General features: G+C 44.0%; 3 protein-coding genes across 4 annotated transcripts; 1 reads left to right on the top strand and 2 right to left on the bottom strand.

Moving 5' to 3' along the window:
• Positions 1-4,499: 4,499 nt before the first annotated feature.
• On the bottom strand, positions 4,500-22,013 carry LOC115475935 (zona pellucida sperm-binding protein 4-like). Its single transcript, XM_030212013.1, has 12 exons — positions 21,773-22,013; positions 19,721-19,842; positions 17,403-17,493; positions 16,892-17,047; positions 16,011-16,201; positions 15,140-15,237; positions 12,244-12,371; positions 11,976-12,165; positions 11,748-11,895; positions 5,964-6,042; positions 5,188-5,286; positions 4,500-4,973 (listed from the first exon to the last, which is right to left on the bottom strand). Exons 1-12 carry the CDS (start codon positions 21,969-21,971, stop codon positions 4,840-4,842), a joined length of 1,635 nt encoding a protein of 544 aa, XP_030067873.1. The 5' UTR covers positions 21,972-22,013; the 3' UTR covers positions 4,500-4,839.
• Positions 22,014-22,246: 233 nt separating this feature from the next.
• Positions 22,247-40,680, top strand: LOC115476567 (platelet-derived growth factor receptor-like protein). Of its 2 annotated transcripts, none has more exons than XM_030212997.1 (6): positions 22,247-22,386; positions 29,407-29,737; positions 29,977-30,128; positions 34,605-34,898; positions 35,786-35,925; positions 39,759-40,680. In XM_030212997.1, exons 2-6 carry the CDS (start codon positions 29,448-29,450, stop codon positions 39,999-40,001), a joined length of 1,119 nt encoding a protein of 372 aa, XP_030068857.1. In that variant the 5' UTR covers positions 22,247-22,386; positions 29,407-29,447; the 3' UTR covers positions 40,002-40,680. The 2 variants fall into 2 exon arrangements, with proteins under 2 accessions (XP_030068857.1, XP_030068856.1); XM_030212996.1 differs by lacking the exon at positions 22,247-22,386 and adding an exon at positions 26,535-26,703.
• A 3,008-nt stretch (positions 40,681-43,688) lies between these two features.
• CCDC69 (coiled-coil domain containing 69) lies at positions 43,689-107,780 on the bottom strand. The gene is made up of 9 exons (XM_030212874.1): positions 107,597-107,780; positions 74,364-74,430; positions 72,096-72,265; positions 66,203-66,290; positions 64,592-64,665; positions 60,391-60,492; positions 49,170-49,289; positions 47,215-47,312; positions 43,689-44,296 (listed from the first exon to the last, which is right to left on the bottom strand). The coding sequence occupies exons 1-9, from the start codon at positions 107,642-107,644 to the stop codon at positions 44,122-44,124; spliced, it is 942 nt and encodes a 313-aa protein (XP_030068734.1). The 5' UTR covers positions 107,645-107,780; the 3' UTR covers positions 43,689-44,121.
• Positions 107,781-136,491: the final 28,711 nt, after the last annotated feature.

Below are 136,491 nucleotides of genomic sequence, written 5' to 3' on the forward strand. Positions count from 1 at the left end.
GGATGAACCACGCAGGTCTAGAGATCTGCTATCATTTACTATAAATTACCTCACCATGAGCTATGTTATACCACTTCTGATAAGCCTCCAACATATAGGGCATGCCAGCATTCCTAATTGTTAGGCTAGTGTTTCAACTAAAAAGTTTAGGTTTTTTTTTTTTTATAACTCTAGGTCCCATTTCTACATATGACGCCCAAAAGGAGGAAAGACTAATATTGGGAAAATCTGATATAGAAACAAATGTTGGCAGCAACTACTTCAGGATTATGGAGCTCTACCTCTAGTATTAAGATCTATGTATTTATTAATTCTCAAACCAGCTATTATAGTTTTTGGTTTTTTTTTAAATAATTGTAAAGTTTGTATTCTTACCTTTTTGTATCTATTTTGTTTTATAAACTAGAATTGTTTTGCTATTGTCCTTCTGTAAAACATTGGTCAGGGCCATCTACAAATATGTTATTAACTAGTAAAACAGGCCCATTTCTGAAGGCAAGAAAAGGTGCCCTAGGCAGGCAGGCAGTTTCTCCCCCCCCCCCCCCCCCGCGCTACAGCCCCCTCGACCCCCCTCCCATACCGGCAAAACCTGCCCCGCCGTTGTGGACTACCTGTGCTGACGGGGACCCAAACCCCCGACAGCCAAAGTGCTGTTGTGCCCTTCGCGTTGCTTCCTCAATCATCTTCTCTGGAAGTTCCTCTGCGTGCATCTGATTTCAGACGCACGCAGAGATGATTGAGGCAGCAACACGAAAGCCACAACAGCACTTTGGCTGTCGGGGGGTTGGGTCTCCCGTCAGCACAGGTAGTCCACAATGGTGGCAGAGGGCAGTTTTCGGTGGGCCTAGGGGGGCGCCAGGTTCACGGGGGGGGGGGGGGGTCAAGGGGGCCGTAGCGTGGGGGTGACATGATTCCGAGGCGCGTGTTTCCCTACTTCTCTCCTTGGCATCAGCTGTCATGACATCAGTGCGTGTCTGCTTAGCAGACAACCACCTCCAGGGAGCCACGGTCCCAAGCACAGAACGTTGGAGGTGAGAATTATTATATAGGAAAGCACTACAATCATGTTAACATTAACTAGTGGAGAAACACTGAAATAAAATTTTCATGATGAGATTCACATCCATTAAAACATTGAAGGCTAGAATTCACCCAGCTTAGTAGCTGTACTGATGAACAGTAAAAACAGCCAGAAGATTATAGACCAAGTTCTACATGATCTTTTTTGGGGAGGGCATTAAAGGATCCAGAATGACTGTGACAGTAACTTGTAATACCAGTCCTGTAGTCTTAGGCTTTCACTGTGAGCTTGAGCCTCCAATCTTATCAGTACCTGACTTTACTCATCTGATGAGATGAAAGACAATTAGTGTTGTCAAAAGCTAACTTAGCTGTAATAGCACTACACAAAAGATTCTCTCTCCACTAGTTTTCTAAAGCCTATGAGCTCAGTCTATCCTCCACACCATAATCTCCATACCAGGCTTGCCAGCCTTTCCCAAACCTGTCCTAGTGACCTCCAGTTGGTCACATTTTCCCAAGATGTGCATGCAAGTCAGGCTCATGCATATTCATTATCAAAAATCAGACCGCTAAGATCAGGTAGCCCCATGACATCTTTAGGAAACCCTGCCTTATGCAAGCAGTTGGCCCTGGCATGCTTATTACAGCTATTTTGTTGGATTATATGCCATTCATGTCTTTTGAACCACAAGTTTTTTTATTGTTTGATTGGTGAAACTTTGAAGCTAGGCGGGTTTTTTTAAAGTTCCTGTAGAAGACTTCTGATGCCGGCCCAGAATGTATGTTGCATGTCAGCTGTCTGAATAAACGTTTACTCCAGTGAATATCTAGTTTCCATTTATTTCATCCTCCCTGTGTGGTTGGTGTGTGTTTGCATCTGTTCTATTTATTGGCAGCAGGGGTTCTCACCCCAGTCCTTAAGGCAAACCCAGCCAGCGTTTCAGGATATCCTGAATTAATATGCACCATCTCAGTATGCAAATCTCTTCTGCATATTCATTGTGGATATCCTGAAAACCTGACTGGCCAGTTATGCCCATGGTGCATATTCATTGTGGATATCCTGAAAACCTGACTGGCCAGTTATGCCCATGGTGCATATTCATTCAGGATATCCTGAAAAGTGGACTGGGTGGGTGTAGCCCAAGGACTGGTTGAGCAACGTCAAGAGCCAAGTACTATATTTAAGAATCTTGCAATAAAGTTTCCCCTACCTGCACTTCAAAGCAGAGTGAAAAGTTTAAATAGGGTTGCTTTTATACATCAGAAACTACAGCAAACCAGGGAGCATTTTTCCCCCACACACTTAAAAGCTTTAATACCTACACAGGCAACATCAGCTTGGTATCAATGTCTCTTTAGACAACTTGTTACAAAGTATAGAGCAAGTTTGATTTTGTCCATAAAAGCGGGCATTTTAGGTAGGTGTCATGTTGTAGCTGTGAGCTGGAGGGATTTTGTCAATTCAGATCCTCAACTCAGACTTACATGAACTGGGGCAAAGAAAGTTTAACAATTATGTCAATTGTAAGTCAGGGAGTAGCTTTGGGTTTTGTTTTTTTAAGAGAAAAGCTCAAGCAGCTCAAACCAGAGGCTGATGAGAATTTTGGCATGGAAGAGAGCTGTACTGGCAATTATGCTAGTTAAACAAACAGTCTGGCTATATAGCTTACTTCTGGGTATCCTGGAAGAGAGTCAGAGTAAATAAACATAAGCATTGGGAAGTTAAACAAACTTCAGGTACAATAGAAGTAGGTAGGCAGGAGTCTGTTGAACTGTCATGGAGCACAAGGAAAACAAGGCCAGAGCAGAGACTGCAGCACACTACCCCATCAGAAGTGTGTAGATGCAGAACAAAGGTCTGTGCACTCAGAAGAGATGCAAATGGCACCTGGATTGTATATACACTGAAGTCCCAAAAATACAGATCTGCCATTTGAGGCAGTAAGGCTTAGAACAGTACTGAACAGACCATTAAACACAAGGCAAGACTGGCCTTGGCTAAATCCACATTTTAACTCATGTGCTACCTATTTTTCTTGAACATACAGAACAGGTGTGGCATGTACTATAGTGTCATGCTTTTTGGGAAATAGACCCCCCCCCCCCATGAGGAAGAGCCTTGGACAGGAGGTAGTGTCCTATTAAACAAGCAGCTAGTACAGATTATAACCCAATTGAGAAAGGTAAATGGTGGATTACCTTAGTCTACTGCCAAGTACTTGCAGATCCAGGATCTGTGAAAGATGCTTAACCTTTTCAAACCATATGCAGCTTGTGAGAAATTGCAGGATCTTGATATGATCATTCAAGAGTGCAAATAACCCAAATCCTAGCTATGCAACACTAGCTTCCACAGGAGTCACTAACCAGGAAAGTAACTCCTAACCTGTTGACATCTGCTCAGCAACTGTTGCCATACCCATCAATCTGCATGGTGCAACTGCACCTTATGTACAATTATGTTCATGCCAAAGTGGCATAGAATTAGGAAATAGAAGGGTAACCAAAGTGATTAAGGTAGGACTGCAGGCTGGTGGGGGGTTGATATGCCAGACCGGATAGATCTGCCAAGGGGTCTCAACACCTGACTGGGTTATGTACACCAAACTTCTGTAGGGCATTTAAAGTTTAAGGTGGAGGACCCCCCCCCCCCCTCCTCAGCATAATTAAGCTCTGAACTCTTGCCAGGGGATACGAATATAGCAAGTAGTGTAGCTTGATTTCTGGAAGGAGTCCAGACAAAAAAACAAACCAGCTTTCCTACCTTTTCTGGGGCTAGAGGAACATGGATAGATACTTTTGGGATTCTGCCAGGTACTTTGACTAAGGTTGGCTACTAGTAGAAGCAGGATACTGAAAACTGGACCCTTGGTCTGATCTATGGCATTTCTTATGAACGGCTCCCTGTATTGTAGAATACAAGCTATTTGAGCACATCTGCTCTTAAGTGACTGAGTAAAAAGGGCAGAAGTCTTGGCACACAGCTCAGTTGATGGAAGTGCCAGCACTGGCCTATCTTGCAACCAAACCACCTGCTCATGCCTATAGAGCACTTAAACATTACCAGTATGGTAGCAGCTCAGAGGTAGAGAGCTATGTATGTTCCTTCCCGTAGCACCATGGGTTGAGGTAGAATGGGATGAGCCATAGCTGCACATGGCCTCAGCTGGTTGTTCTGGTTCTGTCAAAGATGTTATATTCAAATCACCCATCTTCTGATGTCAACCTATATCTTGCCAGACGGACAGACTGAAGGTGTATCAAGCCCAGTATCCCTTCCAGGACACAAGTACCCAAAAGATACTTATTTCCATGATAAACAATGTGTAATGGATTCTCAAGTCCATCTTAATGGGACTAGGAAAGTTAAATTCTGCTGCTTTACCACATTCTGGCAATTACATGCAAGATCACAGAAAATTCATGTAAGTAGCTTCATTGCTTTCCTCCTAGCATTTTACATCTACCTGTTCCCCTCCACCAGCCTCAACTGCTTTAAGCCTTTCCTCAAAGGAAAGTTGTCCCATCCCCTTTTTATTGCCATTATTGGTACCTTTTCTAATCTGCTAGTATTTGATGCAATGACGAACAGTTTTGAAGTATGGTCACACCATGATGCAATAAAGTAACATTTGTACCTGTCCTGACCCAAGTCCTGCACTATGGGAAGAGGAGAACCTGTATACCTATGCACTATGGATCTTCAACATTTAAGGTTGTTAGGTTTCATACTGTCATAGGCTGACCTGGCTCAAGTTTGAGCTATGTAAAAATAGAAAGACAATATTTCTATTAAATCATTTTATTAGGCCTTTACAAAATTGGTTTCCTCTCCTTACGAAACTTCCAAAGTGTAACAGCTGCGAAAACAACTCCAAGCACCCCCACTGTAGCCATAGCCCCTCTTGCCCAGTCCAGTACTGACTGGTCAGTAGTCTCAGCAGTGCCTGAAAAAGAGAAATTAAAATTGCAATGATGAAACTACACACCACAAGTAAAATAAGGAAAGTTACCCTCCTCCCCATTACAAGGCTGATCTTTAGTAAGATAGTTGGCAGCTCTCCCAAAAACAGCTAGTCTGAGCTGCCATGTCCCTGAAAATGGCTTTATTATACATCTTTTCCTTCTAGTTCTGCACCAATCCTTGAAAGCCATACTCACCTGTTTTGAGATGTTCAAGTCCATTGCTGCTGTGAAAGTCTACAGGTCCATCTGCTGTTACAAGGTTTTGTGTAGTATCCCAATTAGTCATTCTTTTCTCTGGAAGGGAAAAAAAGTTTTAGGGATATAGCCATTAGTAGTGAACTACTAGGACTGGTCAGAAATTGATCAGCTATTCTTGTTAGGCTTTGAAAGTCAGCATTAAACCTCATCTTGATAAGTTTTGATCCTTTGTTTTCCTTTAGGAGACAAACTTCCAAAGTTCAAAGAACAGGTTTTAACTCCGTGGGAGGTACATGTGCCAAATAAGATTTAGGTTGGTGTTTGCATGACAGCCAGGTAGCTATATTTTTGCCTGCCATCAAATTGGCAGTGGTACAGCTTGCATTTAATCTGTACGATTTAGCTGTAGAAAAACCATCCAAAATTGACAGGACATTTTGACTTACTATCAGCTCACCAGATTCAGGAGAACCGGGGCATTCTCCATGTGCTTGAAAACTTCCTTCTGGCTACTTTAGTGTGAGCAGAGCCTGGAGTGATCTTGTGCTGATTTTATCCTGTTTTCCAGCCTATATGCACAACCCTGCATTTAAACAGTGTAGTCTGCCATTCTTAAGTGTACCACTAAATCAGTTAAGATATGCTGTTTGTACTCTTGCTTTGGAGTAGAATGGAATATAAACTAAGATAATAGGACAGATTTCCTTGAACATATGACTGGGGTAGCAACTAGAAACCAGAGTCATGACACTGGATGAAGGAAAACAACTTACTTCTTGCAGGTAAGCATGTGGTTGAGCAGGTTTCCAGTCTTGAACGGGCACACACTGAAGCACTACAATGGAAATAAACCTGCAGAAAAAAAACAAACAAACCACCATTTCACTTCCATGGCATGCATTTATGGTGTTGCAATAGCTAGTAGGCAGTGAAAAGTTTGACAGTGCAATGATGCCAAGTTTAAGTGATAAGCCTGATTTTAAAATCAAGTGTCACTACTGGGCAAAGGTGGTTTAGCCTATGCAAGTTACATACCTAACTGCATACCAGTCTGCATGAAAGTGTTGCTCCAATACCTCAAACTACTTACTCAAGCATCTGTAGCACTGCTGCCATTAGTTTGCATTTCCTCCCTTATAATTTGTCCTCTGGTAACAGCACAGGTAGCCCAAGCAGTGGCGTAGCCACAGGTGGGCCAGGGCTCACCCACCCAACAGTACCACACATTTAGTGGTAGCTGGTGGGGATCCCAAGCTCAGCCAGCTGAAGACTTCCTCCTAATGGTAAAGAAAACACTACTCTCCACGATACCAGCACCTGCGCATGCTCAGTTTTCAGCGCATGCGTACTGCAGACTGCCATGGTGGAAAGCAGCATTTCCCCGCAAGCTGAGATATTTTTGGTGGTGGTGGTGGTGGTTCAGTTGGGGGGGGGGGGGAAGAAGAGCACTTTGTGCCCACCCACTTCTTGCGTAGGCCCACCCAAAATCTGTAGTCTGGCTACACCCCTGAGCCCAAGTGTTGCTTCCCAGTGGCTATGTCTCAGATTACCACCGAGTATGACATTATACAAGACCCCAGATTGTATAAATCTGTGGAGTTTAACCAGAAAAATGTAGGCAGGACTATATGGCCTCTCCAGTCTGCCCCTTCTATGCTATCTACTCTTGTCACTCCTTTAGAAAATCCTATGTACTTGTCCCAAGCTCTTGAATTCAGATACTGCTTCTCTACCATTTCCTCAGGTTACTCAAGTATCCCCTTCATCCTAAGCTTCCTTTCAAGCCTTACCTCCTGTGCATTTATCCCAGACATTTCAGTGTCCATATATTCCTTCTCCTGCCTCCGCCAAAGTATGTGTCTCCATATGCTTTATGATGAAGACCACTTACCATTTTAGTGGTCACCTTTTAGGCTGTCATCCTGTATATATTTTGCAGGTGCAGTCTCTAGACTTGTACAATATTCTAAATGGTCTTAAGTCTTACACAGGGGCCTCACCTCTTCCTACTGGTGATTGTATATACACCTTTCTATGCTTTAACTGTTCCTAAGGGCTAGGCCTAAGGCCTGTACTTTGCTCAGTCTGGTTCTCACATGTTAGCCTACTAAACTCAGCATCTTGTATAACAATCATTGCTTTCTCGTGAGCTGAGAACTGACACTTCATAACATTAGTTTGCAGCTGTGTATGTTTTTCATATAAGGTGGATGTAACCTTGGCAGTTGCTGACAGGCTGAGGACAGTGTGAGGGCTAAGGAAGCTAGAGAGGACACAAGGGTATTGTTCTGGCTGTGCACGCAGAACTGACAACTCAATTAACCAATGGCCACCGACTGTTCACGTGCAAAAACATCAGGAGAGTGATAGAATACATGACACTGCTGTTTTGGCTCTTGTGAGATGCTGGGTAATTGGCTGTGCCTAATGGAGTCTAAGCTCTATTTTCCTATGCGGGCTAAGAAACGGGAGGAAGTAATACACTTCTCCCCATGTACCTGAGCATCCTAGCTTTTACACTCTGTATCCTACCACCAAGTCCTGCTGTTTGTGCACAAGTTCACTCCTAACTACTTTCTCTTTGCATCCCAAATGCATGATCTTTCATTTAGCATTAATGCTAAGCTGCCACATTATGACCATCATCCCTCTAGCTTTTGCATATTACACCATCAGGCATATCTAGCCTAGTGCAGATTTTTGCTTTCTGCAAGAGGCAAATATTCGTTCAGCAAAACCAATATTTTTTTTTATATCACACCAACATCCTTTTCCTCAGATGAAGGTCCATTTACTGCTACCCTATTGCCTTCCACTCAAACATTTTAGGGCCTATACCAAGGGCACTCCATTAGTCATGTGCAGTCAGACCTGACATTTTGGGTGGGCACTAGGTGTGAGTGGTGTTTCTTGGGATACTCCTTAATGCCCTAGAGTGCACTTGATGGATTTCTAAGTAAACAGCTCACCTGCATTAACAAACCACCCACATACCTGGTTCATAAACACTGACCAAATATGACTGCTATAAAACACGTCAACAGCACATATCCTTCAAACTTTGCTTTGTAACAAATGCCCATTAAGCTGTATTCATAAGACATGTAAATTCTGAAACTGACATTCCCATTTAAAAAGCCAGAGAAGTCCCTGTATACATCCCCACAGAATTTTACGTCACGTGCAGAACACAGATCACCCCTTACCAACTGCAAAATAAAGAAAATTAGAAATCAGATGGCAAGTTACCCAGTTCCAGGCTTGAGATTGTGCAGTCCTGATTTAAACTTTATAACCCAAATCAGTGTGGGATTTGCAGTGCCTGATTCTGCCCCTGGAAAATCAGTGCTGCAAGTCCCATAACAATGGGGTGGTCAGAAATGCAGGACTGTCTCAAGATCTCCAGCCTGGAACTGTAGCCTGGCATCAACCCTGCCTGTCCCCGTCCCCCATAATTTGGCATCAGTAGCGATCAAAGCAGTGGCATACCTAGGGTAGTTGACACCCGGGGCCGTCATCAACAACCCCCCCCCCCTCCAAAATCCAGTATTAGGCATACTGAGAATACAAAACGCGGTACCTATAGAGGAATTCTAGCATACCATAAGCAGTCATTTCTACAAGTCACACAAGGAAAAGGAACGCATCACTACAGTGAACACTAGATCAAGTCACCTTTTGTAAAACGAAACCAGACAATAGTACAGATCGATCCTGCAGTCAATGCCAACTGAAAGCCATGTCTTTCACACACACAGATACACCCTAACCCACTATTGAATAAGTAATCAAAATGTTCTATTTAGACAAAAACTGAACCCCCAAGATGCCAGACTGCATACAATGCAACACCACAGAAACAGAAAATGTCCTGTAGTACTATGCAAAATTTGAAAACCCCCCAAATACCAACCACTTTACAAATTAAATAGAAAAAATATAAAATGCCATTTTATTGGACTAATACATTTAGCTTTGAGGCCAAACCTGTCCTCAGGTCAATACAGTATAGTGCTGTTACAGTAGCTATCCTGACCTGAGGAAGGGGGTTTTGTTCTCTGAAAGTCAAAATGTATTAAAATTAGTCCAATAAAAAAAAATTCTCATTTACACAATTCCAGGAACATGTATAGAATGTTTGTATGTTTGGGAAGCTTGCCAGGTGCCCTTGGCCTGAATTGGCTGCTGTTGTGGACAAGATGCTGGGCTCGATGGACCCTTGGTCTTTTCCCAGTGTGGCATTACTTATGACTTGCATGTTCTAAACATTAGAACATCTACAATACTATATCCTAAAGCAAAACATTTACAGCTTGGTCTCTGGTTTCTGCTTATCTCATCTTCCTTCCATCCAGCATCTATCTTCGCTCTGCCATCCAGTGTCTGCCCTTTCAATCCACCATTTGCCCTCCCTCTCTCATCCAGGGTCTGCCCTCCCTCTCGCTGCCTTTTTTGGCCCCCAGTGCAACCCAGCCCACATCTCCCACGCCTTTTCAGCCCCACTATCCCACCAGTCCCATTTCAGCCCCAGCCCTTTTCTCCCACCAGTCCAGAGCTTCAGCCCCAGCCACTTCTCCCTCCCTGTCCCCTTTTCAGCCCCCAGTCTGCACAGTTTCAGCCCCTGACCCTTTTCAGCCCCCAGTTCCAGTACTGGCCCCCTTATCCCACCTACCCTCCTTTTCAGCCCCCAGATCCCTTCATCCACATGCCTTGCATTAGGGCCCCCCTTTTCGGCCCCAGACCCATTCTCCCACAATCCCTCCTGCCCCTTCTCCCATCCGAGCCCCTCCCCACCAGGTCCATCAACACTTCTCCTGCCACCCAGCCTTAAAAAAACCCCCGGTGAAGCGTCTCGTATGTGCTGTGCTGTAAAGCACGCAAATCGCCTTGTCACATCGGCCTTTCCTTCACTGTGTCCCAGCCTCTGATGTAACTTCCTATTTCCACGAGGGCGGGATAGTGAAGGGCCGATGCGACTTGCTTTACAGCAGATGCGAGGCGCTTCACGGGGGGGGGGGGGGGGGGTTAAGGCTGGATGGCAGGAGAAGAGCATCGATAGAGCTGCTGGGCAGGTGCGAACTGCAGCGATGGCGGAGCACCCCCCCCCCCCCCCCCAGTACGAGGATGTTGGCATGGGCCTGGGCCCATCCAGACCTGTGGCTACACCCCTGGTCATGTGGGACTGTCAAAGGTTTTACTAAAACCTAAAAAAACCCCATTTAGTGACGTTTGTAATTTTATCTGGCTGCACACAGTTCAGGTCTATCAAGATCTGTACAACCCAAAAGGGGTGGGGCTATGGGAGAGGCATGCCAAAAGCTTAATGGTGGTATGGCAATTGGGGCTGCATGTCAGGATTTACACCAGATGTGCAAGCCTTTGTTCAAGGTGCAGAATACATGCCAAGTGGGCATGAATTCTTGGCACCTTTGTGCTATGAAGTCTGGCCCAAAGGGCCTCTTCTCCTAGAGATACTATCTGGCTCCTTTTCAAAAGGAGGAACATTGTCATCATTTGACACCAGTGGGCTCCTTTTTGAAAAATGTCTCATCTTTCAAGTCGGAAGATGTCCTTTTCCCAGAAATGTCCAAATCAGTATAATCAAAACCTGATTTTGGACATCTTCCAACTGCAGTCCATTGCAAGGATGTCCAAATTAAAGGGGCATGTCAAGAGGTGGGACTTGGGCATCTGACCCATAATTAAAGTCCCTTGGGACATTTTCACCCAGACGTGTTATGAATATGGCACAAAAGTGCCTGAAGCTACCTGAATCAGGAATGACCTGTTACGCCCCCCCCCCCCCCCCCCCCCCGTGGTCATTAACTCCCTCACAAAAACAACCCATTTAAAAATATTTTGTACCAGCCTCAGGTCCATGACATATCATGAACGTCCCAGGAGCAGTTTTAGTGGATACTGCAGTGCACTTCAGATGGGGGGGGGGGGGGGGGGGGGGGGGTATGGGCCTGGGTTCACCTACCTGTTACATCTGTGGAGGAAACAGTGCTCTCTCCAAAACCTACTACCCATATATATAGGTGCCCCCCTTCACCCACAAGGGGGTGGGGGAGCATTTTATGAAGTCTACTGCAGTGCCCCCTAGGGTGCCCAGTTGGTGTCCTGGGATGTCAGGGGGACCAGTGCACTACAAATGGCTTGCATTAGGATATTTTTGACATGGACATCCAACAGTATTTTTCAAAATGAAGCAGACATCCATGTTTTGAAAATAGTTTTCCCCACCCCTGGATTTGGACATTTTGCGATGTCCAAATTGCAACTTGGATTTTTTTTGAAAATGCCCCCCCCCCCCCCCCCAATCTCCAGAAGCAGTGCTGTTACCAATTCAAGATGTCATTGTTTTGTGCTCATCTATTCCATGTTTAATTCAAAGCACCTGATATTTATGCTGCTTTAAGTGTCTTATTAAAACCAATATACTGCAATTGCCCATGAGAGAATCTGGTCTACAATATAAAACCCGCCATAAAATGGATCAACACAAATTAAGACAGTGGATGCCTTACGTTAGGGTGTAGTGGTAGACAACTTACCAGCCCTTTAAGAGCATGCTGGGAGTCATTGACAAATGTGAAGGTCTTTACAACAAAATGCTGATAGTGAGATGGGAATTGAAGTCTTGTAGATGCAGCATCAATTGGGATTTGCTGAGTTTGGTAGTTGTCACCAGTGAATGGACAACTGTGGATAAAGTTTAAATAGTTAAGACAGCAACCTTGATAGTAGTCCATCCTCCCTGGTCTTTGCCTTTAGCTGCTTACCTATTCAACAGGATAGGCCACTGTGGTTTCTGCAGGGGGGTTGTAAAGGGATTAGCCCAACACTGGTTCAGGACCAGTACTAAGTTTGGATCTGTCCTTTGCAGAATACGGACTTCTAAATAAACCGGATCTCTGAGGAGTTTCACCACAGGATAGTCTGAAGCCAGGTAGTACGAGCCATATTGTCCATCTGTATGTAGACAGATTTGATAATCAGGCCTCAATCTGTTACATTAAGGTGTGCAGTTTCTAGAAAATTAAAAATTACCTTTGGCAATCCTCATCTCCAAAAGGAGGGGCCCAGAACTGTTGACCGAGGGAGGAGGGGGAAGTGTGAAGACTTCAACTTGCAAAGGGAGAAAGCTGCTTGCAGTGAAACTACAGCGAACAGTCAACCTAGATATAAAAAGTGCTTAAGATAAAGTGTTTCAGCACAAAGATTTTTAGTTCTATTCTAAGAAATCAGCAGCTCTTAACTTTTGATGCTTTTCCAACCCAGCTCAAAAAAGTAGTGGGCCTCAAATGGGACAAAGGCTCAAAATAGAGGAAGCATTATGGGATGTGTTTTGGCAAAGTGCCTGCATCAAGGTCTAAAAAGTTAACATGTAGTCACCAATACAGCTTATCAGTAATTGAGAAACGATAACAGTACAATTTATACAAAGATGCTTCCATTTACAGACCAATATTACATGTATTCCAAAGTTAAAAGCACTTGAATATACATTGTGACATGTAGTTGCCCCAAGTCTTCAAAAATCAAGACCCCTTACTAAGAACGATTTACTTTGTATGTTTAAACCCCTGACGACTAATACAGCCTCTTTCTGCAGTATTTGCAAACACGTATTTCTCTCATTTGATCCCACTATCCTTTTCAATTTTTTGCTGATTTAACCCCTCTCCAGTCCTACCTGATCTGTTCCCCCCACCCCCACCCCTTCCAATGACTCATTTTAAGTTATAAGCAAAGACTCATTTGGTGTAATTGTTTCATTGCTTTCTAGAAGACAAGCTAACCACTTGCAGGAAAGCATGCATACCTTGTCTATGAGGGAAGACTTCCAAAGCAGCATCTTAAGCAGGAGTTCTCATCTACCCACATGCAAGTCTCAAGCATATTTGTGGGTATCCTGAAAAAAATCTGGCTAGACATTCTGCAAACTGGGTTGAGAACCCCTCTAAAGCAATTTAACCCTGGGCCTACTTCTGCAGGGGTGTTTGCACCACTAACCAGGAATAGCAGCTATGGTGTTTATATATTGTACAATACTAAAAAAGGATAGCAAAGAGCAAGGAGGGTCAGCTGGTGTCATTCTGTTGACCAGACCAACTGGACTCCAAATGTGTCTAAAGCAGACCCCACCCAAAAAAAAAAAATAGATTTCAGCTCAAATATCAGAAGGTAGCCAGGCAGAAAAACTGAACATCTTGTAGCTTCAAGACAGAGGCAGAAAAACTGAACATCTTGTAGCTTCAAGACAGAGGCAGAAAAGGAGTGGACAGCTTATTAGCAAAAGGCTGAAATGAAGTGTCTAGGAGGGATGTATGGTGTGATAATGGAGGAGATAAAGCTGGGGCATTCAAGTAGAGCACCTTTGTGGGCCAGGATTAGAGTTTGTGATATGGTACCAATAGGAAGCCAGTGAGTGCAAAAAGGGGCACGTGTCAAACCAATGAGTCAGAAGTCCACCAGTATTTTTTACTGTTTTGTAATATTTCAAAGAGGATAGAGAATACCAGAGAAGTTACAGTAATCAAGGAGCAGGGTAGCACAAGGAGCAATTTAAATAAGGAATGGATATGATCCAAAGCAGGATTTAAGCAAAGGGTCAAGGATATTATAGAGTCAAGTAAGCTATGGGGAGCTTCTTAAAGAGGGGTAAGAAAAGCAACGAGGAAATTTGTCAGGAATCAATAGCATCCAAACTTGATGTGGTATAAGAGAATCACCTGCATACATAGATTACAGTATAACAGGACGAGAGGCTAAAGGACAAATAAAAGGGAAGTTACTTGGAAAGGAGAGGACCACCAGTTGAAATTGGTTCCAGTGATACCAAAATTAGTTGTAGTACAAGATTTTCATGTGAAAAATCAGGAGAACAGTATTGTCCCTAGAGACAAGATCATTCAAGAGAAGCCATAGTAAGATCAGTGGAAAGATTAGAGCAATTGCCAGATTGGAAATGGAGGATTTGATGTTTTGGGACAGAAAAACGGTGGCAAATGGTTTTTGCCTAAGAGGAAACCTGCTTATAGTTAGCAGGCAGCTAGAAGTGAGTTCCAGGCAAGGGACACCATGCCAGAGACTGCTGTGATCAGACAGGAAGTACGTGTTTTGGAAGTGATGGGTCTAAAGACAAGTGGTTTTTATATGATGTCAGGGCCGTGCCTAGGGTCTCCGGTGCCCCCCTGCAGTTGGCCCCGCCAGCGCACCCCCCCCCCCCCGAAAACGATCGCAACACTACCCGCCCTCTTCTCCCCAGATCCTTTGTTTAATTTTACCTCTCCGGCGCATGGCAGCGTAGCGTTAGTGAGGAGGAGGCGGCGCTCCCCCGCCCCAACGTGTCTTCTTCTGTTGTCATTTGACGTCAGAAGAAGGCGGAACCGAGCGAAGGGAAGAGTGACACGTCGGCGCGGGGGAGCGCCGCCTCCTCCTCACTAACGCTATGCTGCCACGCGCCGGAGAGGTAAATTTAAACAAAAAAAAAAAAAGGATCTGGGGAGAAGAGGGCAAGGTAAGCATGGTGCGGCGGGGCGCCCCCCAGAGAATGGCACCCTCCTGCCATGCTTACCGTGTCAGCACGGCCCTGTATGATGTAAAGATATTAGCAGTGACCCTTCTGGCCTAACATTAGAATACGAGATTGAGAACTGTGTGGCTTCAAGTCTGCCTTGCTTCCTCTACCAGAAGTATTGAGGATTTGTGCCAGCTGTGGCAGTAATTGAGTTAGGCAACAAGCTTGATATTTAAACAGAGGCTTAGGTCAGCTATTTGAACAAGCTACAGCTAGCAGGACCCTGGGTTTATTTTTCAAAACCAGAGATGGTGCAAGGCTTCACCCAAGTGAAACTATTGTTCAGCTTAGAGGTCTGAACCAGACTGGTTAGTTAACAGTCCAGACAGTTCAAGTGGCACCTCAATTGTTTACCAACATTACCTGAATGTGCTGTCTCTGGTGATGGATGCATTCTTCCAAGTCCTTACATCTTTAGCTGCTTCCAATCTATTCTCATAGACAATTTGGTCTCCATCCACCTAAGAAAAAAACAGCATTAGCTACATATCTGGAAATCCACTGTGATGTGCAGTGGACTGGCTCAGTCATACTAAGTATTGCCAATTAGTTTGATGTGCAATGACAGACTTCCCATGCTTTTAGAATGCATTTTAACAACAAGTTCTCTAACTTTATGGATACAGTGGCAATGTACTCCATTCACTAAAGACCTTAGTCCCAGCAGATGAATACTTGTGTGTGAGTGGGGGGGGGGGGGGGGGGGGATGACAGTTGATATTGTACCCAGTATTTATAGGTCTAGCTAGCAAGCTTGTTCTTACCCAGTTAGCAAAAAGGCCTGTCCTAACCTTGGGTCTGCCTAAGCCCTGCCAATATCCAGAGGTACTACTAGCTGGCACTAACATCTAATTGCAAGCCTTACAATATTGACCATGCATACAAGTGTGGTCCATGTTACTTCCATGTTTTTTTCTGCATGTATATAATGCAGTACCACTAACCACACTAGAGGACTGGCTGAAAGATTATGCAGAAGTTACACCCATTATAGCTTTTAATGCAGTGGTGTCTGGAATAGTCATCCATTTAATATGGATGTACTGAGTCGGGTGCAATGATCAGCTGCTTAAAGCTTTTAAGAGTTGAGCTTTAGTGACCTAGACTGGGCCAAGATTAGGAGACACCTGGACTAGAAACATGGCTGAGGCTTTCCATGTGTGTATCAAAGCTAGTCAGATGACTATGTACAAAATCCCTTACATGGCCTCATTCTTGTTTTTTTGAAACTTACCCAGATAGTGCTCCCACAAGAAAGAGGAAACTGATACAGTATGAAGACCTCATTTTTCTTTATGCTCAGGTCACTGCATGTGCCTTCTTGCACAGAGAGAAGATGGACCGAGTTAAGCAGAAGATGTGGTAGTGTCACCTCTTTGGAGACCGCAATGGAGATGGTGCCATCCTTACTGCATTGAGCTGTTACTAGAATGGAGTTGGAGATGCATGTTAGCATTGATTTTAGTACATAGAATGGGTTAGTCAGACTTTTTTCTAAGTTTAAATTTAGAAAATGCTGATGTGCAAAGTCTTGCATGCCAGCTGGCTACTGCTACAGAGCCCACTATAATTGACTCCATCGTGGCATATGAAGAGCCCTTTTAACAGACTAGTCATGTATGGGCCTGGAATACACTATAGCAGAAAACAGGTTACAGCTGTGGTGACAAATGTAGGCATAAGACAGACTTAGAACAGCCTACATATACAGACTGTCCTATAACTCTGTATGGGGTGTTGCTTAGCAACATATGAAGCAGACTTGGTGCTGTGTGCAGTGGTAGAGACCTTAAGACAACTTGCCAAAATGTTTTGCCATGTTCTAGTAGTCAATCAACATACTGCAACAGATCCAGCTACTAGGCTAATGGAGGATAAGCAGCATTACAGGTGCTTAATTGATTAGTAATGAGGTGTTCAAGTAGATGGGACACTAGCAGATGTCCTATATTTTTACCAGCTATAGTGTAGTTTGAAACATGGCTCCAGTACCAGAATTGGAGCACTCTTGACAAAGGTTAAGGCTTGCCTCTACAGACATGGTTAAAAGCTAACAGAAGTAAAACAAAGCTTATAATGTATTCAGCTAACTACATCTCAAATCTTGGAACTCACTTAAGTCTCCATAATAGCAGGGAAGAGATGCATCATTGGTGCTGTAGCAGCAGCCTTTTTCTTGGCAGGTGTCTTGGGTGACAGTTGGACTAGCACAGGAGAGCCTGTCTTCTTTCTTCACAGCAGCACATGCCCCTGGACTTGGAGCATCTTGAACTTAAAAAAAAATCCACAATGAGACTGCATCTAAAAGCACAATTATGCCAGTAGCTTGAAGCTAGATTTACTATTCAGACCTGTGTAATGTGTCTAGTCTTGTGTGACGATAATGTTAGATCATGACTAAGATATCCTTGCTCATCATGAACAGAAGTGTGCAAAGGCTGTCAACTTGTACAACTTCCCCATGACAATGTCATGAACTGAAAGTTTTATACAGATAAGACAGCAGCTGTGGGAATAGTTTTCCTACTCCATGGACCACAGCTGTCAAGCACTATGAGAGTCCATGGATTCTGTAATTATGTACAGTGTACTAATGTAAATACTACAGTCAGTGTAGTGAATTTACCTGGCAGTATGGGGCACCTTAGGGTCTCCTGGAGGACCACATTTTGCCCAGTGACATCTGCAATGCCAATTGTCATTATGTACTCTCCATTCTGTGAGCAAAAAAAAAAAAATCATGTTATCGGGTCCACCTTAGATACTTTTTTTTGGAGGGGGAAGGGGGCAAGGAGACAAATCACTTAGAATAAAGTGAACCATTGTAACATCCATTTACTTGGACAAAATCTAGGGATGAGTAGATCTGAAGAATGTTGCCTTTAATATGCTACTACCCTGGTTTACAGGACTGAATCCTAGGATTTCCAATCAGGTCTTGTTCTCCATTTGCAAGACAACTGCTCATGGAATGGGGGTGTGGGGAGAGAACAGGTCTGAAAATTGATAGTGCTTTCTATGATCCATGCAGGGGGATAAAGAATGAAAAGATTGTCACTTAAGGCATCAAATACTGTTTTCACTTGTTTGACTAGCTGTTCCACCAGTACATTGTAGTGTCTCCACAAACTGGTGTCAAGCAAGCATATTGTTGAGTTCAGCTGCTACTGAAGTAGAGAGGAGTGGTAGCCGTGTTAGTCCACTTTTGAAGGTTATCAATAGAAAACAAAATAAAACATGGAAAAGAAAATATGATAAGATTATGTCCAATAAAAAAAAGGTATATTTCCTTTTCCATGTTTTATTTCTATTGATAGCTGCTTCTGAGATACCTAGTTATTTTACACTTTTGTTATCCCCTTGTGGAAAAGCATTAAAGCCTACTTTCCTGTTCATATAGGCAAATCCAGTTGCAGTGTATGTTTTACCAATTCCTCATCGTCACCAACTGACATGGTATTTATTGCTCCTGAGAGAAGCCTCACTAGATGTAGACTTAACCATCTTCCCCCTCCAGAGAATTCTCAGATCATGGACCCAGAGGGTTCACAATGCATAGCTGCTGCAAATTTGAGCCCCATGACAACCTGTTGGGTAAGTTTAGGAGTAACTCATCTAGCTTACTTGTATTGGCGATATATAGAAGAGCCTCTAGTATTGATATCTATAACCTCTGGGTGAATGTAAATGAACAGAAAGGGGAGCAACTAAACAAAGCATCAACTGATCAGAGACCAAGTTAACAGACCAGACACTGAGGGGAGAGATGGAGCACTGAGACCATGACACTTTTAATCAAGGATTGTTAAAGCAAGCTATTTAGCTTTACAGGCTAGGTAATGCGATAAGAATGTTATGACTACGGCCATGCATGCAGCTGTCCTGTTCCACAGTGCAGCCAGGGAGGCCAACTACTTGCTGGTACTGAACTGTATATACCCTCTGCTACTGGTCCCACCCCATGTCCTCTTGCTCTGGGGTGGGACCAGAAGCTTAGGGTATGTATAGTACAGCCCCACAATGTTTGTACTTTTACAGCTGCTGGATAAAATGAAGGAGAGGACAGCTTTAGTGAGAAACTGGGGGTGATTAAGGAAATAAAATGGAGCCATGTTGAGTGAAATGTGGCTAGACAGAGGGAATTGAGGACTGGAATAGTAATAAACCTGAAGAAAGCTGAAATGGAGAGACATGAAATCCTGGCAAGACAAGGAAAGCAAAAACCAGAGACTAGGACCAAGTAAATGGCAGCTATGTTAAACATGAATAAAAATGGAAACTTGAAGGTGCTCTTTATTGGATTATAACAACAAAACCTTCCTTTCAGGACATCATAACACTTGGAACAAGTAAGGTTTTGGTCTCGAAGCCAACAAAAGCTTAGTACAATAAAAAAAATGTTATTCCATTTGTTTTATTTACTTTTTTTAATTTGTAGTTTAGTGGTTGGAATATGGCAGTTTGAACTTTACATCTGCTCTCTATATTTTACTGTCCTCCCCTTCTGTTTTTTAAAAAGTGACGCTCATACAGAGAGCAGTGTTCCCTTTTAAACTGCACTACACCCAGTATTTTGAGTAGCTATGAGCAAATAAGTAGGGAAAGCATAAAGAGTATGGCTCATGGAATTCTTTCCAGCTTCCTTGCAAGTGTTTACATGTTGTAAAAAGTGCCAACAGTAATGTAACAAATTTTTTTGCTCACTTCAACTCAGTCCTTAGAGAAAACATTGCATAAGGCACAGGGATAACAGCTTTAGAAGTCACTAAGGGGGTTTACTAAAAGCTTAGCTCGAGTTATCTGCAGCAGGGCCCATACAGAGAGGGGGCTAATATGGAAGGTGTGCTTTTTTTTTTCCCCTCATCCCCAAAAGTACTAGTTTTGTGCTAACCCTCTTAAAGAATCAGTATTCCCAGACTAGAATAGTCCTTATTAACCCCTTACCTGCTCAATCACATAGCAACCATTGTAGGCAGCACCAATGGTAATAGAACCATCTGGTTTCTGACCAAGCCAAGTTCCACAGACTGAGTCATTATGGAGAGGATGAGGTTTCTCGTCTTTATCTAAGAAAATTAGAAGAGAGGGAATGTCAGGAAAGTTACAATTGATTTTACAGTTCTTGTAGCTTACAATAGTATACAATTTTAACACTTCAGAAAAATTGTAACAGTTTCTATTAGCTGTGGAATGGTGAAATACTACATCAGCTTAGTGGCTGTAGTATTAAGTTGACTTGGGAAAATCCACTGCTTATTTCTGTGATAAGCAACATAAAATGTACTGAACGTTGTTGGGATCTTGACAGGTATTTGTGACCTGGATTGGCCACTGTTGGCAACAGGATGCTGGGCTTGATGGACCTCTGGTCTGTCCTAGTATGGCAACACTCACGTACTTAGGAAACTAGTAGATAACTGCATAAGATACTTTGCTTCAAGAGCACAGACTACCAGCTGTAGGTGCTATGGGAGGGGGGGGGGGGACACAGGTAAGTTAACTGTTATAGCTATGGTATGCTCTTCCTCTTACCTGTGATTGACTCAGGTTACTTGTGAGAAACTTATAGTGAAGACCCCACCATAAAGCACATAACCCCAAACCTCTAGTAAGATTTGTGATTCATTACATTTAAAATGTGTCAGAGCATAAGATGTAATGCTTCACTAGAAGGGAGATCTCTATTCCCCAATTGAATATGAGAACTCTTCTTATGCTTTGACACTTTCACACCTAAAGCTTCATAAAGCCAACAAGAACTGTGAGCCATCCCTTTAAAGCTCTCACTTGGTGCCCAGATACAACCTCAAGCCAGCCATCAGTTGGACCATTTCGAGCTTCAGATAAGTACTAACTTAAAGTAACTGACTTTTTGGAGTCACCATTACTATTAAACATTGACTATATATTAAATTTTGTTACTGAATTACAGTATTCACACCAAGTTTATCAACTGATATCTTTAAAGGGATGGCTCATAGTTCTTGTTGCCTTGTGAAGGCTTAGACAGGAAGAGTCATGGCTTAAGATAAACTGAGTACACCATTATCTATTTTACATATTCAATTTGGGAATAAAGATCTCCTTTTCTATCATACTCTTGAGGGATTTTTTGTTTTAATTATTTGTGTCTTCCTACTTAGTGGCTCTGTTTCTGGAGGGTTTTTTTTTTTTAAACCTAGACATTAAGCCTAACTATTTTGCCCAAAAACCTTAAGGTACATCATACTAAAAATATAATCATATAACTAGCATTTCATGCATTAAAGAACCCAGAAAACTTGATTTGCAGTAGTACAGAAATTGAAAATTTTATGGAGAGTTCTCTGAAATATTTCAAATATTTTTCAGAATTAAGATGGGGTTTACAGTTTTAACCCCCTTAAAAATTCAGGTTCTCAGCTGCCAACTCCTCTCTCCGAGGACTGAAACAGGTTACTAGTTCAGAAGGATACTAAGAGCAGCTACTCTTAGTATCTGGGAGATATTGCCTTAAAATGTAGCGTGTCATTAATAGTTATGATAAATAGCATTAGCTCATCTTTCTTACAAAGTTTGGGAAAACTGTTGTACACAGACATTAGTAAAAGCTTTAAACTATTATGCATCTTGAGAGTTTTAAATTGGAGAAGACTGGTTAGGCTGCATTAAGTCTCATATGCATTTTGTGTAGTGGGGTTTTAGACACTTACTAGACTGGATAGCACACCTTAAAAAAAAAAAAAAGGAGGAAGTTTCGAGGAGCGGAGAGAAGACTGCTTTAGCAAGTGTTATTTATTAACACGTGACTCAATGGAGATGGTCTATTTTTTTTAGATGCATACGTAGCTTTTTAAGCCACCTTTCGTTAGACCAGATCTAGCGAACAGATTAGAGTCCTATGGACCTTTAAATCTACATAAACGATAAACTCGTCTTCCACATATACTATAAACCATGACCACCTTTTTAAGTGTTCCCTAGATTATAGATAAGATAAGGCTCAACTTTACTCACCTAGAACGACCAACGTTAGAACATTTCCATCCCGCCCACGGGGAAGAGTGAGCTGTAGGCTTCTATAATTACAGTCTAATAGGGAAGAATCCCCAACAAAACCTGACCTAAAATCACCCAGAGCACCAAAAGACGATGCAAGAAACCACACCGTCAGTAAAAAGCGCACCATCATCCGCCCGATCATCAAAACACCCATTTCCTCAGCAAGCTGAAGAACAGGTCCACTAATGCAGGCTTTTATACCTCACTATTTTAAGGGGCAAGTGAAGGACTGGGGGTCAACCAATTCCCTCATTCATTCAGGTGGCACGCCTCCTCACACTGCGAGAAGACGGGGGTTTCTACTCATCAACCACCCATCAGCAGGTGAGTACAACAGGCATTACCCAATGGGAATTAACCCATCATTCACCTGGCTGCCCTTGCTTTTATTTACATAAAGTTGTTCAACGATATATGCAAAATGTGCTACTTCACTCTTTCTTGTTTCCTATTAGTCTAGGCTAGTGCTTAGAGCAAGAGCCCTGGGTTAACAACCAGCAAAGCCTTGTTCAAATCTTGCTACCGCTCCTTGTGATCTTGAGCAAATCAATGAACCCTCCTTGTCTCAGGTACATAATTAGATTGTAAGCCTTCTGTAGACAGGGTAATACCTGAATGTAACTCATCTTGAGCTGCCATTGAAAAAGGTGTGAACTAAATCCAAATAACATGGCTTATGCATAGCTCAAAAAGTTAATTAGCTGTGGCTTTCTTGGGACGTGTTTGGGAAACCTTGAGCTATATTATTCCCTTTAAATCTTCTTTTCATGTTTCTATTGTATGTTCTATACAGTCTGGTTTCCAGCATGTGTGTATATTTCCTTCATTTACAACAATATAATTGTATAAGAATGTTTATATACCAGTATTTTGTTTGTAGTATTGATGACTGTTTATAAAGTTCTTATTGGATATAGTTGTGTGCTCTTCCATCATTATGGCCTTTTGGAACAAGAGAGGTTTGTGTGTGTTTTCAGTATTCACAATTGGGCATGGTGAGAACAGGACTGCTTCAGGGTTTGTTCTCATCAGCAGTCCTGTTCAATTTGTACTTGATTCCTTTGTGTTATTTGTTAAAATCATATGGGGTGTCTATCATGTTTATGCGGCTGATATCCAGTTTATACTTTCATTGGCCATGCCTATTACTACCAATGCTGTTTTTGCTGGTACATTACAGTGTATGAGAAAACACACATTGTTATTGAATGTTTCAAACACAGAATTATTGCTGGTAACATTTCAGCATCTGGATTGCCCTCAGAAGTTTTATCTGGTACTATGGTGAAAATGTCCCCTCAGGTTAATAATGGGCATAGCTGCCGAGAGGAGAGGAGAGGAGGGGAGGGGCCAAAATGGCCCAGGCCTCCAAGGGGGGGGGGGCAAGGCGAGGGGGGCCCGGTGCCGCAGTCCCACCCGCCTTCTGTCATCGACCATCTGCCACCGAGCCGGGCCCCCCTGCATTGAAATCACAGCGCCTCTCACCTCTGTGTGAAAGCGCTGCAGGCAGCAGGGCAGCAGATTGCCTCCCTTTGGGCCTCCTTCCCTCCCTGTGTCCTGTCCTCATCTGACATAATTTCTGTGAGGGTGGGACACAAGGAGGGCCAAAGGGAGGCGATCTGCTGCCCTACTGCCTGCAGCGCCTTCATACGGAGGTGAGGGGTGCTGTGATTTCAATACAGGGGGGCCCGGCCTGGTGGCGGATGGAGGGGGGAGCGGTAGCAAACTTGGGAGGTGGAGGGGCGGCGGGAGCAGAGCCCTTGGGGGCGGCCTTGCCCCGGGCCCAGCCCAGTCTCTCGGCGGTCCTGATCTTGGGGTATTGTTGGATATTTTTTTATCCTTTAGACCACAATTACAGTTGGTGACTTAATAGTCACAAATTAAAATATGATTTATTTTTTAAGTTAAACCCATTGCTGTCAATGACTGATTTCAGGTTGGTTTTGCAATCGCTAGAAAATTGTTTACCTATGACTACCAACATCTTACATACAGTCTTTGTAAGTTATTCAAAACTCTGTGGTCAGATTATTGTTGGGACGCTCTAAATTTGAACATATGACCCCCCCCCCCCCCTCATCTTAGCAAATTACATTGGTTACCGGTAGAATTTGGATAAAGTTTAACTTGCTTTTGTTGGTATATTTGGGGCTGTATCATGATTTTTCTTTATCCTTGTGTAATGATTTACAGTTTTATGTTCCGTGGTGACCCTTGTGTTCTCAGAATGAATGTGAGCTCATTGTACTTGATCCATGATAGCTGCGACTTGAGTGGACTAGAAAAAAATATCTTATCTGTCGCTGGCCACAACTTGTGGAATTTATTGCCTTTAGAGATCAAACCAATAACAAAAAATCCAAAGATCAAAAATAGTCAATCCCAAAGTATAAAAGGTATATTAGATACCTAGAGAATTGCACAATCCTGTAACATTATTTAAAAAAGGGAACAAAGGAGAATTCAGTATAGGCTGTAACCACAGATGAGCTTAATTTCAGTGAGTTTAGCCGAGAAATGGCTCACTTGAAAGCTCTATGCATCTGTGGTTTCCAATCCTGGTCCTGGAGGTACTACTACTACTACTATTTAGCATTTCTATAGCGCTACAAGGCATACGCAGCGCTGCACAAATCTGCACCACCAGCCTTCTGACATTTATTTGATCTATTTATTGGGCTTTATTAATCACCTTTATGAAGAGATTCACCCAAGGCACTGTACAGCATGTACAGTTTAACATAAAGCTTACAATATTGTTAACGGCATAACAATAGTAAAATGACCAAGTATAAACATAAAAACAATAAATGAGATAAACTTGAAAAGGGCAAATTGAAACCTGATAATAGGACAACCATGAAGCAGTATAAAAATATACACGTTTAACAGTACTGATATTCAAATACCAGAGCTATAATACAATGTCAGCATAGTACTAATGAAACATCTAATAAGCACACATTAGAACATTCAAAAAACACAGCTATGATACTAATGCTTTTCTACAACACAGTTTACCATGTAGCTGAGGGGTCAGGTGCAGATATATAGATGGGGGCAAGATGTGTGGTACAGAATCAATTGGGATAAATAAATGGGTGGCTAAACTAAAGGCAAGTTCTTTGTACAGTTAATCAAGATATAAGCAACTGATCTAAGTTATAGTGTGTGTAGCAAGCAAGTCCAGATGCGGAATGAGTGTATAGTCAGTCATAACATAAGAATAGCCATACTGGGTCCAATAGGTCCATCTAGCCCAGTATCCCATTTCCAACAGTGGCCAATCCAGGTCACAAGTACCTGGCAGAAACCCAAATAGTAGCCACATTCCATGCTATGAATCCCAGAGCAAGCAGTGACTTTCCCATGTCTGTTTCTCAATAGCCAACTATGGACTTTTTCTCCAGGAACTTGACATGAAGCATAAGGACCTAAATATTTATACCTCAAAGGAGAGAACCAAGAGACAACCATATACTTCAGAAGAATAAATAATGCAGAATTAGCACACCTTGTTCATCAAAAAGAAAATTCTAGAATGAAAGATTGTGGTATAGGTTTAAAGGGGTAAGACTTTTGGAATTTTTTTTTCTGGAAAAGATGATGGGCAATGAGGGTTGATTTAATTTGATATGTGTATCAGTCACTGACTGCTCATGCTCGCTGTTGGCAAAGAACTGCTGTTTTAAAAGGTATGCAGGGAGGGGGAGGCCTCGATATTAGTGCCAGGCTCGGTGAATCTTGCCCCCCCGTCCCCCCTCCTCAATAACATGTGTTAGTGGTAAAATAACATGTCTTAACAATATCTTGTGCTATTTATCACACACGGATCCCATTTTATGCAATAAGATTTAGGGGCTCTTTTACTAAAGCTTAGCTCACACCAGGAGCGTAGCTAGGTGGGGCCACGGGGGCATGGGCCCCCACAGATTAAGCTCTGGCCCCCTCTACTTTGGATCCCCCGCCGCTGGTGCCGTCCCTCCCCTGTCGCCGCCGCCGCCAGGTACCTTTGCTAGCAGGGGTCCCCAACCCCCACCAGCAGAAGTCTTCAGTGCCTTCGGGGCTACATGCAGGACGTCGGGAGTCAGAAACAGATCATCAGTGAAGGCGCTGGAGTCGACCAACGCTGAAGAAGACTTCGGCTGGCGGGAGTTGGGGACCCCCGCCAGCAAAGGTACCTGGCATCAGTGATGGGGGAGGGTCGGCGGTGGGAGGGTGGTCCAAAGTGGTGGGGGGGGGGTCGGCGACTGGGAGAGGCGGGCTAAACTGTGCCCCCCCACCTCAGGTTCTGGACCCCCTTCCTGCCAAGGTCTTGCTACACCCCTGGCTCACACTAACAGACAGAGCGTGCTAAATACTGCATTTCCTATTTTGTAGCACAGCACATGCTATGTCGGTTAGCATGTGCTAAGCTTTAGTAAAAGGGCCCCTTAGTTACTAATAACTGAGGTTAACAGTAAATTAATAATGTCTTAGTGTTAGCTACACCTCTTAATCCCAGTGTGACTGAGAGATCTCCAGGCTGAATGGTTCCATTGAGCTGCTGAGGAGGAAACAGACTTGTAAAGCACTCTCCTGTGAAAGGAATTTTGTTTAAAGAAGGCGAATGAGTTGAACATTTAATTTTCTTGGAAAAACAAATTGAAATTAATGTCTTGAATTCCAGGGCTTTCCTAGCTCTCCTCCTCCCCCTCTTTACCCCTCCCTCTCCAACAGTACCTTAGTGTGAAAACCCCTCACCACCACCATTACCGCCTACACATCTCGCACCATCACACAACATCAGTTCAGCAGCATCATTTGGGTAGGGGATCTGGATCATCCCACCATGAATTTCAAGGTTCTTCTTGTGGTGTTTTTCTGCATTTTCCTTCTGATCTTAGGTAAGTCTTTTGTTTTTGTTTCTCTGCCAACACCCCCCCCCCCCACCCCCAACAGATAGATTTTTTTTCCTGATCCAGAGAGTTATGCACATTCCATCCTGTTTGCACACAAGGGGAGCTTTGTTGGCGTGTGGCATAATGATAAAGCATCCCATAGACAGATCATATAACATCAACTGGGTCTCCAGAGCTGCCACATGAAAAATCAGGTGTCCTGTCAGTCACAGGTTGACACTGCAATCTTTTGGCAATAAATGTTTGGTGTGCCACAAGTCTGGTTGAGCCAAAATCAGAACAGCTAAATACTCAACCAAGTAGAAAGTAACTCCCCTAGCCCCATTTTACACCCCTTCCTCCAGTGGTAATTTTCTAACCAGAAAGGTATACGGTTGGGGGTCAGTGGAGGTTCTCGTCTTCCACTCTAGGTGCAATGGGGAAAAGAAAGCAAATTCAGTCAATGACAAGTTCTGGATGAGTGACCTGGTGTCAAATGATCACTATGTTCCTCCCCCCCTCCACCTCCTCTTCTTTGGTCAAAGAACAGACACTACAGAATAGAATGAAGTAGGCAAAAGATCAGTCTGCTTTCACCTCCAGAAGAAGCCTGAATTTTAATATTTTCAGGTTAAAGAGACCAAATTTTCAAACAACCCACGTAGTTGAAACGATGTACATTAGCTGAATTTTCAAAGATAAATTATGCAGGTACTCTCCCTATAAAAATGTGTGTCCAGTACATGCTTTATAACTTCACTTGGGGTCCGTAACTGCTCTTTTGTGCCCATGGCCAGAAGGGGTAAAATGGTGTATGTAGTTATGAAAATATCCTGTATGCATTTTATTTTTCAGCCCCTTTTTAATGCACCTAAAAGTGTGAACCTTGCATATACTTTTAACTGCATTTCAACTGGGCAATTTACAACCAGGATAATTCATCTTGGTAATTGCTATTTAGAGGTAAACAGCTTTGAAAATTGCTCTCTTTCCTTGTATTCTAAAAATGGCACCCAGAATTGCATGCCCAAATTTAGGTGCATGCCCAAGATGCATACACAAATTACTTGAGTAACAAGCCCTTAACTATCAATAATTGGGTGCCAACAATCAATAATTGAAGTTAATTGGTGCTCCTTGAAATTTGCACATGCATCTGGCTGCGTTATTCTAAAAAGGCATGGTGTCTAACTCTACTTAGTGCATAACTCAAAAGGGGGTGTGGTCATGGACATTCCAAAAAGTTGCACGTATAGTTACAGAACACAGCCTCAGCATGCTTAACTTTGGCACCAGCATTTACACTAGGATTCAGCAGGCGTAAGTCTGGCACCTAAAGTTAGGTGTTAGAATTGGCACTAAGTACAATTCTATAAAGGGCACCGTTTTTTTCGGCACCCACTTTTTAGCACCATTTATAGAATTTTCCCCTTAATGTGCAAGGAGTGGAGGAGTGGCCTAACGGTTAGTGTAGCAGGTTGCAGAGCAGGGAAACTGGGTTCAATTCCCGCTGCTGCCTGACAGTCAGCAGTGGGTTGAGATCCTGAGGAATTGGGTTCAATTTCTTCTGCAGCTCCGTGTGACCCTGGGCAAGTCACACAACCCAGTCTTTCCCCAGGTACAATATGTAACTTGGATTGTGAGCTTATTAGGGACAGTGTAAAGTACCTGTAACAGAAATTGTAAACCCATAGTCACCTCAGGGATCAATTGTGGTATATCAAGTGCTATAAAAAACCAAACAAACAGGCTACCATGTAACTGCGTTAAGGCGTTTTGCGGTAGTTTGTTTGTTTCCACATGTTAAACTGCAGTTACTGAATTTTTCTGTCAGGGGCATGTCAGAGAGTGGGTGTAGAAGTGTTAGCCAGCTAGCATGTTAGATTAACGGGGGACCATTACCTCTTCCTAAATAGGAGGCAATAAGCGCTTCTGTATTAACTGGGAGAAGGTACCGCACATTAATCCGAATGTGACCTGCAATAAAAAAATAGCAGGAATGCCCCTTCTTGATGCAACCCTAGTTTTGGGCTTGCCACGCATTAATACCCCACATTATAGCACATTAAGCCCAAAACATTTTTGTAGAAGGGCCCCTTTATCTCCTTTTGCCTCAGATGCTCACTTAGGGGACCCTTTACAAAGGCATATAAGGGCTTACACGCGTCCAGGGCATGCCAAATCAGCATTACCGCCTGGCTACCTGATGCCCTGGGTGGCAATTCTGAATTTGGCATGCGCTGAAAACACGTAGTAAAAAAATATTTTCTGTTTTCTACCACGTGGCGCTTATCTGGTGGTAAACAGCAGTGGACGCATTCTGCATGCCTACTGCTCAGGTAGTGTGTGAGACCTTACCATTAAATCAATGGGTGGTGGTAAGGTCTCAGGCCAAAAATGGATGCAAGCTGGTATTTATTTTGCCGCACGTCCATTTTCTGGCCCCTTAAAAAAAGGCCCTTTATTTAGGACGTGGCAAAAACTGGTCAAAAGATGCGCTCGCACTGCCGCAGACCACTTTTTTCCGTGTCTTAGTAAAAGGGCCCCAAGATTGTAAGCATATTGGGGAAGGGTCATTTCACCCCTGAATTCTAATAATGCTGTAAGATGCCTTTTAGCATCATTTAGATGGTCAGTTAAAAATTCAAAACATGGATGCATTTGACTTTTAACTATATACAGTAGGAAGGTTTCTCTTTTTTGTTTCAGTTGAATGTGAGAAGAGGCCTTACAAAACGAAAGCAAAGAAGATGCCAAAGGAGACCAAGGGAAGTGCTGCTTACCCTCACAGGTCTTCAAGCCAAAAACTCAAACACTCAGCCACAAAGCCTAAGCCCATAGGAAAGCCAAATGTCAGAGCCAGCCACGGGCCCCAAGCAGAGACCATCCTGACTCGAGTGGTTCAGAGAGGCCAGTTCCGGCAGGTGGGTGACACGGTGATAGAGAGAGCAGGAAGGCCAGTGGAACTGCGCTGCAAAGGTCGCTCTATTCGCTGGAGATACCCTGCCTACCTGCAGGAGGATAATGAGGGGAGGCTCAGGTAAGTAAAGACACTACAGTAACGATACCAGTCTGCTAGGCACAATTTTCATTCAACTAAGTGGATCAAGGTGGTGGTCGCTTTCAGATTTTCACAGTTTTCTATTCTCCTTACCCTTTTCATGTCCTTTGCCGAGCATCACTGTGAAGAGTTTTTCATGTTCTGCAGCAGCATCTTTTTTTGGCCATTGCATGCATGCTGTGTGTGTGTGTGTGTTTTTTTTTTTTCCTTCCCTCCAGAATCAGACACTTCGACAAGCACAGTCAGCTGACAGTGGTAAATTCTAAAGCTGCTGATACCGGAGAATACAGCTGTGGTTCATACTGGTGCGAAGGTGGTAACTGCCAGGAGGGGAAGGAACGGCTTGCCAAAACCTTCATCTTTTTCACAGGTGTGGCGTGGGTGTGTGATTGTTCAGTGGAAAGATTTGCATTCTGTTGTCTTAGCTCTTGAACCAGTAATGCTAAGTTAAAAAAAAAATTAGACAAAATGTTGCTTCTGTTACAGTTTGAAAATCAAGAACAGCATGTTGGAAGTAAAAGCCAAGAGCTGGGTGAAGGTAGTTATGTGGTGAATATGTGCAGAACTGCCAAGCGACCCAGTTCCTGGACCAGAGGGAATCTTGTGGCCCCTCCTATTTTATGAACCAGAGTTGCACTCCTGCTACCTCCAGTTTTACTGAAAAAGAAAAGAAGAAAAAAGCAGCAAATCAGCTGAGCTGAGCCACACAGCTAGTAGTAGTTCCACAGCAATGAGACATTCATTTTCCACATATGCATCTAAGGGAGTTCACCTTTGGGAGCTCTTGAAGGAATTATTTCTTTTTTCTGCTGCAGCCATCTCATATCGACGAAATTGACGCACTAAGGGGTCCTTTTACTAAGGTACACTAACAGATTTAGTGTGCGCTAATGATAACATGTCCTTAGGCATATAATGGGTGTTTTATTATTTAGCGCATGCTAATCAGCATGCCTTAGTAAAAGGACCCCTAAATTCCACCAAGTTAATATCTAGCACAATTTTATTCTTCCATTTGGGTACAAATCAGTTTAATATCAATGATATCGGAAAAGAAAACCAGTGTGATTTTAGCTTTACTCCATCGTGCCTTAAACCCCAAATCCCTCCAAATTATAATCTCATATGTTACATAACTCTTCCTTTATACTAAGCAGGGGTATAGCCAGACAGCAGATTTTGGGTGGGCCTAGGCAAAAGTGGGTAGGCACCAAGTGTTCTCCCCCCAACACCAAAAAAATATCTCAGATGGTGGGAAAATATTTCTCTTCACCTTGGCAGTCTGCAGCAAGCATGCTCTGAAAACTGAGCATGCGCAGGTGCCACTGTCGTGGATAGCAGTGTTTTTGTTACCATCAGGGGGAAGTCTTCAGCTGCCCGAGCTAAATGTGTGGTACTGTTGGGTGGGCCTGAACCCTAACTGGGCGGGCCTCGGCCCATCCAGGCCCAGCTGTGGCTACGCCACTGATACTAAGACTAGTGGAACCATGCCCATTTCCTCAACAATGAAACAGGCCCTAGGAAGGCTGTCATGTAAGCTTTTTTTTTTTCTCTCCCCTGCCCTCCCCTCCATGTCCAGCGATTCTCTCCTCTACTGTCCTCCCATCCCATCCATGTCCATCAATTCTCCTCTGCCCTGCATTCCCCTTCCCTTCCCTTCCTCCCTCCCTCCCCCTCGATGTCCTGCGATTCTCTCCTCCCCTCGATTTGTACCTGAACTTGTACCTGAACGTTCTCTGGCTGGTTGGTGCTGGCTTCCATTCCTGACGTCAGCTCGCCTCCAGCATTCCCTTCCCTCTCACTGTTCTGCCCTCTGACATCATTACGTCTTGACGCGAGGGCGGGACAGTGAGGGGGATTGGAATGCTGGAGGCTGGCTGATGTCAGAAGATGTTACGAACCCAGGCAGCCACACATGGAACGTTGGAGGTGCAAATTATTATATAGGATACGAGAGATACACTTCCAGATTGTAAACCAAAAGTGGGAGAACTGACCAAATGTGAATAACATAGGTTCTAATGTACTTTTACACAGATATCTGTGTCTGTAGTGCTGAACATAATTTGTATTGTCTGCATTGGTAACTTTCATGCTGAAAATGCATATTTGCCTGCATTTATGAGCCATTTGATGCTTGATTCTGGTTTCTTAGAAACTATAATTAATTGTCTTAGGGCCCTTTTACTAAGCCGTGTAAGCGTCTATGCGCGCTCAGCACATGTCAGTTTGGAGTTACCGCCTGTCTACCACGTGGCTCTTGCGGTAATATCATTTTTGGCGTGTGTCTGATATGAGCGTCTGAAAAATAATGTTTATTTTCTGGTGCGCGTCTCCTTCGCACGCCAAGCGGCATTTGGCACATGTAGGTCATTACTGCCTGGTTAATGCGTGAGACCTTACCGCTAAGTCAATGGCTGGCGTTAAGGTCTCAGACTTAAAATGGACGCGAGCCAATATTTATTTTGCTGCATGTCCATTTTCGGCAAAAATAAATAAAAGGCATTTTTTGCAGGCACACTGAAAAATGGATCTGTGTGTGCCCAAAACACACACCTACACTACCGCAGGGCCATTTTTCAGTGCATCTTAGTAAATGGACCCCATATTTTTAGGGGATTAGTTCTATAACTTGGTGTCAAGACTTAGGTGCTAAAATGAGGCGCATTTTGTACCACTTCCATTGCACTGTTCCCAGCTGAGCAGGAGTCCTCCACCTATAGTCCTGCCAGTAGAGGGTGCTGTTTCACTATCACATTTTCAGTAGTGAGAGACAGGTAAGCTCTGCATGACTCAGGGAACCTGCCTGCCCCTACTGATGGAAGATACAATATTGAAGCACTGCCCCCCCACCCCACTGGCAACAATGCAGTTGGAGGACGCCTGCCCAGCTTAGAGGGAACAGTGGTTCAAAGGTACACCAATATTATTAGCGGGTACTAGTGGAAATTCACTTTGGCTCAACCACCTATGTCATCTCAATAGTATTCTATAAGTTGTGCACGTCACCTTGCAAAATTCACTGATCCGCCCACATTAATACCCCTTACAATTGCACTCTGTGAGTTTAGCTTAGCACTTACGCAGGTAATTGCCAATCATTCGTGCAATCATGGGCTTAAGTGGTAGTATTCTAAAAATCTGTGCATACTATTGGTACCTGCATTTAGTCTCCCTTTACAGAACTGCCTGTTAAACCTTTTCCCCCTTAGACACTAAATAGTGTTACAACAGGACACCTGACACCTCTCTAATTTTTATTTTAAAATGTATTTTTCCCTGCCAGCTTTTTGCCAGGACAAGAAATATAATTGCCAAGGATGATTGCCAATGGGATGAGTTGCATTGGAAATGGTTCAAGATAGAAAGATATTTATTTTAATTATGACGTATATCCCACATTATCCCAAGTAATTAGAATTCAATGTGGTTTACAGTAAAGAAATATTATAGTAAACATACAGTAATTCATAGTACATTACATTCAATATGGAAGTCCAGAGTAAGTTGTGGGCGAGCATATAAATTAAGTGTAAAATAGTTAACAGGTAGAAGGATAAAGGTACAGAATAATGCATAGTTTATATTTGAGTTGAATTAGAACTGAGATTCCAATAAGATTCCAATGACAGGAACGTTTTGAAAAGGAATTATTTCAGAATTTTACAGAATATCAAGTAATCTTGTTGACAGCTTATTGTTTTCGGCAGAGAGAGAAAATGATAGCAGCTAAAGATCATATAGCCTATACAGTGTGCCCACCCATATCAGCTTATCGCCCATCCATATCAACTGTTGTCCATCCATATCGACTATTCAAGAAAGCAGGGGACAAGCATAGAGGATCTCTAAAAGAGGGGAAGGGCTAGTAGAGCTTAGACCAGCTCTTCCCCCTCCTTTAGAGATCCTCTGTGCTTGTCCCCTGCTTTCTTGAATTCAGATACAGTCCTCACCTCTACCATCTCCATCGGGAGGCTGTTCCATGCATTTGCCACCCTTTCCATAAAGAAATATTTCCTTAGGTTACTCCTGAGTCTATACCCTTTCACCTTAATCCTATGCCTCCTCCTTCCAAAGCTTTCTTTCAAATGAAGGAGGCCCCCCTCCTGTGCATTTATACCATGGAGGTATTTTAAATGTCTCCATTATATCTCCCCTTTCATGCTTTTCTTCCAAAATACACATATTGAGATCTTTAAGTCTGCTTTATGATGAAGACAAACATTTTAGTAGCCGCCATCTGGACCAGCTCCATCCTGTTTATATCTTTTTGAAGGGGAAAATGTTGTCTCGCTATTCTTACCTGTGAAAAAAGTCAGGTCTGGCAAGCTTTCAAGCAATTGATGAGCAAAAATAGCGGTTATAAGAAAAAATGTGTTTTGTGCTAAAGATCCTTTCAGTTCTAGTATCTGGTAAAGTATTATTTTTGTATCCAACAGATATAACAAAGTTAAAAAATAAAAAAACATAAATTATAATAAAAAGTAAAAAATAAAGGAAGAATTAGACTGGAGGTTTTTAGACCAGTGAAGGAGCTCACTCGGTGGTTGTATGGCTAAATCCATGCTCAAACTCTGGAATAGCATACTGAGCACATGAGGTCTTTTCCTCCTACAATCAAGCCTACTTGACTCAAATACATTGGGAAAGTAGTATTTTTGCAATTTGACTGAAAGAATAATAAAGGGCAGGTGATAAAGATCTCTACTTTTGTGGTTTCTGATGTAACTAGAACTCTTCTACTTTCTATGAAACTTCAAGCTCTATTCTTAAAAAAACAGATGAAAATCTAATGCTGTAGGGGTGGACGTAATGAAGCTCTCTCCTTTCCCTTCCCTGGTCATAGATCTCCAGGAACTCTTTGTACCAACTGAAGATTACTATGAAGTGGTACAGCTGCGGTCAAACCAACCAGCCCTCTTGCCATGTCAGGTCACCAACCCATTGGCCAAGGTGACACTGCACCGCGAGTTCCCTCCTGAAGAGGTCACTGTCAATGGAGTAGAGATATCTTTTGATGCAAAGAAAGGATTTGTCATATACCATCCCAAGCCTTCGCATGCTGGATCTCTGTTTTGCATGGCAGAACGCAATGGCCTACGTCAGATCTCCACCAAATACATGGCGATCTATATCAACTGTGAGTAACTTCCTCTGCAAAGTACACACTGAATTTAACCCAATAGTGAACAGTGACCTTAGTATAACAATCCCATAAAAGGCTTTTCAGACCTACTTTCTCATAACTATAAATTACTGGGGTATTTATCTAACATTTACGTCTCTCAAGTTAGACTAAGTTCTACAAAGGAAATGGAGACCACGCTTTTACCCAAACACAGTATATATGATAAAAACTTATGAATGCAAAAATTTAAAAACTCATAAAACATATATTAAATGTGATTGGTGCTCAGTGAAAACATGTTGAGCCCTCATTGTGAAAAACAGCATACTGGCATCATCGCACCCAAAGAAAAATATTCAAGAAATTTCTTATGCTTCACCACTGTAAATAACATTAGTCTTTTACAATGAAAGTTCCACACTTATCTGAATTAGGCTTCCTCTGGGTATACAGATGACCACAATCGCTCAAAATATTCTCAAACCACTGTGATGTGTTAAAGCATTCTATGTTGTTATACAAAAAAATCTCTTCATCCTTTCTTCAAAGTTCCACTTAAGCATAGAAATCAGTATTTGTTCTCTCAACAATTCTGCTTATTCAATACAATCTGTCACAAAAGTTCCACTCTTTCTTATAGCCATATGCAATGCTGTACCCTACATGTTAAGTTAAGCAACCGCTTTAATCATCAATTTGGGATACATTTGCATATGTGGCATTATGGGTGCATACCCTCACATTTAAGTGCCATATTCATTTGCTGCCTTTACTGTGAATGATACTTGTACATTTGATCTCGGTTCTCCAATGGTAAATGATGTTGCATAAACTCAGTTTACAAGCCTTTTCCCCTCTTAAGCCTAATGTGTGTTTGCATTTTTTTTCTTCTCCTGCAGACCCTTCATCAGCCCCCAAAGCTATAGTTAAAGCCTCTGTGAGCGCCGTCCGTGCTGGAGGCAACTTCATCGTGACCTGCACTGTTCTTGGAGAGCCAGAGATCAATGTGGAGTTTACCTGGGATTATCCAGGAGAGCAGGTGGGTGTGAAAGAGTTTGGCAAAGCATTTTGGTGCTTTTCAAAGAGGGATGAAAATACTGTAGCAGCGATTCAATCCATTCATCTGTCTGCTGGCACCAAATTTCATCACTAGGGGGAAGATAGAGCATGGGCTTGACATTTACGTTACTGAAAATGATGCCAATCTGGTAAGGGTGTGGGTCATTTCCAATGGGTCCAAAGTTGAAAAGGGTTAAATACGTGCACTAGAATTATTTCATGTTTCCTTTTTTAAAGAGCTACTTAAAGGGGAAGAGGAAAAGAACTAGGTTTGCCTGCAAAAAATATAATTAGTTAAAAGCAAACCATAGTGTTCAATGAAAAGTCATACCTTTTATAAGGTTAATCCATGTTAACTTTCATGACCACCATGGTCTCTACTAAAGGCAATGGCTTCTAGTACTGACCTTGTAGTAAGAGTAATTGTTATTGTGCAATAATTTTCTATTGTATACAAAACCCAACCAAGGAGTAAAAGCAACGAAACACTTTTTTTTCTGGGACTTATTCTAGTTAATATCTTGGGAAGAGGATATGGGAAGAGGGAGTGGGCCATCCATATTAGCATTCACTGATATTTTTAACCCATAATTGCTGGGAAGTTTAATTCGTGCAAAGTAACAAATACTTGCTTTTTGTTATTTCCAAATGCATCTGAAAATTATTTGAATTTCAGAGTAGACCATGATTTCCCTCATGTTCTTCTGAGTCCTATATTTTTAGACTTGGACAAGTCCCTGGCTCCTGGCTGGTTAAATAAGCTTAAGCCAGCTAAATGCTAATATTCAGCTCAAGATAGCTGACTATCTTGGCTGAATATTAGCACTATATAGCGCGCCTAGAGATCTGCGCCAAAATCAGTACGGATTCTATAACAACACACGCAACGTAATTGGCTTAACAAGCTTAGCAAATGAGCATTGATAACAGCACTTAAGCAATAATGAGCACTAACTGGCGCTAATTAAAATTTAGGCGCATAACTCACTAAGCGTATTCTGTAACGAAGTGTGCTGAACTTCTAACACACACACAGGCAAAAAGGAGCATGACTATGGGTGGGGAAATTGGCATTTCTTGGGTGTTCTGAAATTTACGCACCTAGTTATAAAACATGGCCCAGAGTGCCTAAATCTAAGCACTGGGATTTACGTCACATTTTCATTGGTGTAAATGGATGCACATAGATTTAGGAGCCGAGATATCAACTAAGCGTATTCTATAATCGGCGCCTAAATCTAGGCTTCGATTATAGAGTACGCTTAGCAGGCACTGATTTCAGTGCCGATTTTTTAGGTGCCATATATAGAATCTCCTCCTAAGTGGCTAGCTCGGTCACCGGCTACGTCATGTGACCTAGCTGGTTAGCACCAATATTCATCAGCTGACCGACTAAGTTTAGCAGCCAGATAGAACTATATAAGTAACAGGTCTATCTTTGGTCACTATAACTAAGATGGCCAGCTGACGAATATTTGCTTAATTGGCTATGTTCACAGCGGTAAAAAAAAAAAAAAAGTGGAAATTCAATGCTGGTTGCTGGATATGGCTTGGCATTGAATTTCCAGGTTCACCGCCAACTGAGGGAGTTAGCCAGGCTGCTTCCTGCAGTCTGAATATCGGCATCTGTATACTCAGCTGGCAAATGCATACGTTTATTTTATTTATTTATTGCATTTGTATCCCACATTTTCCCACATATTTGCAGGCTCAATGTGGCTTACATAGTACCATGGTGGCGATCGCCAGTTCCGGTATAACAGATACAGAGTGATATTGTAGAAGGTTCATGTTTAGCTGCATTGGGCCTGTTTGGATTTATTTTATTTATTTATTTAGATTTTGCTCACACCTTTTTTCAGTAGTAGCTCAAGGTGAGTTACATTCAAGTATACTGGATATTTCTCTGTCACAGAAGGGCTCACAATCTAATTTGGATGGGCTGCATAATACAGAAACTATCCCTATCCTTCTAAAGTTCTGTTGATGTTTTAACATTGAAGCATGGAAAACAATGTAAACATGTGGATTTCCTGGTTGCCTTTATTAAATTACTGGTGAGCTTTTATTAAATTACTGGTGCATGAATTAATAATGTTTGAACCAGGAAATAAACTGTAAAGCTGTTCATTTGGTGAGAACTGTGTTGAATAAGACATTGGGGATGACATTGGGGATGACCCGCAGGGGTCTGTGCTGGGTCCGTTGCTTTTTAATGTATTTATAAATGACCTAGAGATGGGAATAACTAGTGAGGTAATTAAATTCGCCGATGACACAAAATTATTCAGGGTCGTCAAGTCGCAGGAGGAATGTGAACGATTACAGGAGGACCTTGCGAGACTGGGAGAATGGGCGTGCAAGTGGCAGATGAAGTTCAATGTTGACAAGTGCAAAGTGATGCATGTGGGTAAGAGGAACCCGAATTATAGCTACGTCTTGCAAGGTTCCGCGTTAGGAGTTACGGATCAAGAAAGGGATCTGGGTGTCGTCGTCGATGATACGCTGAAACCTTCTGCTCAGTGTGCTGCTGCGGCTAGGAAAGCGAATAGAATGTTGGGTGTTATTAAGAAGGGTATGGAGTCCAGGTGTGCGGATGTTATAATGCCGTTGTATCGCTCCATGGTGCGACCGCACCTGGAGTATTGTGTTCAGTACTGGTCTCCGTATCTCAAAAAAGATATAGTAGAATTGGAAAAGGTACAGCGAAGGGCGACGAAAATGATAGTGGGGATGGGACGACTTTCCTATGAAGAGAGGCTGAGAAGGCTAGGGCTTTTCAGCTTGGAGAAGAGACGGCTGAGGGGAGATATGATAGAAGTGTATAAAATAATGAGTGGAATGGATCGGGTGGATGTGAAGCGACTGTTCACGCTATCCAAAAATACTAGGACTAGAGGGCATGAGTTGAAGCTACAGTGTGGTAAATTTAAAACGAATCGGAGAAAATTTTTCTTCACCCAACGTGTAATTAGACTCTGGAATTCATTGCCGGAGAACGTGGTACGGGCGGTTAGCTTGACGGAGTTTAAAAAGGGGTTAGATAGATTCCTAAAGGACAAGTCCATAGACCGCTATTAAATGGACTGGAAAAATTCCTCATTTTTAGGTATAACTTGTCTGGAATGTTTTTACGTTTGGGGAGCGTGCCAGGTGCCCTTGACCTGGATTGGCCACTGTCGGTGACAGGATGCTGGGCTAGATGGACCTTTGGTCTTTCCCAGTATGGCACTACTTATGTACTTATGTACTTATGTACTTACATTTTATTTATTTATTTAGATTTTGCTCACACCTTTTTCAGTAGTAGCTCAAGGTGAGATACATTCAGGTACACTGGGTATTTCTCTGTCCCTGGAGGGCTCACAATTTAAGTTTGTACCTGAGGCAATGGAGGGTTAAGTGATCTGCCCAAGATCACAAGGAGCAGCAGTGGGATTTGAACCAGTCACCTCTGGATGTCAAGACCAGTGCTCTAACCACTAGGCCACTCCTCCACTCCATCCCTGTTATCAGAGGACTCACTGTCTCAGCCCTACACAGTGTTATATTAGACAGTTACTTACAGTAGGTTTGTTGGTTTTCCTAATCATTTCTCTAAGAACGTTTGATAATGGACTATAGTGGTTGGGTAATTTTGCATTGATGTTTTTATACAATATTCATTGCAGTAGTATTCATTCCCAGTATTGGGGTACTAAAATGCTAATATTTCTCTCAATTAAACTTTAAAATGGGAATTGTTGAACTAGAAGCTGGGGCCTGACTATGTCTTTGGATGATATCGTTTCTTTTTGGATTTCATCCTTCCAGATCGGGCGTCCCCCCTATGTCCGTGAGAGCACAGACCTGGTGCGGCGAGGTGGACAGGTTCAGCAGGAGTCCCAGAGCATTCTCTATGTGGATGAGGCCCGTGCTGTGGATGAGGGGACATACACTTGCAATGCCCAGAACCTCCAGGGCACAACAGCTGTCTCTACCCTTGTCACCGTTCTGCCATCAACCCCAACTATGAGGAGAGAAAGGCCCAAGAAACAACAAAGGCCAGGGCTGTAGTTCATCAGAATCAGAATGACTTCCAAATATCTTGTGGAATAAGAAGGGTGGCTGGCATCATTTTTAGAAATTTCCTGTAAGAGTGGCCTAGTCATTGGAGCAATGGGATGGAAAGCAGAAAGACCGGGATTCTCCCACCAATGCTCCGTATGACCTTTAGCAACCCATGTTATCTCCCATTGCCTTAAGTACTTGCTTGGATTGTAAGTTCTTTTGGCAGGGACTTATCATACCTGAATTTTACTGCATTGTACAGCGCTGAGTGTGTAAGAGCAATATAAAAATGTTAGTCTTTGTGCTGGATTTTGTTTTGGTGTTTTTTATTGGGACTTAGTACGTTCTGTGAGTTGTATACCAATGTGGATGATTGATGACTGGGGTGGCAGTATGCAATATTTGTAAATTTAAATCATAAATACTATGCTCTGTTGTAAGGTCTGAATTCATTTTAACATAGAAACAGAGAAAATGATGTTAGATATTTCCTAACCAGTCTGCCCATCCATACCAACTAATTAGCTCTATAGTCTTTTCCTCTCCTTCAGGGATCCTCTGTGCTTGAAGCAGTGCCCCTGCTGGTAGCAATACAGTTGGAGGACTCCTGCTTAACTTAAAGGGGAACAGTGCTGGGCTAAATGGACCCTTGGTGTAGCCCAATAGGACAACTTTTATGTTCTTGTGTACCTATATGAGTACTCCCAATAGGTTGTTTTCAGGATGTTAAGTTTTCAGGATGTACATTTATATACAATGAATGTACTCAGCATGCAAATCTCTCTCTTCCACATTCCTGACCCTCTGATGGTCTATGAGAACTGTGGTTGAAGATTACTGACCTAGCACAAAGCTTTCTTTTTAACATTATTCTCTCCCTTCTCCTCAGCCTCAATTCTAGGAGAGAACCAGGACCCAAGGGCATCAAGAGTCTATGATGCACAAACACACACATGGCAACAACAAACAATTCAAGTAAAGTACTCTGATTTTTATTCACTGCCTTCTTCCAGAATAATATGGTAGACTTGTTACCTGTTGCATGCCATTGCATTTGTCTCTTTTCACACATACACATACTAACATTTGCTATACTGAAGGAATGTACCTCCTATAGCAACCTTCATGGTATCTACTGGAAAGTGCTCATGTGCATTGCTTAGTCCTACAGTCGTGTATGGTGCTGTTCTTTTCAGTATGCGTTCAACACATCAGTGTCAGTTTATAATCAATCTGCTGTCTATATATACACATAAAATATTCTTTTACCCAAATGAAGAAGCATTAGAAGAAGTAGAGGAGGAAGAGTTAGGACTTGGACTTTTCTTTTTGGGCAGCCAGGCTTGGCTTGGGCCACAGATGAAATGAGCATTCTCAGCCTCATATTTATACTCCATAGTCATCCTGCTCAGGTTTAACATGCCTGCCAGTCTCTGCTGAGAGTCTTTTGAGAGTGCATGGGATACCACTGCTGTGGGTTGGACAACTGTTGTAACCTTTCTAGTGTCTCAAGCACCACCATATTCATTTAAATTAGCAAACCTACAAAATGAAAACTGAAAGAAATCTGGTTACATAAGAGAGAGAACTCTCCAAATGACACACACCAATTCGTTATGGCAAGCTGTGGCCAAAATTTTGTGATAAAAGGTCTGAAGTTGATACTAATGAAATAAAAGGGGTTTAGAAGCCCTTGACGGTGAAGGAATTCTTTATCACCAATGCCAACAGAAAAACAGACTGCAGGTTGTTATAACTACGGGGAAGCAAATGTCCAGTCCCTGTGGGCACCAACCTGTTCATGTTTTCAGGATATCCCTGCAGCAAGTCTTCTGAGGATCCCAGAGGTACTCAGGTTTTCAGGATAACCACAATGACTATGCATGAGATAAATCACATATGCTGGCGCTCTAATGTATGCAAATCTATCACAAGCATATTATTGTGGATATCCAGAAAACTGGCCTGGCAGTGAGGTCCCCAGCACAGGTAAGAGAAGCTTTAATCTAATGAATATACATGAGAGAAATTTGCATTGACAGAGTTTCAACTGCATGTAAGTATGCCTATTCCTAAGGATATCCTGAAAATCCAAGTGGCTTGGTTGGATTGGAGGGAAAAAGACACTACCAATCTCCAATTATTACTGACTGAAGGAATGACATTGCTGTATTGTAGTGGTTGCCAAACCTGGTCCTGGAGGCACTCCAGCCAGTCAGGTTTTCAGGATATCCACAATGAATATTCATGAGATAGATTTGCATGAGGTGAAGGCAGGGCATGCAAATCTCTCATGGATATTTATTGTGGATATCCTGAAAACCTGACTGGCTGGAGTGCCTCCAAGTCTAGGTTTGAGAACCACTGCAAGGATAAACAACTTTGGTCTTTTGGCGCTACAAGCTGGTCAGGTTTTCAGGATATCTACAATCAATATGCACGTGATGGATTTGCATGCAGTTCCTCACTGTATAGTATTTATATTCATTGTAGATATATTGCATTGTCCATGCGAATATATCACCTGTCCTGGGGACCCCACAGCCTGATCAGTTCTCAGGACATACACAATAAATATGCACGTGATAAGATTTTCATACATTAGAGCGGGGGTAGGCAACTCCGGTCCTCGAGAGCCGCAGGCAGGTCAGGTTTTCAGGATATCCACAATGAATATGCAGGAGATAGATTTGCATACCATGGAGGCAGTGCTTGCAAATCTATCTCCTGCATATTCATTGTGGATATCCTGAAAATCTGACCTGCCTGCGGCTCTCGAGGACCGGAGTTGCCTACCCCTGCATTAGAGAGTCAGCATATGCAAATCTATCTCATGCATATTTATAATGGATATCCTGGAAATCCAACTGGCTAGTGCTCCCAGGTCATCACCCACTGCCATAGTCACTGATCTGTAATATAGTTGGTTGGGTGTTCACAATATCCACACTCAATATGAATGAGATGCATTTGCATACCTTGCCTCTACTGTATGCAAATCAATCTCATGCATATTAATTGTAGCTAGCCTGAAAAGCTGATTTGCTGGTGCTACCACAGGTCCATTTATTGATGCATGAAACAGATTGCTGTGGTTCCTATTATTTGCAGCATGGTTATTTACTAATGACAAGCATTAATGTGTGTCACAGGTGTGTGGGCCTTTACTGACTTGGTCAATGATTCTTGACCCTCTCCTGGGAGCATATCTAGCCATTTAGATTTTCAGAATTACCACATTAAATATGCATGAAATAGCTTTCCATACCATGGCTCAACCTATGCAAATTTATCTCATATATATTTGCTGTGGAAGTCATGAAAACCCAGCTGCATAGGTGTGGTGCCTACAGGAAAGGATTGAGAAGTACTGGACCAGGATGTTCTGAAAACACGAGGAATCAATTCTGGGTACAGGAGGGAAGATTTTGACATCTCTGCATATGTCTCTGAGCATCCGTTTAAAAATTCTGATTTTGAATGTCTGTAACGAGGATGGAGATTGGGCAAATTACAAAAGGGCTCTGATCATACAGACTGTACACCTTTCCCTAAAATAAGCAGTTGATTGCTTATTCCCCAAGCAGCCTTTCAAATCTATCTGCAGCAGAAAGGGAATTAAAGGCATGGGGCAGCTAGATTTGTCCTTTGTGATCTGAATTCATTTGTAACCCCCCCCCCCCCACACACACACCACCACCACCACCACCACACACACACTCAAAAGAGCCATATCTTTACACTGTGCCCTTGGTGCCAAGTCAGCATTGGGTCAGGTCTTAAAATAACTTGAGTGTCTTCCTGTCATTTTTAACTCTTCAGATGATAAATATATTTCAAAACTCCAGAGAACTCAGTAAGTCAGTTTCTAGATACCAAATAACCGAAGAAGTTAATGGTGAATGTGAAAAGCACGTCAGTGCTATTCAGTTTCCATGTTGTTATTTTCCAAACTGGCCTTTTCACAGCAGATGATTCTCATGTTTTGATGCAACTTTGGCTACACAATGAGACCTGTGGCAAGACTTGGAAGGATAAAACGAAGGGATGACAGAAGGCAATAGTGAATGACTTCTGTTCCTTTCTCTCCGGTAGTGCCAACTTCCTCCCCCTTGTCCTTGCAGTTCTATGTCACCATGAGTGACACGTCTGGAGTAACAGTAGAGAGTGTGAAGGTGGCAGCTGCATCACCATTTAGAACCCGGTAGAGCAGCTCCTCTTTCTCATGGTGGAGTTGCTGTCGCAAATGTGTTTCCTTTTCCAGAGCTTCCTGGGTGGCCAGCAATTGTTCAGAGAGCTGCCTACAAAGCAAGAGTAAACAACCAGAGTTGGGGAAAAGTGATGGTGAAGATAATTCCATAGCAGAAACTAAAGGTTAACACATACAGTAAATGCCGTAATAATACATCCAAATGTGGCTGTGACAAGGTGCAACCCAGGAGTGAAGGAGTGACCTAGTGGTTAGAGCACCAGTCTTGCAATCCCCGGAGGTGGCCAGTTCAAATCCCACTGCTGCTCCTTGTGATCTTGGGCAACTCATTTAACCCTCCATTGCCTCAGGTACAAACTTAGATTGTGAGCCCTCCTGGGACAGAGAAATATCCAGTGTACCTGAATGTAACTCACCTTGAGCTACTACTGAAAAAGGTGTGAGCAAAATCTTAAATAAATAAAGAGGGTCACAATCACCATTCCTTTAAGCTGAGCGGGAGTCCTCCACCTACAGTCCTTCTAGTGGGTGGTGCTGTTTCACAATCACATTCTCAATAGTGAGAGATAGGAAAGCTGTGCAGGACTCCAGGGAACCTGCCTGTCACTCTAGTGACTGAAAATATAATATTGAAGCATGGGCCCCCCCCCCCCCCCCACTGGCAGCAATGCAGTTGGAGGACTCCCACTCAGCTTAGAGGGAACAGTGGTCACAAACCAGTCCAGGAAATCAATATGGCAGCATTTCCCCAAACTTTTTTTTAGGACTTGAACATTCACATGATTCCAGACAGTAGGTGAGGGTATGTGAATGTGTCTAAATGAAGAGGGGGGGGGGGGGGGTAGGTGGAAGACAGATTGGGGGGGAGGACGAGCAGGGTGACTGGGTGCCTCTTGCAGTCACCAATCATCCATGTTCTTTTTGTACTCTCCATTCTGTACTGTGGTCCTCTGTCTCTCTTATTTCTTCTCAGCCCCAGCACCTGCATCATTCCAGTGTTTGACAGGGGTGGGGAGTGTGTGTGTGTGTGTGGGGGGGGGGGGGGGCAGATTTCTTTCCAATTGTTTTACATTGTGTTAGCAGCATAAAAATAGTAAAATTAGCATAAAATGCAACCAATGAGGTAAACTTTGGAAACAGGCAAATTAAAAGCTATAGCAATGCTATGATATGATAGAAATATGCATATTAAAACAGCACTGCACAAAAACAGGAAAACTTTTGAGTGGGAAAATATCCAAGTATAATGCCTTCACTCCCACACCATTCAAATACAGTCTATGTTATTAAAGCATACACTTTTGCCGACACTTTCTTCCATATATATATAAAAATATTCTGACAAGCGGTGCAACCTGCTAGTGTAAAACCACTATTGAAAGGTTATCCTGCACCAACTTGTTCATCGGTACACCCAGCTAACAAGTTTGCGTCTTAAATACTTTAATCTTGACACTTTAATCTTGAAAAATGCCAGACTGGGGACCCGGTGTCCGACATGCACGTTTTGCCTCCCAAGCTGTTTCAAGGACTGTCCCCTATACCCTAAGCAAGGATTTTTTCTTTCTATTAATTATAGCTGAGCTGGAGCTAACGACGGATCTAGGCAGTATCCAGCGAGTAGCTACCTGGACAATTCCCACCAGTCACGTCCCACACACCAATTCCCCCCTGGAAAATTCTTTCCCAGGACTATTTCCCTAGGGTGAATTCCCACCGAAGGGAGACAATTCCCTCCTAAGACTTCCCCCCCCCCCTTGTTTTCCACCCTCCGAAGATTGTATTGTTTTTTTAGTTGGAGTTTGTATAAAATGACATGTTGCTTGGTGTTGTGTGGCGTCGGGCAGAGGGGAAGGTTTGAATCGGTGATTGGAAGGTTTATATTTAATCTAGCATTTTAAAATATAATGCTGGCTTAAAGTTGTTTTGTTTGCACTTTTGAATGAGTATTCCTTCCTGCAGTTGTTGCAAATGTCCAGATGGAAATTGGTGAGTGGGAACTGTCCAGGTGGGAACTGACCTAGAATGAGGTGGGCTATGGGGAAGTGACATAATGGACATTCCGTGATGGCCTTAGACGTGAGTGTCAATCACAATCAGAAGGTTAACTCTGCATGTTTTTTCAATCAGGATTTTGTGAATGAGATGCACAGAATGAAGGTGCTGTCTCTGAGCTACACCACAGAAAGCAGAATTAAGGTCTAAGGCTATGTTGTGTGGAAATTACATTACAAATTGTGGACAGGATAATGATATGAAGAGCAATTCTATAACTGGGTGCCTGCATTACTGCATCACTTGTGTACATAAATTTACAGCATACTAGCACTTACATACGCATGTGTACTCACCCACAAAAGTGCTGGCAGGTGCCTAAGTGTTATTCTGTAAAGGTGCTCATAAGTGACATAGCACATAAATACAAGGGGGAGGGCAGAATGCTGTAAGTTACCCACATCCCGTGCATAACTGTAAGGCGTGCTGATACTGAGTTATGCTAGTGCTCTATAATGAAATGGGGGAAGCCATTGCTTGCCCTGGGATCAGTGGTAGCATAGAATCTTGTCATTCTTTGGGATTTCTGAAGCTTGCTTTTCTTTGGGATTCTGGAATCTTGCTCCTCTTTGACATTCTGGAATCTTGTTATTCTTTGGGGTTCCAGAATCTTCTCTTTGGGATTCCACCAGGTACTTGTGACCTGGATTGGCCACTGTTGGAAGTAGGACATTGGGCTAGATGGATCATTGGTCTGACCAGGCTATAATTATGTTCTTATGTTTTTACGAAATCTAGGTGCCCAGATGCCATTACAGAATAGGTTCTCTACACATGTCCTCAGGGCATCTAAATGGATGTGCGTACTTATAAAATTGTCCCCTAGTGCTCCACTATTGTGAATTCTCATTAGTGTCTTACTGCCAGCTGAGGATACCTAAGACAGACATGATATACCTCTCCTGCTAACCTACTGCAGCAAGCTTCTGATCCCACACAGAAAGAGGGATTTACCTTGCAACACTCATGTGGTTTTGGGTTCGAACATGAAGGTTCTCATTCTCCTGCTGAAGAAGTTTGATTTTCTCATCCAGTGCTAGATTTTGCTCCATCTATAATAATTCCCAAGAGAGATGTGAAGAAAGAAAGGGGATGAGACATGACAAAGAAAGATTAAAAATCTGGTTTCCATGCATTAACAGTGCTTTTAATGCATATTAATTGGCCTTCAATGGTTTTTAAACAGAAAACTAAGCTAATATGGCAATCAGATGCAAAGCTATTAGTTACCTATTAGCACAGTGAAAAAGTACATTATTTCTTAAAAAAAGAAAAAAAACTATAGTAAAGTTTTTTTGTGATAAATTATTGTCTGCCTCATTTACATGTGATGACTTTAGCACATTGGTTCCCAAGTAACTAAAGTCACTCAGGGGTCCTTTTACAAAGACACACTAAAAATAAGCATGCGCTAAACGCTAGAGACACCCATAGGAACATATGGGTATCTCTAGCGTTTAGCGAGCGTTAAAAACACTAGCGTGCCTTTGTAAAAGTCCCCCACAGTAAGTCAAAGAAGCAACAAAACTATAATAAATCAAAGTAAAACTGAAAGCCATCACCAGATGACTCACTTCTTCTAGTCTCCTTTTAAAGAAAAAACACATATAGAGCTCTATGTACTAAGCTGCATTACAACAGAAATGTGTTAATTGGCAATCATGTGCGTTATCCCCTAATTCAATAAAGTTGGCACCCAACTTTACGCTTAGAGCCAGATTCTATATATGATGCCTGAAAAGTCTGAATGGTAAAAAAAACCGCCTAGGCGTATTCTCTAAAGTATGCCCAAATTTTATAGAATTGTCTTAAAGTTCCGCACGGTGTATAGAATACACCGAGTGGATCTCCACACAGTCAGATTTAGTTGCGTCTATTTAGGCCTTGTTTTACTTGGTGTAAATTCCGGTGCCTAAATTAGGCACAGAGCAGGTGTATTCTGTAATATGCAGAGATTTTAGACATGCTCATGTTCCGCCCATGGCCATGCCCACTTTTCAACTATCCAGCTCATTTTCGAAAGTGATCACCGGCCATTTTCCGACATAAATCGGGAGATGGCCGGCGATCTCGGAAAAGCGGCCAAATCGGTATAATTGAAAGCCGCTTTTTTGGCAACATCGCCGCTTTCCCGTCGCGTTGCCGGCCAAAGTTCAAAGGGGCGTGTCGGCGGCGAAGCAAAGGCGCCGCTAGGCTACTCCTCCACAGATGGCCGGCATTTTTTTCCATTATCGCTGAAAAACAAACCCGGCCATCTCAAACCCGGCGAACTCCAAGGCATTTGGCCGGGCTAAACCGTATTATCAAAAAAAAGATGGCCGGCCATCTTTTTTGATAATACGGTTCCAGCCAGCTGTAGCACCACCGCCAACATAGATCGCCGGCGATCTATTTGGCCGGCGACGTTCGATTATGCCCCTCCACGTGACATAATTTAGGTGCACCATGTTAACAGAATACACTTAGCAAGTTGTGTGTGTAAATCTCAATGCCAATTAGTGCTGATAATTGCTTGTTGTATAACAGAGAGAGGGAGCGAAGCACAAAAAAAGCCAAGAAACAAAACAAAAAGCACCAAGGACCTTAAAAAAAGGGGAATAAAGTCTTCAATTGTAAACGTTGATGATGCAATACTCAAATGTCCCCTCACTCCAGTAGAAAATTCTTTCTTTACGGGATACAGATGTTTTCCTCTTTGTCATCCAGTCAAGTCAACGTGAACAAGGTTTTGCTATTTATAGACATTTGTGTGGGTAACTCATTTTTTTTGTTATATTAAAAAAGAACTCTGTGTCACACCTTTCAGTGCGATACAATGCAGAAACAGTAAATAAGTAATAGCACAGGCCAGTGTAACTGTCAGCTGGAACAACACATGGTGATATCACAGGAGACAGAGGTGCACATACCACCCATTCCAGATGCAGCAGCTTCTTGTCCTGGTTATGGAGGCGTTCATTTTTCATGTCGATGACAAAATGCAAGCTCTCAAGCTCCTGCCTCCAGAAATGGCTTGGACTGCCATACTCCTGCGGAGAGAAAGTGAGAAACAGAACGTGGGGTATTTTATTCTGGCTCATAAAAACCTCCCAAGCATCAAGCATTACTGACAGGACTACACAGGACCTTCCCCTTTTAAAGTTACAGTACTACATAAAATGTTTAACTGGAGTTATCCAGATAGAAGTGATATTTGCTATCTGCTCTCCAGATAAGCAATCCGGATAACTTAGGATGGCATAAAGATTGGCTTATGTTATATAGATAGCTTATAGAGTCATGGATTCTGCCTTTCCGTGATACAACCAAAGCAGTTTACAGTTGTTATATACAGATACTTTTTCTGTCCCTAGTGGGCTTACAATCTAAGCTTTTGTACCTGGCACAATGGAGGGTTAACTAACTTGCTCAGAGTCACAAAGAGCTGCAGTGGGAATCAAAACCAGTTCCTTGGTTTCTCAGCCCACTGCACTAACCATTAGGCTACTCTTCTATCTAGATTGTGGACTGAGTATTGTCACTCTCTGGATAATGACGCTGGTTGCAACAAAGTCTCCAGAGCCTGTAATTTCCTGCTTTTATGGAACTTCTGGAAAGTTTCAGAAGAAATCTTCAAAAATGGTGCCCACAGTTCTCTGGTGGTTGTCCTAGGGTACTACTACAGTTAATGGGTCAAGTTGCCAAATAAGGGAGTGGGGAGAATGGAGGAGGTGTGTAGAGTTTTTGAAAGGGATGGGGAGAGATTGCTGGTTGCTGATCTATCCAAATATTTAGTGCCACCTGCTATCTGGGTTTGGCACTGATTAGGGTTGTCAACTGGATCTCTATTCACCTAGAGATCCAGTTGACCTAGGTTAATCCAGTCCATGCTTTACTCCATTGCATATAGGGACTTGTAGTTCTGATTTCCAAACTGAACTCCCTAAGAAAAGTTTAGACTACAAGTCCCTGCATGCTACTGTCACGATTGTGATTATTTTCCATGTCTGTGCTCACCTCGCCCTCTGGTGGCTGGAACTGGTGGCTGCTATAGACTGTTTTCTTGCTGTTTCCCAAGCATATTTCAGAAGTAATTCCAGTCCGGTTCGGATCTTCCTGCTTGCCAAACTTGCTTGGGTTGTTTGGAACTAAGCAGCACCCTTACCTGTGACCTCACTTGTAATTGCCTTTATTATGCACCTGGCCCTTTCAGCTGGGCCTTTGCAACGCCAAAGGTCGAGGTTAGTTGGTGTGCTGTTAGGAGCACTTCTGCCTTGCTTTGTTTGAGCTTCCCTGCTTTCCCCTTTTGGTACTGATAGGAGCACTTCTGCCTTGGTGTGCTGTTAGAAGCACTTCTGCCTTGCTTTGTTTTGAGCTTCCCTGCTTTACCCTTTTAGCTTCCCTGCTTTACCCTTTTGGTGCTGATAGGAGCACTTCTGCCTTGCTTTGTTTCCTGCCTGTATGCCTTGCCTTGTTCTTGTTTAGTCTGTGTGCAGTTATGCTCTTAAGCACTACTGCTTGTATCCTTCTCTGTGGTTGCCTGTCAGTCTTCAGCCATTGCTTTATTGTTTGTCGGTGTGGCCTAGTTTTGTATCCTGCCTAGCCTGCCCTGTTTGTTCTTTTCCCCTCTGACCTTCAGTCCCTGTTCAGTCAAGCTTGTTTCAGTATCCTATACCCTGTTTGAGAATCCTGAGTCCTGTATCCTGAATCCTGTTTTAGTCAAGCTTGTTTAGTATTCAGTGTCCGCCTGTTGTTCCAGTCACTCCGGTCCAGTATTTCTTGTCTCCCAGCTCCGTCCTGTAAGTCCTGCAGGCCGCCTGCACCTAGGGGCTCAACCTCTGGGGAATGGTGGTCAGGGCAGGTGAAGTCCGGTTACTCCATTCCTGCTATTCCAGCCAAGTCCGGTCCAGATTCCAGCTCCATCCTTGCTTGTTTGTCCAGTCCTGGTTGGGGGATTTTGTCTGCTGCTGCCATTCCTTGACAGCAGCCCAAGGGCTCATGTTGTTCCAGTGTCCGAGAGCCTGAGACCGTGACAGCTACGAGGTACAATCTGGACTGGATCCATCCTGTCGGGTCAATCTGGAGCCAGTCTGCAGCTCTAATCACTGAACATCTAGATCAACCATTCCCAATCCATATGTCCAATTACAATTCATTATCCATCTTTAAATTCCTGACTCAGATCCAAGTTTCACCAGCAAAGTGGCTTCTTCAGGCGATAACTATTCAAAACCAAAAATAAATCAATCAAGTATCAAACCATTGCTATAATAATTAAAAATATTTTTACTGACTCACAGCAAAGATAGCGCTCTACTTGCTGTGAGTCAGTAGAAATATTTTTAATTATATCGATGGTTTTTTTAAAAATCTTTTTTTTTATTGAGAACAAGCAGAGCTTTCCAATACAAACATATAGCAATTGTAAACAGTAATACTAACATAAAAGTAGCTATAGGATACAGTACACATATTATTCACTCCATAAGTATTATGTCTAGCCATCCCCAATTATCCCATCAAGGTACAATGTTATGCTCTGGGCTCGTGCTTGTAATTTTTTCAGTTTTATTCCCCCCCCCCCCCCCCCCCCATTCCCAGCCATCCCACTGTACCCGTTTCCTTTATACCTCCCTCCCCCCCTCCCATCCAGAATTGCTCATTCAGAAAGACCTTTTAGTACCCATTGCAGAAATTCCAACAGAGGCACTATTTATAGGACGAGTTGGAATACATTCCAAGCAGCGCTTCCATATACCATTATACTCCTTAGTTGCCCTATTTCCCAGGTTAGCTGTTCTTCGAATCTCCCAGTCAGCCATCTGATGCAGATGTCCATACCATTGGTCAATGGGTGGTGATAAATGGCTTATCCATTGCTGCAATATGACCTTCCTAGCCAACAACAGCGCCAGTAATATATAATGACACTTACTACTATTCAGCCCCTGCAGTTCCACATCCGATCCCATCAGCATAATTCCATATGTCCACTCATAAGAGCTCTGCAGCACCTTTTCCAACAACGCCACCACTTTAGGCCAATACCCTTCAAGTTTGACACACTCCAGGAAATGATGCACTAAGGACCCCCTGCTTATATTACATTTGTTACACATATCTGTATCCCACAAACCCATTGCCTTCCCTTTACATCTGGTGATATACGCATTATGCAATATTCTATACTGAATCTCATGTAAACCCACGTTTGGTGTGACCTGGAAGGCCTGTTCATAGCAACTAGACAATTCTTGTTCAGATACTGCCCTCCCCAAATGTGTACTCCATTCCTCCTGCTGCATATCAAAATACCGGGAAGGCCTGCGCTCTCTCCCCTCCTTGTACCAAAGGGACAGCGAGTTCTGTGCACTAGGTGTTTGCATAAACCATTGATCTAAAGCTGTAAAAGAGGCATAAGTGCCACTTTTTCTCCTTTGGGTGTCCAAATAATGTCGCAGTTGCAAGTATGAATAAAAATATTTTGGGGGGAGATTCCATGCTTTTTGACATTCAGAGATGGGACATCCACCGTTCCCCAATTCAACCACTTGCCCAATATATCTGCAGCCCCCCATGAACCAACCCTCAAAAGGGGACCCTGGCTGACTCGCTCTGAACTCAGGATTACGCAAAATTTCCACAAAAGGGGATGTGCCCCGTGCCCCTCCTATTCTATTCCTCCACCAATCCCAAGCCTTTTTTAATGGCCGGACTAATGCAGAAATTGTAGATTTCTACCCCTGCAATGCAGGGTGTTAAAGATCGAGATCCCCTCCCGTCTGCTATCCCAAGTCCCTACAGGTGCAAATTTGGCTTGTCCCGTGTGAATCTCATGTGCCCATCTCATAAGTGCTGCTACGTTGTACAGACATAAGTCTGGCAGACCTACTCCCCCTTTGTTACGATCTCATGTCAGCTTATTGTAACCTATTCTTGCTCTTCGGGCTCCCCATATAAAGGAAGTTATAACACTTCTATATGTCGCTTCATCCTTCTGCAAAACCCACAACGGCATCATCTGGAGTGAGTATAAGAATTTTGGCAAAAGTACCATTTTTGTCAATGCCACTTGTCCTAGGAATGATATGGGTAAGTCCCGCCACCTAGCGCACAAAACCTTAATATTATCCAGCTTCTCAAGTACATTTTTAGTATACATTATATGGGCATCTAAGTGCAAGTGAATCCCCAGGTATTTCAGGGCCCCCCGCGCCCATGTAAAAGGAAAATCAGGCTGCTGCCTGCACCTACAATTAGCTGACAATGCCATGGCTTCAGATTTGTCAAAATTAATTCGGAGCCCCGAGAAACTACCAAAATTTTGTATCAACTGCACTAACACAGGGGTCCCCTTAGTCGCTTGTTCCAGAAAGATCAGCATATCATCAGCGAATAGATTTATTTTATATTCTTGTACTCCCACTGTAATGCCCTGCAATTCCTTTGATTGCCTGATTTTACATGCTAATGGCTCCAATGCCAAGATGAAAAGCATAGGGCAGTGATGGGCAACCTTTTGAGCTTGGTGTGTCAAAATTCGCCAAAAAACCGAGCATAACTCGGGTGGTGTGTCACTTCGAGAAAAAAAACATAATTTCGCGATATTTATAGTTTAAATAACAAAAATGTATAATTGTAATATATAACTGTATTTAATAAACCAAAAACTAATTATTTAACTTACCTGCTTAGTGACTTCTTTGTTCATCTGTCAGTCGGTTTCTTTTGTTGGTCTTGATATTATTTAACTTGTGTGGGGTGCCGTGAACTAAGATAAGTGAGGGGGAGGGGGAATTCTTTAACTAATCTGCCTATTAGTGACTTTTTTGTTGCTGAATTTCATTGGCTAAATCTTCAATTGATATTTCTACTGAGTGGTAACTCAGATATTCTCTTAATAATTGCATCTTTATTCTGCATATCATGAAATAGAACTGGTGCACATCTTAGGAGAGTTTCTTTAATAAATTCTCCCTCACTGAGTGCTTTTCCATGCTGAGCTATGGAGTGAGCAATGCTCAAACTTGCAGATGTTAAATTTGTAGAACCTTTTACAAATTTAAGGATGGAATTAGATTGGCTCTTATAAAAGTGTAGCTGCCTGGAAATGTATTTCTTCCTTTCATCCTCACTTTTTTTCAAGAGCTGGGAATGATTAGTTTCAAAATGTCTATTTATATTCCACGTTCTGCTTACTACCGTTTCAGTACATAGAACGCAAAATGATCTGCCATTTTTTTCTATAATGCCATACATCTCGGTCCATGTCTCTTGAAAGGGTCGGCTACTGCTACTACCACTTCCTTTACTTAACCTTGGTTTTTTATTTTTTGGGTTCTTCATCAGGGGGGCAGTGACAGAAGATAGAATTATAGATAGCCTGTTAGCTCTGCAGGCAATTAGGGGTTAACTAGCCTAACTGACCACCTTATGTAAATTAAGATGGCTGCCGCTATTTCTAATGGCGGGAAACGGCACCCATAGCACATGCCCTCGCCTCTCCCAGCCTCCCCCTCACCTATCTCAGTAATGATGGTCAATTAGAAATCCACGACACCCCAGAACAGTAGATTGGATGATGGTTGCTGTGGTTATGTGGTTGCTGGTAATGGCGATCACAGAGATGCGTCCCCCACGGCATTCCGCTGCTCTCTGCTCCGCCGGCCGGAAGTGAGGTCAAAGATCCCCTAACGGCTGTGCAGGAGGCGGGGCAGAGGGAGCAGCAGGGAGGGAACGAGCAGAGGACTCGGAGGGAGCCAATAGAAGCGCACATGGCACCCCTCCAGCGGGTAAACATGCACTGGGGGGGTGTGATTTCACTGGGGGGGGGGAAGGTTGCGCGATCCGCCCCTGGTGTCAGCAAGGAACGCCGCTGCTTCTCTGTATGAGGCCACATGCGGCCGCGTGTCACCGAAAATGGCTACGCGTATCAGTACTGACACGCGTGTCATAGGTTCGCCATCAGGGGCATAGGGGATAGTGGACACCACTGCCTCATACCCCGCTCCAACTTGAATTTTTCAGTAAGGCTTCCATTAATTAAAACTTGTGCTGTTGGTGATTTGTACAAAGCCCTAGTGCCCCTCAAAAACTCCCCATAAATGCCAAATTGGGGCATGACCCAAAACAGATAGTCCCATAATACTTTTGTCAAACGCTTTTTCAGCATCTAGACAAGTGATTATGGCATCCCCATCTTTCCCTTTTGTCTCCTGCATAGCCTTCAGTACTCGTAAGATATTTGTCGAGGCGTACCTCCCTGGGACAAAACCTGTCTGGTCCCCCTGCACCAAAAGTGGTAGCAACTTTCCCAGCCTCGTTGCCATAATACTAGCAAAAATTTTCACATCTTGATTGAGCAGTGATATAGGTCGGTATGAACCCAACTGTTCTTAATTTCTCCCAGGTTTCGGTAAAACTACTATGATAGTATATGTCAGCTGGCCCGTATGCTGCCCCAGCCTGCAAAGGACTTGACAAAGTTCAACAAAGGGACCCACCATCTGAACTCCCAGTATTTTATAGAATTCAGCTCCCAGTCCATCCGGCCCCGGAGCTTTTGCTAGTTTTAGCTTCTTAATAGCTTGTTGTATTTCAGAGCCCTCGAATGGAGCGTTTAAAGATTCTAACTGCTGAGACGACATTTTGGCAGATTCAAATCTTGAAAAAACCTTTCACGCTCTCCCATGTCACTTTGTCCCGCATCATACAGGGACTTATAAAAATCCACAAATGCCTTTTGAATATCTTCCCCTTTATTAAGTGTATTACCTGACTTGTCTTTAATACCAGTAATTATCTTTTTTGCAGATCTACTCTTTACCATTGCGGCTAATAATTTCCCCGTTTTGTTGCCCCATCTATGTAAATTATATTTGTAAAGCTGTACATCCAGGCTTGCCCTCTGATTAAGCACCTCATTGATTTGCTTTTTGAGCTGCCAAAAGTTTTCTCTACTGCTGGACGTACCAGCCCTGACCAGTTCCGCTCTCGCCACCTGAATCTTCCCTAGCAAATTGATGAGCTCTCCATCCCTTTCTTTCCTGGTGCGGCTAGAGTATGCTATTATCCTACCTCGCATTACTGCTTTACCGGCCTCCCAAAAGATCACAGGGTCCACCTCAGATGCTTTATTGGTCTGCAAGAACTCCTGCCATTCTCTTATGAGATATTCCCGAAATTTCGGGTCCTGGTATAATGCAGGATTCATTCTCCAACTAGCTGCCTGACTCTGTCTTTGGCATCCACCCCAATCAACCCATACCATGCCATGGTCTGATACTACCCCGGCCTCTATTCCTGCCGCCCAACATTGTGATAGCGTTGTAGCCGGTAGCAGCACATAGTCCAGACGTGCCTGCACTTTGTGTACCTTAGAATAAAAAGTATACTTGTGTTCATCGGGGTGCAGCACCCTCCAAGCATCTAAAACACCCAGCTCCTTCATCAAAAAATTAATTCCCCTGCCACTCGCTTCTTTATGCCTAGGTTTTGGGGGGCTGCAGTCTATAAGCGGATCAGCGGTAATGTTAAAATCACCCCCCACTACCAATTTATATTCGTTCAGTGGTGCAAGTGCAGCCAATACTTCAGAAAAGAATTTGCGGGAGTACAGGTTTGGGGCATAGATTGAACACAAGGCCATTTTAACACCCTGAATCGTCCCCGCCCAAATCACATATCTCCCCTCCGAGTCTTGAATAACCTTATGCTTAGTACATGCCAAGGATCTGCTAACCAGAATAGCCACTCCCCGTTGTCTACTATTATAAGAGGCAGATGCCAATTCCCCAACCCATCCTTTCTTTAATTTCATATGTTCTGATTGAGAAAGGTGCGTCTCCTGCAGGAGCAATATATCCACTTTCAAGCGTCTGCTATAACTCAATATTTTCGTACGCTTAACGGGCGAGTGTATCCCATCTACATTTAAAGTAGCTATCCGAACATTACTCATCCTCTATCCTACAGTTGAGATATACTTTCCAAACAATTTCCTGGTAAGCCCTTCTGGAGGTGACCTCCCAGCTCAGCCCCCCCCCCCTACTTTATATGCTGTTCTTGCTGCGACAGCCTTTTCATCTACAACCAAATCCCGGACACACTGGACCCCCTACCCGCCTCTCTTCTATGTCTCCCCTGCCCCCTCCCCCCTCCTTTTCCCCCCTCCCTCTCCCCCAATAATGAGAGAAACCCCGATTCAGGTAGCTCCCGCAGCCACACCACCATTCTCCTCCTTACTTCCTCTAACCAGTCCCCCTCCCTTTCCTATTCACTTCGTATCCCCCCTCTCCTTGTAGTCTGCTTTACTCCCCCAATCTCCTCATACAGCATTCAAACTGCATTCAGACCACATTCTAAAGGTTCTCAACCTCTTTTTGGGTCACTTACATCCGCTGCCCCTTACAATGCAAATTTTCCTGCATCAGATACAAAAAGGAAAAGGAAAAAAACAGAGAAAAAGAAAACTAAAAAGCAGAACATTATAACATGTTAACCGTAAACAGTAGCTAGTCACCACTCAGGCTGTTAGATGGCAATCACTAAAGTAGTGCTGTGCTTTTTCCTCAACTCTCGCCCCCTGTCATAGGCCAGCACCACTCGTCTTGAAGCCTCCTGGACTTTTCCAGCTAACAAGTCATCTGTCTCCGCCCAGTCTGCCAGATCGTCTCTCAGCTATTCCGGTCTGTGTGTATTCTGAGCCGTCTTAACTTTGTATAACAAAAGCCCTGGTTCCATTTGGGATGGGAGACTGAGGCCCCGCTCTCCAGTTTTCATCACAAACAGCTAGCAGCCTGGGCAAAGAAGCCCGGCCATTTTAACCTGGTCCACCAACCCTCCTTGAAAAGAAACAAACTTCCCAGATTCCTGATTGCTTATTAGACATGTTCATTGTTAGATCTTGCTCGCAAATGTCTTGAGATCCTGGGAATCAGTAAAATACAAGGTCTTATTGTCGTGCACTACCCGTACTTTCGCCGGGTACATCATTGTAAATCTAATCCCCTTATCAAACAGGATCTTGCAGAACTGGCCAATGTGGCGCCTCTGTTCAGATACTCTAGCCGAGTAATCTTGAAAAAGGAGAATCTGCGTGCCACGGTACTCCAAGGTCCTGTTAGCTCTGTAAGCCTACATTATTTGCTCTTTATGTCCATAATCTAAGATTCTTATTAGCACTGGTCTAGATCACTGAGCTGTTTCTCGGTGGGCTCCTACTCTATGGATGCGCTCCATCCGAATGGTGTCCTGTATATGCTCCAGTTTCAACTGTGCAAGGAGCCATTTTAAAACAGTGTCTCTCAGCTCCTTCTCCGACCGGCACCGACTCTGGTAATCCAATCATTTTGATGTTGTTACGTTGACTCCTGTTCTCCAGATCATCCATAAGTAGTGCCAACTGCTTCGTGCGTGTTTCCAGCAATCCAACCCGATTCTCCAGCGATTCAGCCTTGTCCTCTTGTCTGCTGATTCTCTCTTCTGCTCCCTGTATGCGAGCTGCCTGCCTCTCTAGTTTCTCATTAATTGAGTCCACCGACGCCTGCAATTTCGCCATGCAGTCGTCTAACACTGCCGTAAGCTGTTTTGTCAACTCTTGTACAGCCTCCGCTTGCAGGGTGATCACCGCATTGCTGAGCGCAGCCGCTGCCGCCATTTTGGGGCTCCCGGGTTGAATGCGTTTTCGAGTCGGCCGCGGAGTCTTCGCTGGCATACCCCGCAGCGCTATATTAAAGCTGCTTCTGTTGCTTCCGTCAGAGCCTCACTGCTTAAGGTACGTAAATCCGTAAATTTTAGCACTCAGGGGTGTGGGGAAGTCGAAGATTTTGCCGATAATATTGCAGTAGGAACGGAGCTGGACTATGAGCGTCCTTTCAGCCCGCAGGCATCACGTGACCCCCCCTATATTGATGGTTTGATACTTAAATGATTTATTTTTTGTTTTGAATAATTGTTCCCTGAAGAAGCTTTATCCTGCTCAGAGATATTAATGCTTATGTGCTTATATAATAATACAGATTAGTAAATCTAGCTCTAATTTTAAATTTGAGGCAATAGAGAGAGAATGGACTTGCCCAAGGATTATCAGTGAGAAAAATGGGATTTGAACCTAGACTTCTCCATTTCTCAGGCTACTGCTTGCTACCCGTCCATCACGCAGGGTGACTGATTAAAAAAGACAGCGCAATTCCCCTAATAACCGCCCCTCCCCCCACCTTCCGTTTGGCACCCAGGGCCATCCCAAGGATGGACAAGAATGATGACTGCCCAGGCACATTGGGGCTCATTTTCAAAGCACTTAGACACACAAAGTACCATCTTAACCTGTGGTATTTTGTGTGTCTAAATGCTGTGAAAAGAAGCCCCTGTGCTGACCTTTCAAGTTCATCTGTCAATCTGGAAGGCTGAGAAGCGTGCTAAAGGTTGTCCCTGCCAAGAGACCTGGTTTTATTTATTTATTTAATTTAATTTATATCCCATATTATCCCAATAGATCAGGTTCAATGTGGCTAACAACTTACTGTGATTAACAGTAGAAAAAAGTGATGGGGGATAGTATACATTAAGCTGTAATAACAAAACACATAAGGACTGAGTAATTACAATACGTAATATGGAAACGAATGCTAGACGCAAAAAGGTAACAATTTATAGTCATCCATGTGTAATAACAATTAGAATGGAACTGAGAAATTGAATAATTGTACAATTAGGGGTTTAAATTAATTAATTAATTTTCCCCATCTAGCAACGCTATAGAAATGGTAAGTAGTAGCAGTTGTCCAGTGACTGTACAGCACTGGGTAATATTGCTAACCTGTATATTTCTTGTCAATATTTTCTCCTCCTGGGTGTTTTTGATGGTTATATCGTCTTTTTATTGCAGTGCTGCCACATTTCTTATTAATTTGGGAATAGAATGTATGCATTTTTTGTTATGGTCCTCTCTCCCCTCTCCCCCCCCCCCCTTTTTTTTGAAAAATCTTCATTTACAAGGATATGTTCAGTTGTTCACATTTTATTATTCCATTGTATATAATCAGTGCGGATACAGAATAGGACAATATGACTGACTTTAAGCCAAGCACTGAATTCCATCCATCCCACAAAGAACAAAGCAACTGAAACTGCAAGAAAAATGGTCCTCACCTGAATCTGCCTCCTATAGTTTCTGTTCAAAATTGACTCCTCTGCCCGTTTCATTTTCTCATGAAATGTCTTTAGCTGTGCACTCAGTTCTTCCACACTCTCCTGTGGAGGAAAAAAAGAGAGCAGGTCATTTATGAACTCAGGGGCCCTTTTCCTAAGCCGTGTAGGCACCTACGCACGCCCAACATGTGCCAAATTGGAGTTATCGCCTGGTTACCGTGTGGCCTTTGAGGTAATTTCAATTTTGGCGCACGTCCGCTACGTGCGTCTGAAAAATATTTTTATTTTCTGGAGTGCAGCAGCTACGTGCGTCAAGTGTTATTTGACATGTGTTGACCAGTACCGCTTGGTTACCGCATGAGACTTTACCACTAGGTCAATGGCTTGCGGTAAGGTCTCAGACCAAAAATGGACGAATGGCAATTTTCATTTTGCCGCACGTCCGTTTTCGGCAAAATATAAAAAGGCATTTTTTGTAGGTGCGCTAAAAAATAATTCTGCGTGCGCCCAAAACACAAGTCTACACTACCGCAGGCCATTTTTCAGCACACCGTAGTAAAAGAACCCCATAATTAATATGTCACATTCACCACAGCAGAGGGCGCTGTTCAATATAAAATGACGGTTTCAATCCAGTATCTGACTAGTCACTAGTGCATGTGTTCGATAACACTAGAAACAGGCCACATAGCTAAATCCAACTAGCCTGAAATCCTAATGTGTCAACACAATTGTATTTATTTATTTGTATTTAGCTAATATAAGTATGGCATTATCCCTCATCAGCGTGAACCAAACTGTGTAAAGAAAATCATTTTTCTTGTTTGTCTGTGCTGAAGCTCCCTCATGAGGATTTGCACTTTGACAGCTGGGTGCTAACAGATCCAGTACAGGCTTTATCTACAAGTTATTTTTGCCTCCTGCAGAATATATCAGAGCTGCCAAATTATCCAGTTCCAGGAGGGAGAATTGTTCACCAATTCTGGGTTTGAACTTGTATCCCAATGCAGTGCGGTATTTGTATTCCCTGATGCTACCCACTGAAATTAATGCTACAGGTCCCATAATGCATCTGGATATAATTGCCAGAAATTCTGGCTTGGTCTAAAATAGAGAGTTGCACGGGGACAGAAATCTTACCCATCTCCGCCCGTCCCCATTGGACTCTTACCCATCCCCATCCATCCCCGCAAAAATGTAACCCATCCCAACCCGTCCCCGCAAGAATTTAACCCATCCCCACCCATCACTGTAAGAATTTAATGGTACATAAAAGAAAATTCCAGTCAGCTCCCTCAGTCTCTCTCTGGATTTGAGCCACAGCACTGTAGGCAAGGAAGGAATGGAAGCTGAAACTTGGAACACTCTGGTGTGCACATGTAAGATTTGTCTCTGATTTACTGGTGCTGTATGCTGAGAGGTCAGGTGACATCTGATGCTCATGCCTGTGTCAGAGCTGAGGTCTGCTCATCAGCCCGGGAGCAAAGAGGATTAATTGTAACATAGTAAGTGACAGCAAATAAAGACCTAAATGGTCCATCCAGTCTGCCCAATAGTCACACTCATTATCAATTCATGATTAAATCAACGAGTGTGATATTATATACTTGATTATGGTCTTTCTTTTGTGTTTCTGGAACATAGACCATAGAAGTCTATCTGGCCCTATCCTTATGTTCCAACTGCTGGAGTTGTCGTTGAAGCCCACTCCAGTCTATGCGTCTTCTCATTTGTGGGACACAGATCGTAAAAATCTGTCCTTATGTTCCTGCCACTGAAGTTGCTGTCTAAGCCCTTTCCAGCCCATCCTAAACCAGACTTCCATATATTAGACACAGACCATACAAAGCTGCCCGGTATTGGCCCTAGTTAATCACAGCCAGAGTCGCCATCTAAGCATTACTTCACACATCCACACACATGCAGCCATTTAAGGTTAGGTTTTTTATAACTTCCATTTTCTAATTAGAGATCCTCTGTGTTCATCCCATGCCTTTTTGAATTCCATCATCATTTGTGTCTCTACTACCTCCTTAATGGAAAATTTTCCACATTTGTGCTGTTAAAGCAAGGAGGAAGAGAAGAAAGAGGAGACAGCAGTCAAAGAACTTGGTACTTGGTGGATGAGAAGCTGGTGTAGGTGTAGCTTACATTTCCACGGGAACCCCGCAGAACTGCTTCCATCCCCGCGGGAACCCCACAGGAACTGCTTCCGTCCCCGCGGGAACCCCACAGAGCTGCTTCCGTCCCCGCGGGAACCCCACGGAACTGCTTCCATCCCTGCGGGAATCCTGTGGGTTCCGCGGGATTCCCGCAAACCCCGTTCCCGTGCAGCTCTCTAGTCTAAAATCTCCCTCCTGGAACAGGGAAACTTCACAGCTCTGGTAAAACATTCAATATTTTAGCACTGCTCATCAACAGGTAAAGTAGCATAATCCTTGTTTGCCCAGGTGAGTATCAGGCAGGTTACTAATAGTGTATTTGAAGGTCAGGGTCAGGACTATCAAAGCTAGAAGGCCAGCTAGCATTCTAATTTACTCTCTCTCTGCATACTTCTCTCAGGGGCTGATGCACTTATGTCCATGGAAAGAACCGTCTGCTATTTCCACCCCGCTGAAAATTACTGAGGTGGAAATAGTGGGTGATTCACTAAGGGGTCCTTTTACTAAGTTGTGCTGAAAAATGGCCTGCCGTAGTGTATACGTGTGTTTTGGGCGCATGCAGAATTATTTTTTACCGCACCTAGAAAATATGCCTTTTTAAAAAACGAAAACAGACATGTGGCAAAATGAAAATTGCCGCACGTCCATTTCAGGTCTGAGACCTTACCGTGAGCCATTGACCTAGTGGTAAGGTCTCACGCGGTAACCGGGCGGTAATGACCGTGCGTCAAATGCCACTTGGCGCGCGTCTGAAAATAATTTCTCAGCCGTGGGTATCGGACAAGTGCCAAAAATGAAATTACCGCAAGAGCCACACAGTAAACGGGCGGTAACTCCATTTTGGCGTGCGTTGGGCTCCATTTTGCCCTGCAGGTTTTGTGGGCCTGTGGCAGAGCTGCTCAGCCATTAAGCACAACTAGGCAGTCACCTAGGATAGAAGTTTAAGGTAGGGGGAGCGGCTGCAGTTAAAGCAACCCGACAACCACTCAGACTAAGGAGTTTTGTAGGTTGATCATGATTGTTAAGTAGGGGCGTACCTAAGTGGGGCCATGGGGGCATGAGCCCCCACAGATTTATCCTGGCCCCCTCCACTTTTGATCCCCCCACCACTTTTGACCCCCCCCCCCGGTCGCCGCAAGGTACCTTTGCTGGCGGGGGTCCCCAACCCCCACCAGCCTTAGTCCTCTAAAGCACCGGTCTTCGGCACGTAGACCAGCGATGAAGAAGACTAAGGCTGGCGAGGGTTGGGGACCCCTGCCAGCAAAGGTACCTTGCGGCGGCGGGTCGAAAGTGGTGGGGGAGAGTTGGCAGCGGCGGTGGGGGGAGTCGAAAGTGGTGGGGAAGGGGGTCAAAAGTGGTGGTGGGGGGGAAGTGGCGAGGAGGGTCAGTGGTGGCGGGGGGGGGGTCAAAAGTGGAGGAGGGGATTGAAAGTGGTGGGGGAGGGTCATGGCATGGGAGGCGAAAGTGGCGGGGGGAGAGTTGGCGGTGGTGGTGGGGGTCGAAAGTGGCGGGGGAGGGGGTCAAAAGTGGTGGGGGAGGGTCGAGGTGGCAGGGGGGGTCGAAAGTAGTGGGAGAGAGTTGGCAGTGGTGGGGAGTCGAAAGTGGCAGGGGAGAATTGGCAGCGGCGGGGAGTCGAAAGTGGCGGGGGAGAGTCGGCAGCAGGGGGGGTCGAAAGTGGTGGTGGAGGGTCGGTGGCTGGGGGAGGCGGGCTAATATGTGCCCCCCCCCCCACCTTGGGCTCTGGACCCCCCTCCCACCGAGATCTGGCTACACCCCTGTTGTTGAGTTTAATTTTCAAAACCTAGGAGGGGTGGGGAGGGAATATAGGCTAAGGGCATGAAAGTTAATGGTGGGGTGTAAGGCTGAAGGTTCACCTAAGCCCCCACTAACCTTGCACCGGCTGTGGCCTGTCGATATATATGCTCTGTAAATATGGCAGTTGCTTGTGTCTGCAAATCCTAACCATACATTGCCCTGCTCTCTGCAAAATCAATTAGAACATAAGCAAAATTTTCCGCAAGTCAAAGTAATTCCAGAACCTGAAGAGATGCCTGGGACTTTTCGAAAGATTCAGTCAGAGAGGTCTTCTCCTTCTCATGCAACCTTTGAAGTGCTGAAAGAAACAAACCAAACAGACAGATTGCAATATGAGGACCAACAAGAAGGAAAACACTCACCCATAGCCAGGAAGAGCAACTGACACAGAGGAGAAAGTGGTGGACAACACATTGTGAAGCCCTGAACACCGGGACTAACAACACTGGTTAAACCTATTCCCGGAGGTTTCATCCCATGCAGTGGCATACCAAGGGGGGGGGGCGATGGGGGCAGTCCACCCCGGGTGCACGCCGCTGGGGGGGTGCCGCGCGCCTGTCGGCTCTTCGTTTTCATGCTCCCTCTGCCCCGGAACAGGTTACTTCCTGTTCCGGGGCAGAGGGAGCATGGAAACGAAGAGCCGACAGGCGCGTAGCACCCCCCCCCCAGCGGCGTGCACCCGGGGGGGGGTTCTTTCGCCGGGGGGGTCATGCTGCACCCAGGGGGTTATTTCGCCGGGGGGGGGGGGGGTCATGCTGTTCCGGGGGGGGGGGGCTGCACCCGGAGGGGGGGGGCGCATCGGCGATCCGCCCCGGGTGTCAGTGCCCCTAGGAACGCCACTGATCCCATGTCACAATGGCATTAAAAACTGAGGGATCCTTTGACAAAACTGCAGTGAAAGGTGGCCTGCAGTAGTGTGGGCGCATCTTTTTGGCATGTGCTGGGAAAAAGGCAATTTTTTAATTGGCTGGGAAATGAGTGTACGCAAAAATTAAAACTAGTGCATGCCTATTTATGGCCTGAGCCCTTACCGCCAGCCACTGACCTAGTGGCAAGGGCTCATGCACTACCCATGTGGTAACCATGCGGCACGCACCAACGTGGCCGCGCTGCTGATTACTGCAGGGAACGCTCCCTGGGGTAGAAAATAGAAACATATTTTCTACTGCAGGATTCGGCGTGCGCCAGTATTCCAGCTCCTGTTCCCTTTAACCAGAGCAGGAGTCCTCCACCTACAGTCCGGCCAGTGTGATGCTGATCTGTGTGTTTTCACAGGAGTTTTCTGGGACGAGTGTTTGTTGGGATAATCATAAGGTTGTTTAATTACGAAATTCTTATGGTGGTGGGGGGAAGCAGAAGAGCATGAAATGTAATTCAAGGGGAGGGGTACAAGGTTAGAGATAAACCTAGGGGCCCTTTCACTAAAAGGTTGATGCACGGCAACCCGAAAGTACCGCCGGCCCAATGCGGCCTCCGGCAGTAGTTTTACCATAAGCGCATGGCATTTCCAGTGCAACGAAAAATATTTTGTAATTTTTACTGCAGCGCTAACCCAGCACTGCCCGTTTACTGGCAAGATACCGCAAGAACCCTTACCACCACCTCAATGGGTGGCGGTAAGTGCTCGGCACCAAATGGCCACGTGGTAAGAGTAATCTTAACTCATGGCCATTTTTTAAGGGGCTTTTTACCTGCTGCAGTAACCCCCCCACTACCACAGGGCCCTTTCTTGCACCAGTGCTCGATACCTTGATCCTCACTATCTGAGGAGGTGAAAATAACAGAATGGCTCACACAACAGAGCTGCGTGTTGGCACTGGAACTCTGCCTCTCACCTTTACATTTCTCTTCATGTTCTTTCTTCAAGGAATTTAACTGTTCAGCCAGACACTTTGTAATCTCTGCGTGCCGTTCCTTCTCTGCCTAAAACAATCAGGACAAAAACATCTGCTGCAGTTATTTGCAAAGTAAACCTTCACACTCTGTTGCAACAAAGTGCTGTCATACTTTTCAATTACTTGGCCATCTTATTTTAAGGCTTCTCTGTTCAAAAATCTGATGCAGCATGCAGCACACTTCAAAGGTGGAACGTGCAGCAAATCTAGAAAATGTATGAGAGGAACTCATGGCAAGAATTCCTGAGCTGCTCCCTGGACATGGCTCAAGTGGGACACCTGGTGGTGACACTTAAGGCCTGCACTTGCAGGCTTCTAGGAGAGCTCCGGTGTATGGCTCCCAGCTGAGGACTCTTGCTCCAATGACTGCTGTTATCAGACTTTGGGCGTCTTTTACTAAGGCGCGCTCACATTTTTAGCGTGCGCTCAAATTGTGGGCATGCTAAACGTTAGAGACGCCCATAGGAATGCATTGGCATCTCTAATGTTTAGCGCACCCACAATTTTAGCACACGCCAAAAATGTGAGTGCGCCTTAGGAAAAGATGCTCTTGGTTTGTTGGCAGTGGAGAAACATGCACTAGGGGTATTATGTCTGGGAAGTTGTAAATCAAGGCTCATGGTGCAAGACCCAAGCCTTGGTTCTCATTAAGGAGGAACAATTATACAAGTGACATAAATTAAATAGGGGGGAGGGGAGGAGGTCAAAACATTGTCATCTGGCTAAGCCCAGGATGTGTATAAATATAGGATGTTGAAATATAAAATCTTTAGATACTGTCACTTGTCTTAATTTCCACTGATTTTTGGTTATTGGTATTCAAACATAACATTGTTCTATATGAAAGAAGGAAAAAAGGCCTCACAGAGCTCATAGATGTGACTATCTTTCGTAGCTAAAACGGATTTATAATGATCCTCTGTTCATTATTGGCCAAAACCTTCAAAACTGTGTGGTAATCTAATCTCTTTCACACAATTATCTCAATCTGTAGATTATTAAAGATTTCTCTCTCACTATGGTACTCAAAAGAGCTACTCAACACGGTGTTAATCTGAATCTATATAGTTCAAAAGAACACTTATCTTTTGAAACTGCTTGCACAAGGGTATTCATTGATTCCAACTCGTTCCTTCTCTCCCCTCGCCCCAAGCTAACGATGGCCAGCTAACGATGGCCAGCGTTTCGTCTCGCTTTGGAACAGGTATTCACACTCCGTAAATTGATGCTAGGCACAATTTACAGAGTGTGAATACCCGTTCCAAAGCAGTCCCACCACCAAGACCCTGACGCAGCGAGACGAAACGCTGTCCATCGTTAGCTTGGGGTGAGAAGGAACGAGTTGGAATCATTGAATACCCTTGTGCAAGCAGTTTCAAAAGGTAAGTGTTCTTTTGAACTATATAGATTCAGATTAACACCGTGTTGAGTAGCTCTTTTGAGTACCATAGTGAGAGAGAAATCTTTAATAATCTACAGATTGAGATAATTGTGTGAAAGAGATTAGATTACCACACAGTTTTGAAGGTTTTGGCCAATAATGAACAGAAGATCATTATAGATCCGTTTTAGCTACGAAAGATAGTCACATCTAGGAGCTCTGTGAGGCCTTTTATCCTTCTTCCATATAGAACGATGTTATGTTTGAATACCATTAAGCCCAGGATGGCCATGAAGACAAAAGGAACATGGGAAAAAGGGAGGCAAGGGTAAGAGATGCATGACAGCTGTCCAGGACCTCTTTTTCTTGGACAAGGGTGGAAAATTCTGCTGCCCTCCCAACACATTGGCTGACATGACTGCTTATAATCGAAATAGAGAAACGCCTATATTGTGACCCAAATCGGGAGATAGACGTTTATCTCACAAAAACGAATAAAGCGGTATAATCGAAAGCTGAATTTGGACGTTTTCAACTACACTCCGTCGCGGATACGGACAAAGTTGATGGGGGCGTGTTGAAGGCTTGGTGAAGGTGGAACTGGGGCGTGGTTATCGGGTGATCAGAGATGGGCGCCTTTCGTCGATAATAGAAAAAAAATATGCGTTTTTAGCGAGAATTTAGGGCACTTTTCCTGGACCTGTTTTTCCACGAATATGGCCCCAAAAAGTGCCCTAAATGAGCAGAAGACCACTGGAGGGAATCGGGGATGACCTCCCCTGACTCCCCCAGTGGTCACAAACCCCCTCCCACCACAAAATATGCTGTTTCACAACTTTTTATTTTCACCCTCAAATGTCATACCCACCTCCCTCGCAGCAGTATGCAGGTCACTGGAGCAGTTATTAGGGGGTGCAGTGGACTTCAGGCAGGTGGACCCAGGCCCATCCCCCCCCCACCTGTTACACTTGTGATGGTAAATGGGAGCCCTCCAAACCGCCCCCCAAACCCACTGTACCCATATGTAGGTGCCCCCCTTCACCCCTTAGGGCTATAGTAATGGTGTAGACTTGTAGGCAGTGGGTTTTGAGGGGGATTTGGGGAGCTCAACACCCAAGGGAAGGGTGCTCTGCACCTGGGAGCTGTTTTACCTTTTTTTTTTTTTTTGTAAAAGTGCCCCCTAGCGTGCCCGGTTGGTGTCCTGGCATGTGAGGGGGACCAGTGCACTACGAATCCTGGCCCCTCCCACAAATAAATGTCTTGGAGTTATTCATTTTTGAGCTGGGCGCTTTCGGTTTCCATTATCGCTGAAAAACAAAAACGCCCAGCTCAAAAAAAGATAAACGTCCATGTTTTTCGAAAATACGGTTCGGTCCGCCCCTTCACGGACCCGTTCTCTGAGATAAACGCCCATGGAGATAGACGTTTCCGTTCGATTATGCCCCTTATGGTGTAGTGCAGGTCGGATTTAGGTTGTTGCAGCTACAGAGTTTGAGCCCAGGTTTGTTTGGGGGCGGGTGTCCATTTTTACAGTTTCAGTTTTTGTTTTAACATGTGCCACTTGCAAATAACATATAGAACTGGTAAATAATGTGCTAGAAATGAAACTAAATTAAAAACGAATTTCACAGTGATTCGTTTTCATTTGACTTTAAGATGAAAGAAAACAGAACAAACCTGTTTCGCTGTGCTTTTCATTTCATTTCAAAACAAACATCCCTAACAATGAGGAAGACATTGACTTCATGAACAAGGGCCTATGACCGTCTTCGACACAAGTACAGTAGACAGGACAAACAGCAGGGCCAGATTTATGTATAAATTAGACAAATTATGGCTTAGGACCTCACATTACAAGGGGCATCATGCTTCAGTAAAAAAACGTAGTGCACTTGTAAATAATGTACATTGCAATATAAAATAATCAGAATTATTGTTTTTATCAATGACTATTGTTGGTCTTTTATATGTATTTTATTTATTTATCATCTATTACACTTAAAATTTACTTCCTATTTAATCAAGGGGGGCCTCTTAAATGTTACGGCTTAGGAATCACAATACACATAAATCCAGCCCTGGCAAACTGCAGATTGGTATGGCAGCTGCAGGAAGAGATTATGCAGTCTGAGTGGCAACACTCAATCCAATCCAAACACATCCTATAAAATAAAACGCACCTCCAACATTCTGAAGCTGACTGCATGGCTGAGGCATTCCTGCTCTCTGTATCCATCTCCTGAATTGACATCACGTACTTCTGGGTTCGTCACAACCAGAAGTGACCAACCACACGAGGTTTCTCGGCTTCAGAATGTTGGAGGTGAATTCTATTAAATAGGATTGGTCAGTTCTTTTAAGCACAGCCAGAGCTCAGGTTCCTGCACAGTAATGCTCAGACACCAGAGAGAGAGAGAGAGAGAGAGAGGGAGGGAGGGGGGCCTGACACCAGAGAGGGGGGAGGTATGTCTGTCACACACACACTCTCTCTCTCACACTCTCTCTCTCTCTCTCTCTCTCTCTCTCTCTCTCTCACAGTTCAATGTCTTTCTCTCTCTCACTCTCACACACTCTATGTCTCACACTGTATCACATTCACTCTCTGTGTCACACAGTCACTCACACACTCTCTTGGTCTCATACATTCAGTCTCACAGAGAGTCTGTGTCTCACACACACTCTCTCTCTCGCACACACTGTATCTGTGTGAAACACACTCTCTCTCTCTCTCACACTGTGTCTCACATTGTTACGTCTGTGCTCACCTTGCCCTCTGGTGGCCAGAACCAGTGGCTACTGTGGACCGTCACCCGTTCCAGATTTCAGCCTAGTCCGGTCCGGATTTTCCAGGCTGCCAGGTTTGCTTGTGCTGTTTGAGCCTGCACAGCACCCGTAGCTGCCTGGTGATTGCAGCAGCTGAGTTCCAACTGCTTCTGGGCTTATCAGCCATCTTGGAACATTTCTGTTTGCCTTTGCATTGCGTCTAAGGCCCTGGTATGTTGGTGCTTGTTGCACTTCAGCCTAGTTTGATTCCTGTTCTAGTTCCTTGCCTGATTCTGTTTAGTTTATGTGTAGCTTAGCTTGTACTGTCCTAGTCTTGACTCTTGTTTGTATTTACTGTGTCTGGTTCTGGGTTCTCTGTGTTTCTTGTTTAGTGGCTGCCTGGCAGCTTTCAGTCTGTCTTTTGTTTTTCAGTGTTTGGTTCCCTGCTGCAGTGGTTGTTTACAGCTTTCAGTCTGGTCTTTTGGTTTCTCATTCCCTGCCTGGCTGTCTCTGTATAGTCCTCTCCCCTCTGACCCTCAGTCCTGGTTCAGCCTAGTGGGGTATCCAGTCCTGCCTTGCCCAGTAAGCCCTGCCAGCCACCTGCAGCCAGAAGCTCAACTTTTGGTGAAACGCGGCCAAGTGCAGGTGAAGTTTAAGGGTGCCTGCTCTGCTTAAGTCCTGCCCGTTTGCCTCTGCTGCAACCCCAGTCCGGAGTTCCAGTCCTGTTCTGCCTAGTCTCTGGTGTGGGGTGGTTTTGCCTGCCACTGCCGCTCCTCGGCAGTGGCCCAAGAGCTCACAAACCAGTTTCCATCTTTGAAAACGTGACACACATATGCACTTGCACACACTCTCATTCTCTCACACACACTCTCTCTATCACAGACACACTCGCACCCAGACTCACTCTCTCTCTCTCTCTCTCTCTCACACACACACTCGCACATTCACTCTCTCTCTCACACACAGTCACTCTCACATACACTCTCTCAAACATACACACTCCAAGGAAAACCTTGCTAGCGCCCGTTTCATTTGTGTCAGAAACGGGCCTTTTTTACTAGTCTCTTATATTCTGCAAACACCTATGCAGTTTGATGTGGAGGAGAAAAAAGAAACTAGACATTGCTAGGAATTACAACAATCAGTTTCACAAGAAAATGCTATTAAAATATGACAATAAAATTAAACTATCTCATTATTCTTTAGTCTGGCTAGCTGCAAGCAGAGAAAAAACTAAAACAGCACATGCTTACGCATCTAGTCACCTAGTTCAACAATGAGTGCCGGGGCTGCCAGAATACATGGCATGTTAATATGAAATGTTAGAAGTCCTAGTGAAAAGTAACAGAGGCGACCCCACAGCTGGATGAGTCTGGCAGGCTGCAAGAATGGGATTGACTGGCAACTAGGTCTTTCTGGTAGGCTGCAAGTTCTACAATTAGAAGTTACAGCAAACACAGAGGCAATCCCATAGCTGTGTCTGGCAGGACACACTGCGGACTTAAGGAGGCCAAACTGGTTGGCCAGTGGCCACACTAGAATTGCTGGCTATTTATACGACCATAGAGTCTTGGGTTTGGGAATGGAAAAAGTAGATGCTGGAAGGACCTAAGGGTCCGATATTTGAAGGAGTTTAACCTGGCAGGAGAGGCATCTGTGCAAAGGAAACAGCTTGGAATTTGATCTCACCTGGATTTTAAGTTCTTGGATCAGCATCTCGGTCTCTGCTTTGTGTGTATTTTTTAGGGTCTTCTTCTCTTCTGCATGTTCCTGCAAGAGACCTTGAATCTCCCATTTGTGCTTCTCCAAGAGTTCAGCCTTTTCTCTTTCCAGCTCTTCATAGGCAGAGACCTGTTGGGCTTAAAATCCAAAACCAGAAAATGACAGGATTACAATTGGGTAGAAGGATTCACTGTAAGGTTGATAGTGATGTTTTACAACCTGTGAAGCATCTTTAGATATGACCAGGACTGGCTCAAGGTACTGGCTCAGGGGACTGTCTCTTCATGTTAAAGTGTACAGTGCTGCGTACGTCTAGTAGCGCTATAGAAATGATAAGTAATAGTAGTAGTACCAAAAGCCTGCCTCATGGCTCAGTTTTCACAGTGGCAAAAGTATGTTTTCCTCTCACCTCTGTTCTCTTCTCTGCATGGCAATCGGTACTACTGCTGATTTAAATGAGAGAACAGAACAAATAAGGGATAAGGGAATTACTAAAGTGGGAGTGATAAAACATGAGTACTGAACAAGTGAGTAAGGGTTAGGAGTTAAAAGCAGCATCAAAAAGGTGGGCTTGCAGCCTAGATTTGAAGATGGCCAGAGATGGAGCTTGACATTCCGGCTCAGGAAGTCTATTCCAGGCATATGGTGCAGCAAGATAAAAGGAAGGAGTCTGGAGTTAGCAGTGGAGGAGAAGGGTACACATAAGAGAGATTTACCCAGTGAACAGAGTTCCCAGGGAGGAGTGTAGGGAGAGAGAAGAGTGAAGAGGTACTGAGGAGCTGCAGAGTGAATGAACTTGTAAGTCAATAAGAGGAGTCTGAACTGTATGAGGAAATGGATAGGGAGCCAATGACGTGACCTGAGGCTGAATATCAGCACTTAACTGGCTAAATGTTTCCTCCGCCCTGACTCTGCCCCCAGACATACATAAGAACATAAGAGTAGCCATACTGGGTCAGACCATTGGTCCATCTAGCCCAGTATCCTGTTTTCCAAACAGTGGCCAAGCCAGGTCACAAGTACCTGGCAGAAATCCAAATTGTGGCAACATTCCATGTAGAACCCCAAAGAACAGCAAGATTCTGGAATCCTAAATAGTGACAAGATTCCATGCAGAATCTCAGAGTAGCAACATTCCATACTACCAATCCCAGGGCAAGCAGTTGCTTCCCCATGTCTGTCTCATTAATAGACTATGGCCTTTCCCTCCAGGAACTTGTTCAAATCTTTTTTTAAACCCAGATATACTATCTACTGGTATCACATCCTCTGGCAGAGAGTTCCAGAGCTTGATTATTTGTTGAGTGAAAACATATTTCCTCCTATTTGTTTTAAAAGTATTTCCATATAACTTCCTTGAGTGTCCTCTAGTCTTTGTACTTTTGGAACAAGTAAAAAATCCCACAGAAAGACAGTTTCAGCTTAGAGGGTTAGTGGTTATACTCATAAGTACATAAATGTTGCTGACACGAAACGCCTAGCCACCCACCTGTGCATACCCCACAGAGAAGGTCTATCCCCAGCATAGCTCAAGTCTGCCTGCACCTGCCACTCTACACTAACACCCTCCTCCCACCGACTGGGTCACAACCGCCTCTGGGCGAGTTTCCCGCTCTCAAATTATCCCCAGTGATTTCTAGGATACTGAAGCCACACTCTCAGTGGTCCCACAGTTCCCAGAAAGCACTCACAGACCCAACACACAGACCACCAGGATTCTTTATCAGTCCAGACAGGCAGAGTCAACAAACTAAACAGGTCTATTGTCACACTGGAACAATAAACAAAACAAATGTGCAATCAGCAAACAATAACAGGTAACTGAAATATGGATCAATTACAACATTAACGAAACATCTATATACTGTCTAAACAGTACCTGGGAAGGTCAGGACATATAATTCACTGAGCCTCAGCAAAGAGATCTATCTCTCTTTTCTCCCAGGCTAAGACTGATGCAACAACCAGCATCAACTGCTGGGGAATTTCAAACTCCAGAGCCCAGTCAACAAGTTTTAAAAGTATACTGCTCACAGTACTGTAGATTCACTTCTTCACCAAGTGAAACTAAAAGAGGGTGTGCACTTTTCTATAACAGCTTTAACATAAACATACACCACCTGCTGGCTAAACTAAAGAAATGCATTTCAAGAGTTAATACAGGCAATTTTAAAGATTTAAAACAGACTACCACAATGTAAAAACAAAACAAAAAACAACATAGATTCCTCTGACCATTGTCACTTTTCAAGATTGACAGCTCCTGGAAGAACTGCTCCTGCTCCTTGGATTTTGCTCGCTTCTAAGAAGAGAAGGAAAATTGAGAAAGATCAATTAATAAATCAAAAACATTTTATCTAAGGATGAAGATCCCATGTGCCCCTCACCAGAAGCAGGTCTAAACCAGTGAAAGGTTTTGTGAAGAGCACTGCCCAAGGCTCAGGAGGGTGTTATCTACCCAAACCACATCCCAAATGTTCCCAGCCCCTGTGAAATGGGAATTTCCACCATCTTCAAAGCATAAGACACTCCCAGGCTCAGTGCCAGTGGGAGATATACTGAGGCCCAGGGCAGAAATGCGAGAGGGGTCTATAAGCACTCCTGCAGGCTGTGCTTTCTTCAACTGCCCTGGTTGTACCCCCTCCACCCATGTTGGCTATCAAGGTCTGCTTCCCTGATTGCTATTTTATGAAAGGGGGTATACTGGATTTGCCTAATTGCAGTTCCTTTATACAATAACAATTGGGCAGAGCGAATGCAGACAGGTGTTGCTGAATCAAACCCCATGTATGCCAGGAACTTTTCATCAGCGCCACGGCACATGGAACAATAAAAGCCAAGATAAGTGCATGCAGAGCAAGAAATTCCTGAGTCTGCAGAGAGGTTTAGAGCCGCTATCGCAAAGCCCATGCACATAGTCCATGATGTATTTATTTTTCCACAACATCCTTCTTTAGTCTGTGTTTTCTCTCCCTGTGCTGTACAACTCATTAGCAAGGTTTATTTTATGCTAGCCATATATCAATGAAAAAGAGACTGCCAAAACCCCAGGCTGTTATGTTGAGGCTGGTGAGGCAGGATACAAGATTTATACCAGGTTCTCAGCTTGCAGTAGAATGTGCTGGGAGCAGCCTTTCCTTTCAGGGGGTAACTCAAATAACTCTTCAGTTGCCCTTGGTTAAGACTAACAGTGCTACAAACCCTTCCTACTCATGCTAGCGCTCGCTGCCTTTCTGTTCTCTCGTGTTCTTTTTGCATATCTTTTTCTCCCGCCACTGAAATTATGAGGTTTATTTTAGAAGCGCTATTTGCATTTTAGATGTGCATAAAATGGCATTTCAATGTTTGCGTTGCATAACCATTTACATGCTGATTTTTATTTAACCGGCCAGGAACGCCTTCTGGACGGTTAAATGGCACTTAACGGGCTATCTAGCTAAGTTTGGCAGCCAAATTACGCGCTAAATTAGCAGGCCTGTCCTTGGCTGGTTTAAACTTAACCGGCTAGTGCTGAATATCAGCTTGGCCGGTTATCGCTTAGCATTTTAACATTTATTTAATTTAATATACCGCCTTCGTTGCAGGCAAATTAAATCAGTTTACAATAAAATCAATTAAAAAGTAATAAAACATAAAGGAACACCAATTACAGATAGGAAAGAACAGATGGACTTTATCTATTAAACACTATGGAGTATGTTTACTAAGGTGCATTAGCGTTTTAAACATGCCTGTAAATTTAAGGCACATTAAACTCTAACACGCCTATACATTTCTATGGGCGCATTAGCGTTTAACACCATTTACGCGCCTCAAAATGCTAATTCGCCCGTAGTGCCGCTTAGTAAACATAAGTGTAACTCATCCATGCAAAGATCAGTTTCAAGAACATACACCCACTCCAAATTTAAAGCGGCCAAAAAGCACCCGGATATTCAATGCCACGTGTGAGAGGAGCATTAATGCCCATTTCTCCATGAATCCTCCAGAGCACAAAGAAGCAAAATTATGACTGTAGCCTGAACACAAGAAAGAAAGCGAATTAGAGAAGATCTATGAATTTAGGCCATTCCATTGCAGCGACTGAACATAATCGTGTCGGGTGAAAAAATGAATACTTTCAACAAAGTTGATTCCACAATCCACAGACAATAAGATCAAACCTCCAACCAAAGAGGATATTCAAACTAATACCAAACCACTAATTAAATTACTTAATCAAAGAAAGGAAAAGGCCTCAGACCTCTGTGGTAATACAGCACCCTACGGACCGGACCCTGCAGCAGGGAATAAAAATAGCGACAGTCAGTTAAAGCACTGCATCCCTGAAGAAGCCTGAGGGTGAATTGGACCCCGTTGAGAACAGATAAGTGCGCTGCATGCTACACATAATGTTTATATTGTATACTTTTGAATAGGTTTATATGATCACATGTTAAAATTATAATAATAAAAATTGTAGAAAAGGTTTTGGCCGGGGCATGCGATGAAGCTACAATGTAGTACATTTAAAACGAATCGGAGAAAATGTTTCTTCACTCAACGTGTAATTAAACTCTGGAATTCGTTGCCAGAGAATGTGGTAAAGGTGGTTAGCTTAGCGGAGTTTACAAAAATTTGGATGGCTTCCTAAAGGAAAAGTCCATAGACCGGTATTGAATGGACTTGGGGAAAATCCACTATTTCTGGGATAAGCAGTATAAAATATTTTGTACTTTTTTGAGATCTTGCCAGGTATATTGTGACCTGGATTGGCCACTGTTAGAAACAGGATGCTGGGCTTGATGGACCTTTGATCTGTCCCAGTATGGCAATACTTATGTACTTATGAGGTCCAGTGGATACGCCTCTATGTGAGTGTTCCACGGTCCGGTCCATAGGGTGCTGTATTACCATGGACTTCTGAGACCTTTTCCTTTCTTTGAATAAGTAATTCAATTAGTGGCTTGGTATTAGTTTGAATATCCACTTTGGTTGGAGGGTGAAAATTTAAAACAAACACCTTGGGAACTTGAGATGGCCCGACCTCAAGATCTCAGTTCCAATGTGTATGTCCTTTCTAAAATGCTGCTCTATCTGTCTTTCTGTGGTACCCGGGGCTCTGTATACATTGAGGGCTACAGTCTACCTCTGGGAGGAGTAGCCTAATGGTTAGTGCAACAGGCTTTGAGCCTGCCAAGCTGGGTTTAATTCCCACTGCAGCTCCTTATGACCTTGGGCAAGTCACCTAACCCTCCATTGCCCCAGGTACAAAAACTTAGATAGTGAGCCCTCTAGGTACAGCAAAAGTACCTAATATAATATGTACAGCATTGCATATGTCTAGCTGCACCATAGAAATGATTAGTAGTATATATGACACAAAAAAACCCAGTGCCCTATTCTATAAACTATGCTTTAAGTTAGGCAAAGTTTACAGAATAGCACTTACACCCAGGAATCATGCCTAACTTTTGGTGCAGCTATTTGCACCAACTGAAATGTGGTACAAATGTATGTGCCTAAATTAGGAGCATCTCCACGTTATTCTATAACAACACACATTAATTTTAGGAACACCCCTGTTATGCCCATGAGCCTCCCATTTCCGCACCCCCTTTTTCAGATCATGTGTAAATTTTAGACACAGATCTTACATCTAAATTTACCTGCATAGATGCTAATTAATTCCAGTTAGTGGCAAATTGTTTGTTAAAACGCCAATTGTTTGTGCTAATTAGCTCAATATTCAAATAAATTGCACATGCAAATTGGGCACACACCCAAATTTGCGTGCACAATTTTTGATGACTTTTATAGAATTAGGGGTTGAGTGGATTATAAGTTTCGTGCTCTGTTTAGGTTGAAGGTCACATTGTCCTAAATTTAATTCAATTTAATTTTGGCATTTATAATGCACTTAACTGACAAGTTCTAAGCAGAGTAGTCAACTGTGAATCTACATTTAACCATCAATTATTCAGAGAACCTTGATTGTACAGAGAACATCCTCAGTGTTGATCTGGCTGTTTTTTATTTGCTCCTTTATATTCCCAGCTCTGTTGAATCCTGGGATTTCCCCCCCCCCCCCCCCCCCCCCACACACACACATTAGATTTGCACCCTGTCCCCTCACACACCTCAGCTAATCTATGCAGTGACAGTCCCTAGCTAGCAATCATGTACCGGGACTTATTGAACCCTGCAATCTCAGTCACTGACTTTGACCACTAAGGGTCACTCTTGAGCATGGAATGCGGCTCCCTCTGCAGCATGCCCAGTCCCAGCCAATCCAAGGAATGGAAGGCCTAATGCAGGGACTGAACTGGGATCTTTTGCATGGCAATCTGCAACATTTGCCAGCTGAGTAACTGGACTGGTCCCTAGAATTCATTTTTGAGGAACCTCAGGAGCAGCAGAAACAAAGAGGGTTGAAACAGAATGGAATTGGGTGGAGGGGTGTGGTAGGGCTTTATTTGCTGCAATATCATGTGATAGTTTGCTTACATTGCCTAATCTTACCACTAAAATAATGTTTACAAAAAGATGCCTGACCGGTATGCAGCGGTACAAACAGTGAATCACCCTCAATGGAAGGATCTCCAAGGTGTTTGTTTTAATTTTTCACCCGACAGGATTATCTTGAGTCACTGCAATGGAATGGCCGAAGTTCATGGATCTTGTCTAGTGCACTTTCTTTCTTGTGTTCAGGCTACACTCTCAAATGTTGCTTATTTGTGCCATGGAGGATTCTTTGCATTGGCTCCTGAAGTTTTGTTTGTTTTTGCAATTTGACCAAGGAGGATTTATGCAAAAACAAATTCTAGAAGCCATTCCACATTCTCACGTTGGATTCCGAGTAATGTTTTCCCTAGATGGAACCCATTTGTCAGAAATTGTGGAATCAGTGTTACTTTTCCTCCCTTTTATTCAACCATTCAACCATTCAAAGAACCCTTTTAATAATGATTCATCTCTCCATATCACCCCTGATTTTTAGGTATGCATTGATACATTATTGGATTTGATTAAATCCATTCAACGTTTTATACACTTTTATATGTTTGGAAAGTGGCTTGTCTTATCTCCTCCTCCATTTTACTTTTGAATGTGTAATGCATTTATTGTACTTTATTTTATCATTGGCTGTTATGACTTTTTATATATTTGAGAAGATATATATATGCATAACTTGAGATGATGTTATCACTATTTTTATGTTTTTATTTGTAGTTTTACCCCTGACGCAGCCTGAGCAGTGGCGTACCTAGGGTAGTTGCCACCCGGGGCCGGTAATTTTTTAACACCCCCCTCCAAAATCCAGTACTAGGCATGCCGAAAATACAAAATGCTCAGGACCTATAGAGCAATTCTACCGTACCATAAGCAGTAATTTCTACAAGTCACACAAGGAAAAGGAAAGCATCTTAAACACTACAGTGAGCACTAGAACATCAATTCACCTATTGTAAAATGAAACCAGACAGAATAGTACAGATCGTCGATCCTGCACAGTCTGAAAGCCATGTCTTTTTCACAAACACAGATATACCCTAATCCACTATAGAATAAGTAATCATAAACTTTCTATTTAGACAAAAATTAAACTGAACCCCCAATGCCAGACTCTGCATACAATGCAACACCACAGAAACAGAAAATGTCCCTTGGTACTGTGCAAAATATAAAGACAGCAGATGTAAATTCTATCTGCAGACAAACTTGCTAAATACCTTCTGCGGAGGTGGTGGAAATGAAAATGGTAAAGGAATTCAAACATGCGTGGGATAAACATAAAGGAATCCTGTTCAGAAGGAATGGATCCTCAGGAGCTTAGCCGAGATTGGGTGGCAAGAGCCAGTATTGGGAGGCGGGGATAGTGCTGGGCAGATTTCTACGGTCTGTGACAGAGCCGGTGGTGGGAGGCGGGACTGGTGGTTGGGGGGTGGGGATAGTGCTGGGCAGACTTATACGGTCTGTGCCCTGAAAAAGACAGGTACAAATCAAGGTAAGGTATACACAAAATGTGGCACATATGAGTTATCATGTTGGGGATAGTGCTGGGCAGACTTGTACGGTCTGTGCCAGAGCCGGTGGTTGGGAGGCAGGGCTGGTGGTTGGGAGGTGAGGATAGTGCTGGGCAGACTTATACGGTCTGTGCCAGAGCCAGTGGTTGAGAGGAGGGGCTGGTGGTTGGGAGGCGGGGATAGTGCTGGGCAGACTTATACGGTCTGTGCCCTGAAGAGCACAGGTACAAATCAAAGTAGGGTATACACAAAAAGCAGCAAATATGAGTTATCTTGTTGGGCAGACTGGATGGACCGTGCAGGTCTTTTTCTGCCGTCATCTACTATGTTACTATGTAAATTTGAAAAAACTAACAAATACCAATCACCACTTTACAAATTAACAAATAGAAATAAAACAAATATAGAAAATAAAATAATACCATTTTATTGGACTAACACATTTAGCTTTCAGAGGCCAAAACCTCCGTCCTCAGGAGGAGTGGCCTAGTGGTTAGGGTGGTGGACTGTGGTCCTGAGGAACTGAGTTCAATTCCCAGCCCAGGCAGCTCCTTGTGACTTTGGGCAAGTCACTTAACCCTCCATTGCCTGCCGCATTGAGCCTGCCATGAGTGGGAAAAAGTGCGGGGTACAAATAAAATAAAAAAAATACAGTATAGTGCTGTTACAGTATCCTGACCTGAGGAAGGGGGTTTTGTTCTCTGAAAGTTAGTCAAAATGTATTAAAATTAGTCCAATAAAAAGATTACCTTGTTTACATATTCTATTATAAACATTAACCCAGCTACAATACTACTTTATCCTAAAGCAAAAAAACCAAAAATATATATTTTATTTACAGTTTGTTGTCTCTGGTTTCTGCTTTCCTCATCTTCTTTTCACTGTCTTCCTTCCATCCAGCATCTGTCTTCGTTCTCTCTCTGCCATCCAGTGTCTGCCCTCTCTGCTGTCCCCTCCATCCAATGACTGCCCTCTCTGCACCTTCCATCCACATCTGCCCTCTATCTCTGCCCCTTCCATCTACCATCTGCCCGTCTGCCCTCTCTCTCCCCTTCATTCACTGTCTGCCCTTTCTATCCCTTCCATCCACTCCACTGTCTGCCCTTTCTCTCTGCCCCTTCAATCCACCATTTCCCATCCATCCAGGGTCTGCCCTCCCTCTCGCTCCCCCATCCATCCAGGATCTGTCCCCTCTCTCTCTGTCTGCCCCTTTTTTCAGCCCCCAGTTCCAGCCACCTTATCCCACCTGCCCGTAGTTCTAGCCCCAGCCCACATCTCCTACCTGCCCCCCTTTTCAGCCCCACTATCCCACCAGTCCGCAGTTTCAGCCCCAGCCTTTTTCTCTCACCAGTCCCGAGCTTCAGCCCCAGCCACTTCTCCCTGTCCCCTTTTCAGCCCCCAGTCCCCACAGTTTCAGCCCCCACATAGATGCTGTCCAAGGTTTGCAGTAAAAGACACACATCACAACATGCAGTCCAAGGCAGGCAGTAAAAGGTACTTGTCATGTACATGCAGTCCAAAAAGCATACAGTGAATTACACTGTAAACTACTTTGAGATTGTATATTAAATTAATAAATCCACACCGGTCCAATCCACGTCACACACATGCAGTCCAAGGCAGGCAGTAAAAGACACACATGCAGTCACATGCTGTCCAAGGTTTTCGTGGCTCCACCTAATTCCTTAGTGGCTGTAAAGTCATAGGAATCTGGGAGTCAGTCCTGCTCCTGTGAGCATTTCACTGAAAGTTGTTCAGAAACACAACATTTGAAGCTTTGGGGATTTAATAGTGTTGTGTAGACGTTGTCATTTGACTATTTTAGCCGTCAGCACTTTACCAAGGGCTATGCGAGCAGCACTGCCTCACCGTATGTGAATATAGAAGGGCAGCATCTGCCGGCCCTGCTTGTAAAAAAAAGCAAATCTCCTTCTCCTCGTCTTGACGTCTTCGTCGGGCCTTCCCTTACTATGTCCCGCCCTCGCGGAAATAGGAAGTTACCTCAGAGGAGGGCGGGACATAGTAAGGGAAGGCCCGACGAAGGCATCAAGACAAGGAGAAGGAGATTTGCTTTTTTTAACATGCAGGGCAGACGCGAGGTGCTGCCTGTGACGCTGCTTCGCCGATTTTTCTTTAAAGGCAGGGTGGTGCGGTGACAGGACAAGAGTAGCGGGAATGGAGCACCCCCCCCCCACCCACTGATACCTGGGGCAGACCGCCCCCACCCCTTGGTACGCCACTGAGCCTGAGGGCGAAACATGGCCACGTCGGGTACTGCTTTTATCTTGGTTTGAATAAATTATTTCTTTGTTTTTATATATGTGTATCGGTCTACTTTTCATAATGGAAGGATAAATCAAGGTCAGGTATACATATAAAGTAGCGCATATGAGTTTATCTTGTTGGGCAGACTAGATGGACCGTACAGGTCTTCATCTGCCATCATCTACTATGTTACTATCTATCTATCTATCTATCTATCTATCTATCTATCTATCTATCTATCTATCTATCTATCTATCTATCTATCTATATTTTTAGGTCCTTACATCTCATTTCATAGGACTTTTAGGTGTAGACCCGCCATCTGGATCAACCCCACACTTTCTGCATCCATTTGGAGGTACAGTGTGCAGAATTGGGCACCAGAGTGGCAACTGTATAAATCTATCTGCACCAATGCTGTGGGCTTAGCATCAATTCTCTAATACCACCTTGGTGCCAAGATTCCATTATAGAGTATGGTATAAGTCAGCACTGGTGCACTCAGGTTTAGGCCAGGGGTATAGCCAGCAACCCAGTTTTGGGCAGACACAGCGATTGACTGGAAGGGGGGGGGCACACTTTTCTTCTCTACTCTTCCCTCCTCCCCCCGTGTTAAAAATGTTACCTTTGCTGGTGGGATGCCAAAGCCCTGCAAGCTGAAGAGATCCATTGCCAGAACTCCCCTCCCCCGTCGATGCTGCCTCAGTAGTAAGTCAGCAGAGTGCTTCAGCCACCGATGCTGGCACTCCCACACATGTTCACTTCATGTGCAAACTGAGCATGCATGAGGAGTGCCAGTGTCGGCGGCTGAAAGCATGTCACTGGCGGAAGGGAAGGGGTTTCAGACAGTAGATCTCTTCTGCTGCCAGGGCTTGGGCATCCCTGCCAGCCATTCAACAGTGCTGCAATTGATCCCCACCCCACTCTTATGACATGCCAATGAGAGGCATAAGTTGGCATGTCTCGTTGATAGTATTTTATCAAATACACGTGTACCCGGGAGACATGCCCATGATCTGCCCATGATAAACTGTATCGTAGAAAAGCATCAGCATCTTACCTGTGTTATTTGTATGTTCTAACGTGTGCTTATTAGCATGTGTCATTAGTATTATGCTGACATCATATCATTGCTCTGTTATTTATTTATTTGTTATATTTGTACCCCACATTTTCCCACCTATTTGCAGGCTCAATGTGACTTACATAATACCGTAAAGGCGTTCGCCAGTCGGTTGATAACAAATACAAGGTTGTATTGTGGTCGAATGAGGTAGGTGTGTGTCAGCGCTGTTAAATGTGTCTATTTTTGATCCTGTTTCACGGTCGTCCTATTATTAGGTTTTAATTTGCTGCTTTCAAGTTTACCTATATTTATGCTTATATTTGGCCATTCCTACTATTATGCTGTTAACAAAATTGTAAGTTTGATGTTAAACTGTACCACTGTACACCACCTTGGGTGACTCTCTTCATAAAGGCACTTTGGCGTTACCTTATAAAATAGTGCCTAGTCCACCTTTGATGCACCTAAGCGGTGCCTACCTGTAAGTGCTGGTTTCTAGAACTGCCCCCAATATTTTGTGCAAGTTCTCACTAATGTCCTGAAGATAACCATCATCATCACTGGTTATACCATCCCTATGCACCTTAATAAATCACATCTCTTTAATACATTCTTATCAATAGAACAACAATTCTTTTCTTTGACTTCCTTTACATCTTACAAGAGATGTTTTACCCTAAACGTAACTTGTGTTTTTTCTAGCGAAAAAGGTGCCAGTACTCAAATGCCAGGCCACCCTTCAGGAGTGGGGTGATCACTGAGGGACCCGCCCCCACAATAGCCAGGCCCCCTGCAACCAGTCACAGAATCTATGGCAAAGCAGAATTTGTGTGTAGAGTCTGAGTTAATTCATTAAAACTTGGGGACCATTTAGCAGGGGGTCAATTTAGCAGAGAATAGAAAAGGTGCCAATTACCCCCTCAAAAAAAGACCTGGTTTTACTTACCTGAACACGTGATTTTATCAATTTAACTGTACTCTTACAACTCATACTTCAACTCAGACAATATGTTATCCAGGATAATAATCCTATAATGTACTGCTTCATTGTTATTATCTCATCTTTTACTGTAATAATAATTGGTGTACTCTATATTCAGTATTTCTCTTATACTTCTTTTTCACCTTCTAATGTATTTTTATCGACTAATTATTGTGAGTCATGTTGAACTCAAGACTCCTTGGGATTACGCGGGATATAAATTTAATAAATAAATGAAATAAACCTTATACTATTTCTCTACCCAGGGGCAGCTCAAGGCAATCTGCCGCCTGACACAGGGATGAGATGGTACCCTGGCCCCTCGGCATCGTGCTCCCTCCTAAGTCCAACATCTTTCTACATTCCTCCAACTCCCTCCTTCCTTCCTCACCCCCTCTCCCTGAGCCTACCCTTTTTTTTGTTGTTCTTTTCAAAAGTCATCGGCAGTGGTAGTGATCCCCATACGCTGCCCTGCTGCCAGCACAGCATCTCCTCTGTACTGTGGCCTGCCTCTGAGGAAACAGGAAGTTACGGAGAGGCAGTCTACACTGTACAGAGGAGATGTCATGCAGTTGCTGGCAGCAGGGTAGCACATGGAGATTGCTGCCACCCCTGCCGCCATCACTGCCTTTTGAAAAATAAAAAAAGAAGGCAGGCTGGGGAGGGGAGTTGAGGCGGGAAGAAAGGGGGAAAGATGCCGCTCTATAAAGATTGCGTAAGTTGGCCTAATGGTAGAACCGCCACTGTCTCTACCTTAAGGTCATCAGACATGATCACTTCAAGATCTATCTCCTGAATATCTTCTCCAAATGGGTTTGTTTTATATATTTATTATATTGGCAAGTATTTAGCCTATTGTTCCTTCGTTTTATATATACCATGACAGAAATGAACCTCACTCACATGTGGAGTATGACCTCAGTCTCTCAAATTTCAGAAACATTTTGGGTAAAGTGGTAGGGTAGCCGTGTTAGTCCACTTTTAAAGGGACTTCGGATAAGAAATTCAAAAAATCCTATATATTTTTTTTTTTGGGGGGGGGGGGGGGGCAGTGTAACATTTAAGAAAACCCACTATTTTTTATTTTTGTATGTAGTATAGAAGGAGGAATGGAACTATTGGGTCTGTTTTATTGTCCTATTTGTAAGATGTTATTTTTATGTGTTTTTATTTTGTACATTGTCTTGGAGGAAACTTTTGGATTTGGTAAGGTGAATAAATAAATAAATTATATTTATATCATGCCAGGCTAAGCTTCCTTCTGGCATTCTCAGATAGCAGATCAAGATGCATTTGGAAGTCCCAGTTATTACACATTTATTTTATCTTTATTACATTAGTACGCTGTGCTTTCCCACTCATGGCAGGCAATGGAGGGTTAAGTGACTTGCCCAGAGTCACAAGGAGCTGCCTGTGCCGGGAATCGAACTCAGTTCCTCACGACCAAAGTCCACCACCCTAACCACTAGGCCACTCCTCCTACATTAGCCCACCCTTTACAACATGCTGCTCCTGCCAATTTCTACATCTGAACCCATGACTTGGCACTTTTTTACATTGACATTTAACTGTCAAACATGTCTATGTCTCAGGCTATCTTAGATCGCGCTTCACTCAGTACACCCTATCCCCTCCTTGAACACCTTTGTCTTATCCTATGTTCCCTCTGATTGACAGAGACTAAGCTGTACAGGAGTCCTCCGCCTACAATCCTGCCAGTGGCGGTACAGTTTCAATATTATATTTTCAATAGTGAGGGACAGGAAAGTTTTGCAGGACTCCAGAGGACCTGCCTATCCCTAGGGATTGAAAATACAATATTATTATTTTATTATTTATTTAGATTTTGCGCACACCTTTTTCAGTAGTAGCTCAAGGTGAGTTACATTCAGGTACACTGGATATTTCTCTGTCCCAGGAAGGCTCACAATCTAAGTTTGTACCTCAGGCAATTGAAGCACCATGCCTCACTGGCAACAATGCGGTTGGAAGACTCCTGAACAGCGCCTTCAAACACTTCTATCCCAACCTACTCTTCATAATAATGCTCACAGACATTGAACAGAACCAGGCCCCAGAATCGATCTTTGAGGCACTCCTCTAACTACCCAGAGTGAGTGTTGTTTATCACCATCCTCTGTTACTCAATCAGTTTCATCTAGTCTACCCAAGAGAATCCCAAGCCAGAAACACGCCCTGTACAACACACCCCCAGGTGTTTCCACCTCACACAGTGCATTGCAACACATCAAGGGAAGTCAATGGACAGGGCACAATTTTGGTGCCCCTGCCTCTGTTTTGCCCTGGGTGGCCGCACCTGTTGCACATAGTATGGTCCTGAGTCTACCGTCATCAGATCAGTAAGGGCTGCTTTCACAAAGCCGAGCTAGTGATTCCAGCATGGTAAATGCAACCAAGCCCACAGGAACTGAATGGCTTTGTTGCATTTGCTGTGCCACTAATTGCTAGCATGTCTTTGTAAAAGGAGCCTTCAATGTCTTCATGAGCCTCCTGAGCAAGACAGTATCAAAAGCTTTGAAAATATAGAAGTCCACCACATCCTGCATCTGCTCCTTATCTAATTCTCTGGTCACTCAGTCAAATTAATTGATCAGATTTGTGCGACACAGTCCCTTTGATAAAACCGAGCAGCATTGAATTTAAAATGTGAGCTGAAAAGACCCGGTTGGAACTATACTGAAATGCAAGACTGTGTATTAGGGGTAAGCAAGCAGCTGGAATTCTATACAGGGACTACTAAAATGTGGTAGCCATGTTAGTATGAAGCAGGAAAAACGAGAATGAGGCCTAGTGTCACTTTACAGGTTAACTGATTTATGAGCTTCTGAGCACAAGTGTTCATGTCATCAGATATATGAAGTGTGGTTCAGGAGGTGGAAATAATTACATGACAACAGAGTAGATGGAGGAAGGAGGGAGGATACCGAGAAGATTAAAATGCAGTAATATGCTGGTATAGGTCAACTACTGACCTAACTCAAAGCCATTAAGATCTCTTCTGACAAGCTACATGTGTAAATGTAGCAGGATGCCACAATTTGCCTTGTTTGCAGTTCCACGATGAACATTCTGGATCCCTGCTCCAGAGTAGTGTCAATCAAACTAATGAAGGGGTGAACTAATAATAGAACTGCCTTGGAAATTGGAGGAAGAATAAAACCAGGGTGCAAGGAGCAGCCCATGGTCTTCTTTCTTTCCTTTTTGCACAAGGCCAGTCCAGAGCAACCATTGGTTGGGTTTCCTGCCCTAGGGCCCATCAGGACCCTGGCCCTACTACTTCTACTACAAAAATTAGATTGTAAGCTCTTTGAGCAGGGACTGTCTTTCTTCTGTGTTTGTACAGCGCTGCGTACACTTTGTAGCGCTCTAGAAATGTTAAATAGTAGTAGTAGTAGTAGTATAGCACTACCAGTCATATGCAGCGCTTCACAATTGAACCTGAAGAAAAGACAGTCCCTGCTCAAAAGAGATTACAATCTAAATCAGGGCAGACAGACAGACAAGACAAATAAGGGATAAGGGTAGGACAGACAGATAAGACACATAGGGAAAAGGGACTATTGAAGAGAGGAAGATAAGATAAAGGTTACGAGCAAGTGACAAGTTAGGAATCAAAAGCAGCATCAAACAGGTAGGCCTTTAGCCCGGATTTGAAGGCGGCCAGGGATGGAGCTTGACGTAGTGGCTCAGGAAGTCTATTCCAGGCATAAGGTGCGGTGAGATAAAAGGAACGGAGTCTGGAGTTAGCGATGGAGGAGAAGGGTGCAATTAAGAGAGGTTCGCCTAGTGAACGGAGTTCCTGGGAAGGAGTGTAGGGAGAGATAATGGTGGAGAGGTAGTGAGGGGCAGCAGAGTGAATGCACTTATAGGTCAATAAGAGGAGCTTGAACTGTATATGGTAATGGATAGGGAGCCAGTGAAGTGACTTCAGAAGAGCGCTGATATGGGCATAGCGACTTTGGCGAAATATTAATCGTGCAGCAGAATTTTGAACAGATTGAAGAGGAGAGAGATGGCTGAGTGGAAGACCTGTGAGAAGCAAGTTGCAGTAGTCCAAGCGGGAGGTGATGAGAGTGTGGATGAGGGTTCTGGTAGCGTGCTCAGAAAGGAGAGGACGAATTTCGGCGATATTATAGAGGAAGAAATTACAGGTTTTAGCAATCTGTTGAATATGTGCAGAGAAGGAGAAGGAGGAGTCGAAGATGACCCCAAGGTTACGAGCAGATGAGACAGGAAGAATGAGCGTGTTGTCGACAGAAATAGAGAGTGGAGGAAGGGGAGAGGTTGGTTTAGGTGGAAAGATAAGGAGCTCAGTTTTGGACAAATTGAGCTTCAGGTGGCGGTGAGACATCCAGGCAGCAATGTCAGACAGGCAGGCAGGCAGATATCTTGGCCTGGATTTCTGCCCTCCAACTCAGAGACTAAGAGGGAGGTGAGGAGAAAGGAAAGGCCATGAATGAGCCTATTTCCCAAAAGAAAGGAATGTGGAGAGAACAAGGTGTTAGAAGTCTGATCCACAGCTGAGACCCATGGCACAAGGTACCACAAAAGGAGGAGAAAGGAGGAAACACTGGGGAGCATCTTGTCCAAAGGGAGAAGTTAGGAGACTAAAGCTGCAGCTAGTTCCACATTTACAAAGGGAGAAGGACAGGGAGTCCAGAAGCAGTTTTAATGCCTGCAGGAGACCTGAGTGATAGGAAATGGGACCCAAGTCCTGGGGGCCTCCTGCTTGCCTAGTCCAGACAGACTGAGCATGTTGGGAGAAGAAAGGAGACCTAAGTCTCACAAAGGGAGTGGGGGTGGGGGAGGAACTGCCTAAGAACAGAGGGGTTAATTCTATAACAGTGCGCTTATATTTAGACATCTGAAGGGCACATGTATATACACGAGCACTTACTCCGCCCACAGAATGGTGTAAGTACTCATGAGTAAATGTTGGAGACAGACACATAACTTGTAGCATTCTGCAAGTTGTGCATGTAAATGTGAGTCCTACCCATGCTTTGTTCACGTGTATGCCTATATGTGAATGACGTGCTAGGTAAGATATGGGCGTATTTAGGGAACAGCACTTCAGCAGAATTTTGACATTTACATGTGTGTATATACACACCCCATCTGCGTGTATATGCCATTATTCCACTCATTACATGTGTATGCAGTGCAAAATTGTTAGCACCCGCTTTACAGAATTACTCCCAGAGTGACTGCATAGGCCAAGAGGAGGCTGAGTGCCAGAGAAGGAGAGGGTACAGCTTATGTCCTGAAGGGTTTTATTTATTTATTTATTTGTTACATTTATATCCCACATTTTCCCACCTATTTGTAGGCTCAATGTGGCTTACATAGTGCCGGAGAGTGATGTTGTAGTATGATAGAGTTCACGTGGCATAGCCACATTGGGAATCGTACAGCGGAAGAGTTGAGTTATGTCCATTATGTTTGAATATTGATATTTGAAAAAAAGGAGTCTGCTAGCAGTTCCTAAAGTTAGACACATCAAAAGGAGCAGAGGGAAAGGAGACATGAAAGATGCAGGAAAGCAGAAGCATGAACTTGTTGGTGAGAATCAAGAGAAAGCCGCGTCAAAGAATAACAGTTTCATCTCATCCTGAGAAATCAGAAAATTAGGACGGGATTACGTTAGGGAAACTCAAACACATTGATAGGCTTCCTGATTTTCAGGGTTGCAGGAGCATTAAGCCAATTTTGGATATTTCATGTTTGCAGACTAGGATCTTTCCTGTCAATATTCAACTACGGCAGTCAGCATTAAATTAAACCTGGATATTCAATGCTGGCCCCTATTCAGACACTAGCCCTGAATATCCAGGTGCTTGGTGGCACCCTGAATTTACCGGGATATGGCCGATATTCAGTGCCAAACCTGCATAGTTAACAGTTAGGTAGAGGCTGACTGAATTTCAGTTTTGGTTTTAGTGCCGATACTGACCGAAAATCCTAATTCGGTCTTGTTTGGGTTTCAGCTGAAAACAAAACCGTGGTGCTGCTCCCCTCTGAGCCCCCCTCCCCCTCCAGAACAAAAGCAGCCCCCCCTACCGTAGCCTTCCCCCCTATCTTACAAGCAATGCTGGTCCAGTGATGCAGTCAGGGCAGGAGCGATATCCACTCGCTGCTGCCCCTGCCGGCTCTGTTGTCAAAATGGCTGTCACTGAATCAGCTCCTAGGCCAGCCATGTGATTGAGCTGGACAGAAGCCTCTCCTGCCCAGTTGAATCACTTTGAATATCGATCCATTTAACTTGAAGTTTGCTACGGAATTCATGACAACAAACTCTTGAGGTGGTGGAAATGAAAACGGTAACGGAATTCAAACATGCGTGGGATAAACATAAAGGAATCCTGTTCAGAAGGAATGGATCCTCAGGAGCTTAGCCGAGATTGGGTGGCAGAGCCGGGGCTGGTGGTTGGGAGGCGGGGATAGTGCTGGGCAGACTTATATGGTCTGTGCCGGGGCTGGTGGTTGGGAGGCGGGGATAATGATGGGCAGACTTATACGGTCTGTGCCAGAGCCGGTGGTGGGAGGCGGGGCTGGTGGTTGGGAGGCGGGGATAGTGCTGGGCAGACTTATACGGTCTGTGCCGGGGCTGGTGGTTGGGAGGCGGGGATAATGCTGGGCAGACTTATACGGTCTGTGCCCTGAAGAGGACAGGTACAAATCAAGGTAGGGTATACACAAAAAGTAGCACATATGAGTTTATCTTGTTGGGCAGACTGGATGGACCGTGCAGGTCGTTTTCTGCCATCATCTACTATGTTACTATGTTACATGGGGCAGGTATAAAACACATAAGCTGGCAGGCAGCAGTGACACAATGTTTGAGTTCTTTCTCCTAAACATGGCAGAGGGAGATGCATGAAATGCCTGGCTTTTAGACAAAATGTGCTTACTTTCTTTTTTACTCAGAATATTCCCATTGCCTCACTTCAACTGCCCATTAACAATGTATTTAAAAACTGCTAAATTGACCCATTGGCAAAATGGATAATTTTCCCATATAGAAGCCAAGGTCTTTTCTGGGTTCTCGTACTCAAAACAGACCTTTTCCCATGGTGCACATATCAGGAAAAGAAAATTGCCATTGTATAAGGGGTTAAGAATGCTCCTGTGTCTTTTCTCTAGAACATAATCAGGAGACAGCGACTTTAAAATGAGTGCCACTCACTTAGATGGTCACTTGCATGCAAATGACAGTCACATGCTGACTCACAGAGTACCCTTCAATGTTTATGCCTTAATTTCAAGCTTGGCAAACTGCCTGGCCTCTTGTTTGATCTTGTTTGTTGCCATAAATAGCTTTCCCTGGTTCTCTGCTGCTCCAAGTTGGCCTCTTTAAATCTCCTCAGGGTTAATGGGTAGCGAGAGACAGAGAGGGAGTGGAAGTGCTGGGGCAAAATTAGACAACACTGGCATGGCTATGATGGAGGGCTAAACATTCAGACTCTAGAAGGGGAAAGACTTCCCAGAGTTATGACACAACTTTACCCAGTGTTTCCCAAGTCCGGTCCTGGAGTATATGTCTACCCAAGTTTGATTTGTCCTTGCCATTCTCAGGGCACAGACCGTAGAAGTCTGCCCAGCACTCTTCTTGTACTAAAAGTTCTGAAGCTAGCGTTGAAGCCCCTTAAAATTTACACTCCAGCCCATCCCTATCTATTCAGTCATGATCAGGGCATAGACTGTAGAAGTCTACCCAGCACCAGTTTCGTTTCCCAGTTACCGGTGTCGCCACCTAATCTACGCTAAGATTCTATGGATCCATTCCTTCCAAATAGGATTCCTTTGTGTTTATCCCGCACATGTTTGAATTCCATTACCATTTTCATCCCACCCTCTCCCGTGGGAGGGCATTCCTTGTATCCACCACCCTATCCGTGAAAAAAATACTTCCTGACATTACTCCTGAGTCTGCCCCTCTTCAACCTCAATTCATGCCCTCTTGTTCTACCGCTTTCCCATCTCTGGAAAAGGTTCATTTGCGGATTCATACCTTTCAAATATTTGGACACCTGTATCATGTCACCCCTGTTTCTACTTTCTTCCAAGGTACACATGTTCAGGTCAGCAAGTCTCTCCTTGTACGGTCTGCAACGCAAATCCCATACCATTTTTGTAGCTTTTCTTTGCAACGCTTCCAGTCTTTTTACATCTTTAGCAAGATACGGCCTCCAAAACTGAACACAATACTCCAAGAGTACCCCTTGCCAGTCAGGTTTTCAGGATATCCAAAATGAATATGCATGAAAGAGGTTTACATATAATGGAAGCAGTGCATGCAAATCAAGTTCATCCATATTCATTGTGGATATCCTAAAAACATGACTGGCATGGTGTATTCCAGGACTGGACTTGGGAAACACTGCCTTAACCCATCTCCACATCAAATGTTGCATCAACTTAATTATTCACCTCCCTAGGTAACTCACTCTTTGATGTGGTGTTTAACAAGCATCCCAATTATATAGACTCTAGACATGGCTATGTTACAGTCAGATGGTAAAAATGGTTTGTTGTTGAAGCAAAAGATGTACAAAGAACTGGAAAAACAATAATAAAAGACATGCAAGTCAATGAGACATGCTTTGAGAGATGTTTCTTATTAAGCGAGACATCCTACAGACAAGAAAGCAATTCTTCTTTCACCTCTCTTGCCACAGAAAATCTATAAATCACCTTGTTTTTGAAATACAAGCAAATAGCTTTAAATGACATGCTTGGATGTGACGCAGAGAGAAATACATGGGGGAAAACAGAGGCCACATATAGCATTTTGAAATGGTAACTGTCACTAAAGGTTAGTAGCAGGCTTGCTCTCTGAACTGGGGGAACGGGGAGGGGCGGTAGCTGTTTCAGCACAGTGCAATATTCAAAAACAGTGAAACCTGGAATCTGAATGGTACAGAAAACAGGGCAGGAAATGACACCACTCAGAAATGAAAAACAGACAGAAAAACAATGAAAGCACAACACACACATCTGCAGAATGGCTAGAGTCATTTCATGTACTTCCATCGAACACAGAGGAAGAGATAGAGACGGAGAAAAGTGCAGAATGTTTCTGAACAAGGAGTAACATACTTTCTGTTTAACTGTTAGAATGATGCAAAATACACAGCATCAATTCTGAGGCACATCAAGGCATTCTACAGGTGCAGGAACTGTAAGGGTGGTGCTTTCCCCGGGCAGCAACAGATACCACTGCGGTTTTAGGGAGGGGAGGAAGAAAAGGAGTGGATATTTTACTACAGTGTATGCAGCAATGCAGAAAGCTCTATTTCCAAGTCATAAAAGGAACTGTGAGAAGTAAAAGACAGCTAGAATTCATGCAAGTGGCAGATTCACAACTCACTAACCCTGGTCAAGTCACCGAACCCTCCAGGGCCCCTAGTACAAAACACACCTTGCCTTGGGCCGCCCCTGCATATAAATCCCATGAATATTAATATCTTGTTTGCAAAATGTGGTGCAATTTAGTACATCAGCCTTCTTTTATCTTCTAAGATCAAAGTCCACTGCCCTAACCACTAGCCTACTCCTCCACTCCGAAATCCTAATGGGTCCACAAATATATATCATAATAACATAGTAATTGTCGGCAGATAAAGACCTACATGTTCCATCCAGTCTGCCTGACAAAGGCCACACTAGAATCTGGTACTCTGCACAGGTTCCACTTCTCATGATTAAACACTGGTATTCCCAATCTCTATTTCCCCCTGACAATTTGGGGGCACAGACCATAGAAATTTGCTTGGCACCGGTCCTACTTCCCAACTACTGGATTTGCTGCCCAAACCCACACCAGCCTTGATCCTGATTGCTTTTGCCATTCACGGGACCCAGACCATAGAAGTTTGCTCAGCGTTGGTCCTTCTTCCCAACCTCTGAAGCTGCCGTCAAAACTCACTCCAATTATGAGGTCATTTAAGTTTTGCTTTAATTGGATTCCATCCTTTTTCTATATAGTGTTCCTCTCATGCATTCTTGAATTCCGTCATTGTTTTTGTCTTCACAGTCTCCCGTGGGAGGGCAACATCAGCTCATCAATGACTTGGGTGGTCACTTTTCACAGTTTTGTGAAATATCATTGCCATACGATTAACTACTATACACTTGCCTGCAGGAACTTTCATTATGAGCCAGTTCTGAACACAAACTATATATTTCCTCAGGCACTGCCTGTATAGTTTGCAGGAAAGAGGACAACACAATTATGGTTTTCTTTTCCAAAACCAGCAGCAACAGTGAGGCTAATAAAACACTTTGCAGAACACAGCCTACAATCTGAGCTAAACATGCTGAGAAATCCATAGAAGGAATTTGCAGCTTCTGTGATCATCTCATGCGAAAAGAGAGGTATGCCTCATGCCACATTTGTAATGTTTACAAAAGCTGTTTTATAAGTCCTGCATAGTTAATCTGCAAGAGAGATGATTTGAGATGCAATGTAGAAACACCTGGTTCTCCCATGACATAATCTCATAGAGTTTACAAGTGCATGCCACTATTTTTAAACCTCATTTTGAAGGGGAATTGGGAGGGGGCAGGGAGGAAGCATTAAGTTCTTTCACAGCACATACACCAGGACAAGTGGAGACAAATAACCTAGTGGTTAGACCAGCAGACTGACAACCAGCCAAGCCAGCTCCAGACCCTGCTGGCATTCTGTGCGATCTTGGACAAGTCACTTAACCTTCCGTTGTCTTAAAGCAGGATTCTCAACCCAGTCCTCGGGACACACCAAGCCAGTCAGGTTTTCAGGATACCCACAATGACTATGCATGATATAGATTTGTAGAGAATGGAGATAATGCATGCAAACATGATATCCTGAAAAGCTGACTGACTAGTTGTATGTCGAGGACTGGGCTGAGAACCCCCTGTCTAAGCTCTCTGGATACAGGAAAATACTTACTGTACCTGAATGTAGCTCACCTTGAGTTACTACTAAAAACATGTCACCTAAATCCAGTGGCGTAGCCACAGGTGGGCTTGGGTGGGCCAGGGCCCACCCATTTATGGCTCAGGCCCACCCAACAGTAGCACATGTTTAGTGGTAATTGGTGGGAATCCCAAGCTCCGCCAGCTGAAGATTTCCCCCTGATGGTAACAAAAATGCTACTCTCCACAACACCGACACCTGCGCATGCTCAGTTTTCAGTGCATTCCTGCTGCCAAGGTGGAAAGAAGTGTTTTCCCACCAGCTGAGATTTTTTTTTGGGGGGGGGGAGTGGGGGGAGAACACTTGGTGCCCACCCAATTCTTGCCTAGGCTCACCCAAAATCTGTTGTCTGGCTACGCCCCTGCCTAAATCCAAGATTAATGGATCTCATTGGAAGAAGTGTCTGCATTCAACAGGGTCCTGCTCTGACTGTTCAATATGGGGACCATATCTGGGAAGGTAAAGCTTGCTCTGGATGATTTTTTTTGTTTAATTGTTTTAATGACTACTTTTCCCTAGAGCACCATTCTTTCATCTTCTTCCCACATTAAGCCATTAGGCCAGGACTGGCCATACCATTAGGAGAACTAGCATCTACCCTGTGTGGCAGAACTGTGGGGGAGAACAGCAGCAGCGCAACAGGAGAACAGTACTTCAGAGTTGCAGTCAGCACAGCATAGGGCCTTTCAGTATAGTCCCATATTGAAACCCTGCTGCATCCTGCCCCTCCAACGGGAAGTTTGCATCGGAGGGGACAGCGTGCAGCAGGCTTTTGAGTGCAGGCCTGTGCTCTAGACACCTGAGTTTACTTTTGTTGCAGCCTCAACCAAGGTGAAAGCGGAGTGCTGGTGGGAGTGGGCACAGCAGGAGGAAGAAAGAGGTGAAGATGCTGGATGTGGGTGGTGGTAGAGAAGGGGAGTTGGACACCCTGGGGGAGGGAGTAGAGAAATGAGGGTTGATGAGATGCTGGACACAGGTGTGCAGGGAAAGGCAGATGAAATGCTGGACACCTTGAGGGAGCATGTGGAGATGTTGGACTATTGGGGGTATGCAAAGGAAGGAGTGGGGGATAGGGCTTAGGGCATCACAAAACTTTGGGCTGGCCCTGTATTAGACCTCAGAGGGCAAATATCCCCCCCAAAAAACAACAAGAAACAAAAGAAGGCTGCAGCCCTAGGTAGAAGTTGGTGACCTACAATCATTTTATTACAAAGGACCCAACACAGCCTATGTCTGGTCATTTGTAATAAAGTGATTGTGGTTCACCAAATTCTGCCTGGGCCTGCGGCCTTCTTTTGTTTACTATGTTAGACCTCACTGATGACCTGTATAGGAGCATTATCACCTTTATTCTGCTGGTCTTTCCTTTCCCTATACAGCCTAGCATCCTTCTGGCTTGGACCATCACATTATCCTACTGTCAGACATTATCACCTCAAGATCCTTCTCCTGGTCCATGACACCAGCTTCTCTTTCTCCTCCTCTTTGCATACAGCATCTTTTGACTTCTGTATCCCCAAATGCATTAAATCTTAACTGCAAGCATGCAACCAGACTGTCAGTTTATGCATGGCAAAAATAATATATAAATGACGTTTGCACTCAACTTTTGTGTATCACGATTTCCATAAATTTGCAAACTTCAATGCAAGAAATAAACTTAACCACCTTCCCATTTTTGTGCATGAAATTTCAATAAGTGACAAAAGGTAATGTGCCACGTTGTACATTGCTCCAGTTCATACCTATTTTGCATATTTTGAGTGTTTTTATTTGCAAACTCAAAATCTTTTGCAGTAAAACTGTCAACAGCATGTGTAAACATGCATTGGGGATAAATTTAAGAAAGTTGCGCATGAAGTCAGAAAGGTGCTTGAATATTATCTTAGCTAAGATAGGAGTAGATAACCATGTCCTGCTACAGTATGTGCAGCCTGTGTCACTTTGGGGTCCTTTTACCAATCTGTGGGCAAAAAGACCCCAGGCACACATGGCCATGCAGTAAGAGAACTCTTACCGCATAGCCATGTGACAAGGAGTCCTTACCGCCACCCACTGAGGTGGCAATAAAGGCTTCCGCGCTAACCGGTAACCAGGCAGCGTGTGGCAATGCCCGATTACTGCCGGTTTACCGCCACGCAAGCCATTTCTAGGGGGGGGTCCACCAGAAATGGCGCACGCTCAGGGAGGGACTACCACCAGTGGCCACGTTGGGCCGGCAGTAGTCCCAGAAGAGTGAGTGGTAAGCCCATGTAAAAGGGCCCCTGATTGACTAGCAAGTTAGTTACTTCTTCCATTAAAGGCCTGGTTGACGAACCAAAGCTTTCACCTGCCTCCTGAAGTACAGATAGTCTTGTGTTAAGCAAAGCCTTTCAGTGTATTCCAGAGTATGAGGCCATACTAAAAAGTGTAGCATGAACTTCAAATAACAGCCTCTAATACCTGGACAGAAATGTCTCCCAAGTCCAGGGCTTTTTTTGAGGGGTTACTTGGGGGTACTGAGTACCGGCACCTTTTCCATTGCCTGATAAAATTGACCCATGGGCCCCAAGTTTTAATGAAAGAGTTCAGACCCTACACACCAATTCTGTCTTGTCATAGATTCTGTGACTGGTTGCAGGGGTCCTGGCTATTATGGGGTGGGTTCCTCAGTGATCACCCCACTCCTGAAAGGTGGCCTAGCATTTGAGTACCAGCACCTTTTTTGCTAGAAAAAACACACTGCCCAAGTCACTAAGAATATGTCTGCTTTGACGGAAGGTTTGTTCGGAGTGACTCCTTGAAATATGAAACAGTAAAATTTCCCATGAAGGATTTTGAAGTTTGGGTTCATGCTTTTACTTTCCCTTGAAACAGGCATTTAAGTTACCGAAGCGCCAGCAGCAGGCGCTGTTGACATCATTCTGCTCCCTTCTAGTCACGCTGGTCTTAAAGTATCATAACCTATTTCAGGCACTCCTGTGAGTGCTGTTATATCCAACTAGTAAAAAAGGCCCGTTTCTGACACAAATGAAACGGGCGCTAGCAAGGTTTTCCTCGGAGTGTGTATGTTTGGGAGAGTGTATGTGAGAGTGACTGTTTGAGAGTCAGAGTGAAAGTGTGAGTGTGTGAGAGAGAGAGTGAGTCTGGGTGTGAGTGTGTTTGTGAGAGAGTGTGTGTGTGAGAATGAGAGTGTGTGCAAGTGTGTATGTGAGACACAGTGTGAGAGAGAGTGTGTGTGTGTGGGCGAGAGAGAGAGTGTGTGTGACACACAGATTCTCTGTGAGAGTGAGTGTATGAGACCAAGCGAGTGTGTGAGTGACTGTGTGGCACATAGAGAGTGAATGTGATACAGTGTGAGACAGAGTGTGTGAGAGTGAGTGAGAGTCAGAAAGACATTGTATATGAGAGAGAGAGTGTGAGCCCTGCCCTCCCAATCCATGCCCATCTGTCCCCTGCCCCCTCCATTAATCCTTTTCCAGCAGTTCCCCTCTCTCCCTGAGCCCTGCCCTCCCAATCCATGCCCATCCATGCTCCTCTGTCACCTGTCCCCTCCATTCATCCCTATCCAGCAATTCCCCTCTCTCCCTGAGGCCTGCCCTGCAATCCATATCCATCCATGCCCATCTGTCCCCTCCATTCATCCCTATCCAGCAATTCCCCTCTCTCCCTGAGCCCTGCCCTGCAATCCATATCCATCCATGCCCATCTGTCCCCTCCATTCATCCTTATCCAGCAATTCCCCTCTCCCTGAGTCCTGCCCTTCCAATCCATGCCCATCCATGCTCCTCTGTCACCTGTCCCCTCCATTCATCCCTATCCAGCAATTCCCCTCTCTCCCTGAGGCCTGCCCTGCAATCCATATCCATCCATGCCCATCTGTCCCCTCCATTCATCCCTATCCAGCAATTCCCCTCTCCCTGAGTCCTGCCCTTCCAATCCATGCCCATCCATGCTCCTCTGTCACCTGTCCCCTCCATTCATCCCTATCCAGCAATTCCCCTCTCTCCCTGAGGCCTGCCCTGCAATCCATATCCATCCATGCCCATCTGTCCCCTCCATTCATCCCTATCCAGCAATTCCCCTCTCTCCCTGAGTCCTGCCCTCCCAATCCATGCCCATCCATGCTCCTCTGTCCCCTGCCCCCTCCATTCATCCCTTTCCAGCAATTCCCCTCTCTCCCTGAGCCCTGCCCTCCCAATCCATGCCCATCCATGCTCCTCTGTCCCCTGCCGACTCCATTCATCCTTTTCCAGCAAGTCCCCTCTCTCCCTTCCATGACCCCCCCTCGCATCCATGCTCCTCTCTCTCCCATGTCCCAGCCTGGGTCGCCCTCTTCCCCCCCCCCTTCGCATCCATGCCCCCCCCCTTCGCATCCATGCTGTCGTTTCTCCCCTGCCCTCCCGCTCCCATTGTTCTTCTTTACTGGCCACCCTCTTCTCTCCCCCCAACATCCCTTTTTGTTTTTTTTCTTCTTTTTAAATTTACCTCCGTGGCGGTTCCGGCAGCGAAGCATCAGGGAAGGAGGCGGCGCTCCCGACGTCTAGCTTTCCCTTCGCTGTGTTCCGCCTTCTTTTGACGTCATCCTTGACGTCAGAAGAAGGCGGAACACAACGAAGGGAAGGCTAGACGTCGGGAGCGCCGCCTCCTTCCCTGACGCTTCGCTGCCGGATTTGTTTGGGGGTTTTTTTCCGCCCTCGACGTCATGACGTTTGACGCGAGGGCGGGGCAGAGACGGCTGGCTGGCTTGAAGGCTTCACACCACGAATCCACGAACCCTTCAGCCTGGGAGTGACGTCAGATGGCTTCATGGCTTCAGAACGTTGTCCTCAGAACGTTGAGGGTGCGTTTTATTATATTAGATGTTAAATATATTCTATATGCTACATTTTTTATAATGAGTTTCAGCATTGTTAAAAGCATTTTTTTTTTCAATTATACAACAACAACAAAAAAAAAAGATGGTAGTTTTCATTTTAGTGGAAGCAAGGACATTAAACCTTTGCATGTGCTAATGGGAGGTAACATGCCTAGGCCACCCAGCCCCTAGGAACAATATGGGCACAGTGGCAATTAATGTATGCTATTTTAGTGTAGACTGAAATGTTGTAAAAGTGGGCCTTAGTGTTGCAGCTTCAGAACTCCTCTCTTCTGTTTGTACACTGAGTAGTAGGAATTAGATTGTAAGCTCTGTCTAGCAGGAACTGTCTCTTCATGTTCAAGTGTACAGCGCTGCGTACGTCTAGTAGCGCTATAGAAATGATAAGTAGTAGTAGTAGGAATCCTCTTTGCCATTTCACTCTGACAACCTTTGCTAGATTTTGCAGGGCCACCGAGAGACTGAGCCGGGCCCGAGGCAAGGCAGCGTCCCCCCCCCCCCCAGGATCGCCGCTGCCCTGCCCCCCCAAGGATTGCCGCCACCCTACCCCTCAATCGCTACTTCTGTTTCCTCCCTCTCCTGCTCCCAGGCCACTGGCGCCACAGTTCCCAGTCTCCACCTACCTACCCTCTGCTGCCTTCTGCCTGCCATCCAACCCCCTTCATTTAAATTAAAAAAAATCTCTAAAGCAGCAGGCGCAGCGCCTTCTGTGCGAAAGCGGCAGATCGCCTCGGGCGGGCCTTCCCTCACTGTGTCCCACCCTCGCGGAAATAGGAAGTTACATCAGAGGAGGGCGGAACACAGTGAGGGAAGGCCCGCCCGAGGCGATCTGCTGCTTTCGCAGAGAAGGCGCTGTGCTGCTGCTTTAGAGATTTTTTTTAAATGCAGGGGGTCGGACGACAGACAGAAAGGCGCTGAGGGTAGGCAGGTGGAGATGGAACTGTGGCGTCAGTGGCCTGGGAGCAGGACAGGGCGAAAGACTCCAGCACCGGGCCCTTCTTGGTGGCCCGGGCCCGGGGAATTTTGCCCCCCCCCCCCCACCTTCTCGGCGGCCCTGAGTTTTTGCTGAGGACATTTGCTCCATCTTTATGGGTAATAATGTGTCCTTCAGCTGGATAACAAATGTCCTTGTTGACTTGACATGTAACTCCAGGTTTACTTTCTTCTCAAGTAATTTTCCCGAGATGATCACTTTTCCACTAGATTTTCAACTGATTGATGTGTATCTGCCAAGGTCACCTTTCATATATCTGGTTTTGGATTTTAGAGTAACTGCTGCTGAATCTTTGAATACTGTGACCTTGCAAACTCAAGTAATCCAAGCTGTTTCAAGTTTTGCGATGGTGACACTTTGTTTCCTGGTATCCTTTATTTGCGTTCCGTTGACAGTGTTTGCTTTATCTTATGCCTCTAAAACCTTTGATATCTCTGTTTCTTTTGTTGGTTTGCAGGGTTGTACCAACATATGTTACTATGATGGTTTATTTATCTATGTTTCATACTTTTGCCTCTGTTTTACTAAAGTTTAACATGCAATAATGGTGTTGTCATATGCTGTTTAACACAAAGCCCACTTTGGGCGTAGTTCTCTATAGGTCACCTAAAGTTAGGCACCGAGATGCTGCACGCTAAGCAATTACATGCATAACTTTAGTTACAGAATACTAATGTTAAGTCTGCAGTTACACACCTAAATTTAGACGCAAGTTCTTAAGCCAGCTCAAAGGCTGGTGTAAAGACTCACACCTAACTGTTGCTAGTCAGGCATGTGATTGCTAGTACTCTATAACATGTACATGTCAGATCTAGGCACACCCCCTTGCTATGGATTTCGCATGCATAATTTGTAGAATACTAAGGGCAATTATGTGCATACCTGCCAATTAGTGTCAATTAGCACCAATTAATACCAATTATAGCCTGTATTGCTTGTTAATAAGAACATAAGAATAGCTATACTGGGGCAGACCAATGGTCTATCAACCCCAATATCCAGCAGTGGCCAATCCAGGTCAAAGTACCTGGCTGAGTGGCTTTGAGCACTTGTTATTCAGTCATTCTGTCCTGAAGTAATTGCCTTTGTACTTCTTTCTTTTTAAGGGAAAGGGACTTAATATACCAGCACCTTTCTATAGTTACAATCAAGCTGGCTTACATATTATATACAAGTACCTATTTTGTACCTGGGGCAATTGAGGGTTAAGTGACTTGCCAGAATCACAAGGAGATGCAGTGGGAACTGAATCCTATTCCCCAGGTTTTCAGGCCACTGTACTACAATTAGGCTACTCCTCCACTTCTTACATTTACATTTCCTTCTGTGGTTGATCTAGCCTGTCTGTATTTTCAAGCTTTGTCAGATTAATTAGAGGAGACAAGAAGTCATGGGGAAATACATAAAAACACATTTAATCAAAAGGCAGGAAGCAAAAGAGCAAGAACCACCTCAAAGGAATGCTGGGGAGCAGGAATCAAAGAGATCATTTTACAAGGGTTAGGCATTTATTTACTAGTGTAATAAATTAGTTTATATGTGTCAGTGGACATACACCAGTGGCGTAATTTTTTTTGGTGGGGGGGGGGCTAAGCCCAAAGTGGGGAGAACGCAAAATTAAGCCCTGTCCCCCACACTCTTTGCCTCCGCCCTGCTCTCTGAGCTCCTCCCCCACACTGACCTGCAACTCAAATTTTAAGTACCTGAGGTGGTGAGAATTCCTAAGCTCTGCCAGGGCAAGAGGTCCTTCTTCAGCATACACTTGCAGCCTGCAGCTCTTTCCATTGGCCACCACTGCAGAAGCCCCCCCTGTGCATGCTCGGTTTCCTTGCGTGCGCAAAAAGTGAACATGCAGAGGGAGAATGCCTACGTGGCAATAATACATGCAAAGTGCCGCTGACTGCAAGTGTGTGTTAGAGGAATTGTCTTTTCTGCTGGTGTGGCTTGAGGAGCGCTGCCAGCCACAGCAACAATGCCACAATTTTGGGTATGCCTGAGTCCAACGTGAGGGACCCAGGTCCCCCTGGCCTGCTTTTCCCGTGGCTATGTCACTGGTATACATGTGTGTATAGTGATTTTAGAAAGCTGGCTACTTATCCACACATACCTGCAGTATGAACAGATTTCAAGGGAGCATGTTCTGGGCATGTTGTGGTCACACTTTTCAAACAGATATGTGCTTCCCATTTTACATTTCTTCTGTGATTTGCAAGAGTTACACCTCCTCGACTCACACATAAGTGTGAACTAACTGCTCATCTGGACCTGAGGTTTCAAGGAGTGATTTTGGGGACACAACTGCTTATCTCTCTGTCCTTAGAAGCACCGCAAAAAGACAAATAATTGAGGTTTACAAGTCAGTTCCTTAATTGGCTCCTCTTGAACATGTAGCAGTAGCAGAGCCATGGGGGGAGGGGGTTTGGCCCCCTCCCCACTTTAGGTTCAGGGCCCCCCAAATTATAGCACTATATACTGCTATGTCTGGTAGAGATCCCCAAACCCTGCCAACAGAACAGGTCCTCCATGGATGGCTCACCAGTCAGTGGTTCTTTCCATAGGCTCCTGCCATGCCAGCTCTGCCTCCTGGTGCAAGATGGGGCAGAGAGAGGGGGCAGACAGCAAGGGGTGGGGCAAAATTGTATGCCCCTCCCCTTTGGGCTCAGGCCCTCCGAAAATGGAAGGTCTGGCTACATGACTTATGTGTAATTTTACAAGATCTAGTACATACACGTGTAAGTTGTGAAAACTGGCAATTTCTTGTGTAACTACCACAACTTTCATGTGGAGCATTGAGTGACACTGCTTTCTTTTTTTTTTGCATGTGTTTTTTTTGTAAAATGGCTATTCCCACTGGATGTACATAAGTACGTAAGTATTGCCATACTGGGACACACCAAAGGTCCATCAAGTCCAGCATCCTGTTTCCAACAGTGGCCAATCCAGGTCACAAGTACCTGGCAGAAACCTAAATAGTAGCAACATTCCATGTAGAACCCCAAAGAGTAGCAAGATTCCATTCAGAATCCCATAGAGTAGCAAATTTCTGGAGTTCTAAAGAATAACAAGGTTCCATGCAGAATTTCAAAGTGTAGCAACATTCCATGTAGAACCCCAAAGAGTAGCAAGATTCCATTCAGAATCCCAAGTACATAAGTGTTGCCATACTGGGACAGATCAAAGGTCCATCAAGCCCAGCATCCTGTTTCCAACAGTGGCCAATCCAGGTCACAAATACCTGGCAAGATCCCCAAAAAGTACAAAACATTTTATACTGCTTATCTCAGAAATAGTGAATTTTCCCCAAGTCCAATTTAATAATGGTCTACGGACTTTTCTTTTCGGAAGCTGTCCAAACCTTTTTTAAACTCTGCTAAGCTAACTGCCTTTACCACATTCTCTGGCAACGAATCCAGAGTTGAATTACACGCTGCTGGCAAATACACCTGCTCTCCTGCATGCCCTTACCCATATTCTACAAAAAAGCTTTAGGCATCAGCATTTATGCTTGCGAAAAGCTGGTATAAATGCTGGCACCATTGATATAATTCAATTGATAGTATTCTCTAACAATGCACCTAACTTCTGGGAACTCCTCCCTGATCCGCCCAAGCCCCTTCCATGGCCACACCCATTTGGATTTGTTTGCTATGAAGTTTACAGAATAGCACATAGGGCAGATACACAGTAACTCCAAATTCCTACCAATTAACACCAATCATTGATTACTGACACCTCATTAGCTAATTAATTTGCATGCAGATCTGCGATCCATGCCCAAATTTTTTATTTATTTATTTGCTGCATTTGTAAACTACATTTTCCCACCTATTTGCAGGCTCAATGTGGCTTACATTATGTTGCAAAGGCATCACTATTAACAGAGTAAGAAATTCAGCATAATGTTACAGATTCATGTATAAGAATTCAGGTAAATAGGGCCAGTAGAATGATAATGCATAACATATAATTGAGAACAGGTTAAGATATAATGATCAATGATGATAATATGATTCAAATAGTCGAATTAGAGGGATCAGTTTTAGTTGGTTCTGGTATAGATTGGAATCAGGTCATTAAGGAGGATTCTTTTTGTAAGTCTCTTCAAACAGGTGCGTCTTCAGTAACTTCCGGAAAGTAGTCAAGTCGTGTGCTGTTTTTATAGCATTCGGTAGTTTATTCCATGATTGTGTACAGAGGTATGTGAAGGTAGATGCATGTATTGATTTGTATTTAAGTCCCCTGCAATTGGGGAAATGGAGGTTTAGTAAGTTACGTGATGACCTTTTGGTATTTCATGCTGGTAAGTCAATTAGATCTGACGTGTATGATGGGGCCTCTCCGTGGATGATTTTATGAGTTAAGGTGCAGATTTGAATGCAATTTGATCTTTTAATGGAAGCCAATGCAATTTTTCTCTGAGGGGTTTGGCGCTTTCATATTTCGCCTTTCCGAATATGAATATTTGTGTCCACACTCACTGTTCATCAATGCATCATACATCCACTTCTGACCCTCATCCCCCGCAATTCCACATCACTCATACATTTACTCACAGAAATATGTACACCATATGTCTTTGTGTCTTAATACTGCCCTTTAAGCTTCCCATTGTCTCCTTCCAATGCTTCAATGCTGATGTCCCATTGTTATATTCCTAACGATACTTCGATGGTCTCGCATAACTTGTACAATGTAACCCATAACCAAGTTGTAACAAATGTATTTCCATTATTCATATCTTATTGTAAGCCACACTGAGCCCGCAAAGAGGTGGGAAAATGTGGGATACAAATGCAATAAATAAATAAAAATAAAATACAAGTTTGGGCAACCTATATGGAATCTGGGGATTTGTGCCAGCAAGCTTTCTGTAAAATACCTGGGCAATTTTGGACATCCTGACTTGGGCATCCTATGCGAAATGGGACTTAATTCTGCTAATACAATGACCTAGATATCCCGGTACTCTGACATGAGCAGAAGATTCCATTGTAGTCCTGCTTTTGGATTACATGTTGAGAATGTTTTGGAATGAGAGTTAAAAATATGAGGGGCCAAAAATACTCTGTTTATTATGGTCCCATTAAGTACTACCACATTCCTTGTAAATTTCAAGTGCAGACCAGCAAGGCAATTGCTATTCTGAGCTGCGATTCTAAATGCTGACCCACTTGTGGAATGGACGATTTACTGTCTGCGACCCCAAATCATGAAAATGAACAAAACAAACAAAAACAACAAAACTTGAGGAATCAGGGGTAAATTAGCTAACTCCCCCCCCCCCCCCCCCCCCCCCACTGCTGGACGTCATGTTCAGAACCACCTGTATGCTGTCTTTTTGATGCTGCTTTTAACTCCTAACCCTTATTCACTTGTTCAGAACCCTTATTTTATCATCCTCACCTTAATATTCCCTTATCGCTTATTTGTCCTGTTTGTCTGTCCTAATTAGATTGTAAGCTCTGTCGAGCAGAGACTGTCTCTTCATGTTCAAGTGTACAGCGCTGTGTACGTCTAGTAGCGCTATAGAAATGATAAGTAGTAGTAGTAACTGAAGGAACAGAAACACTGTAGGCTTAGTTACTGTTACCAGTGGAAACTATCGAATAAAACTTTAACAGGACAGCAGTTAATAACCTCCCTCACCTGCCTATTTATGCCTGGATTCATAAACGAAGCTAGCCCACTTTTAGGTGCACATTTTCCCCTACTCACAGCTGTTGGGCACCATCCTGTTCCAACATTTTAAGCCATTTCGCTCTCGATGAGGTTGTGATACTGCTCAGGTTTGCTAGACTTGAGTTCCACACTTACTGTCATTTCCTGTCCTTTCTGCCCCAGGTCTACTGTTCGAATTCTGTTACTTATTTATTTGTGACATTTATATCCCACATTATCCCAAACAAGTTTGAGTTCAATGTGGCTTACAATGTGGCTTACTATTAAATCTCTCCCCCCCCCCCCCCCCCCAAACACACACACCCCATCCATGTGGCTGTAAGAATATAACAAAACAAGCATCTCATACTTTGCTGGTGAACAAGAAATGTGATTATGAGGAGCTGTCGCTGCTGCAAGGACGAGCCCTGCGGCTTTCTTGACAAGTTGATAACGCTGGTTCCAGCCCTAGACTGGTAGAAAGCAACAGCAGCCCTTCAAGGGTTTAACGTCTGGCACTGGCACTCAAGCCTCCCTCATTTCAGCTTCACTATGTCGCCCAAGACAAGTAAAGCTTCCCTTTAGCACCTCAGACTTCCCCCAGTTTGTGCACAAGAAGAGTTAAAAGACACAAAGAAAAGTTTGTTTCCATTACCTTTTTCCTGGATTTGAAGCAGCTCACTTTGCTGCTTTTGCAGCCCATTCCTGGCCCCTGGAGTCTTGATGGGGATTCTTGACCCGTTTCAGATCAAAAGTTATACTGTAAGTGTTCCATGTCCCCTGGTCTTCCTTTTGGGCTCTCTCCAACAGCCCCTATACTGAACCTGAAACAGCCCTGAACTTTATGCTTAGAGAGTATTGCACCTACCATAAATAACGTAAAAGAAGCACCCGTAGGAAATGAGCCCAAGAAGCCAATTTCATAGACAGTTGTTATATGAACATATTCTGTTAGTTCGGAGGAAGCACAGGGGGTGGCTGTAAACATTAGGGGTCCTGATTTCAAAACATATCCATTTGTGCTTTGTCTTGGGGACACATTGTGGCTTTAAAACTGTAAAACCAATAAAAACAATTTTTAAAACAAAAATGACCACCTCTGCTGTGGAAGTGAATTTGGTGAGTCTTGTCTCTTCCATCTGCTTCTTGCAGGCATTTACTCAAGGAGGTGTTAAAAATACAGGTGCCCAGGGCAGAAATTAGGGAGGGGGGCTCCAAAGCCCTCCTCCTTCAGTTTGAGACAGCCATATAGCCCCCTTCGGCATGGAGCTCAGGGCAAATTGCCCTGCTTGCTAAAAATGTCCAAAAATTGAGTGGCGAACATAGTCATTCTCGAACCTGAAAAATGTCTATCTTTTCAGTTCAAAAATCACCTTTTTCTAGATGTTTTGTGCTCAGAGAGTTTTTCTTTTGGGACCATTTTGGGGGAAAACAAAACATCCAAGAGAAAAATGCCCAAAAACCAGCCATTGGGATATCTGGGATTCTTAGTAGATTACCACACAGACATCCCAGCAGAGCAGTGAGGCAGTATAGGGGGCACTGCAGTGGACTTCACATAAAAGATTCCAGGTACAGATCTCACCATATCCCCCTTACATTGTACTAGCCGTTAAGCCTGTAAAAACGGGTGAGTATTGCAGCCCTCCTCTCTCCCCTGGCCTCACCCCGTCCACCGATCCTCCCTCTCATATCCAGCAATCCTCCTCTTTCCCTTGGCCTCCCCCCTCCCCCCATGTCCAGCAACCCTCCTCTCTGCCCTGCTCTCAGCCCATGTCCAGCAACCATGCCCTCTCCCCCCTGCCCTCCCCCCATGTCCAGCTACCCTCCTCGCCGCCGCTCCCTCCCCCCTCAGTGCCGGGCCCCCTGCACTGACCTGACAGTGCCTCTCACCTCCATGCGAAAGCGCTACAGGCAGCAACAGATTGCTCTGCTGCTGCCTGCAGCGCTTCCACACGGAGGTGAGAGGCGCTGTCAGGTCAGTGCAGGGGGCCCGATACGGAGGGGAACGGGAGCAGCGGCGGGGATGGGGGAGAGGGTGAAGGTTGGTTCGCACGATGTTCATTTCCAGGCGGCAGCGTCAGCGTCCGACAGTCTGACTCCGTTTCCCTCTCTGTTCCGCCCTCTGACATCATGACATCTTGACGCGAGGGCGGGACAGAGAGGGAAGTCTGTACTGCGCATTTGCAGGTGAGTGGGTCACTTGCCGTTTATATGTTTGAAAGTGAGCCCTCCAGGAACAGAGAAAAACCTATTGTACCTCACTATAAACCACTACAATAACCCTCAAGCTTGCAGGTGTCACCGATATAGAGGCACAGTAGGCATTTAGTGGTTTTTAGAGGGTTCACACATTCCACCACAAGTGTACCAGTTAGAGTGGGATATGGGCCTGGGTCCGTTTCTCTACAGTCCACTGAACTGACCACTAGGCTACTCCTAGGACCTGCCTTCAGCTGTAACAAGAAAGGCCATCATATCTGAAGCTGTCATACAGCCTGGTATATACTGTCACTGTCACATCTTAGGGGGTAGGGGGTGGGAGGGGTCTGTTACCACTGGGGGAGTAAGGGTGTTATGCCTTAATCTTTTCAGTGGTCATTTGTTCATTTAGGGCAATGTTTGGTCACTTATTCATCGTTGAAACAGGTCTAGTCAAAAAGTCTTAAATTTGACCCTAGATTTTTTTAATTTTCTTTCATTTTTGCAGACAAAATATCTATCTTATGGTGCCGTCCATGTCCTGTCCAAAACAGGCCTCCAACACACCCCCTTGAAATCTGAACAAACACGTCTAAAATTGGAGTGCCAATTGGAGTGTTTTTGAGAGAAAAATGTCCATCTTCCACCTTATGACGTTTTATGGCTGTTTTTTTTCTTCTGAATATGATCCCCAAAATCTCTTGAGGTCAGAAATAATCGTTGGTCTCTGTCCAATCAATTTAAACTCTTGAAGGTGGGAAAAGTGGTTGGTCTTTGGTACCAGTTGTTTGGGTACTAAATTTACTTTCTTTGAGTGGTTACCAAGCTTTGTTTATGTTGAGGTTGTGGGGGTGTCTTGTTATTTCTCCCGCTTCTATTGGGCCACCAACAATCTTCTTTTTTTGCTATGATAGTATGAACAGTTTTCATCACATGGAAGGCTGTAGTTGATGTGTCTGTATCGTTGTATTTATGGTGTCTCATGTGCTCTTGTAGCCTTTTTACTACAGTGTGGCCAGTTTCATCTATGTATAAGTGACCATAGCTGCAAGGGATTTCATAGATGTCTGTGGCTTGGGGGGGGGGAGGGGAGCAAAGCCTTCACTCATGCCAGTGTATGTAATAATTTCTGGGATCCACTACATGATGTTTTGACATCATTCTTTTTTTAGCAGGCCCCCCACTCCCACCCACCGGATGTAAAGTAGAATGATGAGCTTTCATTCTGTAGTTGGGTTGCTGTCCAGTGATTCTATTTGGGTGGGGGTTATTAGTTTCAGAATCTGGGTAGCATACAGGGATCTGGTAATTGCTGCTAGGCAGGAAATGCAGAAAAAAGTTTATAGGAAAAATGTTGGACTTGGCAAAGCTAGCAAAACATTAATTATTTTCCATCCATTACCAATTGCTTTTGAAACTGCTGAAAAAGAACAACAGATAAAGATAGTTGACTATATCCAGACTATTTTTGGACCACAATCTAATGGCCACTGAGTTGCTTAGTGAAAATTTTACCATCCCCTCCTGCCAAATTCCTTGAGTAGATGGCAGGACGAAGTATATGTCCCTCCTGCCCTGGCAGCACTAAAGTCAAAATGGCACCTGCATTAAACTGTAGGGTGGAGGAAGGACGTTGGAAGCTGTAGGACACTGTATTGTGCTTTGGGTGGGTGGGGGGGGGGGGGGGGGTGAAAGGCAAGTGATGGAAATGTATCTGACATCTTAGATTCCAGTAACAGGACAGGATGTCTAGGAATGAACTTGCCCAAAGGAATCAATATGTCATCTCTAATTTTTGCTCCCATTTACAAAATTTTCATGTTGATGGCATAGATGGAAATATTAACTTGAGTATGACATTTTAAAAAACATTATACCTAGGGCAGGTGCTCCAGTTCCCTTGCCTTCGTCTCTGTACTCCATGCTAGAAAGGCACAGGAGTCACAGCTGTTGTTGAGAGAAGAAAAAGATACAGTACCTCGTAATTAATTGCCATTTCACACTGAACACAATGCTGATACAGTCATACAATGGTTCAGAAACAGCCGTCTACAAAGAAGCTCTATGTAACATCAGAATTTGCCCACTGCATCTCAACCGAGGGCATGAAAGAGTACAAACACAGAAACAGAGAAAATTGAAGGCAGATAAAGACCATATGGCCTATCCAATCTGCCCATCCATGTTATCTACTCTCCCTTTCACTCTCCTACAGATTGTGAAAAGGGTCCACTGCTTCCCAGCAAGGTGGAGCCGTCCACCAGCCGTTTTTCCCAGATCTCGCCACAATTGCAGACAGTGGCTAGGTGAAAAGATTTTTATGTTTCAATCATTTTTATTCAAAACTTAAGAAGAAAAGTTAACATCATCATGTATGAACGTCTGATATTTTTCCCCCATGTGGCTAAACTAACACATAGTACTTCTACCCCAACAAATAGGACTTAACCTTCCCTCCCCTTCCCTTCCCCTCCCACCCCCCCCCCTTTCCCTTGCTATGGCATCAAATGAACATAATAACGCAGGGTACAGGGCAATATCTAGAAGTATAACAGTCTACTCCTGGCAGTTGGACTCAGAGTATTCCAAAAGGGAGTCCAAGTGAGTTGGAAACGCACTCCAGTCTTCGTTTTAAAGTCTGTAATTCCCACCCTCTCTACCCGCAGTAACGTTATCATATGCACACGCCACTGCGCTACTGTAGGGTAGTTGTATGTAAGCCATTCTGAGAGTATTGCTTGTTTAGCCACTACAATAGCTTTGCGTACAAAAGCGGTAAATCCTGATGGGACAGGGTGTATGAGAACAGGATGGCCCAGGAGCAGCGCCAAGTCATACTTCCAGCCCGCCTTCCACATCTCAGAAACATATTGTACTAGCTCCTTCCAAAATCGGACTATGCCCTTGCAGGACCAAAACATGTGCCCAAGGGTGGCCCCCGGATCCCTGCATTTGAGGCACTCTCCCCAGTGGCGTACCAAGGGGGGGCGGGGGGGCGGTCCGCCCTGGGTGCACGCCGCTGGGGGGGATGCCACGCGTCTGTCGGCTCTTTGTTTTCATGCTCCCTTTGCCCCGGAACAGGTTACTGCCTGTTCCGGGGCAGAGGGAGCATGAAAACGAAGAGCCGGCAGGCACGCGGCACCCCCCCCCCCCCAGCGGCGTGCACCCGGGGGGGGTTTCTCTCACCTCCAACACCCTTCCAAACCCTCAGGAGCTGGCCATCCCTGCCTTGGAACTCTCCCACTCCATAGAGGCTTCTCCCCCCTCCTGGGCTTCCTCTCCCCTCTGATCTACCCCTCCTTCCATATAATCCATCCAATCATCTTCTTCCCTCTCCATGGGCCCCTCTCTATTCCAGCTGGGCCGCATGGTATATTGATTGCGTATCCAGGGGAACTGAGCTTCTTCCCTCCGCCTCCCCCTAGTGGGGGACAAAATTATAGGCTCGGCCTGACTATCTCCCTGGCTCCCGCTGCTGGAGCTGGGAATCCATTCCCTTGTTTCCAGATTACTCTCTGCCTCCCTCCTTGCAATGGCTTCTGGTACTTGTATTTCAGGGTCTAAATGCTTCATCCCAGCCACCCTGGCAGTAGCCTTGTCACAAGATCCTATGTACTTGTCCACAAGCTTTCTTGAATTCAGATACAGTTTTCAACTCCACCGTCTCCACTGGGAGGCCATTCCATGAATTTGCCACCCTTTCCGTGACGAAGTACTTCCTCGGGTGATTCCTGAGTCTGTTCCCTTTTACCTTCATCCTATGCAGTGATGAACCTAGGTCGGCTGCCACCCGGGACGGATCGCCAATGCGCACCCCCCCAGGTGCAGCACAACACCCCCCCCTGGCACAATGACACCCCCCCCGGCGCATCACCCCCCCCCCCCCCCGGGTGCATTCTTAGCTGCTGGGAGCAGCCGTGCAGCTCTCGGCTCCGCTGGCTCCCTGCTCCCTCTGCCCCGGAATAGGAAGTAATCTGTTCCGGGGCAGAGGGAGCAGGGAACCAGCGGAGCCGACAGGCGCATGGCTGCTCACTGCACCCCTCCAGCTGTGTGCACCCAGAGCGGACCGCCCCCACCACCCCTGGTACGCTGCTGATCCTATGACCCCTCATTCAAGAGCTTCCTTTCAATTGAAAGAGACTTGCCTCCTGTGCATTTATGCCAATTATTTATTTTGCTGCATTTATACCCCACATTTTCCCACCTATTTGCAGGCTCAATGTGGCTTACAATATAATACAACTACAATCACATTGATAGAATAGAGAATCAGAGTATATATAATAGATAAGGTTTTCAAAGAGTGTCATTCAATTCTCTTAAGCGACTAGGAAGTGTTTTCTAAAGTTTTAGGACCACAGCCTACAATAGATCTTTTTCCAAGTTAAAGTTTTACAGCACTGGAATCCATTCCATTTCATCATTTCTAGTCCACCTTTATCAATGTGCGAATCAAAGCGGGTCACAAATGAAAACCTACTTACAACAGACAAAAGAAAAATTTCATAAAATCAGTCAAAATATGTGTTAGGTATTTAAACATCTCTATCATATCTTCCTTCTCCCTCCATTCTTCCAAAGAATATATATTGAGATCATTAGTCTGTTCCCATACGCTTTATGATGAAGACTATTGACCATTTTAGTAGCCGCCCTCTGGACCCACTTCATCCTGTTTATATCTTTTTGAAGGTGTGGTTTCCAGAATTGTACACAATATTCTAAATGAGGTCTCACCAGAGTCTTATACAGGGGCCCTCATTGTCTTCTTTTTCTTATTGGCCGTTCCTCTCCCTATGCACTCAAATTGGCCTCTGTACTAGACTGGGGTAAGGTTTTGCCAGTAATTAATGTTAGTGGGAAAATTTAACATGCATTAGCGGCAAAATCCTCAGCAGTGTTTTCTAGATATAGGGGATGTAGTGGGCATGGGAAGGAGCCATGATGTTAATAAACATTTCTGTGTATTAAAATATCAGCTGTTGCCATACAAGGGGTTAACTACACCTATGGAGGTGGTCATGGGAATCAGCCAGGATGTTAATAAACATTTCCACTCATTAACATAGGAGCTATTACCGTGCAAGGGGTTAACTACAAAATATGTTCCTGTATTTGATTGTAACTGCAGAAGTCAGTATATCAATCCCATCCCCTTTCCCTTATGTTAAACACCTAATATAGGATTTTATGTTAATGGCAGCTTTTTATTGATTGATTTATATTTTGCCTACGGAAGACAACTGTGAACATTAATGTGGCACATATTAACAGTGAGGCAGGCTGTTGCCATAGAAATTTAACTACACCTTCAGAGGTATGGTTCACTGCTTCCATGATAACAATCGCTATATTAATGCATGGCAATACATGGTCACATCAAAGGCCAACCACATTTTCTTTACCTGGAATAGAGAGGTGTGGTAGCCGTGTTAGTCCACTTTTAAAGGTAATCAATAAAAATCAAACAAAATAAAACATGGAAAAGAAAATAAGATGATACTCCTACCCACCCCCACCCTGTTAGACTGTAAATGAAATGCTTGGATGTTTCACTTACATATACTGTCATCTACCACATTTGCTTATTTCCAATCTAACGAAGAAGGGCAACCTTTGAAAGCTAATCAAGAAATGTATTGTTATGTCCAATAAAAAAGGTATCTTATTTTCTTTTCCATGTTTTTTTTTGTTTGATTTCTATTGATTACCTTTACCTAGAAAACATTACTGTGGAGGTTTTTATGTTTACATGCATTAATGGCAAAACCTTACTACAGTTTAATAAACAGGACCTCAAATGGCACTGTACTACTTTCTCCATTACACTGTGCTTAAAACTATAAAGGTTTTATTAAAATAAAACAGGAGAAATTGGGTGAGAGGATACTACTTGGGTTCAAACACTAAAGACATAGAAACGTGACGGCAGATAAAGGCCATATGACCCATCCAGTCTGCCCATCCTAATTCGTCCTGTTCCTAAGAGATCCCACATGCTTATCCCATGCCTTTTTAAATTCTAGAACAGTCCTAGACTCCACCACCTCCACCAGGAGGCCATTCCACGCTGCCGCCACCTTTTCTGTGAAATAATACTTCCTTAGGTTACTCCCAAGCCTATTCTCTCTTAACTTTGTCATATGCCCCCTCATTCCAGAGCTCTCCTTCATTTGAAAAAGGCTCTCTTCCTGTACATAAATGCCCTTGAGATATTTAAATGTTTCTATCATGTCTCCTCTCTCCCTCCTCTCTTCCAGTGTATACATGTTGAGGTTCATAAGCCTGTCCCTATAATTTTTGCATTCAAGACCGCTTACTAATTTCGTAGCCGCCCTCTGGACCGACTCCATCCTGTTTATATCTTTACATTTCTTCAGTATTGGAATTTATTAACCACCTTTATAGAGAGATTCACCCAAGGTACCACATACAGCACGTACAGCCTAACAAAAGACTTACAATGTTGTTAACAGCATAACAATAGTAAAAGGAACAAATACAGGGGCCTTTATTCTAAGCCGCGTAGGCACCTACGTGCGCCCAATGTGCACCCAATTGGAGTTACTGTGTGGCCCTCATGGTAATTTCAATTTTGGCGCGCATGCGCTATTCACATCTGAAAAATATTTTTTATTTTCTGATGCGCGGCAGCTACGAGCATCAAGTGGCATTTGACGCGTGTAGACCATTACTGCCCAGTTACTGCGTGAGACCTTACCGATAGGTCAATGGCTTGCAGTAAGGTCTCAGACCCAAAATGGGCGCGTGGCAATTTTCATTTTGCTGCACGTCCATTTTCGGCAAAAAAGGCATTTTTTGTAGGTGCGCTAAAAAATAATTCTGCGCGCACCCAAAACATGCGTTTACACTACTGCAGGCCATTCTTCAGTGCACCTTAGTTAAAGGACCCCTCAATCAATGAGGGAAATTTGGAGATAACGTCATTGAATCCTAGTTACTGGACTAACATGATACAATATCAGAAAAATAGGTGTTAATATTCAAAAGGGTTTAACCTGGAAGGAAATGCTCCTGTTGGATATCTACTACTACTACTATTAATCATTTCTATAGTGCTACTAGGCATACACAGCACTGTACATATTATATGCAGGTACTTTCTCTGTCCCTAGAAGGCTCACAATCTAAGTTTTGTTGTACCTGGGACAATGGAGGGTTAAGTGACTTGCCCAAGGTCACAAGGAGCTGCAGTGGGAATTGAACCCAGGTTGCCAGAATCAAAGCCCACTGAACTAACCACCATTAGACTACTCCTCTGAGTTGGCCATCTGGTAATATTCAGCAGCATTTAAGTGCTTACAGCTGCTGAATATTACCTGAGATTACCCATGCATTGTCCGCTTAGTGCTGGGGTGGAGCTTGGGCTGGGAGGAGCCAGTACTTAATTGGTTAGCGGCGATATTTAGTCCGGTAACTGGTATGCAATTAGCTTCCGTGTGACTACTATAACTGGATATTCAATGCCAGTGTCCGGACATGGCCCGGTACTGAGTATCTGGGCTCAGTTCAGCCGCAGTGTAAGTGCTTTAAACACCGCTGACTGCCATGGGCTGAATATTACCCCCATAAACTTTCAATACTCCTGTAAAATAATCATACAACAGAAATATGATAAATTCATCAATTTATATGAATGAAAAATGCCTTCATTCATCCAAAAACAAAGGTACATCCCATGACTTTTAATCACTATTTCTTCTATTTATTTAGTTTTGTGGCCCTCCTTCTTTGGACTTCCAGCTCAATTGGAATCAGCCTCTGTTGGGTTATAGAGTTCTGAGTCTTCATTCATAAATCCTTGGGGGAGGGGAGGTTGATGTTTTTTATACCCTTGCCCAACAATCCAGCCCAGTTATAGCAGTGATCACCCTTGTCCATGGACTACACACCTCATGCCCTTCTGGAACCTGTGCCTACATTTTGCAGTGCCACAATAGAAGTCTCTCTGTCCAATATACATCCCCCTCCCCTGATGGGAAGTGAACGTTTCTTCCGTGATATCCCCAACTCCAGGAGCAGCAGCTGCACTTGAGAACTGAATCCAAATCCTCTGAATGTGCCAAATCTGAAATTACCACCAGGGGGCGCACTAGTCTGGTGGTAGTTTCATTTTGGCGTGCACTGCACACACATAGAGCCTACCGCACCTTTGTAAAAGGGCTCCTTACTGAGGCTGATGTATCAACTCATGGAAGATGCCATGGGATTGGCCAAGTACTATAAGATATTACAACCTTGGGACATTTGTGCAATATGCAAATGGCTTCCACAGTGACTGAATGAAAATATTAGTGAGAAATTGCCCAGATGCATGTTTTTTTCTAAATGAAAATGAAGTTGTGGAGAACAGCTAATGAGCCAATTTACATAATTTCTCCGGTTAATGATTTCGCACAAGTTTTGTGAACAGGTTCACACAAAAACAGTATGTGCGATTTTTTGCAAAGTAAAGACAACGTACGACCACCTCAGCTTCCGGAAATCACTAAAGACCAACTTATTCGAAAAGGCAAACCCTTCTGATCGAACTTAAATGCTTAACTCAGCAATACAACAAACAAAAACGTACAATGAACACATTATAATCCCTCTTCTCTATGATTCCCTACTGTGTTTGTAACATATTTATTTCACTGACTATAACATTACTCTGTATTTGTTTCATCACCGGAGGTAGATACCGCCTCACGGTATTATGCAAGCCACATTGAGCCTGCAAATAGGTGGGAAAATGTGGGGTACAAATGTAACAAAAATAAATAAATGAATAAATAAATAAATAAATAATGCATGTTATTTAACTTTTCTGCACACACCATCCAGTTTTCAAACCCATCCATCAGTGCACGCATCAGTGAAAAAAAAAACAAATCTAACATTGTTCAGCAGAACACTGTATTTTGCATTACAGACAGAATATCATCTCTGCAATTTAGTTTATAAAGCATTTCTCACATGTAAAGCATGTATTACTTGTGTAATGTGTTTGTTACAACATAGCGCACAGTGGGGAAAAGATATATATAACAGTTTTAAACACACAATTGCACCTACTTTTATGTGGTATACCCGTATGCATTCCTGGCGGTGTAGTTGTGACGTAGACATGCATTTTAGAAAATATACATGTACATGCACAGAGTACACACAAACACACACACACACACACACTTACGTCATCTTAATTTGAACAGGTGTATTTGTGCAAGAGAATTTGTGTACTTATGCTTGGTTAGGGGTGTGCACGCAAAAGAAAACATTTTGTTATTTTTTTGTGTTGTTTATGAGAATTTTTGAAAATTTTATTTGGGTTTTTTAAACATTTTTTTTGTCTAAGAAGCAGTGTTGTCAACAGTGTGTTGTACTGTGCAATAATGCACTATTGCTGAAATGCAAACTAGTGATGATGGGGGAGGGGGGACACATTTCATTTTTCCTGTCATCCTGAGTTAAAAATGATATGAAATGTCTAATGTTATTGACATTTCCCATGTTATTTCGAGTGGAGAGGTGTGGTAGCCGTGCTAGTCCACTTTTAAAGGTAATCAATAGAAATCAAACAAAATAAAACATGGAAAAGAAAATAAGATGATACCTTTTTTATTGGACATAACTTAATACATTTCTTGATTAGCTTTCGAAGGTTGCCCTTCTTCAATCTGACGAAGAAGGGCAACCTTGAAAGCTAATCAAGAAATGTACTAAGTTATGTCCAATAAAAAAGGTATCATCATATTTTCTTTTCCATGTTTTATTTTGTTTCATTTCTATTGATTACAATGTTATTTCAAATGAATGCACATCCCTAATACGGGTCATTATACATTGTGCAATATATAGAAGGTATATAATATACAAGCCTATTTTATGAAGGCTCAGAAGCACCTAAAGTGCTTTTATAAAACAGATGCTTTTTTTTTGGAAATTATCACCCTCTCCCCACATGGCCTTATGACAAAACGGACTCTTTGTTCTTGAAAACTTACCCCTCAACACATCTGTTAGGAGGTAATATGTAGCCTATGGTGGTAAGTGACTTGTATGCTGCTCCCTGCCATGGGCTGACCTAACCCCAGATATTTAATACTCAGGCAAGCATGGTTCTTGGCACTGAACATCCAGGTATGTGCACTGTGTCGGAAGTTAACTGGGCATCAGTCAATATTCAAACTGGTGCCTGGTTAACTCGGTGCATAAAGTTAGGCCAGTCTTTTTGTTGTCTTAACTTTTTGAGCTTACTTAGGGTCCCTTTTACTAAGGCGCGGGACAGCTAATGCACAGAAAGCGCAACTGCCAGACTAGTGAGTGCACCTGGTGGTAATTCTGAGTGTGGTGCGCGCTGAATCCCACGGTAGAAAATCATTTTCTATTTTCTACTGCGGGGGGGGGGGGGGGGGGGGGGGGGAGGGGAGTGTTCCCAGCAGTAATCAGCAGTTGGTGCGCGCTGCATGGTTACCATATGGGTAGTGCGTGATCCCTTACCACTAGGTCAATGGGTAGAAGTGAGGGCTTAGGCAGTAAACAGGCATACGCTAATTTTAATTTCAGTGCACACCTGTTTCCTGGCCCATTAAAAAAAAGCTCTTTTTCCTAGTCGCAATAAAAAATGGCACCAGCATGTGCCCAAAACATGCGCCCACACTAACACAGGCCACTTTTTATCACATAAGTACATAAGTAATGCCACACTGGGAAAAGACCAAGGGTCCATCGAGCCCAGCATCCTGTCCACGACAGCGGCCAATCCAGGCCAAGGGCACCTGGTGAGCTTCCCAAACGTACAAACATTCTATACATGTTATTCCTGGAATTGTGGATTTTTCCCAAGTCCATTTAGTAGTGGGTTATGGACTTGTCCTTTAGGAAACCGTCTAACCCCTTTTTAAACTCTGCTAAGCTAACCGCCTTCACCACATTCTCCGGCAACAAATTCCAGAGTTTAATTATGATTGGGTGAAGAAAGATTTTCTCTGATTTGTTTTAAATTTATTACACTGTGGTTTCATCGCATGCCCCCTAGTCCTAGTATTTTTGGAAAGCGTGAACAGACGCTTCACATCCACCTGTTCACAGCTCAGTAAAAGGACCCCTTAGCCAGTTAGTGGACCAAATTTCACCGCTAACCGGCTAAGTTGTGACTCTGGCCAAAATCCATCCCCAGACTGCCCCGATCTAGCCGGTTACAGAATGGCCGGTTAGCAGAGATATTCAATGGCAATATCTGGTTAACTGCTGCTGGATAGCTCAGCTCAACACCTTTGAAAATTGGGCCCTTAGTCATTAAGGTTTAAGTTGCTACCAGCCTCTAGGCTCTTATGCTGCTACAGACGAACATGGCTAATCTTTGGAAGCAACTTTTATTTATTAGTACAGATGTGCAGACATGAAAATGGTTATCTTGATTTTGTTTCATTTTAGTGTATGCTACCTCGTTTAGTGTGTGCTACAATTTTTTTAGCATGCATTAAAGTTAAACAGAAAAATATGAAAATGCCTGTCCTGTATTATTCATTTTGCATTCCATTACAGGAAACTCCACAGAGAAATGGCTTGTAATAACAATTTCACCTTGACATAATATCCTGTATTTTTAATGTAACGCTATAGTACACTGAAATGCAGATGTTAAATGCTGTTATTTCTTGTGTTACAGCCATCTGAAGTGTCCAAGCCACAAGTCATTCATTTCTTCAGAATATGGGACTTTCTTTTTCCATTTGAACTCCTGCTTGCAGAATGAATGCCAAAAAGAAAAAGAAGGGCTGAGGTAACACACTGTACATTAGAAAGCTTTCAAAACGAGGCAAATTGCTGATATGAATCAAGTTGTCTTTATCGCCTTTACAAATGCATCAGTCTGGGTCAGGCAAGTGAAGTTGGAAAAGGATTGCATTTTCTTTAAAAACCAAACATTGGCCTCTCTGATGTAATCCCTGAGAGAGAGAGAGAGAGAGAGAGAGAGAGAGATTATTACTGTAAGTGCAATGTTAACTTCTGCAGGTTTAGATTTAAGGTCGGATTCGCTAAGGATTTTCTTTATCTCTTATTCTATGACTAAGGGAAAAGACATTTGATAAATCGAGTCCTAAACATTGAGTTTTGAGCTGTAGAAACCCTCTAGTTACAGTGACGGTAGTCTCAGGAGGCAGGTTACTTACAGCTCTGGAAATAAACTTGACACTGGAGCTTTGGACTCAGAGGCAGCTCAGCCTCTTAAACATTTTTGCAGCTGAGACCTGTATTAGCTGCAATACGATCTCTTGCTCTCAGTGTTGATAGGATGGGCATGGACTTCCTCTACCCTGAGCTGCAGAAGCATAATATGTTGTGGTTACTAGACTTCAGTTACAACACAGGTTTAAAAAAAAAACACACACACACACACACACACACACACACACACAAACATCCTTCTTTTTAATTCTTTACCCTGGGCTGGATCAGGTTGCATCTCACTGTACATGAACCGCCCCATCCCCTTCTTAAAGAGACAGCAGCCAACATAAAGTTTCACTGAGGGGGGCTGCTATGCGCAAGTAACCTTACTTTAAAATAGCAGAATTAAAAAATCATAACTATAGAACATTAAAATGACTTGAAGCTCACCGCAATTTACTGGATACGACAGAAGATATAGACTATGCCAGTTATGCGAAGAAGTGGACAGCGGACTTGGCTGTTGAAGTCTCTGAGAGTTTGTTCACAGATTTTCTTAGAAGCATCTTGAAGAGGGCCACATTCTCACGAGACTGGGAACTGCAATATAAATTTGCATTAAGACTTTATGTGGCACCTAATAGAGCATTCAGGGCGCGCTTTGGAACATCAGGGGCATGTCTGAGATGTAGAGAAGATCCAGCAACTTTGGGCCATATGTTCTGGGCTTGCCCGCAAGTGACTAACTTTTGGACAGAGATCTTGGATGCGATTAAGAAGTATTGGAACATCACGGTGCCCTTGCAGCCGCTTCTTCTATTTGAGGAGTTTAAGACCGGGAACCCTCGAGCACCAGGGTTACAAGATTTCCTGTGGAGATTAGTTCTACAAGGGAAAAAAGTGCTACTACTGAATTGGAGAGAGTCTACCAGTCTAACCTTGGCGCAATGGCGGATACAAATGATTGAGTGATTAAAACTGGAACGACGCGGGATTAAGGACCTTGAATCAACAGAAGGCAAGCGTCTACAAGTGGTGTGGAGTCGATTCTGGGACACTTTACAACCACTAGCCAGAAGTAGCCTCCTCAATGGTTAAATGTGTTGTCTTTTTGGAATGTCTTGTTAAGATATTATATGCCTATGTGTCATTGTGCCTCAATCCTAAGAAGGGATACATAGGGGGGGGGGGGGGGACGGAGGGGGGGAGGGGTTATAGGGAGGTGGGGGGGTGAGTAGAGGGGGGAAGTTAAGAAGAAGGTTTAAGTGAAAATATTAGATACCAAACCTTAAATGGAAGGTAATGTCATAGTGTTGAAGAGATATTGCAAATTTTGAGAGCATGTTTACCCTGTTTACCTGTTTAATAAAAAAGATTTAAACATAAAATGACTTGAAGCATGCTTGACTAAAAAGTTCGTTACGCTGAAAGTTCTCTTTCTCTCTGTACCAGCAGCTCAGTATTTCATATGCTATGCTAGCAGGCTAGAAGGGCCATATTGGTCTTTAACTGCTGTCTTTTACAAGGCTGCCGAGGGGGTGGGCAGGGGGGACAAAATTCCCCGGGACTCCAAGGGGGGCCCGGCACCACAGTCCCCGGTCTCACCCGCCCGCCCTCGGCTCCGTCAACAGCCCCTCTCCGTCCGCCACCGGGCCCCCTGCATTCAAAATGGCAGCAACTCACCTCCGTGTGAAAGCACAGCGACAGATCGCCTCCCATCGGTCCTTCCCTCCCTGTGTCCCGCCCTCGTCTGATGTAACTTCCTGTTTCCGTGAGGGACACAAGGAGGGAAGGCCTGCTGCCTCGCCACTCCCCACCCACTGCTGCAGCAAATACCTTGGCTGGTGGGGGTTCCCAACCCCCACCAGCTGAAGCCTTGTCCAGCGCCGGTCTCCGGCGCCACCGCGTTGCCTGCCCTGCTCTCTCTTCCCCCTCATATCCTACACGCTCCTTTTAGTGAATGAGCATGCAGGATGGGAGAGCAGGACAGCCAATGCGGTGGCGCTGGACCCCCACTAGCAAAACCAGGGGCCCAGAGGAAATTTTGGGGGCCCAGGCCCCTGTGGCCCCACGTAGCTATGCAACTGCTTCTATGCATAAAGAAACTCTCTCCCTGCAGCTAGTTTCAGCTATTCGGGAAAACCGTAATTATAATTGATAGCATCATTCAACAAATTCTGTGAGGGAGCGAAGTCTGGATTCTCTACAGGAAAAGAACCTGAATAGAAACCCTGAAGCTCCAGTTCTGTATCACAAACTCCATATTCCCCTTACAACTCATCATACAGAAAATATTCAGACTGTGATTGGCACCTCAGGAACAACATACTCTCTTTCCACTGGCAAAAACTTTATTTAAATCAGATGGCTCTTTGTTTGTGTGGCGATTCTACAGGATGCGGCGACCACTGGTCTTGAGCATTTTAATTTTGGATGCCAAAAGCCTGCTTTCAAATAGGGCCAGACACTTTGCTAAATAATTTAAAACCCTGCAAAAAGACATTCTAAACCCTAACCAACCTGTGAAAAGAAAGTGCTATAAATACTACACAGGGCCCTAGAGCACCAATATACCTACCATTGGAAAACTAGAACAAGCAGAACTGTTACAGATTCTGACACAGAAACAACATGCTAGCAGAATCCTTCTCCTCAGTCACACCTGGAGAACATGGACAGATCTTCACCTCATATAAAACAGGGGCCCACAAAAACCATGCAGACAAAAACTAAAAGGGTGACCTACCTCCCCTCTGCTCAAGAAACCCAAACCCTATAAACAGGGCAATACTGGTACAACAGAAATACTCCTGTACTCTACACAATAGAAAAGATGTACATTTCTAAAAGTGGATACATCCCAATCCTTAAAAACTATGAATTAATAATTTTATTTAGGGTTGCATTTTGCTTAAAATTTTAATTGCAATTAATCACGTGTTTCAGGGCTGATGGAACGTGGTAAGCAGGGTATACACGGCAGGGGCGCCAACATTCGGTGGGGGAGGGGGGGATCAGGAACTGCCGATGCTCACCCATTGCGCTCCACTGGCTTTAGCCCTCCCCAGCTGCCCTGTGCATTGGAATACTTAGCAGAGTAGGGACATCTTTTTCACTGCCACAGGAATCCTACAAATGCATCTCCCCTCAAGCAGGGTTGCCAGATGGGAAAAAGTTTCCCCACCCAAAATCAGCCCTAAACCCGCCCAAAGTCAAACCCCGCCTCCAACATCATCGACCCCGCCCCTGGCATCACCTCTGATGTCGTTAACCTTGCCCCTGATGTCACCTCTGATGTCATTAGCCCCGCCCCAATGTCAACCCCGCCCCAGAAAAGCTCCTATTGGACCAAATTGGACCAATAGAAGCCCCGGAAAAAGCGCCCAAACCCGCACAGCTGCAGCGAAAAAGAAGCCCAATTTCCCGCAGCCCGCAGCCTTCGAAAATTTCCCACATCCTCGCTTAAAAACCAGCCCAATTGGGTCAGAAACCGACCCATCTGGCTACTTTGCCCTCAAGCAGTAATGTTTCATATAACGTTACTGGCGCCGGTCCCAAAGTCTTCCCTCTGTCAAATTCGGCCCCTGTGGCGGAAGGAAGTTAAGACAGCAGGAGGGAAGGGGAGCAAAACTCAGCAGAGAGAAGGCTTCGGGACCAGGAGCGCTGTATTAAACACTACTGGGGACCCTGGGGGACATGTTTGCAGGAAGGCAAGGTGGGGAGCTGTTGTTGAGCAAGAAGGTGTGAGAGTCGGGGGGGGGGGGGGGGATGTCGCACTCATGGTCAGAGTGGGAGACATTTACTGGAAAAAACAGTTAAGGCAGGGTTTTGGCCAAGGAGGTTAGATTGAGAACAGGAGACGGCACTCCCATTGCACCCTCTGTCTCTCTCCTTCAACAGTCTCTTACCCCCCTCATCTTTCACCCACTACCTACCACATACACAGAAAATGTATAAATATGCAATGAAAAGCAAACAAATGCCTGCACCTACTGTATTTAAAGCTCTAACCTGCACTTATTTATTTATTTGTTGCATTTGTACCCCACATTTTCCCACCTATTTGCAGGCTCAATGTGGCTTACAAAATACCGTCAAAGGAGTTTGCCCAGTCGGTGGATAACAAATACAAAGTTGCATAGTGATCGTATGAGGTATAAGTGGAGAGTCGGAATGGATGTAGATTGCGTGATGTCCTGTTCGATCATAGTCATGCTGTGTTGGTAGGTGAAGATGGTTACGTGGGGTCGTTGGGGTAGGCCTTTTTGAAGAGGTTGGTTTTTAGTGATTTCCTGAAGTTCAAGTGGTCGTGGATTGTTTTCACAGCTTTTTAAAGGACAATTCTATACTTATATGTGCATTTTCCCCTGGATTCTATATATGGTGTCCAGACTTGGAAGCACTTCCATGTGTACATGTACAAAATACTGACATGTTATGTGCACATGTGCGTGTAAATCTCAATAATCGCTCTATTCCTGGTCAACTTACAAAGTGGGCATTTGCAAGGTGGGCATACCCAGGGGAAGGAGCATGGATGGGACATGTGGAACTGACAGAATATTGTAAGTTATATGTGGCCCTGCTGCATTTAATATCCTACACTTACACCAGCTCTATGGCTGGTATAAGTGTAGCTGCCTATATTTTAAGTGAGCTGTTACTGGCTATGCTAGTATTCTATAATGGAACGGTTTACGGTTTATTAAAATTTTATGCACTGACTTTCTTTTTGGTAAAAACAAAGCAGTGTACAGTCATAATTAAAAACCAGAGAGTTAAGCAGAAAATTACTGTGTTTATTTTGTAACCCACCTAGGGGTCTTACTAAGGTATGCTGAAAAATGGCTTGTGGTAGTATAGGCACGGGTTTTGGGTGCGCGCTGATCCATTTTTCACCGCGCCTGTAAAAAAGGCCTTTTAAACAATTTTGGCCGAAAATGGACATGCGGCAAAATCAAAATTGCTGCGTGTCCATTTTGGGTCTGAGACCTTACCGCCAGCCATTGACATAGCGGTAAAGTCTCACGCAGTAACCGGGCAGTAATGACCTACACGCACCAAATGCCACATCTCACGCAGTAACCGGGCAGTAATGACCTACATGCACCAAATGCCACTTGGCACGCGGCCGAAAATATTTTCGGACATGCATATCAGACGTGTGCCAGAAATGCAATTACCGCAAAAGCCACGTAGCAATAACTCCATTTTGGCAGGCAGTGGGCACGCGTAGATGCTTATGCGGCTTAGTAAAAGGGCCCCATAATTAATAGGTGGAGCGGAGGAGTGGCCTAGTGGTTAGGGTGATGGATTTTGGTCCTGAGGAACTGAGTTCAATTCCCACTTCAGGCACAGGCAGCTCCTTGTGACTCTGGGCAAGTCACTTAACCCTCCATTGCCCCAAGTAAGCCACATTGAGCTGCCATGAGTGGGAAAGCACAGGGTACAAATGTAACAAAAAAAAAATAAATGTTTAAAATAAATGCAGAAATAAATAAAAGAACACCATCATTTAATAGGACAGAGAGAGCAAGGCAGTAACTGAAAAGAATTATAGAATTATTTAAAAAAAATAGTCTGAGGTCCAGGCTACGTACACTACAGTAAAGAGATGAGTCTTCAGCAAGGAGGTTTGATGACTGAAAGGCTTATATTTAAGTGCTGAAAACAGGCGTCAATGTGCGTTTTCACTTTCAGGTTTGCTCGGACTCGCACGGGTTTCCTTCCACTTCCAAAACAAATCAAAACCAGCGGATTTTAAACAGAGAATCATAAGAAATCTTCTCTTCAAACCCTGGAGCTGGTGTTATTTTTCCAGTGGGAAGAGCAGGGTTTGCTTGTGCGCTGTTCTCTGATCACTGGGAGGGAAGAGAAAATGACCTCATGTACATCAGTTTGACTAGATTTAAATACAATTTGCGCCCATCTCAGGCGCTCACGTTTTTTCCCTGTGCTACAGCACTTTGAGTAATTTGCGCAGATTAATGCAGGCGCTAGTCCAGCGCTATTCGGCTGTAACATCAGCGTTAGGTTTTGATCATCAGGCCCATAGAAGGCTGCACTAAGGGACCCTTTTACTAAGGCGTGTCGGCAGCTACGTGCGTACAATGTGCGTCAAATTAGAACTACCACCCGGCTACTGCATGCTCCTGGTGGTAATTCTAATTTTTTACACGCATCCAAAATGCACGGCAGAAAATCATTTCTATTTTATACCGCGTGGCGCTAACCATGCAGTAATTGGCAGTGTATGCGCTGATGATTACCATCTAGTTAACGCGTGAGACCTTACTGCTGAATCAGTGAGTGGCGGTAAAGTCTCAGGCCCAAAATGGATGGGTGCCAATTTTTATTTTGCCGCACTTCCATTTTCGGCAAAAATTTTAAAAAGGCATTTTTTTGTAGGTGCGCTGAAAAATAATTCTGTGCATGTCCAAAACATGCATCTACACTACCGCAGGCCATTTTTCAGCATACCTTAGTAAAAGGACCCCTTAATGTAATAAGGGGCCCTGCTCTATGTACCCTGCAGTTGCTTATGCCCTGCAAGAGACAGATTTTTATTTATATTTATTATAAAATTTATATTCCGCATTATCCATCATTCTAAGCGGATTATAATAAGAATATTCATAATAAAACAGAAAACACAATACAGTATATGAACATTGTAGGAAAATCCTAGGAATGTGTTAGAATAAGATGAGATTCCGTGTATCTTACGTATTTAGTGACAGATACTCAGATCTCCCCAGTTGTAGGCATATAGGAACAGTAATGTTTTAAGTTCTTTTTTTAATTCTTTGAAGTTGGTGATATTTCTAATTCTCATGGGTAGCTTGTTCCATAGTGTAGGTCCAGCAATGTAAAAACTCCTGTGCCTAAATTCCTCAAATCAGAGTGGAGGAGTGGCCTAGTGGTTAGAGCACTGGTCTTGCAATCCAGAGGTGGCCGGTTTCTTTTTGTGATCTTGGGCAAATCTCTTAACCCTCAATTGCCTCAGTTACAAACTTAGATATATTTTTTCACAGAGAGAGTGGTGGATGCTTGGAATGCCCTCCCGCGGGAGGTGGTGGAGATGAAAACAGTAACAGAATTCAAACATGCGTGGGATAAACATAAAGGAATCCTGTTCAGAAGAAATGGATCCTCAGGAGCTTAGCTGAGATTGGATAGCAAAGCCGGTAGTGGGAGGCGGGGCTGGTGGTTGGGAGGTGGGGATAGTGCCGGGCAGACTTATACGGTCTGTGCCAGAGCCAATGGCGGGAGGCGGGGATAGTGCTGGGCAGACTTGTACGGTCTGTGCCCTGAAAAAGACAGGTACAAATCAAGGTAAGGTATACACAAAAAAGTGGCACATTTCTTGGGCAGACTGGATGGACCGTGCAGGTCTTTTTCTGCCATCATCTACTATGTTACTATGTTAGATTGTGAGCCCCCCTGGGACAGAGAAATATCCAGAGTACCTGAATGTAACTCACCTTGAGCTACTACTGAAAAAGGTGTGAGCAAAATCTAAATAAAGATGATGCAATAATAACCAGCAGACTGTTGGATTCTGATCTTAATGGTCTTTTCAGTTGGTAGGTCTGTAGTTTAGTTGTCAAGATCCCTGAAGCTTGCTGTTGTAAAGTTTTGAACATTGGATAAAGGACACTATTCAACATCAATTAACTTAACTAGCAGATAGTTGTTAACTATACTGTATAAGCTAGAATAATGATATTTACAGGAAAATAAAGTCTCAAGTTAAACTTTAAGTAGATAGAAATATAAAGCATTCAAAGTAGTTTCAAATATAAGGAATCCCTGGGCTGGCCAGGAAGTATAGGCTTTGGAATGGGGGAGGGGGGGGGGAGAGATGCAAATGTTCTGAATTTGGAGAGGGGAGGAGGGAGATCAAGATATTGGGGTGTGGTGGATTTTGGCTGGGGGAAGAGTGATTTATATTCCACCAGTGTCGCTATGCTCATATTAGCCCTCTCCTCAAGTCACTGCATTGGCTCCCTATCCATTTCTGCATACAATTCAAACTTCTCTTATTGACTTAGAAGTGCATTCACTCTGCAGCTCCTCAGTACCTCTACACTCTTATCTCTCCCTACACTCCTCCCCAGGAACTCCGTTCAATGGGTAAATCTCTCTTATCTGCACCTTTCTCCTCCATTGCTAACTCCGTTGCTTTTATCTTGCTGCACCATATGCCTGGAACAGACTTCCTTAGCTGGTACTTCAAGCTCCATCTCTGGCCATCTTCAAATCCAGGCTAAAAGCCCACCATTTTGATGCTGCTTTTAACTCCTAACCCTCACTCACATGTTCATTACCCATGGTTTATCATTCCCACCTTAGTAATTCCTGCTGAAAATCTGGGGAACAGCCAGTCAGCAGGAGATGATCAGGTAGGAGACTCTTCCACTGAATATCATAGTAACATAGTAAACTGCTTTGATTGTCTTCACTGAAATTGGTAAATCAAACGCCTCTTAAACATAAACGTGGAGGGGCATTTTTGATATGACGTCTAAGTCGGACTTTGGACATTTTGCGCTGAATGTACAAAATCTGAATAGGAAATAGGTCCATTTTCAAAAACCAAATTGTTTATATTTTATTTTTGAAAATACCATCTGTAACAAGGTTTTGTGCTCTGTGCATTTATGTTCTCAGGCCATTTTCGTAAAAAACAAAACCAAAAAGCATATAATCAAAATTGTAGAAAAATCAAGCCATTGGGATGTCGAAGGGGGGCCACCATGTTTAGTAGACTGGTCCCCCGGACATCCCAGGAGAGCAATGGGGCGCCCTAGGGGGCACTGCTATGGACTTCATATAAATGATCCCAGGTACACATCTCACCATTGCTCCCTTATCTTGTATGCTGAGCCCTCCAAAACCCACTACCCCCACCAGTACAATAGCCCTTGTGGGTGAAGGGGGCACCTATATGTAGGCACAGTGGGTTTCTGGTGAGTTGTTGAGGGCTCATAGTTTCTACCACAAGTGTAACAGGTAGGGAGAGGTTTGGGCCTGGGTCCACCTGACTACAGTGCATTGCATCTACCACTAGACTACTCGAAGGACCTGCATGCTGCTCTAATGGACCTGGCTATAACATCTGAGGCTGTCAAAGAGGCTGGTGAGTACTATTTTTATTCACATTTTTGGGGGTGAAAGGGTGTCAGTAAGTAAGGAGGGGTCATCTCTGATTCTCTCCAGTGGTCATCTAGTCATTTAGGCCACCTTTTTGTGCCTTATTCATTCTAAAAACAGGTCTAGACCAAAGCTTTTAGACTTTCACCTGGATGTTTTTGGTTTGTTCCATTATGGCTATAGAACGTTGAAGTGTTAGGCATTACCTAAGCCTGCCCTAATCCTGTCTTCAGAATGCCCCTAACATGTTCCCTTGTGTTTTAGATGAAATGCATAGAAGGACGTTCGCAAAACAGGTTTTGAAAATACTGATTTGGACGTTTTGAGAAGATTTTCATCCAAATGGAGCTTTTATGACACTTTTTAAATGTTTATCTCTTTTGAAAATGAGCCCCATAGTAACATAGTAGTGCATGATGGCGGATTAAAGATCGGCATGGTCCATCCAATCTGCCCCATAAAGTAGACAGACCTGCACTTGCCACTCCTTGCAGGTTACACTTCATCATGATCAAATATTAGCACCACAAATAGGACAGTCACATAATCACATAAGAGTGGTTTCATAATTTTGGATGCGGCATAATTACATTTGTCCCCAGCTGAATTTTGTTGAGTGATTTGACTTTCTTATGTGTAATTCTGCTGCTTAGAAAATATCTGTTAAAAGAAATTTGTGTTGGCTTATAAGCAATCATTTTGAAATAAACTCAAAGAATGCCTTTTCCCCTTTGCATTCAAGTCCAGCACAAAACTTCACCTTTGTTGACATTACTTTTAAATAATCATGGCTGCTCTTCATTGACTTGAACCATGGTTACTGCCATATGTACATCTGCTGAGTTCTCCTATTTGTCAACGTCCATGTGACCTTGAGCTGCTTGTAAGCCGCACAGAGCAGGGCTGTCTCTTATCTGTACCTATACAGTGCTGCATGTGTCTAGTACAGTTCCAGGAATGATGAGCTGGCCTAGTGACAATATTAGCAGCAATGACATATCATTGCTCTTCCTTGAAGTTGCTTTGAGAATAGTAACACTGGTGATATCACAGCACTGTGGAAAGTTTGGAAGAGGCGAGAGGCACAGCCCTAACCAAGCATGTACTATGCTGTTCCATTGTTGCAGCTCACAAGAAAGATGCATTCCTTGACCATGTTCAACAAGTATAAATGGAAGTGTTTGTAGTGAAGCTGGTTCTTATCTTTGTGCCAGACCACTGACTCCACTAGGAGACATGGGGATCCAGCGGTACTGATACTTTCTCTCGGTTGCTTCAGTTGGCATGTTGGGTTGGTGAATAAGTTACATACACTGTCCCATAGTGTTATACATAATTTTTATACAGAAAGGCACAAGTGGCAGATCTCATCCATTGGAAACTCTGTAAACATTACAATATTACTGTACTGGAAAAGCGTTGGGATCATGACTCTAAGAAAATTATATTTTATTTATTTATGATCACCTGGGACATCCTGTTTCCGACTGATAAAAAACTGGATGCAAGGAAATTAGACATGGTGATAAAAGAGAAAAACACCAGAACAGCATTAATCATAGATGCTGCAGTCCCAAGTGACTACTCTGTGATCCTCAAGTACCAAGAAATGCAGTTCAAGACCAAGAAAATATGGCCACAGGGATGCTCTCTTTGGCACGATGCAAGTTTTACAGTGAGCATTGGTAGTAAATTGAGAGATGGAGATTATACTCCACATAACCAGGTTTAGGAGTGAGATTCATGCCTGTCATAGTAGACGCAAAACTAGCTTGTCACGAAACGCCTAGCATTCACCTGGGGTTAACCCTGTGGCCACTTAGAGGGTCTGCCCTCAGCACTGCTCAGGCCTGCCTGCACCTGCTGCTGGTGCTCTACACTAGCACCCTCCTCCCACCGACTGACTTGCCTCTGGGTGAGTCTCTCTCAAGTTATTCCCGGTGATTTCTAGGACACAGGGGCCATACTCCCACAGGTCCCACATTTCCTAGAAAGCACCCACAGACCCAACACACAAACCACCAGGATATTTAGATGCACTAAGGTCCTCGGAAGAGCCCTTCCCTTACCGATTCCATAGCGAATCGGTAGGGAACGGCCATGCATCAAGGAAAGGGAATGCAAATGAGCTGCTCCTTGTAGCTCACTTGCATTCTCTATTCCCTCGGAAGCCGGTCGAGCATGCGCAGAGCAGCCAAGCGTTATGCTGGCTGCTCTGCGCATGCCAAGGACGTTCTTTATAGGACGTCCTTCACTCAAAAAACAAGAAAAAAAAAGGACGTCCCTGAAGAGCAGGAAACTTGTCAGCAGCCTGAAACCTCAGAAGAGAAACAGTGCTGAAAAGAGCCCCAGTTAATTTAAGTGCTACTGCTCTTAACATTTCCATTGTTTACTGCTTTGCATGTTAAAGGCAGGCTTACATCAGGCAATTAGGAAGGACTTCTCTGAAGAAAAAAAAAAATCCAAGTGCTGGTCAGGGATGTCTAACAGTCCCCTCCAAGGTTGTTTTCATCTTGCGCTGTGATTGGCTGAGAGAGACCTGGAGGGAGGGACATCCAAAAAGTTTTGATTTGGACGTCCTCGCACGTCCAGATCTTGTGTGTGTGTTTGTGGGGGGGGGGGGGGGGCGCAAGCTGAAAACAACATTGGAGGGGATTGTTGAGAGAACTGTGGTTGTGGTCAGCTCAGGCAGGTAACAAAAACAGGAACGTCCTTTTTTTTTTCTTCAGAGAAGTCCTTCCTAATTGCAAGTAAGGAAAACACGTCCAAGAAGGACGCCCATCACAAAACCTGCAGGAAGACGTCCAGCTCGTGTTAGACGTCCCTGACGAGCACTTGGATGTTTTTTTTTCCCGATTTTTTTTTTAACATTTATAGAAGTTTTTAGAGGCTGCGCAGTCCCAACGAGCGGTACAGACCTCCCATTAGATTTTCCAGTTAGGTAATTGGAAAACGGTAGTGCATCTCATTACAATATGATTTATACACATTGGGGTACTAATTTGCTCATCTGCATTCTGTTTTCGTTAGCTGCTACTGTGATCGGAAAATGGCTCGGAGAAGCATTTAGTGCATGCCACGGTTTACTACTAGCTCGTTAATGGCTCGTTAAGTTTAGTGCATCTGGCCCTTAGTTAGTCCAGAACAGCAGAACCAATAAACAGGTTTATTGTCGCAGTAGAACAGTGAATGCTTGAAAAACAGGTGAAAAACTACAACAAGCAATAACTGATAACCAAAACAAGGATCAACATTAAAACTATCTAACACTTGTTACTACCTGGGTAGCTTCAGGAAATTAACTGCTCACAAATCTTGAACAGGGTCTCGGGACAGAGATGCTTCCCTTCAGTACTCCCACGCTGAGACTGGAGAAAATGATCCAATACATCCTGGCTAGATTTGAACTCCAGGGCCAATCAGAGCCCAGGGCACCAACTTTGAAAGTATCTGGCCAATGGTACTGCAAATTGCCTTTTCACAAGCTTAAACTGGGAAAGAAAAAGTATTTTCTGCAACAGCTTTAAAACAAAAAACAGACGCCATCTGCTGGCCATTTAGGAGAAATACACTTCATGAAATAATAAAATTCACAGGCTAAGAAACCCTTGGTTTCGTTACATAATCATTTGGAGAAATTACCCCAGTGTACTCACATAGGCCTAAACCAAATAATTACACACATCTGTCCTGGCTTTCAAACATTCTATTTTGTAGTGTTGGGGAAGACCTATGTAGAACAAATGGTAAAAAGAGAGAAGAGGAAGCTTGCGAAAGGAAAACATAAGAAAAAAATGAACAAAGATTTTAGCAAAGTAGCTTGTTGCTTAAGAATTTTCCAATATGTGCAGTCCTGTGCACTAACCATGCCACCTGCATCCAATTTTAGCTCTAGATGGATGGATATTCTCACATATTGGGGGTAATTCTTTATAGATCGCCTAAAGTTAGACGCCAGGATGATGGCATACTAAACACAAATTCTATATCAGCAACTGCATACATAAGTGCCATTCTAGAATATGAGCATAAGCCCACATTTATGCACCTAACTTTAGGCGTGAGCACTTAACTCTAACTCAATGGCTGGTGTAAATGCTCGCGCCTAACTGTGAACAATGATGCATGTAACTACTAGCATTCTCTAATCCAGTGTTTCTGGTCCTGGAGTGCCTTTTGCCAGCCAGGTTTTCAGGATATCCAGAATGAATATGCATGAAAGAGTTTTGCATATAATGGAGACAGTGAATGCAAATCAAGTTCATGCATATTCATTGCAGATATCCTGAAAACTTGACTGACAAGGGGTACTCCAAAACTGAACTTGGGAAATGCTGCTCTAACCCACCTATGTAAGTGCTAAACATTTATTTATTTATTTGTTACATTTGTATCCCACATTTCCCCACCTATTTATAGGCTCAATGTGGCTTGCATAGTACCGGAGAGGCGTTTGCAGACTCCGGTGTAAACAAATACAAAGTGATGTTGTGGTAAGATAAAGTTCATGTGGCACAGCCACATTAGGGAATCGTACAACGGAAGAGTTGTGTTATGGCCATTACGTACTTTAGTTTTGTTGTGTTGCAGAGATCAGGCATTTATGTTGGATCGGTAGGGTGTGCCTTTTTAAACATGCCCCTCCCAGGTCCATACCCCTTTGCAGTTGTGGGCTATGAATTTTGTGTGTGCAACTTACAGAATCCCAACTAAAGGGTGGTTACATGCATAACTACTAATTAGTGCCAATTAACACCAATTATACTCAATAATTGGTTAATGGAAATTAGCAGCTAATTATTAAATGAAGTTATGCATATAACTGACAGCATTCTATAACTTGTGTGTGCAACTTTGCACATTAATCCCACGAATCTATATAAGGTGCCCAAAATTTCAGTGTGCTGCTGAGATGTGCACACAACTTTATAGATTAATGAGCCATCAATAATCAATAATTAGGTGCCAACAACAATTATTGATGTTAATTGGCTACAGTTAGAATATGTGCATGCATCTGGCTGCGCACTATTCTGTAATGCAGGGGCACCTAACTCCCATAGCGCAGAACTCACAAGCGAGTGTGGTTATGGGAGGGCCATTGAAATGTCAGGGGCATTATAGAACACCACTGTTCCCTCTAAGCTGAGTGAGGGGTCCTCCACTTACAGTCCTGCCAGTGGGTGGTGCCGTTTCACCATCACATTTTCAATAGTGAGGGCCAGGCAAGCTCTGCAGGACTCCAGGGAACCTGCCTGTCTCTAGCCATTGAAAACACAATATTGAAACACCTCCTCCTGCTGGCAGCAATGCAGTTGGAGGACTTCCGCTCAGCTTACAGGGAACAGTGTAGCATGCTCATCTTGGGCACCACAATTTACATCAGGTTTCATCAGGCGTAAGTTTGGCTTCCAAAGTTAGGCATGAGATCCGAGCTTAAGCACTATTCTATATAGCCTTTATAGAATAGCACTCAGCGGTGATCTTTTCCAGCAACCATTTTTGAGCACCGTTTATAGAATCTGACCCTGAATGTAACATGTACCTGCAAGTTTATAGAATTAGGAGAATTGAGTATCTGTAATAGTCATTCTGCTCAGCCTGTCTACACTGTGTTTTCTTTCTCCAGGGTGTTTCTCTGGATAGTAAATGGTTTCTCCTGTACTTCACAGGACAGCCAAAGTGAAAACTGATCTACTGTAGGTGACCTACATTTTGAGCTGCTGCCAACGGTGAGGAAGATTGTGCCGGCTCAGGGGTGCAGAAAGGACTCCGGGTAAAAGAAGCTATTTTTAATCCATTTTGAAGGCCGTGAGAAGGCTGATAAGTGAAGCAGTTGTCTTTGCTTGGCTCAAATACTGTGTGTGACATGTTCCATGTACACATCTCTCTCTTTCTCTCTCGCTGTCCTGCCCCATTACTAAATATGGAAACATGGCACTTTCTATAAATATATTTCTATGGAAGATTTGGGTGACCTTCCTGATTAATGGATATTCTCATTGCAGTGAT

Source organism: Microcaecilia unicolor, chromosome 8 (genome assembly GCF_901765095.1).
Source record: "Microcaecilia unicolor chromosome 8, aMicUni1.1, whole genome shotgun sequence".
Classification (NCBI taxonomy): Eukaryota; Metazoa; Chordata; class Amphibia; order Gymnophiona; family Siphonopidae; genus Microcaecilia; species Microcaecilia unicolor.

What these genes read in the sequence shown, in the direction of transcription:
- LOC115475935 (XM_030212013.1), bottom strand. Translation starts at nt 21,971, where the DNA reads ATGGGTGTTTTGATGATCGGGCGGATGATGGTGCGCTTTTTACTGACG. An exon ending in TCTAACGTTGGTCGTTCTAG is followed by an intron (nt 19,843 to 21,772) that starts GTGAGTAAAGTT and finishes TAATTTTCTTAG; the next exon opens with ATAAAGACGAGAAACCTCAT. An exon ending in AGCATGCTCTTAAAGGGCTG is followed by an intron (nt 6,043 to 11,747) that starts GTAAGTTGTCTA and finishes TTTTTTCTGCAG; the next exon opens with GTTTATTTCCATTGTAGTGC.
- LOC115476567 (XM_030212996.1), top strand. Translation starts at nt 26,649, where the DNA reads ATGAATTTCAAGGTTCTTCTTGTGGTGTTTTTCTGCATTTTCCTTCTG. An exon ending in GATAATGAGGGGAGGCTCAG is followed by an intron (nt 29,738 to 29,976) that starts GTAAGTAAAGAC and finishes CCTTCCCTCCAG; the next exon opens with AATCAGACACTTCGACAAGC. An exon ending in CATGGCGATCTATATCAACT is followed by an intron (nt 34,899 to 35,785) that starts GTGAGTAACTTC and finishes CTTCTCCTGCAG; the next exon opens with ACCCTTCATCAGCCCCCAAA.
- CCDC69 (XM_030212874.1), bottom strand. Translation starts at nt 107,644, where the DNA reads ATGGGCTGCAAAAGCAGCAAAGTGAGCTGCTTCAAATCCAGGAAAAAG. An exon ending in AATCTTGAAAAGTGACAATG is followed by an intron (nt 72,266 to 74,363) that starts GTCAGAGGAATC and finishes TTGGATTTTAAG; the next exon opens with CCCAACAGGTCTCTGCCTAT. An exon ending in ACTATAGGAGGCAGATTCAG is followed by an intron (nt 49,290 to 60,390) that starts GTGAGGACCATT and finishes TTCTCTCCGCAG; the next exon opens with GAGTATGGCAGTCCAAGCCA.